This window comes from Strongylocentrotus purpuratus, unplaced genomic scaffold (assembly GCF_000002235.5).
Source record: "Strongylocentrotus purpuratus isolate Spur 01 unplaced genomic scaffold, Spur_5.0 spur5_scaffold_18, whole genome shotgun sequence".
NCBI classification, from domain to species: Eukaryota; Metazoa; Echinodermata; class Echinoidea; order Camarodonta; family Strongylocentrotidae; genus Strongylocentrotus; species Strongylocentrotus purpuratus.
The window spans coordinates 6764500-6908678 of NW_022145603.1; the positions used below are offsets into that span (position 1 = coordinate 6764500).

Consider the following 144179-nt stretch of genomic DNA (forward strand, 5'->3'; position numbering starts at 1 on the left):
TCTCTTGGAACAAAATTATATTCATCTCACTTTAATTTATCATGAGTCTGTGTCTGAATCGTCTACCTTGACTTTTGCCACTTCTTTATCTTCATCATCTTCCTGCTGGTTTGTGAAGGTCTTTAATTTGCAAATGTTAGTGCATTTCAGTTGGTTCACGAGGCAGGAATTTTGCAGGCACGGGCACAGTACACTTGCAGGACATCAATTGCAACACAGATTCCGGTGCTGTGCTATCTATTCTATGGACAGATTGCTGTTGCCATCTGTGTTCCACCCACAGGTCGTTGGATATTTGACTACGGGTTAACTCACAAGGCAGCGTCGCCATATTGCAGCCTGGTACATGTAGTTCACCTGAAGAACATGCATGCGCAAAGAGTCTTTGCTTGGAGGTAGCTGGCTGGATTCTACCTCTCCTCCTTTTGCAAAGAAGGGGTGGTAGCGGAGTTCATTGATCCGGTCTCATCAGATTGTGGATGTGAATACATACATTTCGACACACAAACTCTTGAATCTTGTCTAATAGCGTTGTTGAAACATCCCATTCTTCACCAAGATGCTTAAAGTCAGGAGCTTAAGTGCACCCAGCTTTCCACGTCCTGCAAACGCACTATGTCGCAGCCAGTAAAGACAGGGGTTAGAGCCTGGCAGACATCTTCACCCAAAAAGCTTGCAGTTTGCAAACATAAATGTACCCGATGCGGTTCTTTGTCCAGCCAGACTTCTCAGAAAGCAGGTCAGTTTCTTGCTACAGTATCTGTCCCATTGCGCCGGCTAGGCCTACCGTGTGCCACCGTGTGGTAAATTTTGTGTGGTCGGTGGAAAACGATGAGGGCACACGGCGGGGCTTTGAGTGATCGGTGAACATGCACGGTAAGGGCCTGTTAGTGGCCAAAGAGACCAGCCGAGAACCGGCAAAAGTTATGGGCATGCCCAAAACTTTCGCCGTGTGGGCACAAGCGGAGGCACACAATGATCGAGAACCCGGTATGAGGACTATAAGAGGACGGTATAAGGACGGTGGGCTGGTACGAGGCCATCGATCATGGATTCGTTCGTGGGGCAGTGAGAACGGTGACGTGACGATGTGTCATATTTTGTCCAACGGGCTGTTACTGTATACCAGCCCCCTCCCCAGTTTCGAAGTACCCCAGAAGTGCCCCTTTGTACATTGGAAAATTGCCCCTTTTACTTTGACAAGTGCACCTAATTTGTTAGTCGCTCTGCCGCCCCTGCTTCCATGTGTAGGCATTATGAAGAATTATGGAGATTTATGATTAATTGTTGAGAAGAATGAGGACGTACATCCGTGAACTTGAGAACTGAAGTGTGACCGCGGTAGCTAGGGTGAGTGTCCAGCTTTCATATACCGTGTGTGACGTCTCCAAGGCCAAGCGAATGTTCAGCGAATGGCACTTATGGTTGCGTTCCGGGTGGTAAGCAGCAGGTACCCACCCGGTGGGGCTCTAGTGAGACCCGGCGAGGGAAAGGCCAACACGGTGACACTAGCTGGCACGAGCAAGCTGTAAGTGGTAAGGGACCAGTATGCAGACGGAATGGAAACGATGAGGGCACAGCGGAAAAATGTAACACCATGGGACAGCACGATAATACAAACACAGATTACCAGCACATCTGTGTCTTCGGCTGTGGTTACTATGGATCTGTATCCATCCTCCGCAGCATGTCATGCATGAAGAAGCATTCGTGTGTCAGCTTCCTCTTGTGTTGTTTTCAGAGTTATGATTTCTTCATAGTGCTTCTCCACTTGCTACATAAAGTGACTTATCATGAAGCTTCTCCCTCTCTGCAGGCTGCTTCCACTGATCGACCAAAAATTTAATCTAGGCTAATTTTTGTTTTCAGGGTTTCTTCAGAATTTTTTCCACTGCAAAATGTTGTGACAAGGTGCAATGTTCTTCCATTGTGTTTCAGCGGTGGAACCTCTGATGTATTTCTTAGCATTCTTGATGGACTCATCCCTGTAGACATCGAACACGACATCAGTCCTGGCACTATCAGTGCCTTCGTGCAGAGCTAGCGTCAGTGCAGCATCTGCTAGATGTGCAAATGACTTGTCACCCCCTTTGAGTCTATGGACAAGGCTCATTCTATCAATGATACAAGCTGAAGGCTTCGGAGTGAGATCTGCTGGTGAAACAATTTTCTCCAGCTCTGTTTGTCTTGCGCAGAGAGCAATGCTGTTGCCAGTGTCCACGGTATTGGTCCGAGTGGGCGTCCTAGAACCTCTATAATAGATATAGCGCTCTGCTGTGAGCAATGATGATCATGCATGCGCCCAAAGAGGTTTCGGTTTGCCTGCACGATTACCTGATTCCCTTTAGCTTTGTAACCAGCCTGCTTTTTATTGATGTTGAGGAAGGTCTTCAGGCTCTCTTTTTTCATCTTGTCATGAAAGTTTACCATGGGTTGCTCTTTTTCCAAACAATCTTTTCGGTATGCTTCTTTTCCAACTTTGTGAACTTTCAGCAGGTCTTTAATATCTAGTGGGGCCGGGATTACAGTAGACAAGTTGACCCTCATCTTTTCTTATCCGGCTTAGTTGCAGGTCCAGATGGTTGAAGTGCTGTAAACTGTTTCTGCTGACCATGTCTCTCAACTCCCTCAAAATTTTATGAGCTCCTGACCTTCTGTACTCAGATGTCAGCTCCGGGATTTAGGCTGAACCTTTTGTCCCCCCACCCCAGTGGTCTGTGTGTCCTTGTTGATGGTTTCTTCAATTTTCTGGTCGACTGGGATTCTGCCAAAGAGGTCCTACCAAGTTGTACAGAAAATCTCTGGCCATAACAATAATAAAAACCTGAATTAAATCACATATACCATTCCATTCAAAGAAAAGGAAAGTTCACAAAAAATAAATTTCATAAACATTGCGCATGCTACCTATACGGTTTATAATAGCGATACGCGCATATCGTGGACATATTGTGCGAGAATTGGAAAGCGTGTCTGTTTTTTTGTTATGTTATAGGGTGAGAAGACATGAGCCCTTAAACGCTGGCGTACTGATGGGGGGGGGGGTATATCTTTACGATACCAGTGATTTACAAATGTTGCTGTTATGACATGATTTTCCGGTATTTTTTCTCCATTTTTTTTGTAAGTCATACCTTTTTATGCGTTTGTTGGAAAATAAGAAATTCCTAAATTACAGTCGGGCGAAAAATATGCTTATTTAGAAGCCTTTATGTCATGGCCTGCAAAGTGGCTGGGCTCGAGCCCCCCCCCCCCCCCGTCACTTTTTGAAAAAGTATGTTAAAGAGAAAAAGAAAGATAGACGGAGAGAAAAAATAAATGACCTACCAATGTCACAAATAAGGTATAAAAATGCTCATCTGACCGTCATTAAATACCTAAATCCCTGAGCTTCGGGGGGCTCTGCCCCCTGGACCCCACCAAGGGCCCTAAGGCGGCCCCTGGATGCTCATCTGACCGTAATTAAATACCTAAAACCCCTGAACTTCCGGGTGCTCTGCCCCCTGGACCCCACCAAGGGCTCTAAGGCGGGCCCCTGGATGCTCATCTGACCGTAATTAAATGCCTAAAATCCCTGAGCTTCCGGGTGCTCTACCCCCTGGACCCCACCAAGGGCCCTAAGGCGGCCCCTGGATGCTCATCTGACCGTAATTAAATACCTAAAACCCCTGAACTTCCGGGTGCTCTGCCCCTGGACCCCACCAAGGGCTCTAAGGCGGGCCCCTGGATGCTCATCTGACCGTAATTAAATACCTAAATCCCTGAGCTTCGGGGGGCTCTGCCCCCTGGACCCCACCAAGGGCTCTAAGGGGGCCCCTGGATGCTCACTTGACCGTAATTAAATGCCTAAAATCCCTGAGCTTCCGAGTGCTCTACCCCCTGGACCCCACCAAGGGCCCTAAGGCGGCCCCTGGATGCTCATCTGACCGTAATTAAATACCTAAAACCCCTGAACTTCCGGGTGCTCTGCCCCCTGGACCCCACCAAGGGCTCTAAGGCCGGCCCCTGGATGCCCATCTGACCGTAATTAAATACCTAAAACCCCTGAACTTTCGGGTGCTCTGCCCCCTGGACCCCACCAAGGGCCCTAAGACGGGCCCCTGGATGCTCATCTGACCGTAATTAAATAACTGAAACCCCTGAGCTCCCCGCCAATTAGTGAACTGCCATTGTCACAAATAAGGTATCTAAGTAAATATGCCTATCTGACCATAATTCAATGCCTACAAAAGTGAGCACTATTTTTTTTTTTTTTGTTCTTTGAAAATTTAAAAAATTGCACCCCCCCCCCCCACCCTTCAGCGCCAGAGGAGGGGGCCCATCTCCAAAAAAAGATGTTAAAATAACGTGATTTTAAACTTTTGTTTCCCAAGGGGGGGGGGGCGCCCCCCCCCCGGCCCCCCCCCCCCCTGGATCCGACACTGGGTGAGCCCCCTGGAATGTTTGCCCCCCCCCCCCCCCAATCCCAAACTGCTTCCAGCGCGCCTGTATACATCCCAGGGACTTCCCAGGGACAAACAAATGGTCATTAATGTGATGAATCTGTGCTGGTTCCAACATTGCATACAATCAAATGAAGTTTTCTAGCATCTAATGTAGTCATCACAATGTTATATCTTTCTAAACCCTAAGAAACAGCTTGTAATATGCAGTGGCAGAATACATTTATGGTCATTTTGCTCTGATTTTATGCAAATGTATGAAAAATAGCAGTGATGTCTTATGTTAATGTCCAAAATAATGCTTTAGCTGTGTTCCCTGTGCCTGAAAACCTGGGTATAGACACCAAAATGAACTTTCAACACCTCTCCAATCCCAATTATAGCCAAATTATGGCATATAGTACCGTACAGGGCATCTTGTTAACTCTAATTCATGTTGTCATGGTAACAATGCGAATGTAATATATATATTTTTGGCTGATATGATAGATTATTCATATAGTTTTTCATTAAGTTGGAAAGGGGACTTTAAGTTCTCTTGAAAGGGCATATTGTCTAATATGTTACTGAAAATACGCCAAAATCCTTGATTTTAGGCCATTCTGGGGTCGTTACTATGGCAACTGTTATAAATGGTAATGTAATTTGCATTTCATTACTTTTCTTTATAGTGAGGTATTCTAAACTTTTATCTGTGGGCCTGAAAACCGGTTTATAGATACCAAAATGAACCTTCAACAGCTCTCCAATGCCAAAATATAGCCAAAATATGGCATATAGTACCATACAGGGCATCTTGTTAACTCTAATTCATGTTGCCATGGTAACAATGGGAAGGTACTAAATAGCATATTCATGGCTTATATGATGTATTAGTCATATAGTTTTTTCATTAAATTGGAAAGGGGACTTTAACTTGTCTTGAAAGGGCATATTGTCTAATATGTAGTACTGAAATTACTCAAAAATCCTTGATTTTAGGCTATTCTGGGGTCGTTACCATGGCAACCGTTATAAATGGTAATGTAATTTGCATTTCATTACTTTCCTTTATGGCGAGGTATTCTAAACTGTACATTTTTACGCATTCAAAAGTGTTTTTATAATTTTTAAATGACTTTAACTGTTTCTTTGAATAATACCGGTTTTAGTGTAGTGTTGCCATGGAAACTGCTGATTATATGACTAAGCTGTACATTCGGAAATGCTATCATAACTTTTTACACGTATATATGCCTACCAAACAAAAAAAAAGTACAATGGTTTTGCCACCTCTGGTGGTACCAATATCTTGTCTGGCCCATGGACTAATACCTTTAATGGTGTAGGTCCTTTAAATGTATTCACAGTTTGGAGAACAACCTGGGGGGGGGCGTCTGCACACAATATGCATTGTAAGTGAGGAAAGACAAAAAATAACAACCATCACACGGTATAAACTTTCCAAACTTCATGACTATCAGTTTGAATTGCAAGACGCCCGTCTGTGACGTAAGGAATAATGCAAATTCAGATATCCACATGTTGTGCGCAGAGAAAATCCACTGCACGTGCAGTAGTTAAAACCCCTGATCAGTGGTTTCTCTTTAATTGTACGAGCAGAGAAAAATTACTGCACGTACAGTAGTTGTGTTTGTGCCCAGAGAGAAACCACTGCACAAGCAGTAGTTAATACCCCTGATCAGTGGTTTCTCTTTGTACGAGCAGAGAGAAACCATTGCACGTGCAGGAGTTGTTTTTGTGCCCAGAGAGAAACCACTGCACGAGCAGTAGTTAAAACCCCTGATCAGTGGTTTATCTTTGTACGAGGAGAGAGAAACTACTGCACGTGTAGTAGTTGTTTTTGTGCCCAGAGAGAAACCACTGCACGAGCAGTAGTTAAAATCCCTGATCAGTGGTTTCTCTTTGTACGAGCAGAGAGAAACTACTGCACGTGCAGTAGTTGTTTTTGTGCCCAGAGAGAAACCACTGCACGAGCAGTAGTTAAAACCCCTGATCAGTGGTTTATCTTTGTACGAGCAGAGAGAAACTACTGCACGTGCAGTAGTTTTTTTTTTCCCAGAGAGAAACCACTGCACGTGCAGTAGTTAATACCCCTGGCTTTAGGGGGGGAAAAAATTGTTTGGTTGCTCTCGATTGCCTTTCTGGAGTAGGGGCGGGCGGGCGGATTTTTTTTAAATTATTATTATTATTTTTTTTTTATAATTCATTTTTTGTGTGTATTTTTTTGTGTGTTTTTTTTTGTTGTTGTTGTCCCCATTTAAAAATAAAATAATTAATATTTTTTTTCCATAAAAAAAAATACATTGGGATCGTCAAGCATTTAAACAAACAAAGTCTATAAAACACTTTAATATGGTAAAAGACTAGTTTAACGTACAATAAATATCAAGACAAACACAGAAAGTATTTTGGGCTTTGAGATACAGCACCTTTTAAATCTCCATTGTACTACTTATAGCTACTTGCGCCTTCTATGTAGCAAACAATGCCAATCGGTGACCATTGGTCCCCCATGATCCTCTTTATCTTATATTAACTAAGAGCTTTTTAATGAGATAACCACCTGCAGGGTGGTCTAATCCCTCCTGTAAACTAGTACAGATGGGCTTTAAAATGAGTTTAAGAATGCTCAGAACCAGATTTGAATGAACGGCATTTTGACATGGCAAGTTTAATAAATACCTAATTGCGTACTGAAAGACCAAACTGGCAACAGGATGCATTTTGATCCATGCAAATGCATACAATGGTATGTTTGGCATATAAGATTGCTCCCCCCATAAAAAAAAATGGGGAAAAAATGGGGAAAAAATGAAAAAAAATGAAAAAAAAATGAAAAAAAAAAAATATTGAATTAAAAACAAAAAAATATATACGAGCGGCCTAAAAAATGACGAGCGGGTGGTCGAGGACAACCAAACATTTGTTTTTGTTTGGCCTTATAGACGTATAGCCTATGATTGTATAGTTTGTATAGTTGTATAGTTATTGGTTATGACACGAATGAATGTATGGTTGTACAGTTTTCATGAATATGGCATGTTCCACCCGTCATACATGCCCGGCCATGTATGTATAGCTCCGGCAGTCCAACAAATACTGCGAAGAGTAATGTTAGACTCTGTCTCCAGTCATTTGCACGGTATATTTGACTGAACTGGCTATTACAGTTGTGTAAACAAAATATGTGCCGGCGGTGCAAACGACTAGAGACATAGTCTAGCATTACCCTTAGCAGTTTTGTTGGATTGCTGGAGCTGTACATAATGTGTACATACTCGTTAATCACTTGTTCCGGGTTAAATCTATCCTCTCTTCTCTTTCATGATGTATTTCTTTGTTCTCCTTCAATCTATCCTCTTCTCTTTTGTCATGTATTCCTTTTTTCTCTTCAATCTATCCTTTTTCTCCTTCGTTATATATTTCTTTGTTTTTCATTCAATCTATCCCCCATTCACCTTCGTTATTTTTTTTCGTTTGTTCTTCTTTAATCTAACCTCTTCTCTTTTGTTTTATGTATTTCTTGGTTTCTCCTTCAATCTATCCTTTTCTCCTTCGTCATCTATTTCTTTGTTTTAAATCTGATAGATTCCCCGGTAGATTCCCTTTCTCCTTCTTTATGTATTTCCCTGTTTTCCTTAGTGTAGATCTATGATCCTCTAAGCTCTTCAATTATGTATTTCTATGTTCTTCCTTTGACTTATCCTCTTCTCTTTCCTTATGTATTTCCTTGTTTTTCCTTCTTCATATCCTCTCTACTTTCCTTGTTTTCGCCCTTTCTAACATCTTCTCTTCCCTGGGTGTACGTGCTTGCACATAATAGTGCGCTGAAGACCTAGACTCTTTCACCAGAGCACTTCTTGGAAGTTTTTCGCGAAAATGGCTAAATAGTTGTGTAAAAAAAAATATGTGCAGCCCGGCCAACTTTGGCTAGCAGGCAGTAGGAGGAGATCGGGTTAGTGATCTTACCTGATACTCTGACTGTTTGAACACCGAGCACTATCACAGCGATTGTTGTAACTAGATTTAGTATAGGCCCCATGCTTGAGGGCGTCCTTCCTCCACCAAAGGCAATTTCAAGGATCCTAAATGAGTAAACAGAAAATGGTGCAATCGATGTAATTTACAAGGTTTAATAGCTTCATGGGGTGAGGAGAGACTGGCATATATGATGTTCACTTGTACAGTATCTAACATGAATTGATTTTCCAAAGTCATCACATTTCATATTCATCATCAAATTTGAGGCAGTGCAATCATTTCGTATGAAACTTAAAATTATACGTAAGCATAACAGTTGATAACAGTTCAAAAGTTGTAGATCATTATAAAAAGCAGTCATGGGTTAACAAAAGCAACCTTCCTCCAATACAGTGGGTATACATAACAAAACAAAACAAGAAAATAGCATAACAATATTCAAAGAATTTAAAGCACCTAGAACTAATACTTGATACTGTGGTGGAGCCAACATATGCCATTGACCTATCAAGGGCTGGTCTCCAGGAATAAATTAATAATATATAGGTAGGTACAGAACATAATTAAGTACACAACGAAAGGGAAACAGCAGGACCTTTGGGTAATGATACTCTATTCATTTCCATTTTCTGAAACATTAATAGCGAGCTAGGGAAGCAAGTGGGGAAAACATTTGTGTATCTGTAATGGTTGTTCGTGCAGTATTGCAGGTCTAAAATTTGGCTTATAACTTATATTCTCAATTTCCAATAATCCTTAATCAAATACGGGAGGAACCGCGTCCCGCATATAGGATCGATACGTGACGCGGGTAAATGGTCCACATACGGGACATTAGGGACTTTTAGATTTACACGACGAGAACGTGGACCGCCACGTGTGACATCTTTTTAAGGTAATGTGATGTCCTTTTAAGGCACTGCCGGGCATGGCCCAGTGCCTTAACACAATGTCACACGCGGCAGTCCACGCTTTCGTCGTGCAAATCTAAAAGTCCCTAATATCACACAATACGGAACGTCCGGTGAAAATAGTCCCTTAAAGCGGAATTAACCTCAGACTACATGTTGATTTTAGTTTGAATGACATTTAAAACATTACCCTTCAAATATAAAACAAATATACATTTGACGAAATGGGGACATTACCCCTTTTTAAAACCCTTCGCCTTACGCGGCTCTGAGAATTTTCAGAACGTCGCTATTGTGATTGTGCATGGCCCGTTCCGTGTCGTATCGCATGGATTCAACTCTTATTGCGTACGTACGTTTTCCTAGTGCTGTAAACTGTAAAATTATCACTGCAGATCACATTGTATTTTCTGTCGTACTTGTATTTTTTGTCCTGAAATGTCTCGACCTTCAGAGCTGCTACATATAGCTTGAATATTTTATAGCGATTGTGTTCGTCTGAAAAAAAACGATGGAACGATTTCCCCTTGGTTTTCGAGGAGCAATTATTATAACCAAACACTTGACCTGACACCATGTATGACGTGTATTGTAAATAACGCGCGCGCCGCTCGCTAAATCAGTTCTCCTTGCGATACGTCACAACCCAAAATGGCAGCTGCCTTTAGGAGCAGATGACCTCGTAAATATGGATAAGTAGGGTCTCTTTATTGTATTTAACAGGATTATGTTATTTGGCGTACAGAACTGCTTTATATGAAATGCAACGTTGTTTTACTCCATATTACTCCATGTTTTACTCCATGTCATGATGATGCTTCATAGTCGAGAGGTTAATTCCCATTTAACATCGACCTTTATACTCGACGACCTGTTGATTATGTCCGACTGGAAAAAGAATAGGGAATTATCAAATAAAAAAATTAGTGAGTGGCCAGCCTATGTGAGAGACCAGGGCAAAGGCAGACAAAAGGTCAAGCAATTATATGAAGACAGGTTGTCTTTTTTCAGTGGCACAAAGTGCGTCATTCTGCAGAAGAATGATTTAATCTGTGAACTCGGTGTGCTATCGGAAGTATGCACATTTAGGACATACATATAGAAAGTATTTTTGCATGTTTACTGAATAGGCATGTTTTATATAATTATAATCATAAACAAATAAGTGCTAACAAACTCAGTGCTTTTGCAAGTTTGATACATAAACCATGGACTAATAATGAGAGTCTTTCTTTGATCGCTTCATGACCTCATGCTGATGAGTACATTCATTTGAGGCGACAATCACGCATCATCACAGACAAAAGAACCTTTTACATTTCTTTAAATTCTTTTCGCTGGGCAAGGGCCCAGAGTGTAGTTTCAGGAAAAGTATCGCGATTTAAGACTGGTTAGAGGAGCAGTAAACCTCAAAGTATGATAATTTTTGTGATATTAGATTGATTATTAAAGAAGTGGACACTGGTGGACATACATCTGGACTTGCCAAATTTTGAACAATACATATTCTTTACTGTCCTATTACCTTCTATTCCTTGGAAATGGATAGGAACGTATATGAAGTTTTTAAATGTTATATGAAGTTTTTAAATGAAGTTTAAAATCATTATGTTAATACAGCCAAATGTACAGGTTTCTAGTGTAAATTACTTCTAATTTCCTTTTAAAAACGTCATATACGTCAATATTTGTATGTACGCCACAAGTGCACATGCATTTGCTTGATTTTTAACGTTTCAGTTTCTTTTTTTGCAGGCATTTTAAAGAGTACCAGGCACAGTTCTATTTTTTTGTTATGGCTGACTGGCAGCGGTCGTGATGAGATCAAAGCTTGGAATCATGTTTGGAATGCCATTATTATACTTTTGACAAGTCAAGTGCATGCATGTATTATGGTACCGACCATTGCCCATTTGTAGTAGGTCCATGCATAAACGGTATAATATGTTGACTGTTCTTCTGTAAACCCATAAGTTATACTATTGGTTAGGGCGTGGCCTTAAAACTAATGCCACTATGTAATATGTAGAAAATGGTATTCAAACAAATGTGTGTGTATTTTCTGTGCTGATTACTGAAGTTCTATTTGCTGTCAATTATCATAATTATTGGATGTTTCCTTTTAGACGGTCGTTTTCCAGCTTTCCATACGACTCTTTCATCGAGTTCCCATATAGAGTTACAATTATTGGAATTCCTTCCAGCTTCGTATCCTCATCACAAACGGACCAACGCGTGATGTACGTTCCAGTGCAGTGGCCTGGTTTACTGTGATTTGGCGTAACCAGTTACGTTTCGTGGGTATCACGCGTTTCATTCCAGCTTTGTCTCCTCATCATAAACGGACCAACGCGTGATGTACGTTCCAGTGCTGTGGCCTGGTTTTCTGTGATTTGGCGTAGCCAGTTACGTTTCGTGGGTATCAGCAGCAGTCTCGCGTTTCCTTCTAGCTTAGTCTCCTCATTACAAATGAACCAAGGCGTGATGTACATTCCAGTGTAGTGGCCTGGTTTTCTCTGATTTGACGTAGCCAGTTACGTTCAGTTTCTTCTAATTCATCAGTGATAGTTTGAAGAGACAAGTGATTTCAACTCAGCTCTGCAGACTTTGTCTACAGTGTCCTGACTATTAACTCTCGCGACATAAAGTTATTCAGTCTTGAACAATAACTATACCACAGTCCATGTCCACAGACTCTAGACATCGTTTGACTTTAACAACAACTGATATTACCTAGGATGTTCGAATTTGTTGTATACAAAATATAAACAAGTTTATGTAAACTTTATTTTACCGATTAATTATTTAGTCATTTGTGGGTGGTCAAAAAGCCCGTTAAGACTAATAAGTTATCATGTGTATGTTGTAAATTTAAACCTTAATTTATTTTGGTCAGAAAACACACGTTTATCGTCACAATAAAAATAATTTGATTGCAGGGCCCTCAGTGAGAACAGTATGAATACCGATAAGGCTACACTGGGTAAACACGACTTATTATTATTATTATTATTATTATTATTATTATTATTATTATTATTATTATTATTATTATTATTATTATTATTATTATTATTGTTATTATTATTATTATTATTATTGTTATTAAAAATATAAACAAATAACCAACACAAATATTAAGAAATGGATCAGTGTAATATCTAGAAATGAATTGAACAAGTTAGTTGACATCTTTAATTTTACTATAAAGAAAAGAAATTGTATGCTAACAGATTTTGTAAAGATTTCTTTTCGGAAATACATGAATTTAAAGTCGAGGCTTATATTATGTTTCACTTTAATATACTGTTAAAACAAATGGTAATACTGGTAGTACAGCAGTTTGGGATAGATGTCCCCGTAAGCTTTGGGATTTTAGGCATTTAATTACGGTCAGATGAGCATTTGTTATACCTTATTTGTGACATTGGCAGGTCACTTATTTTTTCTCTCCGTCTTTCTTTCTTTTTCTCTTTAACATACTTTTTCAAAAAATGAAGGGGGGGGGGGGGGACTCGAGCCCAGCCACTTTGCAGACCATGACATAAAGGCTTCTAAATAAGCGTATTTTTGGCCCGGCTGTAATTTGGGAATTTCTTATTTTCCAACAAACGCATAAAAATAAAAAAAAAGGTATGACTTACCAAAAAATGGAGAAAAAATACCGGAAAATCATGTCATAACAGCAACATTTGTAAATCACTGGTATCGAACAAGAAATACACCCCCCCCCCCATCAGTACGCCAGCGTTGAGGGGCTCATGTCTTCTCACCCCTATAACAACAACAAAACAGACACGCTTTCCCATTCTCGCACAATATGTCCACGATATGCGCGTATCGCTATTATAAAGACCTCCATTGATAAATACCGTATAGGTGGCATGCGCAATGTTTATGAAATTCAATTCCTGTGATCTTTCCTTTACTTTGAATGGAATTGTCTTTACTGCTTTTTTTTTTTTTTTTTTTTGGAGGGGGGGGGGGCGTTTTTTTTTTGCCCCCCTCCCCCGCCTATGTCTACCGGTCTTAGTAAAAACTTGTATTTTCTACCGGTTCGCAACTGGTACCAGTTGAGGCCAGTAATCTACTAGTCCCGGTAACAACTGTTATTCTATTTGTCCGGCTTCAAACTGGTTTCAACTGGTATCAACTGGATTTCGACCTGGGTGAGAATCAAATAAATCGGATTGACAAATGAAAATGCTAGGTTCTTCGAAAGCAATACTTATTAGAGTAAAACTGTACATCTAATGGTAAACTTAGGTAGGCGTGTATTACGTGTCGCATTTTTCTATGGTAAAATTGATATTTTCTTTTTTTTTTTTTTACTATCAAACAAGGTAACATTCTATCAAACCTGATTGGCAAACGAAAAGACTAGCTTCTTCGGAAGCAATTAAAGCTATTCTAGTTACAATGTCATCCAATAATAAACTGTTGTAGGCCATAGTAATCACGGTATTGATAGTCAGATATGTACAACCTATTTTGTATAATTTTCGGTCATACATGGATCACCAAACAGATGCATTTTGCCAAAGTGTCATGATTTACTATTAATGATCTCAAAACTATATTACTGAAAATGTATGGATATACAAGAAATTATTTTCTTTTTTCCATCAAAATATATAGGAGTAAACACAAGATAAGTATTTAGGCCTACTTCAAGTTCAAAGCTGTAAACATCTTGCTAATGGCCCACGACACCTCAAAATGTCATTACACCTGTTATGTTTTACTCTTTCTTTCTTTCTTTTTTCGTTACCACAGGAGCGGGGGATGTCTTTATAATATTATCAATTATTATTATTAAAGAAGATTAAACACATCATAATCTACAGAGTGCAACCAAAAAATTCTTAACAACAATTGAAATTTCTTTCAGGAAGCCTAACAATTAAAACTGTTTTTTCTTCAAAGAGCATCGTAGAGACGATGAACAAACAAGAATAATGAAACAACGTCGTTAAGCGTGAGACCGTTCACTTCTATCTCGATTCCCCGCCAAATAACCCGAACAAAAGAATCAACCGAGGGTAATCAACGAATTTATCACGAGTCCTTGAAAAATTAAATAATACTGCTTGTCAAGTATTATTGAAGAGCAGCAAAGGCGAACGCGATTGTCGCTACAATTCAGAAAGTGTTGCTTCGATTGCTTTTCTCTAAAAATTACCATGAGATAATTAGCTACATATGACCGACAAAAAAAATATTGTCTTGAAAGCAGTCAGAAACATTGGAACTTGAATGCATATACATAATGGCAAATGAATAAGACAAGAATGAATAGGACACAAGTTCATTTTTACCATTTAAATCATCCAGTACCAAATACCTAAGCAAAATTCGAGCCAGATGCATATAATAGTAAGCTTAAAGACAATGATTCATGACAAATTGTCAATTGTCATGCCTTTGAGTTTATCATCTAGACGTATTGCAAAAGATAATCAGGAAAATAAGGATTAGAATGATACCTCTACTACTAGGCCTACTTTTACATGTATTATACTACACTACTGCCATTGTTGAGCATCATAAAATTGCTTCACACAATAAAAATCTTATATATTTTATAAGCGCGCGGCTACGAGCCGTCACTTCGTGAAAACATAATCAAAGCGTTCTATGTAATTTGTGTTTTCACGAAATGACGTTTTTGTTCAAACAGAGGAATAAAAAAGCAGCTACATAAAGAGTAAAATGTACTCTATCTCGTAGTTCAAGTTATTTTATCTGTATATCAATTAAACATAACGTTTTGCCCCTCAAAATATAAGAAATCATGGAAATAATTAAACATAGAACTAAAAATTGACAGATGTTCTATCCCAGTATGTAACATTTATTTGCCCTTGATTCATTAAACAGTCTGAGATTATAGTTTGAAAGTTTGAAAGCGATTTATTCAAAAACTAACTTTCTTTTAATTACACGCTCATCCGTCACTTCGTGAAAATAGGGACGAAACATGCCAGTGGCAGATATTTCAGGGCCCCTCCCCCCCCCCCACTCAGTGTTATTTAGGGTACGCATATGCATGTTCCCTCCATTTAAAAATACCCCCCCCCCCTAAGTCCGGTGTGTAAAGTCAATACGGGCCGGATTTTTGTGTACTACGAGCCGGACTTTGGTGCGTGAAAAGTACCCCTTTACCGGACATTTTGGTAACACGCATGCTATACCTCTGTTAACGGAGTGGTGGTTGGGGGGGGGGGAGGGGGCGGTTTCAGGGGCAGTGGCGTAATGATAAAAAACGTCGGGGGGGGGGTGGGGCAGAAGAAAAATCTGCATTACCACCACTCTAATATGTTAAGTTACATGCAGGCCCCGCGGAACGTTTTTATAAAGTGCAGTATGATCAGGTAGAGCGTATAGGTCCTTTGCCGCCAGGCACTCTTTATAAACTCCGTTTTAAACATTACTCTATAGTTTATCTCTTTAGGATTCGTCATATTAACCTTGTTTCCGGGGCATGCAAGTTGACCTTTTTCAAGTTGCCGGCCCTCATATACAGTCGTTTTATTTAAATGCAATGGGAAACGTGAGCAGCCCTTATAAACACCCGAGAAATCCCTCCATATTTGAATCACGAACATGGAATATCGAACCAACTTCACACTTTGAATACTAGTATCGAACATCGAATATCCAACCAACTTCACGCCGGTCAAGACCTGTACATTGCCGAAAGTCAATGTAACTGCTGATGCATATATTATAAACGGTGCAAAATGGTCGGAATACTCGCTAGATAGAGTGGAGATGGTGCATGCTTGTGCAGGCTAGAAATCCAAAGACCAGGGGCAAGTTATTTTGAAAAGCATATTGAGGTATATATTAACGTAATAAGTGCAACATACACATTATGATTAAGCTATTAATAATTGTCCTCTCGATTAGTCACTCTTTCTCTCCCACTCGGTCATCTTCCTTGCTTTCTCACTCACCCCCCCCCCCCACCCTCCTCTCTCTCTCTCTCTCTCTCTTTTCCCTTCTCTTTCTCTCACTATGATCATGGCAGACAAAGAAAGCGGACAAAATATACAGTTCCTCAGGTAGACAAAGGAACATCCCTCACTGGAAAATTAAAGTAGATGGGTATAAAAGTGCAGTCCCACCCACGAGACAGACCAAATACTGAAACCAAAGCGAAAACAAACGTTTCAAAAAAATTATATTACCCCCGAATGACCGTGACTGAGGCATGAAAGAGGTATAACGACATCCTACTATTGTGATACCTCAAGCTGAACTCTTTAAACACGTTCAAGGTTGCTTCATTTTAGATTGAAATTCTTGGCCTGCATGTAGCATTCAGGCGATTCGATGAATAGAGGAGAATACAAAAGAAAAATACCGTAATCCAAACAAATTACCTCTCTTTTCATGAAATGACTAAGGCCTGTATTCGCCGACGTAAACAGGCCTACCTTTTCAAAAGGTCACACACTATTCTGGTAGTATAGATATTGAACTATACTGCTGCTGTAGACTGCACGATTTCGTTGTTTAAGAAATACAAAAATATATTAATTCTCTTTCACCTTTGCTTGCATACCCTATCCGTATAGCGTTCAAACTTCTTCTAAAATCTTTGAGAATGTACTTTTGAAACGTTAAACCCCCAAAACACAGTAGATTTGACCAAATGTAGAGGCCACCTTAATAAAGTAACGCACGACTTCATTCCGCAAGAAAGTATACTCAGGATAGTGAAAATATGATCTCATTTAAAATGGAAACCCTTCTCTTAATACTGTTTTTCACCAAAGTCCAATGAAATAACATTTTTGCCCCTCAAGTTGGACTAACTTTCCTCTTTTCAGGAAATGATTTTGACAAACTTGTCTATGACTGTTCAGATTAGTTCAATGAAGCTCTCTTGCTAGATAAAGCAAATTTTGAAAACAATTATATTGTCTTGAATGCCAAAGATGCCGATAAGGATAAGTTCAAAGACCACCTGGATGATAGACCAAATGGATGGTACACCTAATGGGTTGTAAACTTAATGGTTATAATGGTCGTAATAAAGTAATTGCTATTATAATAAGTGATTACTAGACAAATTGGCATGTTGGCAAAGTGGGATTTACAAAATATACCAAATGTATATTAGACCAAATGGTATGTAGACACCATGTACACTTTGAATGAATGATTGTAACAAATGAAATATAATGTTATGTAATGAAGCTTATGTATACATGTAAACATGCACAATTCAGCATTTTGGCTGCGAAGCATTGTTTTTTAATAAAACCATGATTGAATTGAATTGAATTGACTACCCGGGAATGAGGTAATACATACATTGCACTAAATGATAGTAGATGTTTAATATAATAAATAGTAATAGACCGAATGTATGTTAGCCTGCATGGCCAATTTACCTTATGATAAGTAGATGAGTGGTTATGAGACAATATGGATACTATACAAAATGACATAAAACAAACTGGGAGTTAGACCTCCTGGAAATAAGACTAAATGAGCAAAAGACCAAATGGGTAGCAGACAGGGCTCAATTTTTTTTTTGTCCACGGGGGTTCTTCCCCAAAAAGAGCCCCCGTGGGCCTTCTCACGGGGGCTCTTCTGGTACTGACGGGGGCTCTTTTTTTACACAAATTTCTATTGAATTGGTTCCCATGATACTCATATATTCTTCGCTATTTCATCATCTTATTTATTTAAGTCGGCATTTTCCCTCTGACAAATTTACACGGTACATATAGGGGTTACTGACTTTCATCCCTTGATGACATTCTCCTCATTTCTTCCCGTTATGCACATTATTTCCTCCTCATCATTTAGAGCAACCTTATTTACATTCTTTCTTTAAAAGTTCTTTGAAAGTTGAAGCTCAATATTGTGTAAAAGTTATAGCAGAAAAGATAATCATTATTTTATAATCCAACGGGGGCGACTTTTGATTTTGCAATCACCCCCGTGAGCAGTCTGACGGAGGCGATTACGTAGCTCACGGGGGCGAATCGCCCACCGCCCCCGGGTATTTTGAGCCTTTGTAGTAGACCTATTGAAGATGTGACTAATTTGAAATAAGACTAAATGTCTATTGGCACAATTGTTCATTAGACCAATTGATAGGTAGAATCCATTAGATAATGTGGATAGTAGACGGTGAAGGCAATATGGGAATTAACCAATAAGCGATTTCGTAATTAGCCACTGAAGTCGTATTTTGTGAGGCATCAATCCTCATTACTGTCAGTTATGACTTAAGACTGTAGTTCCCCTATTATATAAGCATAGTAGCATACACAAGCTTTAGCAGTCACAGAAATAAAACTGTCGCAAGTTGTTATTCAATACAATCTGAGAATATATACTATTTTTTTAATATCTATTAGAAATAAATCGTTGCCAAAATCATTACGCAGAGCGTGCGAGTAAGTTTTGGAGATATATGTTCATTTGACCTATGACACGATGACATCATACGACTTCAGTGGCTAATTATGAACTCGCTCATTGATGTATTCCCATATTGCCTTCACCATCTACTATCCACATTGTTAATGGCTATATGCAACCCTCAAATTCTCCTTGAAATTTGGAATAATGGAATTCAATTAATTTTTAATTCAATTCCAATACAAATTTTTTTTTTAAATACAATCATGACATAATAACCGTATAAATGCATAAAAAGTACTAAATAATGTAAACTATTAAAACAGTAAAGCGATACATCAGATAACAACACAAGATTGAGCATCATTAATCGGGTGGCCATACAAAACCATGAGGCAAGAAACTATAGACATAGATTATACTACCAAATTAATTTACGGAATTACAATTAGAATACTTCATCAAATCAATGTGAAAGTCACCCATTATATATGCATGCTTACTAAGGTTTTCTGATAACAATACCCACAGTAATATTTTTCTTTGTGATAGCATTTTTTCAATAAAAAGTGATTCATAATTTTCTGATTGTCCTAATAAATCTATCTTTCCAAAATGAGTAACTATCCATAGCAAACGATAAAGGGGTACTGTTATCAAGCCAGGTTTTTAAAAATCCATAGATAGAAGTGTTGAAAGACAATGTCGATACGAATTCATATATTACATTGCAATTTGTGTTCAAACTACGAGAGATTAAATGTAGTAAAGTAAAGCTTATTTACGTGTTTAAAACTATCTATAAATTGATATTTGCAATTAAAATAAAATTCCAATCAAAATTAAAATCCCCATTCGAATTAAATTTTGTATACAAGTTATTCAAATCTTGATTTCCGAGGGATTGAGTATTGGCGCTGTCAACATATATATCAATTAATTCAGTATCATGGATATCATCGAAAGGAAAATAGAATGGAAGCATCGTGCAAATCGCTGGATAACGCTGGATTTCTCTCTTATACTAGCAAATTCATTTTCAAAGATTGACTCTTACGATTCATATATGTGTATACATGTTCAACTTAGGGATATTCATTATTCAATTATCTATAAATGAATTACCTGCGATTGTTTCTACACTACTGCTATTTATTTATACCACAAACGCCAAACTAACTCCTTCCATTTACGGACTCGTACACTATTTGTAAACAAATCTTTTTCCAGGTCTAAAATATTGGAATGAACTCCCAATTGAATTCCCTGAATCTATTTCATTATTTGTATTTAAATGGAAACTGAAAGTTTCCTTCAAAATAATTATGATTTACAGGCAGAACTAGCAATGCCTTGGTTCTAGTGTGCTAAAATCTTTAACAATCCGTTTTCCTTTTTTTTTCTCCAACTATATTCATACCTTTTCTCTGAGGTTCAATTTCCTTTCACTGCCCTGTAGCGATTCGCTGTGCCCAAGCAGGGAGGTGAAAGAAAAGGAGGCGAAACTCTTGTAATTTATTCAAACGCATTCTTGATATCTAAAGCGTAACAATGGGATGTGTAACATTCCACTTGGCTTTGAAGTTCCATGCTCCGAGCCGCGCTTCCACAGCGGGAACTTTCGGAAGCCAGGCACCAGTTTTACATTTATTACAAAATATTAAATATCCGGAAAAATTACAGTGTAAATCAAAAACTTTATATGGGGATTTTATTGGGAATAGTGCATCAAACAATTTTTCAAATTTAGAACTCCGTCCTTCCTTTAATTTGTGTGCCAGAGTTGGTAAAAGAAAAATTACATCCTGTCAAATACTAAATATTTTAGGATGATGCGCAAATTTGTGCATGCTTTAAAGTCCCGTTATTTGATCCATGATTTACAATCTTCAATAACATTAAGTTTGCTAATGCGTGTTTTCGCGTGTTTTTTGTATTTTTCAAGTTTAAAAAAGGATGAAATTACACAAGTTTGTGTTCGCTTGTTCTACTCTTTACACATTCAACAATGGATGAGAAATCATTGGAAGGGACAGCGAACAGTTGCTGTGATACTATTTTCTGATGTAGCGATTCTAAATCCTGAAATTTCATGCGCTCTTTTATCTCACCACCTGGTCAACAGTTGCAGATTAGCGCATAACTTTTCGGCGGCTTGGAGCATGGGGTCAAAGGAGAGCGGCTTGATTCCAGTCCTTCTCTACCACGTCCCTGGCCCAAGTAGCCACGGCTTATTAATTCTTGTTGGATCGGGTAATAACAATAGCTTGCCTGATGAAGCGGTTGTATTTGTGTATAGTGTGTGTTCTGGCTGCTCCGGTTAGTGAAATGTCTCAGAGCGGTTTCGTTTGTCATGTTTGTCGTGCGCTCGGAGTGAGGGCTTTTAGTGCATTTTCCAAGTGGTTACTTTGAAACACCGAACGACTGACATCTCTATCCCGCCAGTTTAACGTGACTACATTGCTCTATGTTATTGTTATCTTTCTGATCTTGTTATTTTGGTATTTTTGACAAAGCCCAGTACAGGCAATGCAAGTTTGTATAGGTAATGCGAATGTATTTAATTTTTTTAAAACTTTGTCATGAAAATAAATAAACGTAATTTAATATCAAATTATGACACCATGCACCTTGGCCTTTCTCTAGTTTATCTGCACGGTTGTTTTTTATGAGTGTTTCTTTGAGAGTAGACTAGATAGTCTAAGGCTAAGCAAGATATTTTTACAATTTTAGGGGTGGGCCGGCCTTGTGGGGAATATGGAGAAAAACCTGCGCTTTCATATGACACCTTACTTTTTGAGTATCACCTTCAGGATCAAGAGCAAAATTAGTTTGAATCTCTGGTAATTAAAACATCGAGTGCGCAATGGCCAATGGAAATGCATAGGGATGTGTGTAATCTTTACGGGAAGGATCTGCATCTGTCCGTGACGTACAAATCACTACAATCACCAGCATCTGGTTGTCGCGTACTAGATTCTAGATCTAGGCCTACTGAAAAAAAATTATGGAAGATTTCACGTACCCTTTTTGGTGTTCTTGCTGTCAGTATGTCTCGAATTTGATCCTCATACAGAAGTTGAAATCTTGGGAGAGATTCTACAGCCATTTTTGCCTTGTTTGAATCGAGATATATTGCCGTACTAAAAATGCCGACTAACTCTTAGCACACGTACGGTATCCGCGGGTATTCCCGGAATTTTACCGGGAATTTTACAGGAATAGTTAAAGTTTATGAATGAAATTTCGACCAATAAAATGGCTGATTTCTTAAGTGAGGTATATAAACCATTATATATTAATACCATGAGAATACTATACCTTACCATTTTTGTATTTATATGCTAAAATGGTTTTAATAAGAAAATATTTATTGTACCACAAGGCTAGCCTGACTAAAACGACTAAACTAATCAGTACATAATAATAAACAGATAAACCCCTTACTTCATTATATAAAGAAGGGCCGCTGTACTTAAAACATAAAGCCACTCCTTTAATCTACAGCGGTATAATACAGAGCAGATTAGGTGTCTTACCTTGTACAGAAATACGATGTCTGCTAACAACCAGTTCGCCTAAGATCAATGGTAAGGGAGCAATCCAACGAATACAAGCCCAAGCCCGAGATATATTGTGATTCAGTTCAATGGTTTCATAATAATGTGTGATAAAAATAAATCCGCCAATTGTCATGGTTGTATGCATGAGGTATTTTGATGGAAGTTCCGAGGTTGAATTAATAAACTCGTTATGACACTGAAAGTTAAATCCGAGTGGAGGAAAGTATCGAGAGAAAAAAAATCGGTAAGGATCTGATCCGATTATATACAGTGCGTCCCCAAAACCAAAGATTATCGAGAGCAAACTATGATCTGTATATTATTGCTTTTCATAAAGCAAATGTGTGTTTGTGTGTGTGTGTTGGATGTGTCTGCTTGTGATTATTATTAATGTTTTACTAATAATTTGTTAATTTTGTCAAAGGGGCACCAGTCCACAAGATCCTGATCTTTTTTGGCTGCCCCTAACGATATGTTAATTTTACACATGTATATGATTATGTCAATATGTTTTATTGCATTGTACTATTTTCTTTTATATCGTTGAATAAAGATGAATTGAATGTAAGGAACTTCAAAATTAAACTTTGATTTAATAAATCCATAAAAGATTCACCAAGCAACATGTGTATATGCAGATAGCACGTCGAAATCCATTTGCACCATATTTTTGAAAACAGTTAGTATAAGATGGGAACCTTAATGGAAATGTATGCTTTAAAATATTACTATGCAATATTTCCAGTGTGTGATTATGGACTTTCAAATGAACTGTTACACATACACTGAGCGAAACCCGTTTCCTGGATGACAGGGGCGTACACCCCCAGATTTTCCCAAAGCCAATACATAAACTTCGAGCAAAATGTTCTTTCCCTTTTTCTTTCTTTGTGTTCTCTCTCTCCCGATCCCCTGTCCCCTCTACCTTTCTCTCTTTCCCTCCCCTCCCCTCCCCTCCCCTCTCTCTCTTTCTCCATTTCTCTGCCTCTCTTTCTGTCTCCCTTTCTCTCTTTCTCTCTTTCTACCTTTGATAAATTGAGAGTAAGGGAGAAAGATAGAAAGAGAGAGGGGGAGAGGGAAGGAGAAATATAGAAAGAGAGAATAAAAGAGAGAGAGAAAGGTAGAGAGAAAAAGGGAGATGGGGAAGGAGGGGAAGGAAAGGGAGGGAGCATATGGAAATGTTGTATCATCCGCTCAATCTGACTTACGTGCATGAAACAGATATACATGTTTGCATGACAAAGTGAAGTCTTCTCAAAAGTGCGTTTCTTTCTAGCATTGGGAAGCCCGGGAGGCATTTGGGTTACCTTTCAAAAAGTACAAAATATAAAAATGATATGCAATTTCTCTGTACTTTTGTCGGAAAAAATATACAAATCCAGCACAATGTCGTCTGTATTTGCATTGGAGAAGAGCAAAATAGCTAGTTTCAATCACACTTTGGCCGCTCTCTCAAGCTCTCACTCGTTCCATTGTGGTCAGGCGGTTTTGGGGTAAGCGGTTAATGAATAATCTTTAGCATTCTTCTGGTATTAAACTTGTTTTAATTGTTGTATATTTTTGTTGGAATAAAGCCAACGTAAGCTTCACAAATAACCTTCAGCGTCCTGCAGCGCCTGATATAACAATATTTTGTCTCATACCACTGAAGTCTTGGGTTTTATTCAATGAGTATTTTTTGCCGGAATGAGAGCCATTTTACTGTTTTTATTTACTGGCTTATACTATGAAAGTCGCTGGGTAGAAAGATACATTTTCCAACGACGCCAAATTTCTTTCACGTACCGACATTGTGCTAAATAAGTTCATGTTGTTTTTAAAGAATCCACTGCTTTCTGCTCCAGTAAACGTCCATATGCAGAGTCGTTTATTAATGTATTCAATATTTTGGATGCTCCATTCCCAGGTGTTTGCGGTGTTGAAGCAATTCATTCACCTGCTATAAGTCTATGTATTCCAATGTCAGAACGCAAATTTCATTTTGTTTTTATAGTCTCATTCAAAGAAACTCTATGTTCTGCACAACAACAGAAATACAGAAATACGATGTCTGCTAACAACCAGTTCGCCTAAGATCAATGGTAAGGGAGCAATGCAAGAATACAAGTCCAAGCCCGAGATATATTGTGATTCAGGTCAATGGTTTCATAATAATGTGTGATAAAAATAAATCCGCCAATTGTCATGGTTGTGTGCATAAGGTATTTTGATGGAAGTTCTGAGGTGGAATTAATAAACTCGTTATGACACAGAAAGTTAAATCCGAGTGGAGGAAAGTATCGAGAGAAAAAAAATCGGTAAGGATCTGATCCGATTATATACAGTGCGTCCCCGAAACCAAAGATTATCGAGAGCAAACTATGATCTGTATGTTATTGCTTTTCATAAAGCAAATGTAATGAACTTCAAAATTAAACTTTGATTTAATAAATCCATAAAAGATTCACCAAGCAACATGTGTATGCAGATAGCACGTCGAGATCATTTGCACCATATTTTTGAAAACAGTTAGTATAAGATGGGAACCTTAATGGAAATGTATGCTTTAAAATATTACTATGCAATATTTCCAGTGTGTGATTATGGACTTTCAAATGAACTGTTACACATACACTGAGCGAAACCCGTTTCCTGGATGACAGGGGCGTACACCCCCAGATTTTCCCAAAGCCAATACATAAACTTCGAGCAAAGTGTTCTCTCCCTTTTTCTTTCTTTGTGTTCCCTCTCTCCCAATCCCCTGTCCCCTCTACCTCTCTCTCTCTCTCTTTCCCTCCCCTCCCCTCCCCTCCCCTCTCTCTCTTTCTCCATTTCTCTGCCTCTCTTTCTGTCTCCCTTTCTCTCTTTCTCTCTTTCTCCCTTTGATAAATTGAGAGTAAGGGAGAAAGATAGAAAGAGAGAGGGGGAGAGGGAAGGAGAAATATAGAAAGAGAGAATGAAAGAGAGAGAAAGGTAGAGAGAAAAAGGGAGATGGGGAAGGAGGGGAAGGAAAGGGAGGGAGCATATGGATCATTGTATCATCATTGTATCATCCGCTCAATCTGACTTACGTGCATGAAACAGATATACATTTTTGCATGACAAAGTGAAGTCTTCTCAAAAGTGCGTTTCTTTCTAGCATTGGGAAGCCCGGGAGGCATTTGGGTTACCTTTCAAAAAGTACAAAATATAAAAATGATATGCAATTTCTCTGTACTTTTGTCGGAAAAAATATACAAATCCAGCACAATGTCGTCTGTATTTGCATTGGAGAAGAGCAAAATAGCTAGTTTCAATCACACTGTGGCCGCTCTCTCAAGCTCTCACTCGTTCCATTGTGGTCAGGCGGTTTTGGGGTGAGCGGTTAATGAATAATCGTTAGCATTCTTCTGGTATTAAACTTGTTTTAATTGTTGTATATTTTTGTTGGAATAAAGCCAACGTAAGCTTCACAAATAACCTTCAGCGTCCTGCAGCGCCTGATATAACAATATTTTGTCTCATACCACTGAAGTTTTGGGTTTTATTCAATGAGTATTTTTTGCCGGAATGAGAGCCATTTTACTGTTTTTATTTACTGGCTTATACTATGAAAGTCGCTGGGTAGAAAGATACATTTTCCAACGACGCCAAATTTCTTTCACGTACCGACATTGTGCTAAATAAGTTCATGTTGTTTTTAAAGAATCCACTGCTTTCTGCTCCAGTAAACGTCCATATGCAGAGTCGTTTATTAATGTATTCAATATTTTGGATGCTCCATTCCCAGGTGTTTGCGGTGTTGAAGCAATTCATTCACCTGCTATAAGTCTATGTATTCCAATGTCAGAACGCAAATTTCATTTTGTTTTTATAGTCTCATTCAAAGAAACTCTATGTTCTGCACAACAACAAAACCATGTGTCCCTATTGTACATGTTAACCCTAATCCCATTGGGTTATTCTGATCACTTGAGTCCATGGGGGGGGGGGGGGGGGGGCTTTTTGCCCTCCCCCCCTCCCTCGGATCTCGGCAAATAATGGACCAATTGACTTGAAAATTGGCACAGTCGTCAAACAAGATGGGTAGAATAAAAATGTTTAAAAAAAAAAAAGACTTTTATTTGATTATTTATAATTTATTCAAATTTTGAATATGCAAATTTTTGACGAATTTTGGTAAAAAATTGGGATTATCATCTGAAATCAGGAGAAGTGACAGTATTTATTCAGGTTTTCTGTAAAAAATACTTTCAAATGATGTAGTTCATTCATATCCATGTTTTTATGGTAATATAAACATCACTAATTTGCATAAATTATGCAAATATAGCTCGAGAATCAGGATATTTCCTTTTTTCTTTTGTATTGTATTGTTTTTATTCTTATGTATTTTATTGTTTTTATTCTTATGTATTTTATTGTTTTGATTTGTTTTGGTTTATTTTAGAAGAATTTGTCTCTGAAGTGTTTGAAATAAACTAATAACAAAGGAATAATCAAAATTATAATTCAATGTAACAATTATAACAGATCTGGAGTGTACATGGCATTGGATGTATGAATCACATAGAAACGTGTACAAAATCTGCAGTTGTTTGTGACGGTCAAGCGTTTATCGACCTCTAAAATCAGTTCTACATGTCTGACCGGGGGTATTTTATATCTAAATATGCGGGAAACTTGAGAGAAAAAAGTCATAAAGTTTTAACGTGAAATTTTAATCGGTCAAGATGCACGGCGAAAAAAACGACAGGGGGAGGGGGGCTAAAAGGCCCCCCCCCCCCCATGGGGTTAGGGTTAAGTGCCTCTCCCCTTAACGTGTCATAGTTAATTTACCCATTCAAATAATGGATCTACCTGTCCGATGAAGCGTGTCCATATGGAGAGAGAGAAATAGAAAAGGAAAGAGAAAGGGTGAAAGCGGGGATAGACGAATAGAGAGGGGATGGAAGGGAGAGAGAACACAAAGATAGAAAGAGAGAGGAAGGGAAACTGGAGGGAGGGGGGGGAGAGAGAGAGCGCGCGAATTGGAGAGGAATAGAGGAGGGAGAGAAGGGGAGGTGTGAGGGGGTAGAGAGAAAGAAAACAAAAAGAGAAAGAGAGAGAGAGAGAGGCGGGAGAGGGGGTGGGGAGGAGAGGTGTGAAAGTTGTAATTTTGTATTTGCCAGTTAAAGTCATTTTATTTAGTATTTATTGATTTAGCTTGATATTGCAATAATAGAACTATAGAGGGCGTTTGGTCAAAGATTACTTTGACAGTTCTCATTTAAGTTGTTCTAGTTTACAGGTCATAAACTGGTTTGGCGACACCTGTTGTTGGCTGATTTGTTCCTGATAGCTGTTTTTACAGTATTATGGAGGCACATAGGTTAGTTAAACCACATATTTGAACATTATGCAAATGAATGTAAAAAGGTAGTTTTTAAGATGTTTACATTGTATGAAACTTATACAGTAGCACAGTAAATTGTATGGCAAATGTATGACATGTGTAAACTGTGTACCCACACATATAATATTACAATTACCTTACCAGAGATATCCATTGAACATTTAATATTTCATTACATCTATAATAATTATAGATGCAATGAAATATTAAATGTTCAATAGATATCTCTGGTAAGGTAATTGATGTTTAGTTTTACTTAAAGTTGAAAGAAGTAGTCAAGTAAAATGTATGATGCAGAATAAGACATTCTATGATGAAAAGGGATGAGGAATGGGAACATATTTGTGTGAATGAAAGGTCAAGGTCATGATTTTGTTATTGTATTCCTTGAATATGATAAAGTCATTCAAGCTCGCTAAATATGGGCACATTTTCAGTTGCTTTAATGTTGTGAAACTTATATTCATAAACACGTTCTTATTATGAATCCCTGTTATGCTTTATCATGTACAGTTTTCACGGAGTGTTAGGGAAGAAGAACGAAATAAAGCAGTGGAAGAAGTAAAGATAAAAGATTCGTTCATCAAAGACAGAGTGCATTCCCCCTTGATGGTTATGACTCTAAAATAAACTGACATTCCCGTAAAAACCTGAGTCGTTGTAATGATTCAGCGTTTCGCCTCACAGACAGTCACAAGAGGTATATAAAGAAAGAGAGAGGGGGCGGGAGAGAGAGAGAACACACAGAGAGAAAAGAGATATAGGAAAAATGGAGGGAGCTGGAGAGAGAGAGGGCGCGCGAAGGGGAGAATAATGGAGGAGGAGAGGGAGGGAGCGGGAGAGGGGGACGGGAGAGGGGGAGGGGCGGGAGAGGTAGATAGACGAAGAGAGACGGAGAGAACACAAAGAGAGAAAGAGAGAGGGAGGAAAGGGAAGTGGAGGGAGGGAAGTGGAGGGAGGGGAGAGAGAGAGCGCGCGCGTGAATTGGAGAGGAAGGGAGGACAGAGAAAAGTTGAAGATGGAGGGAGAGAGATAGAGAGAGAGAAAGGAAGAGAGAGGGGAGGGGAGGAAGAGGTATATAGAGAATAAGAGAGGGGCGGGAGGAAGAGAAAATACATAGAGAGAAAGGGAAAATGGAGGGAGGGAGGGGAGAGAGAGAAAGCGAATGGGAGAGGAAGGGAGGAGGGAGAGGAGGGGAAGAGTGAGGGAGATAAAGAGAGAGGGTGCGGGAGAGGGGGAGGGGAGAGAGAGGTAGGTAGACGAATAGAGAGGGGGCGGAAGGGAGAGAGAACACAAAGAGAGATAGAGAGATATAGGAAAAGTGGAGGGAGGGGAGAGAGAGAGCGCGCGCGCGAATGGGATTGGAAGGGATGAGAGAGAAAAGTTGAAGATGGAGGGAGAGAGGGAAAGGGAGAAAGAGGGGAGGAATAGGGAGGGGCGTGAGAGAGAGAGAGAACACAACGAGAGAAATAGAGAGAAAGGGAAAATGAAGAGAGGGATGGAGAGAGAAAGAGAGCGCGAATGGGAGAGTTATTGAGGAGGGAGAGGAGGAGGAGATGGATGAAGATAAAGAGAGAGGGTGCAGGAGGGAGAGGTAGATAGACAATAGATAATTTTTTTTTTTTTTAAACTAGATCAATACATTTAATTATATGTGATTATGTGCCGAGCGAAAAGGAAAAATGAAGGGAGGGGAACATAGAGAGAGAGAGAGCGACCGAATTGGAGAGGATGTGATGAGGAAGATAAGGGGAATAAAGAGGGAGAAAGAGAGAGAGGGGGATTGAGAGATAGAGAGAAAGAGAGAGAGGGGCAGGAAAGGGAGAGGTATATCGAAAGAGAGAGAGAGAGAGAGAGAGAGAGAGGGCGGAAGATAGAGAACAAAAAAACGAGAAAGAGAGAGAGAAGAAAAGGAAAAATGGAGGGCGGGGGGGGGGGGGAGGATTAAGGCTTATTAATTGTACGAACAAGAGAAGGAACAGCAAAATTTTGATACCGGTTAGTCCTGCACCTAGGAATGACTTAACTATGATTATTACGGAGGGGGCGAAAATTGGGCAAGGAATCTTTAAATGGTGGAAGTAAGTCTCTGTGTCGGGACGTCAGTAGCGAGTGGGCAAACTAAGTATCAAGCTCAATTCTTCTTGCTTAAAGGGAGGGTAGATTTAGACTCTCTAGCCTTTCATCATAGGTGAGAGGGGTGACACCGAGAATCTGAACTCTCTCAACTTTCTCAGACTGTTGAAAATTGATTGAGGAAGACCAGACAGGTGAGGCATACTCTAGAATGGGACGGATATGGGATTTGTAAATCCAAACTAGATCACTACAAGATGCATTGTTTCTCTTCAAGATGCACAACATAAACAATCGTCTCGAAACTTTTTGAACGACATGGTCAATTTGTTGACCCCACTTCATATTACATTGCAAAGTGACTCCTAACAGTGACAGGGGTGTGACTTCTTGAAGAACAGTATCGCCGATCTTGAATTCAGGGAAAGGTGGAGGGTTTTGCATGAAGCATATGTTAATTATCTTATATTTTGACGGTTTGGGCGTCATGTGAGTTGTGCTACACCATTGGTTTAGCTGGGAGACCTAATTTTCAATTGTGATTGCTGAGTATGTTTTCTGAATTCTGCTAGGGTTAGGTCGTCAACATATTTTCATCTATTTGGGGTGAAATTTGCAGCCTCATTGATCATGATCAGAAATAGGATTTGGCCAAGCCTGTTGCCCTGTGGGACACCACATGTTATGTATTGAAGTTGAGAGGTAATCCCACTAAAAGCGGACAATTTGAGATCTGTTACTCAGGAAGTCAAACACAACGGAAATGATAGATTGATATATGTATCATCTTAGTAACTAAAACGGTATGATCGATAGCAGCAAATGCTTTGGCATAGTCAACTGTGCAAATTAATGCAATCGTTCCCGATTTGTCAGTTTCACGCATCATACAATCAACCAGGCTGAGGAGGTAATGTACAGTGGAAGAGCCCCTGACACTGCCAAACTGACGGAGGTCTATATGATCGGCGATATCACGTCTAATCCACTTCACAAGAAACTCCTCAAAGACACGAACAAAGACTGGTGTTACATTGTCAGTCTATGCCAGTGGCGGATCCAGGGGGAGGGGGGAAGGGGCGGGGCCCCGGCCCCCCCCCCCCCCTTGGGATTAAAAAACAAACTTGTTGGGGAGATGGGCCCCCCTGGCGCTCAAGGGGGGGGGGGTGGGATGCAATCCTTCAAATTTTCGAGGGCCAAACAAAACAAATGTGCTCACTACCCCCCCCCCCCCCCCCCCTCCGCCACTGAGCGAATTTTCGGCCGGCGCGATTTTCAAAATTTTCGGGAGCAAAACAAAATTGGGCCCCCACCCCTGAGAAATCCTGGATCCGCGCCTGGGCGGGCCGCACAGAAACACTGTTAGTAGCAAGTTTGTTAGCGCTAACAAGTCTCTAACAAAACAGCCACTAACAACACGGGTAAAATGACCGTACAGGAAGCGCTGTAAGAGCGCTGTTAGACACGCACGCTGTTACAGCCCTGTTAGTGGATTTGAGCCATAGAGTTAGGTAAAATCTATGATTTGTTCGTAGATGTGACGTCATTTCAGCGATTTGTGCATGCGTCGGGTCGTCTGGCGTTGTCAGGCCAAATTTGCGAACCCGTTCATCGATGATTTGGGGTTCGTCAGAAAACTAGTGACCCGCCGTGGCGTCGTCATAATGACGTCATGTTGCTACATCGCAGCGTAAATCAGAAAGTAAAAACAGAAAGAGAAAGTGATAGAATGATAAAACAAGGAATAACATAAGAGAAGATGATGGAAGGAAGAAACAAAGGATAAAATAAGGAAAGACAGAAAGAGAAAGTGATCAAATGATTAAAAAAAAATAACATTACAGAAGATGATGGAAGGAAGAAACAAAGGATAAAATGAGGAAAGACAGAAATAGAAAGTGATAGAATGATTAAAGGTAATACAAAGTTTTGGTATGGGGTCATGAATTTGGTTCAATTAAACATATTGAAAGCATGTGCGATTCTACAATGTTCAGTGATCATTGTCGCAGTTGAAATTGAGTCTAAAGAGCTGAAATTGTAAATAATAAACTCTTTATGTTGTAATTCCCTCTCAAGGTCAATATATTATTTAAGCTATAAAACAATTTTTATTGAGCAAAATCGACCGATTAGATATTTTCGTTTGGTAATTATATAGCACAACTGCATATTCTGAGATTTTCAGGGTCGCAGTTACCATTGTATGGCCGTAGGCGCTATTTGAAATTTATCAAAATTTACCGGGAGCACCGTTAAATTTTTATATTCAATTTTTCTCAAAAGCAGAAGTGTTTTAGGGGCTAAATTTTCTAGTGCTTATAACACCACAGGGGCATCCAAATATATCAAAATTGTAAAGAATTACTATCCGCCAAATTTCCAAAGTTTCCCAAAACTTTGTATTACCTTTAAAAAAAGAATAACATAAGAGAAGATGATGGAAGGAAGAAACAAGAAACAAGATACAAGATACAAGATACAAGATATTTTATTTGGTCTTTGCAAACAAGTTACATATAAAATTGTTTTCCACTGGCGTTACAGTCATATTCAACAAAATATGTAATCACAAGAAATAAATACATCTCAAGGAACAAATACATGCAAAAGGTAATCGAAAAAAAATGGTCATTGGTACATGTACTTCAAATCATGAGTTTCAGAAGTTTAACGTTTAACCTGTGAGTTGAATTTATGAACAGAGTCTGGTACAAATGAATATCTGAATCGTGAAAGCCGGGTTGGGGTGGGGCGAAGTCGGATACCAGAACAATTAAATGAATAAAATAAATGAAGTGGGTGGGTATTGTCTTTCATGATTGCATAGACTTATCAACAATTTGCTCAGTACAATGAAACTCGACAGAAGCTAATTCTACCCCAAACAAAGGATAAAATAAGGAAAGACGGAAAGAGAAAGTGATATAATGATTTAAAAACCCAAAGAATACCAAGAAGGTGAAAGAAGGAAAAAACAAAGAATAACATTAGAAAAGACAGAAAGAGAAATGTATAGAAAGATAAAAACAAAGAATAACATAAGAAAAGATGATGGAAGGAAGACACAAAGGATAACATAAGGAAAGACAGAAAGAGAAAGTGATAGAATGATAAAAAAGGGAGAAAGTTATAGCGCACGCAAGAAATTATTCACTAACATTGTCACTATTGGTGCCGCTGGCACTGTTAGTGAGTTGTTAAAACATTACCACTACTGTTGGCTTCTGCGCGGCCTTGAAATGTTAGGCTAACGGCGCTGTTTGTGAATTCAACTAACATTACGCTTATGTGCGGCCAAAACAGCCCTATCGGTACTGTTAGCACGCTGTTTGCGTTAACAACGTTTCTGTGCGGCCGCCCCTGGTCTATGCACGCCTGTCTACTCGCGCAACTAGCGACACCTTGGTCCCACCCCCCCCCCCCCCCAGTCTTGAGTTGCATCAAATGAAAGAAGAGGATCTGAAGTTTACAAATATGTGTTATTTATCATTTTTAGAGTGATGAAGTTATGATAAAACATTAATAAGTCTTGGTTTCGTTTTTTTTTTCTGGGACGCACTGTATTGTTTTGAGTACCAAATAAAATATTACTTGAAAAAAAGAAAAAGTATATTTGTACCAGTCGTAATATAAAATGCTTCCTGGGAAGAGATTGGTAGTGACGTTAAAGATGTCAGCCTATATGCATGCCCGCCTTATTTATCGCGTCCTGTCTACTCGCGCATCTAGAGACACCTTGGTGTGGGAGGGGGGGGGGGCACAGAGTGCCTCCCACTTTCCAAGTTCCTCACGAGTGCTCCTTTTTACATAGGAAAAGTGCCGCTTTCCCTTGTTTACCTCTGATGAGTGCCATTTTAATTTAGACACATGTCCATTTTTCATTCTCATAAATGCCCTTTTATTTCCAAGTAAGTGCTTCTTTTAACTTTTGAAAGTTCCCTCTTCACCTATGACAATTGCCCTATTCCAATTTAAGAGGTGCCCCTTTTATTTGAAGGCATGTTTACGCATTGAAGTATGTAGCGTAGGTCCGACGGCTTTAATTCTTCTAAGAGGGACCATGGTAAATGGCACTAGCACTAGCACTAGCACATCGACTTGAAGCATCCGGGTAAAACAAAACAAGTCACTGCTCTGACCCATCGCGTGCTTAACAATAGACCTAACCTAACTAAAGAAGGTAGATCATACAAGACAAAAGCCAAAAGGCGGGGTCGCTCAATGTTAACTTGATATGGCTAGAGCGCCCATGTCTTCGCATGTTTACGCTCATGCGCGTTTTTGGTGTAAATCGAAGACTCGATGGTACACATCGGTATCCTATTACAGTACATGTTCGAAAATACACTTGTTTCTAGGAATATAACATCCCTAGAAAGATCTGTAAATGTACTGCATAACCGAGGATCGACCTTTTCCAAGCAAATAGAGAACCTAAATAAACGTATCCCCTATAAAAGGGACCATCTGATGTTAAAAGTCTGGAACCGATGACATCCTCGTTTCGCGCGTGGTTGTCAAAGTGAAGGTACAGCCCTATGATTGTCTTCGTCACCCACCTATCCTCCCACGCACGCACGTATCATGTATACACACACACACACACACACATACTTGCACAACGATTACTCTCTTAAAGATACATGTTCCTTTTGCAGCCAACATCGAATTCTGTAGAACTTTGCAGGAATTATGAATGTGTCATGTATGTCCTATCTGTTAAATTTAAACATTAGCAGTTTCCTGGGGCGGTATTCTGAACCCTGTGTTATCTCTAATACTGTTGTATCTTTGAAGATAAGATAAAGTTGGTATTCTGAACATTGTTGTAACTTTTGTGTTATCTTTTGTTGTATCTTTTCTCTCATCTTATTGGCCGCGCCTGCGCTCATACTTTGGTGCGCTTGTAATTGTGCGTATTATTAATAGAGTGGCATTTAATCCTCATTTGCATATGCGCACGGGAGATAATATGTCGAGATAATTGGTATTCTGAAAGTTGTATCTTTTATCTTATCTTATCTCGCATGGTATTTACAACAATATTTACAACGGGTAGGGGGTTGTATCTTTCGTGGTGATATAATGGCGGCAATATTTTTTGCCCAGAACCAACTTAGTGCCAATAGACGAGTTAGAAGAAGATTGTTTGTTGACCGGAAACATCACAGATGAGAACTTTCTAAGATATTACATGCTAGGATATGACGATTTTAATGCTCTCATCTTAACCAATATAGTGAAAGCGTGATTTGTCTTCATGATCCACATTCAACAGCGCATAATGATGACGCGCGTAATAAGTGCTCAAATAACTAATTACGCCCAAGATTAATATGCGCTAGGCGCATCTTCAGATATGGCATAAAGTATTTCTAGTGGTTGACCTACTTATCATGCTTATATAAAATAGATTTTGATTGGTAGGGTCCACAAAAAATGGGCGTGTCATCAATGGTCAAAGATAAGATAGAGGCGGTCCTTCAAGAGATAACACAGGGATAAAACAATGTTCAGAATACCAACTTACAACAATATTAGCGCTGTGTTATCTCTGGAAGATACAACAAAAGATAACACAAAATTTACAACAATGTTCAGAATACCGCTCCAGGTATTCAAATTATGCAAGGAAACCCGTTTACCCAAGCTTCGCCGTCAGTCACTATTAAGTGACTGACTGACATCTTTTTTTCGTTGGTATTAACAAACATAAAATGAGCTGTAACAGGTACGTGATCGTTTGTCTATTTCAATAACCCACTACTTGTAATAGCCAAAATTAAACTGATTGAATCTGTGTGCAGCACAAAACGTACGGCCATTCGGTAAAAGGGTCTTAAAACCAGACTATTACTTAGGCGACTGTAATCACTTCAGTCGATTCGACAACTAATAGTCATTATTTTCCCACTAACAGCCATTTTCAGGTCCTTTCGTTTTGAAGGAAGTTCTAAATCAGTTTTTTTCTTCAAATGCAGTTGGAAGCTAACACTTTTCGGGCCTGCAAATGGGACATAGTCTAGTACCTTTTACAATGATCTTGAACAAAACATAAGGATAATTTTGATAACAATAATGTGATACTAATGATAATAAGTAAATGATAAACAATAACAAATGATGACGATGATGATGATGTTGATGATAATGAAATATACTTCATGAATTACACATTGACTCAATTAAGTATGCAGCGGTCTTCCCTACTGGAATATTTATTTTAGTGTTTCGTGATCCTATGTAAACAAATATATCATATCAACAAGAATATATATAAAAACATGGAGCCTTGTTAAAATAATGAAAGACTTATAAGGGGTAACACTAGTACTGTATAATGAATTGCTTTGGAGGGAAATGAAGATATATAAAATAAACAAAATATATATTACATGTTAAGAAAAAAAAATCTTCATTTTTTCAAATGGCAATGACCCAAATGTGATGCCTGCTTTATTTAAATACATCAGACGTACACTTTTTTCGTTTGTTCCCAACCAAAGTCATTTTGGCTTCACTATTTTAGCGGAACGTTACAAAACAAGTGGTGTTTACAATGTTCATATACTAAGCCTATCCGTTTAATAATAAGCAGAAGAAAAAGTCCTAGCTACAAAATCCTTTAATTGCTTTATTTCCTGGTGGTGGTGATGGTGGTGGAGGAGAGGGAGAGGGAAGGGTGGGGGAAGGGGGTTATTTTGGTGCCTGGCAAAAATGTTTGAGGTAAAAGTGCCAAAGGTAAACATTCTTATTTTTATTTTCATAAAGGAAAAATTCAACGATACTGGTTGTATTGTTTTAGCGCGCTGGATTTACCACATATGATCACATCATGTTGTGTATTTAATACCTTTTTTCATATGCAGTGCTCATATATTTATACCAAAAACAAATCCATTAAAAAGTGTACTCATCTAATATATATATACATAAAGAGAGAGAAAGAGAGAGAGAGAAAAGGGGGTGTTATACTTCCATTAACATAAGCATTTGAACATTAACTATAGAAAACTAGATTTGTACTATTCCAAACACTTGAAATTTGGCCACACTGAAAACATGACGTAGAAATCAGATCTTTAGATTATAGTTTATGGATCATGTGTTTCTATATATTTGGAGAAAATGAATATCAGTTACTTGATGAATAATATATGAATGATGATATAGAACGCTTTTTAGATTAATAATGCAGCCATTATACACTCACATATACAGTAAATTATATTCAATTATTTTATATATTTATATTTAAATTAATTTTTATTTCATTAGTTTTATGTTTCTAACAGAGACTTGCTGATGTGAGTTTAGCATGATTACATCAATTCAATCAGTCAACCGTTAGCCTATTTAACAGAGAACCAATCTTTCTATTATAAGTATTCAACTAATTCACTATATTCTTTTCATCCGAATTCCGTTGTCATATTCCTTCTTAATCCGTAGGTTATTTCTTGATGATCAATAATGGACTAGAAATTGATCCACACTGTTGTTCTGTAATGAAAAGAAATAGATGAAAAGAAAAATCAAAGTTTGAAAGAAAATACATATGAAATTATATTAACGTGTACCAATCACCTAAAGGAAAACATTATGTACTGCTAGAACGTATAAAACCAACCTTGAAAAACAGAAAAGGGCATTCTATGGCATTCTGTGGGTTAATGAATAACAGAATTATTGAATATAAAGAAGATAACAAAGGATGACATGCAAAAGTGCTCACGGAACAAAAGTTGGACTTCAGTTTTGTGGTGCGAGCCGTATTTTAAGCGAGTGCGATGGTTGCCGTGAAAAGTCTACTCACAAAATGCTCTGATATTAATAGAGTGTAATTTTTACTTGCAAAATCTCTTTACAGTAGTAATATATTTAAAGCTCATAATGTGTTGATATATTTTTATTACATGGGGGGGAGGGGGAGGGGGGAGTAGTGAGCATTTTTTGTTTGGCCCTCGAAAATTTGAAAATTTGCACCCCCCCCCCAAAAAAAAAAAAAAAAAAAAAAATCTTTTCCGGGGGAGGGGGCTGACCCCCCGCCGCCCCCCCCCTCCCCTGGATCCGCCACTGTGTACATGTATGTCTAGGGAACTTCAGTATATTAAGACTGGAATTAGCTCATTTTCCTGAGACTTAATGTCAAAGTGGAGGTGTCGTAGTTTATTGGTTCATTCAAATGATCCCAATCCAAGGGCCGAGGGAATTGATGCATATTTACTAATTTCTACCCAGGTACTAAATGGGTACCAGGCAGGATGTAACAATCACTGCCGTTGGATAAGCATTGTCCATTGCCAATACATTGATCTACATTTGCCACTCTCCACCAAGGTGATAAATGGGTACCCGGTAGGATGCGAAAGCTAATGTGCTTAGATAAGCAAGTGGGCGCCTGTAAAAATGACACCTGGCTGGAATGCTCCCCATGGAGTGGAGAATGTGCGCACATTGTTTGCGGGTAAGCCTGGATCCGATGACCTGGGTAATAATATATATATATATATGTGAAGCGCTTTAAGAGGGCCTTTGGTCCTGACAAGCGCTATGTAAGACCTAGCTATTATTACTATTGTTGTTACTATTATTGTGAGTATGTGTAAACAGGAAAATCATAGCTGATTTGTATTATTTACAGTATAAATCTATGTATCTACTTATTATTTGCTAGTTTATAACCTAAACTACGCAGCCATCGAAAACTAAAAAAACGCCACATTCGTGCATGCCCCACCCCAATACATCACCTTCCCAGGGTTCAGATGCGCAACCGCACGCCCACCATATTCCCCGTTAACGAGCCGCCAGAGACAACGCTTCGGACATGTTGCCGGTGAGATTTGTTCTAATTTTCGGGGGCCAAAACAAAAATAAAAATTAGTGCTCACTAATCCTATCTTTTGAAGACAATGTGTAATTCATAACTTTTGGTAGAACGGACGCCTTTTCAATGTTTAAAGCAGATAAATGGCGCCATAAAAGTGCTTTGTTTTAGCATCATCATCATGTTTCATGAACAATAAATCACACACACAAATTAAACATTCAATAGACCCGTTTACTAATGGTATGCATGCTATTTGAACAAATATCTATCTTAACTTCTCAAAAGTAAAAGAGGATTATCCGACATAGCAAAAAAGAATGTATTAAAGCAAAGTGGATCCCATTCATAGAGATGCAACTATTAGCAGGTGAATGAAATGGCTGATAATGTGGGGAGAAGAAACTGTATCAATTGAAAAGATTAGTTAACAGGTATAGTCAATGTAATTATTAAGTGTACAGCTACATATAATTTCGTATGGGTATTCACATATTGACATTTTCTACGGATATTTCAAGCAGTGCCATAGCTCTAAGTGCCCCTCTATGCATTGGTGATTTTTAATGATGAGGTTTTTTTGTTGTTGAGAAAGTTACATATTGTATTTAGGATCTTTTCCCCCTATTATATGAAACAGTGGTGAACAAACGGGGAACAGACACGTAAGAGGCTAAAATAAAACACCTTTTCATTTTCCAATAAATTCAATAAGTGAAATTGTTTAAAGCAAGCAGATGGTGACGTTAAAAAATTTAAAGAATTTTCAAAAACTTGTGTACACAACACTTTGTACTATAAGAGAAAGATAGCGAAGTGCTGGTGTTTGAATCCTGCATATTGTTCATATTTGGGTATATTATTGAAAGCCTTTGGTTTATCTATTACATGATAAATGCCATTATGATATCGAACAGGGAGATTATTTCTGTGGTATATAAAAAGTTATAAGAAGTTAAAACACATCGACAAGGAAACTGTTTATACCAGTGCATTAGTTTCTCGCAGTCGATCCAATGTTTGGCAAACAGCATACCGGCGTTCTTGAATGGACTCGTAGTCCCCAGAACCCTTCAAAGAATCGTTTACGTAGACACCTCTGTTTCGGCAAATTGAATAGTCATACTGCGCCTCACTGAAGAAGAAAAAATAACTTTGTTATATATTTTGTTACATTTAAGAACTATGAACAATATCTTCACAACATTTACAAAAAATGCTGAAACAGGCGACCATGCGTGAGAACTGTGATTGGTCAATAAAGTGGTTCACTTCATCTCATACTAAACATAATGATTACAAATCAGCCGATACAAAGGATATAATATCACCAAGTCGAAATAAAAACCCAAACCAAAACTAGTTCACATGAAAGAGGTATCCATGTATACAACAATTAAAAGCTCTTTCTCGTCCTCCCTCTCTCCCTCTCTCTCTCTCTCTCTATATATATATATATATATATATATATACATTCATTTAAACAAATAGCTATATATAGAGGTAGACAGTTTGATAGATTGGTATATGGATTGTTAGATATGTAGATAGATATACAGATGAGTAGGTAGATAAAGGGAAAGAGAAAGAGACACAGATCTAAAGTTACATTTATAGAGGTAGACAGTTTGATTAATAGGTATATGGATTGTTTATATGTAGATAGATACAAAGATGAGTAGGTAGATAAAGGGAAAGAGAAAGAGACACAGATCTAAAGTTACATTTATAGAGGTAGACAGTTTGATTGATAGGTATATGGATTGTTAGATATGTAGATAGATACAAAGATGAGTAGGTAGATAAAGGGAAAGAGAAAGAGACACAGATCTATAGTTACATATATAGAGGTAGACAGTTTGATAGGTACATGTATATGGATTGTTAGATATGTAGATAGATATACAGATGAGTAGGTAGATAAAGGGAAAGAGAAAGGGACACAGATCTATAGTTACATATATAGAGGTAGACATTTTGATAGATAGGTAGATAGATAGGCAGCTGGATTGATATATACGTAGATAGACATATAGGTATAAGGATGAATTTGGTTTTTGGACGATTACCCCCTGGTCAATCACCCCCGGTAAATTACCCCCCCCCCCCCCAGGACAATCGCCCCGAGGACAACCAGCCCTGCAAAATTACCCCCTAGGATAACCCCGGGGACAATTACCGCCTGAGGACAATTACCCCTTCGAAAATAACCCTCTATGGACAATCACCCCCTCCTATGAGGACACTTTACCCCCTATCAAAAAAATGTTCTTGCATTAAGAACTTATCATAAGGGTGGATTTCCCCTTTAATGAACAAGGGAGTATTCCGGAGGGGGGGGGGGGGTGGGTACTTGAAGTTGATCGTTTTTGCCTAAATGAAGGTGCCATCCTTTCTTTTTTATTATCGAGTCCACTTTATGCAAAAAAGTGCCACTTTTTTGCAAACATACACATAAACATACACATGAACATACACTTATACATTATCATGTTTGCAAACATCATGAAATTATGTCCCCATTTCTTGAAATGTTCTTGTTCTTTCATAAAGACAGCTTTTTTTCTCGAATATTTTTTCTGGGGATGTTAACGAACAATGACTTATCTGGGAACGTCCTCGAATTCTATGCAGAATGTCTAACAATCATGCATACACCGTGATAAAATGGAGTTATACCACTCGGCATGATACCCCTTGGTACTCGTTAGGCAGGTCCAAAATACATGTATGCCCCACCATTGACCAAGTATTACTGAATTGTATTATGGCATTGTCACCATGGAATTGTCAACATAAAAGTACCATTTAATTTTATGTTTAGTCTGATTCAAGCTCTAGTAGAGCTATCATCTTGCTACAGTCGTCGTATATACTGAAATTGATTCTTGGAAATTATTCCCCTGGGCAGTAACCCCCGGCTAATTACCAGCGGGAAATTAATTTCCTTGGACAATCACCCTTCCCCCCTCCCGAAGACATTTACACCCCCGAACAAAAATTATCGTTATATAACCAACTTATCTCCAGGGTGGACTTTCCCTTTAATGAACATGGGGGAGGTGTACTTGTCCTAGGGGGTAAGTTTCAGGTGTGGGTGAATATTTGTCTTTTGAGGGTTATTGTCCACGGGGTTGGAGGGGGGGGGGAAATCTCATATGGGGTAAATTTACGTTGGTAATTGTCCTCGCGGATGGCTTTCCTTGGGGTTAATTTTCGGGGAGTGATTGTCCTTATTAAGGAGTGCAATCATAGATGTGGTCAGTACATTATGGGAAATAATAGGTTGGACTTGCTCATTTGTAAGTTTATCGTAATACTCACGCGAGCATTAGTTTCGCTGCTTGATTTCGTCTGACACCTTGAACAAAAACGCAGCAGACCAAGCTGAAGAAGATGAGAACAAAACCGAATAACCCCAAAGCAAGAATAATGATGGCTCCGTTTGACAATCTTTGAGGAGCTGGACAAAAAAAAGAAATATGCGATTATGAAAAACAAGACCAGACAAATATACATGTACGGGAAATCATTTGTGACTGTGCAAAGAAAGGAGAGTTACCTTACATTTTTTTCTTTTTAAACTGTAATTATAATCATATATATATGTCCAGGGAGAAGTAGTAAAAGGGAGCATAACCCCCCCCCCAAAAAAAAAAAAAAATAAATAAATAAATAAATAAATAAAATAAATAAATAAATAAATAATAATAATAAAAAAATATTTAAAAAAAAATTTAAAAAAAAATTAAAAAAAAAATATATAAATAAATAAATTTTTAAAAAATAAATAAAAAAAATAACAAAATATATTGGATTAAAAGTTTGTTATTATCATTATAATCATCGAACCTTTTGTCTGAACCAACATTCTTTGAGGATTAACCATTGATAAACACATGACACAACTTACCGTTCTCGCAAAGGTCTCCCGTAAAACCAGGTGGGCAATTACAAGGATGTCCAAAAGGGGTACATGTCCCACCATTTTGGCAATTCGATAGATCGCACAGAACTGTTCATTTCAAAGATATATATCAATAGTTCACATTAGTTCTGATAACTTATCAAATTATTTCATCGTTATTTTATTGAAAGGGTATAGACAGTAGAAGGAAAACAGCTCCATATCTACTTTAATATGTACTGCCATGTTGCAAGGGTCTACTCGAAATCAAAAGGTGTGTAGTTTTTATCAATACTGAACTAAAGCCAAAGAACTTGTGGGAAGAAGGAGTATGGGAAGAAGGAGGATACTTTGGATGGACAGTCTGCAGAAATTGTTGGAAGAGAGAGGAGTGACAGAACTGGGAGTGGTACTAATACAGAAGGCTAGGAACCGAGGGTTGTGGAACAGCATGATCGCCAAAGTCAATCGATATGGCACTTATATAGAGAGAGAGAGAGAACTAAAGCCTAAAACACCCTGGAACCGTTTGTTTGTTCTTTCATTTCTGTTGACTCTGAATTAGGAAAACAACTTCAAAGATCTTCCCTTCCATTGATTTCATGTTTAGCACCTTTGATTTTCTAGTTAGCTCTTTATCTATATATATATTTTTTAATATTTATGTTTATCTATAATTTCTTGATGATCAACGAGCATTGTCTCAAAAATTTTACTGTGTTCCTGTCAAATAATTAAAAAAAATCTGTCAAGGGATTTTTCATTTTGGGTTTGAATAACTTTGAACATGGACGCAGAAATGTTCTATAAATGGTCTGAGTTTCAAGACACCATAGCGCCAAAAGTTGAATCGCTATGATCAGGATGTCAGTCCCAGTTTCACCTTGATGAGGATGAAATATACCACTCTGATCGTACCCTATGATAAATCTTAATTAACAGTACAATAACGTGTTTTTAATGCAATTGCAAATTTTAAATGATATTCAATGAATTATTTCCCGTTTAATGTACGAAGCGGTAAATCCTTGCTGTGATTGTAATCTTGCAGAAATTATAAGAATGACCTGAATACAGTCAAACCTGTCTTTAGATTATATCAAATTGAAGCAAAACAATTAAGTGGCCAATGTAAGCAGGTGTCCTTTCTAGACAAGCTCTATATTAACACACATTTTCATCTAGAGGGAGGCACCGCTATTGACAGGACAGGTAGCATTTATACAGGGTGGGTCAGAAAAAATGTCCCATTTTTTAAAAGTTGTATTGTTTGAAGTATGAATATTTAATCATGGGTTTCATGATATGCCTTGATTAAATTATCCTCCCAATACATTTAGGTACCATTTTCATTTCAATCTCTGCATGCATAACTGAACATCAGACAATCTTTACATGACTGCCAGATCTCACTTGCGCCAAGTTACTGGGTGAGGAATAAAACAGTGCATTGAATAATGGCAGTCAGACTGACACAGACACACACACACGCACACACAAATACGCACACACATACACGCAACCACACACACACACGCACACACAAACGCATTTGACTCCATATATATTTGTTTAAAACACCAACTTGAAAATGTAGTATGTATTATGAAAAAAGGTTCACAACCTTCATCCAAAATAATGTTCTGGAATAAAAAAAAAAAATACTGAAGACAAATTCAACTTTGTGACAAACCTGTTTGACATGTATCTCCTTTATAGCCAGCAGCACAGTTACACGTGAAGGAATTCACTTCATCAACACAAACTCCACCATTCATACAGGGAGTAGTAGAACAATCATCAATATCTGTATCCGTTTAAAAATAGTAATCATATATCAATTAAAATTTCTAGCTTAATGGCCAATTAGACAAACATATGATCTAAGCCCATCCACAAAGTATTTGATACAGCAAATTTGTGTAGCAGAAAGATAAAATGAAGACATACATTAACAATGGAAACGCCAAAATGTTACTCCCCCCCAAAAAAAAAAAAAATAATAATAATAATAATAAATTTAAAAAATCCCTAATCTTCCAAATTATGCAAATCACTATTTGTTTTCAATCAACCAGAAAAAGAAAGCCAAATTACTCTCTTATTCAGTAATTAAGAATAACACAACAATATATATATATATATATATATATATATATATATATATATATTTTACTATAAACTCCTTAACCCTATTTTTTTTGGTGATATACTCATATATATTTTTACTTCCTTCTTTCGGGGGGGGGGGGGGGGGTACTTACTAGTCTCGCACATAGTACCGTTAAAACCGGTTACACAATCACACGGTCCGGGGTTTGTGCATGCTCCGCCATTATGACAAACAGTTCCATCACCACACTCAGCTAAACAAAAAATATATGTGGAGAATATCTGGTCATGTACATGTGTGATTTAGATGATAGTCATGTCACGTAACAAGAATACTCTGATACATTTATTGACTGGGGGTTGGTTCCCAAAAGTTAGAGAAAGAGAGAAGCTTTATATTTTATAGTGCCTCAAATTAAACGTTGAAGGAAAGTCGTTAATGGAGTATAATGAACACTATGTAAACAAAACAAATGACAATTTCGTTGCCTTTGTTTAATGGCCCGGTCACACATAGACGCTCGACTTTTGTCAGGATTTGGGAGAAGCTAGCCAGCTGACACCGAAAGCATAGTGTGATGCTAGCGCGCTGCGCGTATACAGGATGTGTGCTCCACATAATGTCTGGCGTTGGTCTACCGCGCTCCGCGCATGTTTGGCGTCCTTTTGGCGTGTACATTCATGCGTCGAGCTCCGCGCACACTTTTGAGCATGCTCAAAAAATTCTGACGCACACAGCGAATGACGACGAATGCATAGCGTTGGTCCAGCGCGCTCGACGAACGAGTAACAAATTATGACGCACGCTTAGCGAACGACAACGCACTGCCAAAATTGCAAATTTTCAATGCGCTGGCCGTGCGTCCCCTATGTGTGACCGGGCCTTTAAGATATTAATTGCAAGACTATTGGTAATGTCTAAATTAGCCCCCTAAATCAAAAGGTTCAGATTCGACGCGGCAAACCTGTATGATTTGTATTTACATGATGATGTAAAGTGTAATACGCATCACATTTCTGTATCTTTAAACACAGTATTCCAGATAGTAAGTGCAGGGCTTCCGTTGCCTGCAGTTGCCATTCCTTTACACTAAACAACATATTTAGCCGCCTTTCTTTGCGGCGGTTTACGTCACTTTTTATTTCCAAAAGGAGCTAAATCCACTGTTGTAACTTTAGAGAAAAAAGGGTAAAATTAACGTGTTTTTACACCCTTTCCTTCCGGGGGGGGGGGGGGCGCCAGGGTCCACGCCCCTGGATCCGCCACTGGTATTAGTTAAGCTTTGGTCGGCGACCGACCGATTTGTATCCTGCTCGCTCGCTGCTGGAAATTTGGGCATCGCCCAACGATTTTTGGAGAAGTAGAGCCCCAGGAATGCCTGGGCTGTGCTCTGTTGATTTCCGTATAATTTAGGCAAAAACTGAGCGAAATCGGGGAGCTTCTCCGGGCGGCGTCCTGGCAGTCACTGGCTGATGTCCCACCGATTCCCTAACGGCCTCCCACCGGCCACTGGCTGATTTAAAAAAAAAATGCTCGGCGGCCGGCCGGTGCGCGGCGGGGCACCAACATACGCTCGATGCCTGGCCGTTCGCCGTCCAGTGACTTAATGATCTCCCAGCGACGACTGGGCAGCGATTGGGTTGCGACCGCTCGGCAGCCTCCTTTTGAGCTAGCGGCGTCGATATTTGACCTAAATCGCTCAACGGCGAACGCTCGACTAGGTCGATGCCTGGGCGGCGACCATTCAGGCACCAAGCGTATTTTGGGCGGCCAGTGAAAAGAGAGCAGGCGCTGCTGAATGTTAACTCCGCGCTAAAAACTAGCCGCCCGGCCGCCGAGCAGGCTACTTTGGGGGTTTGTGACCATAGCTATAAAGGCAAACGATTTTTGGAGAAGTCGAGCAGGCTGTAGATCCCTGGCGATGCCTGAGTGGTGGTGCCCTGTCAATTTCCCGTCGGTCTCCGGTCGATTTTAGGTCAAAACTGGGCGAAATTTTGGAGCTTCTCAGGGCGGCGTCCCAGGATTGACCGACTGACTCACCGATTCCCTAGCGGTCTCCCACCGTCCACCGGCTGATTTTAAACAAATTGCCCGGCGGCCAGCCGATGATCGGCGGGGCACCAAAATACGCTCGGTGCCCGGACGATCGCCGCCCGGGCATCGACCTAAACAAGCGATCGCTGTCGATCGATTAAGGTAAAAAATCGAAGCCGCTAGGTCAACGGCTGCCGACCGATATTTAACTCGACGTCCAGTGACCGACTGATCTCACAGCGGCGACCGGGCGGCGACCACTCGGTAGCCTTTGACATACCGGCTTCGATTTACGCTCGGTGCACGGGCGGCGAAAGCCAGGGCACCGAGCGTATTTTGGGCGGCGATTAAAAAGTGAGCAGTGACCGCCGTATTTTAACTCCGCGCCAAAACAAGCGGTGCCGGGACGGCCGCCGCTCGGTAACCGGGCGAAATTGGCTAAAAACTCGCCGCCGACCAGGCTTCTTTTTCTGTTATGGTTATGACCATAGCTAAATTGAGATCGATGCCCTTAATAACCGTTTATTGACGTGTTCAGTTGGGTGAGATGTGTTAATGTCATGGATTTTGGACAGAGAGGCAGCAACCTCCTCTTCCATTACATCATGTGCGCCACATGTTTTACCACATTGACGAAAGAGAGGACATCTTTTCGAAACTTGAATTGAAAGATGTGTGCTTATTCATTATGTGCAGTGGATGATGAAAGTGAGTTGTATGCAGCTAAAAATAATCACTATTTTGCGCATCGTGGTATTCGTATCTGTTTTTTAAAACTACAATACCTTCTATTCAAGATGACGGCCATATCGGAATTTACCTACCCGAGCTTAGCTGAGTTCAGAAATAAAGGAACACGACTTGTGGTAAAGGCTATACATTTACCACTCTATCTGCCATTTGCACTAAGTTTAATAGGATGGTGTCATAAAATCGATGGGACAACATCATAATCAGATTATCCGACCCCGAAAATCCCCTGTGGTCTGAGGAGGTGCGATAGCTCAATCGGTAGAGCAGTGGTCGCGTAATCCGGTGACCCGGGTTCGAAACCAAGGCGATGCGCTATTGCCTTTTGGTATAAAGATATTAATCCTCACTACCAGTTCCCTCGGAGACGACCTAAAGCCGTCGGCCGTCTAGTTGCTTCCTTACAAGCATTAATGCTTTCTTAGCAGTCAGTAAAATAACCATCTGATTCATCAGATCGTATATATTTCAATAAAAATAAACAAGATTGACACAGTCAATGACCATAAACTGTAACTTCAGGAAATCACCATGAACACCTTCCATCCAGACGTCTTCTCTATCATACTCTGCCTCGTCTTGGATGGTCCTGGTAAACTTGTCATGATCATATTGCACTTTTTGGTATGCCTTCTGATGATACCTCTCGAAGAAATTCTGTGCCTCCGCCCTATCTCAGAAAACAGTAGCTCTGCCACATTGAATAATCTCTTGAATCTGGACTTGGCACCCCTACGCTTAAACTCAAGTTTACTTTCATCGCTCACCTTTACTATCGCACCCAAGGTTAGTAGTGAGAAATTGAATTAATGGAAAGCTGAGAAAAAAAAATACAAATGCAGCAAGCATATCCTGCTTGGGATCGTATAAGAGACCGTAGTCGAATCATATTGATTTCTTGGCAGGATATACTGTCGAAATGATAATGAACTTACCACCAAAATAAGGCATTCTGGCGCACCAAAAGAACAGGCGACCATCACAAGATGTCGCCTTTTAAAAACCCATAGTGCTCTGCTGGTTTTTACATTAATTAGCATATGCATACACATCGTCAACTGAATAACGTAACGGTATCTGCATATTGAAAAAACATCATGATAATCAGGTTATTTTCAATGTAATCACAAGATGTCGCCTTTTAAAAACCCATAGTGCTCTGCTAGTTTTTACAATAATGAGCATATGCATACACATCGTCAACTGAATAACGTAACGGTATCTGCATATTGAAAAACATGATAATCAGGGTTTTTTTTGTTTCAATGTAATCAAAAGAAGAGTAGTTTCTCTCATTACTGCTTAAAAATATATAACAAATATTTTGTTCAGTTCTGTTGACTTTGAATCAAGAACATTTTCAAAAAAAATTCTCTGCAATTACTTGATGTTTTTGTTTTTTTCTTTCTTTAACCTTTATCTATAACTTTTAGATGAGCAAGGAGGTAAAGCATTACTAAAAAAAGTGTATTTATGTCGGGATTTAATCTGATTCGATTTTAAAACTTACTTGTTCCACACAAAGTCCCAATAGAGCCATTAACACAGGCACAAGTGAAGTAGTTGACCTCATCAGCGCAACTTCCTCCATTCATACATGGATTGCTAGCACATTCATCAATATCTGTGTAAAGTGAGATCCAAAGACAAAGACATGTATAAAAGTTACGAGAAAACAATGTTCATTTAGACAATTTTTTTGGTGCAGATAACAAAAATTATGTCAAAACTAATATTCGAAATGCAAATTAATTACAGTTGAGGAATTTGTTATTTTATACATAAAAACCCATTAAAAATAAATTAAATGAAATGAATTAACTAAATATTATTTTTTGTGATTTTCGAATTCTTTCCGATAATTTAGCCTTAAATAGCAAACATATTCCTGATACAATTTGTTTTAAATGAAGCTTCATGTGCCCCCGAAAGAAAAAAGGGAAAGGAGAGCAAAAATCCTTCATTTCGAGATGAAAAATAGTCCTATGGATGGTCTTAGTTTGAAGACACCCAATGTCCAACAGTTAAATCTGTATGATAAGGATGAAATATGTTACTCTTATTGTACGATGAATGTTGTCTTATTAATAGAGATCCTTGTGGGAATCACAATATCAATGTTTTTTTTTAAATGATCATGCACTCCTACCATCCACATGTCTACTCGAAAGAAAAGGAAAACAAGTAGCTAAATTACAATTTATGTTCTTGAAAGTACCATGCACTCCCTTTTCCCCTGTGTCTACTTGAGATGATTAAGAGTGTAGTTTCTCTTATTACTGCACCATCAGGTATGACACCCTAATATCTTTCGTTTCTTCTTTCACTCTAGAAGACTCTGAATTAAGAAAAACCTCCAATAATTTCCTCACCAATGCCTAAAGCTTTCTTACTTTTTATTTCCTTGTTCGATTTTTATCTACAATGTCTTGATGAGCTAGATGCAATTGCTTTATGTAAAAAGTGTATGTATGAAAGTATGTCATTTGCTTTGACTGTATGTCTCACCTGTTTCGCAACTACTTCCAGTATAGCCCAGTACGCAGGCACAAGTATAGCTGTTCACTCCGTCAGTACAAGTTCCTCCATGCATACAAGGCTCAAGAGCACACTCGTCGATATCTGTGCAAATTTGAGTTCCAGAGATAATAAATGGAACAAAAGTGACGAGAATAACATTTCATATTTGACCTTTTTTTCGGCGGATAACAGGAAAATTAAGACACAAAAACTGGCATTTTACATGCACATATAGGAAATTCTCAATTTAATTGAATTGAATTGAAATGATCATTATTTCATTCATCATAAAAACATCATAACGAGCATATAAAATACAAAACATAGCGTACAACTTAAAGAGAAACATTTACAACAGAAAAAAACAAAAATGTACCTGAATATGGAGACAGCTAGGAAAGCCAAATGCTTTATTGGTGCTGCCACCAAAACAGTATATAACAGTAACATATTGTTGTCTTAGAAGTTAATAAAGAAAAATAGTGCCTAAATAGAGGGGGAAACAAAAACAAAAACAAAACTAGACATGCAATCGTGTCACAACGATGTGCGTGCAATGATGCACGTGTTTCTACGGTTCAAATGAAAGAGCCTCTTTGTAAGAAGTATGTAGCTTCTGTGATAGTGGAGATAGGTATAGGGCGAAAGAAAGGCCACCAAAACGGCCCGAAAAAGACAAAATGGAACCTGGACGGTCACGCATAGCAGATTCCAGTCCAGAGAACGAAGAATACAGTGACCTCCAATGAGTCACTCCAAGAATCAAAAGTGCTTTGATTTGATGCAAAATTCATGACATTGCGAAGGGGAAGCCTTACTCATCAATACAACAACTTCTCTTTTTAAAATATTTTTTGGGCCCGCAGTAATCAACTCTCAAAATGTTATTTTTGAGATCCAGAGTTCATGTCTTCAGCAGTCCTTTGTAGAGCGTCACTTTTGTGACGTCACATACGGTCCACGGCTAGCCACAAAGCATCTAACTGCAGACTGCTAGACCCGCGCGCATATGATAATACATTGTAAATACACGCGACTCGACTTTTTATAAAATTCGAAGCATACTCTTCAGATCAAAATGTCGGCTGTAGAGTGTAAACGAGGAAATTGAACTATTGCGTATAGACATTGGAATTAGTGAAAGTGATGATGATTACGATGGGGAGGTAGGAGAGCTTGAAGCAGAAGGAGAAGAGGAATAACTCGACGATGATGGTATAGACCAAATGCAGCGATCCTACCAGCACGAGTCAGAGCCGCTGCAACCGGTGGGCCTGAGAGAGCAAGGGCTAGCGATACCTGCTCCAGGTGACGGTGTTGGCTTTCGGGTAAACAGAGATGTTACTCGTCTCGACCCAGGAAATACGGATAATTGATGAGTTTCAAAGAAATTTATCGACATACCTACATATTTAAATGTTCATCTCTCTCTTGGAGCTGGTATATTTGTTTGCTTGTTTGTTTGTTTGTTTTTGTTGTCGCGAATCGACAGCAATGTAAATAAATCGACTGCTCATTAGTCATTGCTATTCATTATAAATCTAGATCAAATGATATGTTTTATATCTTGTATAAGTATATTCCCAAGGGTTCAAGCATGTTTAGATAAGTATCAAGGGGTGTGATCGAATTGTAAAGAACTGGAATCCTGAGCTGAGATGGGCTGAGCTGAGGCTACCTGCTGATATGGATATTATTATTAGAATTACAAATTACGTGATAAATAATTGTATTAATTTAGGGATTCTCAAACTTTGGTTCTGCCTTCTGGTCACTTAAACTTTACAACCAGCTATAGAAATAAGCAGCATTTCCCTTGTGCGAGTTGTATTATGATCATGAACAAAGCAGCATTAACATTAAAAGTCAAAGTTAAACACTACATTTTACCACTTGGGCATTTTTGTGTACCATAAATGGCTAGCTACTTTGATCAGATCTTTTCAAATCCCCATACCTTCAACTAAGCCCTTTTATATTCCTTCTTCTTATCATTTGTTTGTTTTTCTTTCTGACAGACACACTGACGCACCATCGAAACTTGCGGAACATTGACAATTTTTTTTTCTCGAAAGACACATACATCACACACCAGTCTCCATTACATTCCTGGATCAACAAATGCTGGACTCCATGCCTTTGTTTCTTTTAAAAAGAAAACCCCATTTCAAGTGATTACATTTTTGTATCTCTGATACTTACAAGGTGGCATTCCGGAGCTTCACACGGAAAAAGCATTTATTTTATTAAAGGTAACGACCAGTTTTGGAAACACCCCCCTCTCAAAAAATGGAATGGAAGCTCTTTTTACCAGTCATGAGAAAGAATGTGTTTTGATGATACAAATTTTGCCGAAAAACCGCCTACTAATTGATATTTTTGGGGGTAAATTATTAAATCTGTTTGGACCTGATAGATATAGGCACACGTGTCGCGCACCTTTCGCGTAGTCCCATACATCTTTCTGGGTACAGTCCTTGTAACTTTACCAAGACTAGGCCAAATTGCTTATCATTTCGATGATTCCAGAACCTTGCAGTACACACCAATACTTATATGTTAGATGATCAACCTTTTCTGATCGATTCCACAACGTTTCTTTCACAATGCAATCGCATGACCATAACTAGTCTTTATCTCTAATAGAAAACTGACTGAACCTTTATACAATTTAACATTTTTTTTACTCTAATGATGCTTTTATTCTCAGCGACACATTTGATGCGTCTGATGGTCTCAACATGAATGTCAAAGTCAGTTTATAAATAAAATATAAATATTAAAAAAAAGACATTTTTTACTCCTAGTCCTATTTCATTTATTATTAGTAGTAGGGTTAATAATATTTTTTTTTTGGTTAACCGTTGTCTGTTTACTAGGCAATTCAGAAGAAACCAGAGCTGGTTTATTCTGGGTAAGTTAGCATGAATGTTGATTAAGAAACGTAAATTACACAGACCTGTTAAATAATACTCCCCCAAAAAGAAAAACAATCTTATTAAAAGATATGTTTTCAGATTCATATTTCATCCAAAAATAGTACCTACACAAGGTGAACATAAGATAAATAGTCAAGCAATGACATATTTTGATAGGTTGATGATGATAATGATTGTGATGGTGGTGAGCATGATGGTGGTGATGTCGACGGTGGAGATGATGGCAATGGTGATGATGTCAGTGGTGATAATGCCAGTGGTGATGGCGATCCTGATCTATTTATACATTATTCAAATGAAATGAATCAACTAAATATCTCTTTAAATTTTTTTGTTCTCGCTTAAAAACAAATCATAATTGGAATCACAATTTCAAATCTTTTCTTTAAATGACCATGCACTCCCGTTTTTCATGTGTCAACTTGAGATGATTAAGAGTGTAGTTTCTCTTATAACTGCACTAACAGGTCGGACACCCTTTGTTTCTACGTTGATCCCTGTCGACTCTGAATGAAGAATAACCTCCGAAATTTTCCTCACTAATGACTAAAGGTTTCTTTCATTTCATTTCCTTGTTCGCTCTTTATCTATAATGTCTTGATGAGCAAGTTGCAATTACTTTACATAAAAAGTGTATGTATGAAAGTTTGTAATTTGTTTTGACTCAATGTCTTACTTGTTTCGCAATCTTTTCCAGCATAGCCCATTACGCAGGCACAAGTATAGTCGTTTACTCCATCAGTACAAGTTCCTCCATTCTCACAGGGGTCAGGATTACAATCGTCGATATCTGTGCAAAATGAGTTCCAATCACAATAAATGGGATAAAAGTGACGAGAATAACATTTCATTGTTGATATATTTATTTTCATTTAGCGGATAACAGAAAAATCAAAAAAACAAAAGTGGCATTTTAAGGGCTAATAATGTCATATTTAATTTGAATTAATTCATTTGTAAAACTATTCATACATTATTCAATTGAAATTGATCAACTAAATATATCTTGAAGAAAAAAAATTCTTCCAAAATCGAGGACTTAGCAAGAAAATATATTCATGAAAAGAATATCATTGTCAGAGAAAACTTAGTGTGCCCCTGCCAGACAGAAAGAGTCACTAAAGCAAACGTTTTTGTTCTTTAAAAAAAAAATTATTATTAGGAAAGATTGTTGTGTTAATCACAATTTCAAATCTGTTCTTTAAATGACCATGCACTTCTGTTTACCATGTTTCAACTTGAGATGATTAAGAGTGTAGTTTCCCTTATTTCTACACAAACAGGTGGGACACCCTAATATCTTTGTCTCTACATTCACTCCTGTGGACTCTGAATAAAGAAAAACCTGCGAAATTTTTCTCACTAATGACTAAAGGTTTCTTTCATTTCATTTCCTTGTTCGCTCTTTATCTATAATGTCTTGATGAGCAAGTTGCAATTACTTTACAAAAAAAGTGTATGTATGAAAGTTTGTAATTGTTTTGACTCAATGTCTTACTTGTTTCGCAATCTTTTCCAGCATATCCCATTACGCAGGCACAAGTATAGTCGTTCACTCCATCAGTACAAGTTCCTCCATTCTCACAGGGGTCAGGATTACAATCGTCGATATCTGTGCAAAATGAGTTCCAATCACAATAAATGGGATAAAAGTGACGAGAATAACATTTCATTGTTGATATATTTATTTTCATTTAGCGGATAACAGAAAAAACAAAACTGGCATTTTAAGGGCTAATAATGTCAATTTTAATTTGAATTAATTTATTTGTAAAACTATTCATACATTATTCAATTGAAATTGATCAACTAAATATATCTTGAAGAAATTAAAAAAATTCCAAAATTGAGGACTTAGCACGAAAATATATTCATGAAAAGAATATTATTGTCAGAGAAAACTTAGAGTGCTCCTGCCCGACAGAAAGAGTCACTAAAGCAAACGTTTTTGTTCCTTTAAAAAAAAAAAATTATATTAGGAAAGATTGTTGTGTTAATCACAATTTCAAATCTGTTCTTTAAAAGACCATGCACTTCCGTTTACCATGTTTTAACTTGAGATGATTGAGAGTGTAGTTTCCCTTATTTCTACACAAACAGGTAGGACACCCTAATATCTTTGTCTCTACATTCACTCCTGTCGACTCTGAATAAAGAAAAACCTGCGAAATTTTTCTCACTAATGACTAAAGGTTTCTTTCATTTCATTTCCTTGTTCGCTTTTTATCTATAATGTCTTGATGAGCAAGTTGCAATTACTTTACATAAAAAGTGTATGTATGAAAGTTTGTAATTTGTTTTGACTCAATGTCTTACTTGTTTCGCAATCTTTTCCAGCATAGCCCATTTCGCAGGCACAAGTATAGTCGTTCACTCTATCAGTACAAGTTCCTCTATTCTCACAGGGGTCAGGATTACAATCGTCGATATCTGTTCAAAATGAGTTCCAATCACAATAAATGGGATAAAAGTGACGAGAATAACATTTCATTGTTGATATATTTATTTTCATTTAGCGGATAACAGAAAAAAAAACTTGCATTTTAAGGGCTAATAATGTCATTTTTAATTTGAATTAATTCATTTGTAAAACTATTCATACATTATTCAATTGAAATTGATCAACTAAATATATCTTGAAGAAATTAAAAAAATTCCAAAATTGAGGACTTAGCACGAAAATATATTCATGAAAAGAATATCATTGTCAGAGAAAACTTAGAGTGCTCCTGCCCGACAGAAAGAGTCACTAAAGCAAACGTTTTTGTTCCTTTAAAAAAAAAATATATATTAGGAAAGATTGTTGTGTTAATCACAATTTCAAATCTGTTCTTTAAATGACCATGCACTTCCGTTTACCATGTTTTAACTTGAGATGATTAAGAGTGTAGTTTCCCTTATTTCTACACAAACAGATGGGACACCCTAATATCTTTGTCTCTACATTCACTCCTGTCGACTCTGAATAAAGAAAAACCTGCGAAATTTTTCTCACTAATGACTAAAGGTTTCTTTCATTTCATTTCCTTGTTCGCTTTTTATCTATAATGTCTTGATGAGCAAGTTGCAATTACTTTACATAAAAAGTGTATGTATGAAAGTTTGTAATTTGTTTTGACTCAATGTCTTACTTGTTTCGCAATCTTTTCCAGCATAGCCCATTTCGCAGGCACAAGTATAGTCGTTCACTCTATCAGTACAAGTTCCTCTATTCTCACAGGGGTCAGGATTACAATCGTCGATATCTGTTCAAAATGAGTTCCAATCACAATAAATGGGATAAAAGTGACGAGAATAACATTTCATTGTTGATATATTTATTTTCATTTAGCGGATAACAGAAAAAAAAACTTGCATTTTAAGGGCTAATAATGTCATTTTTAATTTGAATTAATTCATTTGTAAAACTATTCATACATTATTCAATTGAAATTGATCAACTAAATATATCTTGAAGAAATTAAAAAAAATCCAAAATTGAGGACTTAGCACGAAAATATATTCATGAAAAGAATATCATTGTCAGAGAAAACTTAGAGTGCTCCTGCCCGACAGAAAGAGTCACTAAAGCAAACGTTTTTGTTCCTTTAAAAAAAAAATATATATTAGGAAAGATTGTTGTGTTAATCACAATTTCAAATCTGTTCTTTAAATGACCATGCACTTCCGTTTACCATGTTTTAACTTGAGATGATTAAGAGTGTAGTTTCCCTTATTTCTACACAAACAGATGGGACACCCTAATATCTTTGTCTCTACATTCACTCCTGTCGACTCTGAATAAAGAAAAACCTGCGAAATTTTTCTCACTAATGACTAAAGGTTTCTTTCATTTCATTTCCTTGTTCGCTTTTTATCTATAATGTCTTGATGAGCAAGTTGCAATTACTTTACATAAAAAGTGTATGTATGAAAGTTTGTAATTTGTTTTGACTCAATGTCTTACTTGTTTCGCAATCTTTTCCAGCATAGCCCATTTCGCAGGCACAAGTATAGTCGTTCACTCTATCAGTACAAGTTCCTCTATTATCACAGGGGTCAGGATTACAATCGTCGATATCTGTTCAAAATGAGTTCCAATCACAATAAATGGGATAAAAATGACGAGAATAACATTTCATTGTTGATATATTTATTTTCATTTAGCGGATAACAGAAAAAAAAAAAACTGGCATTTTAAGGGCTAATAATGTCATTTTTAATTTGAATTAATTATTTGTAAAACTATTCATACATTATTCAATTAAAATTGATCAACTAAATATATCTTGAAGAAATAAAAATTCTTCCAAAATCGAGGACTTAGCAAGAAAATATATTCATGAAAAGAATATCATTGTCAGAGAAAACTTAGTGTGTCCCTGCCAGACAGAAAGGGTCACTAAAGCAAACGTTTTTGTTCTTATTTAAACAAAAAAGTATTGTTAGGAAAGATTGTTGTGTTAATCACGATTTCAAATCTGTTCTTTAAATGACCATGCACTTCCGTTTACCATGTTTCAACTGGAGATGATTAAGAGTGTAGTTTCCCTTATTTCTACACAAAAAGGTGGGACACCCTAATATCTTTGTCTCTACATTCACTCCTGTCGACTCTGAATAAAGGAAAACCTGCGAGATTTTTCTCACTAATGACTAACAGGTCTACACTAACAGGTAGGACACCCTAATATCTTGGTCTCTAAATTCACTCCTGTCGACTCTGAATAAAGGAAAACCTGCGAGATTTTTCTCACTAATGACTAAAGGTTTCTTTCATTTCATTTCCTTGTTCGCTCTTTATCTATAATGTCTTGATGAGCAAGTTGCAATTACTTTACATAAAAAGTGTATGTATGAAAGTTTGTAATTTGTTTTGACTCAATGTCTTACTTGTTTCGCAATCTTTTCCAGCATAGCCCATTACGCAGGCACAAGTATAGTCGTTCACTCCATCAGTACAAGTTCCTCCATTCTCACAGGGGTCAGGATTACAATCGTCGATATCTGTGCAAAATGAGTTCCAATCACAATAAATGGGATAAAAGTGATGAGAATAACATTTCATTGTTGATATATTTATTTTCATTTAGCGGATAACAGAAAAATCAAAAAAACAAAACTGGCATTTTAAGGGCTAATAATGTCATTTTTAATTTGAATTAATTCATTTGTAAAACTATTCATACATTATTCAATTGAAATTGATCAACTAAATATATCTTGAAGAAATAAAAAAAAATCCAAAATCGAGGACTTAGCAAGAAAATATATTAATGAAAAGAATATCATTGTCAGAGAAACTTAGTGTGCTCCTGCCCGACAGAAAGAGTCACTAAAGCAAACGTTTTTGTTCCTTTAAAAAAAAAAAAATATTTAATAGGAAAGATTGTTGTGTTAATCACAATTTAAAATCTGTTCTTTAAATGACCATGCACTTCCGTTTACCATGTTTCAACTTGAGATGATTAAGAGTGTAGTTTCCCTTATTTCTACACAAACAGATGGGACACCCTAATATCTTTGTCTCTACATTCACTCCTGTCGACTCTGAATAAAGAAAAACCTGCGAAATTTTTCTCACTAATGACTAAAGGTTTCTTTCATTTCATTTCCTTGTTCGCTCTTTATCTATAATGTCTTGATGAGCAAGTTGCAATTACTTTACATAAAAAGTGTATGCATGAAAGTTTGTAATTTGTTTTGACTCAATGTCTTACTTGTTTCACAATCTTTTCCAGCATAGCCCATTTCGCAGGCACAAGTATAGTCGTTCACTCTATCAGTACAAGTTCCTCCATTCTCACAGGGGTCAGGATTACAATCGTCGATATCTGTTCAAAATGAGTTCCAATCACAATAAATGGGATAAAAGTGACGAGAATAACATTTCATTGTTGATATATTTATTTTTATTTAGCAGATAACAGAAAAAAAAATGGCATTTTAAGGGCTAATAATGTCATTTTTAATTTGAATTAATTCATTTGTAAAAGTATTCATACATTATTCAATTGAAATTGATCAACTAAATATATCTTGAATAAATAAAAATTCTTCCAAAATCGAGGACTTAGCAAGAAAATATATTCATGAAAAGAATATCATTGTCAGAGAAAACTTAGAGTGCTCCTGCCCGACAGAAAGGGTCACTAAAGCAAACGTTTTTGTTCCTTTAAAAAAAAAATATATATTTAATAGGAAAGATTGTTGTGTTAATCACAATTTCAAATCTGTTCTTTAAATGACCATGCACTTCCGTTTACCATGTTTCAACTTGAGATGATTAAGAGTGTAGTTTCCCTTATTTCTACACAAACAGATGGGACACCCTAATATCTTTGTCTCTACATTCACTCCTGTCGACTCTGAATAAAGAAAAACCTGCGAAATTTTTCTCACTAATGACTAAAGGTTTCTTTCATTTCATTTCCTTGCTCGCTTTTTTTTCTATAATGTCTTGATGAGCAAGTTGCAATTACTTTACATAAAAAGTGTATGTATGAAAGTTTGTAATTTGTTTTGACTCAATGTCTTACTTGTTTCGCAATCTTTTCCAGCATAGCCCATTTCGCAGGCACAAGTATAGTCGTTCACTCTATCAGTACAAGTTCCTCTATTCTCACAGGGGTCAGGATTACAATCGTCGATATCTGTTCAAAATGAGTTCCAATCACAATAAATGGGATAAAAGTGACGAGAATAACATTTCATTGTTGATATATTTATTTTCATTTAGCGGATAACAGAAAAAAAAAACTGGCATTTTATGGGCTAATAATGTCATTTTTAATTTGAATTAATTCATTTGTAAAACTATTCATACATTATTCAATTGAAATTGATCAACTAAATATATCTTGAAGAAATTAAAAAAATTCCAAAATTGAGGACTTAGCACGAAAATATATTCATGAAAAGAATATCATTGTCAGAGAAAACTTAGAGTGCTCCTGCCCGACAGAAAGAGTCACTAAAGCAAACGTTTTTGTTCCTTTAAAAAAAAAATATATATTAGGAAAGATTGTTGTGTTAATCACAATTTCAAATCTGTTCTTTAAATGACCATGCACTTCCGTTTACCATGTTTTAACTTGAGATGATTAAGAGTGTAGTTTCCCTTATTTCTACACAAACAGATGGGACACCCTAATATCTTTGTCTCTACATTCACTCCTGTCGACTCTGAATAAAGAAAAACCTGCGAAATTTTTCTCACTAATGACTAAAGGTTTCTTTCATTTCATTTCCTTGTTCGCTTTTTATCTATAATGTCTTGATGAGCAAGTTGCAATTACTTTACATAAAAAGTGTATGTATGAAAGTTTGTAATTTGTTTTGACTCAATGTCTTACTTGTTTCGCAATCTTTTCCAGCATAGCCCATTTCGCAGGCACAAGTATAGTCGTTCACTCTATCAGTACAAGTTCCTCTATTATCACAGGGGTCAGGATTACAATCGTCGATATCTGTTCAAAATGAGTTCCAATCACAATAAATGGGATAAAAATGACGAGAATAACATTTCATTGTTGATATATTTATTTTCATTTAGCGGATAACAGAAAAAAAAAAAAACTGGCATTTTAAGGGCTAATAATGTCATTTTTAATTTGAATTAATTAATTTGTAAAACTATTCATACATTATTCAATTAAAATTGATCAACTAAATATATCTTGAAGAAATAAAAATTCTTCCAAAATCGAGGACTTAGCAAGAAAATATATTCATGAAAAGAATATCATTGTCAGAGAAAACTTAGTGTGTCCCTGCCAGACAGAAAGGGTCAGTAAAGCAAACGTTTTTGTTCTTATTTAAACAAAAAAGTATTGTTAGGAAAGATTGTTGTGTTAATCACGATTTCAAATCTGTTCTTTAAATGACCATGCACTTCCGTTTACCATGTTTCAACTGGAGATGATTAAGAGTGTAGTTTCCCTTATTTCTACACAAAAAGGTGGGACACCCTAATATCTTTGTCTCTACATTCACTCCTGTCGACTCTGAATAAAGGAAAACCTGCGAGATTTTTCTCACTAATGACTAACAGGTCTACACTAACAGGTAGGACACCCTAATATCTTGGTCTCTAAATTCACTCCTGTCGACTCTGAATAAAGGAAAACCTGCGAGATTTTTCTCACTAATGACTAAAGGTTTCTTTCATTTCATTTCCTTGTTCGCTCTTTATCTATAATGTCTTGATGAGCAAGTTGCAATTACTTTACATAAAAAGTGTATGTATGAAAGTTTGTAATTTGTTTTGACTCAATGTCTTACTTGTTTCGCAATCTTTTCCAGCATAGCCCATTACGCAGGCACAAGTATAGTCGTTCACTCCATCAGTACAAGTTCCTCCATTCTCACAGGGGTCAGGATTACAATCGTCGATATCTGTGCAAAATGAGTTCCAATCACAATAAATGGGATAAAAGTGATGAGAATAACATTTCATTGTTGATATATTTATTTTCATTTAGCGGATAACAGAAAAATCAAAAAAACAAAACTGGCATTTTAAGGGCTAATAATGTCATTTTTAATTTGAATTAATTCATTTGTAAAACTATTCATACATTATTCAATTGAAATTGATCAACTAAATATATCTTGAAGAAATAAAAAAAAATCCAAAATCGAGGACTTAGCAAGAAAATATATTTATGAAAAGAATATCATTGTCAGAGAAAACTTAGTGTGCTCCTGCCCGACAGAAAGAGTCACTAAAGCAAACGTTTTTGTTCCTTTAAAAAAAAAATATATTTAATAGGAAAGATTGTTGTGTTAATCACAATTTCAAATCTGTTCTTTAAATGACCATGCACTTCCGTTTACCATGTTTCAACTTGAGATGATTAAGAGTGTAGTTTCCCTTATTTCTACACAAACAGATGGGACACCCTAATATCTTTGTCTCTACATTCACTCCTGTCGACTCTGAATAAAGAAAAACCTGCGAAATTTTTCTCACTAATGACTAAAGGTTTCTTTCATTTCATTTCCTAGTTCGCTCTTTATCTATAATGTCTTGATGAGCAAGGTGCAATTACTTTACATAAAAAGTGTATGTATGAAAGTTTGTAATTTGTTTTGACTCAATGTCTTACCTGTTTCGCAATCGTTTCCAGTATAGCCCAGTACGCAGGCACAAGTATAGTCGTTCACTCCATCAGTACAAGTTCCTCCATTCTGACAGGGGTCAGGAGTACAATCGTCGATATCTGTGCAAAATGAGTTCCAAACACAATAAATGGGATAAAAGTGACGAGAATAACATTTCATTGTTGACATATTTATTTTCATTTAGCGGATAACAGAAAATCAAAAAAAAACCGGCATTTTAAGGGCTAATAATGTCATTTTTGATTTGAATTAATTCATTTGTAAAACTAATCATACATTATTCAATTGAAATTGATCAACTAAATATCTCTTGAAATGTTTTTCTCTTTTCCAAAATCGAGGCCTTAGCAAGAAAATATATTCATGAAAAGAATATCATCGTCTCAGAAAACTTAGTGTGCCCCTGCCAGACAGAAAGGGTCACTAAAGCAAACGTTTTTGCTCTTACTTGAAAACAAATCATTGTTGGGAAAGATTGTTGTGGTAATCACAATTTCAAATCTGTTCTTTAAATGACCATGCACTTCCGTTTACCATGTGTCAACTTGAGATGATTAAGAGTGTAGTTTCCCTTATTTCTACACTAACAGGTGGGACACCCTAATTTCTTTGTCTCTACATTCACTCCTGTCGACTCTGACTAAAGAAAAACCTCCGAGATTTTTCTCACCAATGACTAAAGGTTTCTTTCATTTCATTTCCTAGTTCGCTCCTTATCTATAATGTCTTGATGAGCAAGTGCAATTACTTTACATAAAAAGTGTATGTATGAAAGTTTGTAATTTGTTTTGACTCAATGTCTTACCTGTTTCGCAATCGTTTCCAGTATAGCCCAGTACGCAGGCACAAGTATAGTCGTTCACTCCATCAGTACAAGTTCCTCCATTCTGACAGGGGTCAGGAGTACAATCGTCGATATCTGTGCAAAATGAGTTCCAAACACAATAAATGGGATAAAAGTGACGAGAATAACATTTCATTGTTGACATATTTATTTTCATTTAGCGGATAACAGGAAAATCAAGACAACAAAACCGGCATTTTAAGGGCTAATAATGTCATTTTTGATTTGAATTAATTCATTTGTAAAACTAATCATACATTATTCAATTGAAATTGATCAACTAAATATCTCTTGAAATGTTTTTCTCTTTTCCAAATTCGAGGCCTTAGCAAGAAAATATATTCATGAAAAGAATATCATCGTCTCAGAAAACTTAGTGTGCCCCTGCCAGACAGAAAGGGTCACTAAAGCAAACGTTTTTGCTCTTACTTGAAAACAAATCATTGTTGGGAAAGATTGTTGTGGTAATCACAATTTCAAATCTGTTCTTTAAATGACCATGCACTTCCGTTTACCATGTGTCAACTTGAGATGATTAAGAGTGTAGTTTCCCTTATTTCTACACTAACAGGTGGGACACCCTAATTTCTTTGTCTCTACATTCACTCCTGTCGACTCTGACTAAAGGAAAACCTCCGAGATTTTTCTCACCAATGACTAAAGTTTTCTTTCATTTCATTTCCTTGTTCGCTCTTTATCTATAATGTCTTGATGAGCAAGGTGCAATTACTTTACATAAAAAGTGTATGTATGAAAGTTTGTAATTTGTTTTGACTCAATGTCTTACCTGTTTCGCAATCGTTTCCAGTATAGCCCAGTACGCAGGCACAAGTATAGTCGTTCACTCCATCAGTACAAGTTCCTCCATTCTGACAGGGGTCAGGAGTACAATCGTCGATATCTGTGCAAAATGAGTTCCAAACACAATAAATGGGATAAAAGTGACGAGAATAACATTTCATTGTTGACATATTTATTTTCATTTAGCGGATAACAGGAAAATCAAGACAACAAAACCGGCATTTTAAGGGCTAATAATGTCATTTTTGATTTGAATTAATTCATTTGTAAAACTAATCATACATTATTCAATTGAAATTGATCAACTAAATATCTCTTGAAATGTTTTTCTCTTTTCCAAAATCGAGGCCTTAGCAAGAAAATATATTCATGAAAAGAATATCATCGTCTCAGAAAACTTAGTGTGCCCCTGCCAGACAGAAAGGGTCACTAAAGCAAACGATTTTGCTCTTACTTGAAAACAAATCATTATTGGGAAAGATTGTTGTGGTAATCACAATTTCAAATCTGTTCTTTAAATGACCATGCACTTCCGTTTACCATGTGTCAACTTGAGATGATTAAGAGTGTAGTTTCCCTTATTTCTACACAAACAGATGGGACACCCTAATATCTTTGTCTCTACATTCACTCCTGTCGACTCTGAATAAAGAAAAACCTGCGAAATTTTTCTCACTAATGACTAAAGGTTTCTTTCATTTCATTTCCTTGTTCGCTTTTTATCTATAATGTCTTGATGAGCAAGTTGCAATTACTTTACATAAAAAGTGTATGTATGAAAGTTTGTAATTTGTTTTGACTCAATGTCTTACTTGTTTCGCAATCTTTTCCAGCATAGCCCATTTCGCAGGCACAAGTATAGTCGTTCACTCTATCAGTACAAGTTCCTCTATTCTCACAGGGGTCAGGATTACAATCGTCGATATCTGTTCAAAATGAGTTCCAATCACAATAAATGGGATAAAAGTGACGAGAATAACATTTCATTGTTGATATATTTATTTTCATTTAGCGGATAACAGAAAAAAAAAACTGGCATTTTAAGGGCTAATAATGTCATTTTTAATTTGAATTAATTCATTTGTAAAACTATTCATACATTATTCAATTGAAATTGATCAACTAAATATATCTTGAAGAAATTAAAAAAATTCCAAAATTGAGGACTTAGCACGAAAATATATTCATGAAAAGAATATCATTGTCAGAGAAAACTTAGAGTGCTCCTGCCCGACAGAAAGAGTCACTAAAGCAAACGTTTTTGTTCCTTTAAAAAAAAAATATATATTAGGAAAGATTGTTGTGTTAATCACAATTTCAAATCTGTTCTTTAAATGACCATGCACTTCCGTTTACCATGTTTTAACTTGAGATGATTAAGAGTGTAGTTTCCCTTATTTCTACACAAACAGATGGGACACCCTAATATCTTTGTCTCTACATTCACTCCTGTCGACTCTGAATAAAGAAAAACCTGCGAAATTTTTCTCACTAATGACTAAAGGTTTCTTTCATTTCATTTCCTTGTTCGCTTTTTATCTATAATGTCTTGATGAGCAAGTTGCAATTACTTTACATAAAAAGTGTATGTATGAAAGTTTGTAATTTGTTTTGACTCAATGTCTTACTTGTTTCGCAATCTTTTCCAGCATAGCCCATTTCGCAGGCACAAGTATAGTCGTTCACTCTATCAGTACAAGTTCCTCTATTATCACAGGGGTCAGGATTACAATCGTCGATATCTGTTCAAAATGAGTTCCAATCACAATAAATGGGATAAAAATGACGAGAATAACATTTCATTGTTGATATATTTATTTTCATTTAGCGGATAACAGAAAAAAAAAAAAACTGGCATTTTAAGGGCTAATAATGTCATTTTTAATTTGAATTAATTAATTTGTAAAACTATTCATACATTATTCAATTAAAATTGATCAACTAAATATATCTTGAAGAAATAAAAATTCTTCCAAAATCGAGGACTTAGCAAGAAAATATATTCATGAAAAGAATATCATTGTCAGAGAAAACTTAGTGTGTCCCTGCCAGACAGAAAGGGTCAGTAAAGCAAACGTTTTTGTTCTTATTTAAACAAAAAAGTATTGTTAGGAAAGATTGTTGTGTTAATCACGATTTCAAATCTGTTCTTTAAATGACCATGCACTTCCGTTTACCATGTTTCAACTGGAGATGATTAAGAGTGTAGTTTCCCTTATTTCTACACAAAAAGGTGGGACACCCTAATATCTTTGTCTCTACATTCACTCCTGTCGACTCTGAATAAAGGAAAACCTGCGAGATTTTTCTCACTAATGACTAACAGGTCTACACTAACAGGTAGGACACCCTAATATCTTGGTCTCTAAATTCACTCCTGTCGACTCTGAATAAAGGAAAACCTGCGAGATTTTTCTCACTAATGACTAAAGGTTTCTTTCATTTCATTTCCTTGTTCGCTCTTTATCTATAATGTCTTGATGAGCAAGTTGCAATTACTTTACATAAAAAGTGTATGTATGAAAGTTTGTAATTTGTTTTGACTCAATGTCTTACTTGTTTCGCAATCTTTTCCAGCATAGCCCATTACGCAGGCACAAGTATAGTCGTTCACTCCATCAGTACAAGTTCCTCCATTCTCACAGGGGTCAGGATTACAATCGTCGATATCTGTGCAAAATGAGTTCCAATCACAATAAATGGGATAAAAGTGACGAGAATAACATTTCATTGTTGATATATTTATTTTCATTTAGCGGATAACAGAAAAATCAAAAAAACAAAACTGGCATTTTAAGGGCTAATAATGTCATTTTTAATTTGAATTAATTCATTTGTAAAACTATTCATACATTATTCAATTGAAATTGATCAACTAAATATATCTTGAAGAAATAAAAAAAAATCCAAAATCGAGGACTTAGCAAGAAAATATATTTATGAAAAGAATATCATTGTCAGAGAAAACTTAGTGTGCTCCTGCCCGACAGAAAGAGTCACTAAAGCAAACGTTTTTGTTCCTTTAAAAAAAAAATATATATTTAATAGGAAAGATTGTTGTGTTAATCACAATTTCAAATCTGTTCTTTAAATGACCATGCACTTCCGTTTACCATGTTTCAACTTGAGATGATTAAGAGTGTAGTTTCCCTTATTTCTACACAAACAGATGGGACACCCTAATATCTTTGTCTCTACATTCACTCCTGTCGACTCTGAATAAAGAAAAACCTGCGAAATTTTTCTCACTAATGACTAAAGGTTTCTTTCATTTCATTTCCTTGTTCGCTCTTTATCTATAATGTCTTGATGAGCAAGGTGCAATTACTTTACATAAAAAGTGTATGTATGAAAGTTTGTAATTTGTTTTGACTCAATGTCTTACCTGTTTCGCAATCGTTTCCAGTATAGCCCAGTACGCAGGCACAAGTATAGTCGTTCACTCCATCAGTACAAGTTCCTCCATTCTGACAGGGGTCAGGAGTACAATCGTCGATATCTGTGCAAAATGAGTTCCAAACACAATAAATGGGATAAAAGTGACGAGAATAACATTTCATTGTTGACATATTTATTTTCATTTAGCGGATAACAGGAAAATCAAGACAACAAAACCGGCATTTTAAGGGCTAATAATGTCATTTTTGATTTGAATTAATTCATTTGTAAAACTAATCATACATTATTCAATTGAAATTGATCAACTAAATATCTCTTGAAATGTTTTTCTCTTTTCCAAAATCGAGGCCTTAGCAAGAAAATATATTCATGAAAAGAATATCATCGTCTCAGAAAACTTAGTGTGCCCCTGCCAGACAGAAAGGGTCACTAAAGCAAACGTTTTTGCTCTTACTTGAAAACAAATCATTGTTGGAAAGATTGTTGTGGTAATCACAATTTCAAATCTGTTCTTTAAATGACCATGCACTTCCGTTTACCATGTGTCAACTTGAGATGATTAAGAGTGTAGTTTCCCTTATTTCTACACTAACAGGTGGGACACCCTAATTTCTTTGTCTCTACATTCACTCCTGTCGACTCTGACTAAAGAAAAACCTCCGAGATTTTTCTCACCAATGACTAAAGGTTTCTTTCATTTCATTTCCTAGTTCGCTCCTTATCTATAATGTCTTGATGAGCAAGGTGCAATTACTTTACATAAAAAGTGTATGTATGAAAGTTTGTAATTTGTTTTGACTCAATGTCTTACCTGTTTCGCAATCGTTTCCAGTATAGCCCAGTACGCAGGCACAAGTATAGTCGTTCACTCCATCAGTACAAGTTCCTCCATTCTGACAGGGGTCAGGAGTACAATCGTCGATATCTGTGCAAAATGAGTTCCAAACACAATAAATGGGATAAAAGTGACGAGAATAACATTTCATTGTTGACATATTTATTTTCATTTAGCGGATAACAGGAAAATCAAGACAACAAAACCGGCATTTTAAGGGCTAATAATGTCATTTTTTATTTGAATTAATTCATTTGTAAAACTAATCATACATTATTCAATTGAAATTGATCAACTAAATATCTCTTGAAATGTTTTTCTCTTTTCCAAATTCGAGGCCTTAGCAAGAAAATATATTCATGAAAAGAATATCATCGTCTCAGAAAACTTAGTGTGCCCCTGCCAGACAGAAAGGGTCACTAAAGCAAACGTTTTTGCTCTTACTTGAAAACAAATCATTGTTGGGAAAGATTGTTGTGGTAATCACAATTTCAAATCTGTTCTTTAAATGACCATGCACTTCCGTTTACCATGTGTCAACTTGAGATGATTAAGAGTGTAGTTTCCCTTATTTCTACACTAACAGGTGGGACACCCTAATTTCTTTGTCTCTACATTCACTCCTGTCGACTCTGAATAAAGGAAAACCTCCGAGATTTTTCTCACCAATGACTAAAGTTTTCTTTCATTTCATTTCCTTGTTCGCTCTTTATCTATAATGTCTTGATGAGCAAGGTGCAATTACTTTACATAAAAAGTGTATGTATGAAAGTTTGTAATTTGTTTTGACTCAATGTCTTACCTGTTTCGCAATCGTTTCCAGTATAGCCCAGTACGCAGGCACAAGTATAGTCGTTCACTCCATCAGTACAAGTTCCTCCATTCTGACAGGGGTCAGGAGTACAATCGTCGATATCTGTGCAAAATGAGTTCCAAACACAATAAATGGGATAAAAGTGACGAGAATAACATTTCATTGTTGACATATTTATTTTCATTTAGCGGATAACAGGAAAATCAAGACAACAAAACCGGCATTTTAAGGGCTAATAATGTCATTTTTGATTTGAATTAATTCATTTGTAAAACTAATCATACATTATTCAATTGAAATTGATCAACTAAATATCTCTTGAAATGTTTTTCTCTTTTCCAAAATCGAGGCCTTAGCAAGAAAATATATTCATGAAAAGAATATCATCGTCTCAGAAAACTTAGTGTGCCCCTGCCAGACAGAAAGGGTCACTAAAGCAAACGTTTTTGCTCTTACTTGAAAACAAATCATTATTGGGAAAGATTGTTGTGGTAATCACAATTTCAAATCTGTTCTTTAAATGACCATGCACTTCCGTTTACCATGTGTCAACTTGAGATGATTAAGAGTGTAGTTTCCCTTATTTCTACACTAACAGGTGGGACACCCTAATTTCTTTGTCTCTACATTCACTCCTGTCGACTCTGACTAAAGAAAAACCTCCGAGATTTTTCTCACCAATGACTAAAGGTTTCTTTCATTTCATTTCCTAGTTCGCTCTTTATCTATAATGTCTTGATGAGCAAGGTGCAATTACTTTACATAAAAAGTGTATGTATGAAAGTTTGTAATTTGTTTTGACTCAATGTCTTACCTGTTTCGCAATCGTTTCCAGTATAGCCCAGTACGCAGGCACAAGTATAGTCGTTCACTCCATCAGTACAAGTTCCTCCATTCTGACAGGGGTCAGGAGTACAATCGTCGATATCTGTGCAAAATGAGTTCCAAACACAATAAATGGGATAAAAGTGACGAGAATAACATTTCATTGTTGACATATTTATTTTCATTTAGCGGATAACAGGAAAATCAAGACAACAAAACCGGCATTTTAAGGGCTAATAATGTCATTTTTGATTTGAATTAATTCATTTGTAAAACTAATCATACATTATTCAATTGAAATTGATCAACTAAATATCTCTTGAAATGTTTTTCTCTTTTCCAAAATCGAGGCCTTAGCAAGAAAATATATTCATGAAAAGAATATCATCGTCTCAGAAAACTTAGTGTGCCCCTGCCAGACAGAAAGGGTCACTAAAGCAAACGTTTTTGCTCTTACTTGAAAACAAATCATTGTTGGGAAAGATTGTTGTGGTAATCACAATTTCAAATCTGTTCTTTAAATGACCATGCACTTCCGTTTACCATGTGTCAACTTGAGATGATTAAGAGTGTAGTTTCCCTTATTTCTACACTAACAGGTGGGACACCCTAATTTCTTTGTCTCTACATTCACTCCTGTCGACTCTGAATAAAGAAAAACCTCCGAGATTTTTCTCACCAATGACTAAAGGTTTCTTTCATTTCATTTCCTTGTTCGCTCTTTATCTATAATGTCTTGATGAGCAAGGTGCAATTACTTTACATAAAAAGTGTATGTATGAAAGTTTGTAATTTGTTTTGACTCAATGTCTTACCTGTTTCGCAATCGTTTCCAGTATAGCCCATTACGCAGGCACAAGTATAGTCGTTCACTCCATCAGTACAAGTTCCTCCATTCTGACAGGGGTCAGGAGTACAATCGTCGATATCTGTGCAAAATGAGTTCCAAACACAATAAATGGGATAAAAGTGACGAGAATAACATTTCATTGTTGACATATTTATTTTCATTTAGCGGATAACAGGAAAATCAAGACAACAAAACCGGCATTTTAAGGGCTAATAATGTCATTTTTGATTTGAATTAATTCATTTGTAAAACTAATCATACATTATTCAATTGAAATTGATCAACTAAATATCTCTTGAAATGTTTTTCTCTTTTCCAAAATCGAGGCCTTAGCAAGAAAATATATTCATGAAAAGAATATCATCGTCTCAGAAAACTTAGTGTGCCCCTGCCAGACAGAAAGGGTCACTAAAGCAAACGTTTTTGTTCTTACTTGAAACAAATCATTATTGGGAAAGATTGTTGTTGTAATCACAATTTCAAATCTGTTCTTTAAATGACCATGCACTTCCGTTTACCATGTGTCAACTTGAGATGATTAAGAGTGTAGTTTTCCTTATTTCTACACTAACAGGTGGGACACCCTAATTTCTTTGTCTCTACATTCACTCCTGTCGACTCTGAATAAAGAAAAACCTCCGAGATTTTTCTCACCAATGACTAAAGGTTTCTTTCATTTCATTTCCTTGTTCGCTCTTTATCTATAATGTCTTGATGAGCAAGGTGCAATTACTTTACATAAAAAGTGTATGTATGAAAGTTTGTAATTTGTTTTGACTCAATGTCTTACCTGTTTCGCAATCGTTTCCAGTATAGCCCAGTACGCAGGCACAAGTATAGTCGTTCACTCCATCAGTACAAGTTCCTCCATTCTGACAGGGGTCAGGATTACAATCGTCGATATCTGTGCAAAATGAGTTCCAAACACAATAAATGGGATAAAAGTGACGAGAATAACATTTCATTGTTGATATATTTATTTTCATTTAGCGGATAACAGAAAATCAAGACAACAAAACCGGCATTTTAAGGGCTAATAATGTCATTTTTAATTTGAATTAATTCATTTGTAAAACTAATCATACATTATTCAATTGAAATTGATCAACTAAATATCTCTTGAAATGTTTTTCTCTTTCCAAATTCGAGGCCTTAGCAAGAAAATATATTCATGAAAAGAATATCATCGTCTCAGAAAACTTAGTGTGCCCCTGCCAGACAGAAAGGGTCACTAAAGCAAACGTTTTTGCTCTTGCTTGAAAAAAAAATCATTGTTGGGAAAGATTGTTGTGGTAATCACAATTTCAAATCTGTTCTTTAAATGACCATGCACTTCCGTTTACCATGTGTCAACTTGAGATGATTAAGAGTGTAGTTTCCCTTATTTCTACACTAACAGGTGGGACACCCTAATTCTTTGTCTCTACATTCACTCCTGTCGACTCTGAATAAAGAAAAACCTCCGAGATTTTTCTCACCAATGACTAAAGTTTTCTTTCATTTCATTTCCTTGTTCGCTCTTTATCTATAATGTCTTGATGAGCAAGGTGCAATTACTTTACATAAAAAGTGTATGTATGAAAGTTTGTAATTTGTTTTGACTCAATGTCTTACCTGTTTCGCAATCGTTTCCAGTATAGCCCATTACGCAGGCACAAGTATAGTCGTTCACTCCATCAGTACAAGTTCCTCCATTCTCACAGGGGTCAGGATTACAATCGTCGATATCTGTGCAAAATGAGTTCCAATCACAATAAATGGGATAAAAGTGACGAGAATAACATTTCATTGTTGATATATTTATTTTCATTTAGCGGATAACAGAAAAATCAAAAAACAAAAGTGGCATTTTAAGGGCTAATAATGTCATTTTTAATTTGAATTAATTCATTTGTAAAACTATTCATACATTATTCAATTGAAATTGATCAACTAAATATATCTTGAAGAAAAAAAATTCTTCCAAAATCGAGGACTTAGCAAGAAAATATATTCATGAAAAGAATATCATTGTCAGAGAAAACTTAGTGTGCCCCTGCCAGACAGAAAGAGTCACTAAAGCAAACGTTTTTGTTCTTTAAAAAAAAAAATATTATTAGGAAAGATTGTTGTGTTAATCACAATTTCAAATCTGTTCTTTAAATGACCATGCACTTCCGTTTACCATGTTTCAACTTGAGATGATTAAGAGTGTAGTTTCCCTTATTTCTACACAAACAGGTGGGACACCCTAATATCTTTGTCTCTACATTCACTCCTGTCGACTCTGAATAAAGAAAAACCTGCGAAATTTTTCTCACTAATGACTAAAGGTTTCTTTCATTTCATTTCCTTGTTCGCTCTTTATCTATAATGTCTTGATGAGCAAGTTGCAATTACTTTACATAAAAAGTGTATGTATGAAAGTTTGTAATTTGTTTTGACTCAATGTCTTACTTGTTTCGCAATCTTTTCCAGCATAGCCCATTACGCAGGCACAAGTATAGTCGTTCACTCCATCAGTACAAGTTCCTCCATTCTCACAGGGGTCAGGATTACAATCGTCGATATCTGTGCAAAATGAGTTCCAATCACAATAAATGGGATAAAAGTGACGAGAATAACATTTCATTGTTGATATATTTATTTTCATTTAGCGGATAACAGAAAAAAAAAACTGGCATTTTAAGGGCTAATAATGTCATTTTTAATTTGAATTAATTCATTTGTAAAACTATTCATACATTATTCAATTGAAATTGATCAACTAAATATATCTTGAAGAAATTAAAAAAATTCCAAAATCGAGGACTTAGCAAGAAAATATATTCATGAAAAGAATATCATTGTCAGAGAAAACTTAGAGTGCTCCTGCCCGACAGAAAGAGTCACTAAAGCAAACGTTTTTGTTCCTTTAAAAAAAAAAATTATATTAGGAAAGATTGTTGTGTTAATCACAATTTCAAATCTGTTCTTTAAATGACCATGCACTTCCGTTTACCATGTTTTAACTTGAGATGATTAAGAGTGTAGTTTCCCTTATTTCTACACAAACAGGTGGGACACCCTAATATCTTTGTCTCTACATTCACTCCTGTCGACTCTGAATAAAGAAAAACCTGCGAAATTTTTCTCACTAATGACTAAAGGTTTCTTTCATTTCATTTCCTTGTTCGCTTTTTATCTATAATGTCTTGATGAGCAAGTTGCAATTACTTTACATAAAAAGTGTATGTATGAAAGTTTGTAATTTGTTTTGACTCAATGTCTTACTTGTTTCGCAATCTTTTCCAGCATAGCCCATTTCGCAGGCACAAGTATAGTCGTTCACTCTATCAGTACAAGTTCCTCTATTCTCACAGGGGTCAGGATTACAATCGTCGATATCTGTTCAAAATGAGTTCCAATCACAATAAATGGGATAAAAGTGACGAGAATAACATTTCATTGTTGATATATTTATTTTCATTTAGCGGATAACAGAAAAAAAAACTGGCATTTTAAGGGCTAATAATGTCATTTTTAATTTGAATTAATTCATTTGTAAAACTATTCATACATTATTCAATTGAAATTGATCAACTAAATATATCTTGAAGAAATTAAAAAAATTCCAAAATTGAGGACTTAGCACGAAAATATATTCATGAAAAGAATATCATTGTCAGAGAAAACTTAGAGTGCTCCTGCCCGACAGAAAGAGTCACTAAAGCAAACGTTTTTGTTCCTTTAAAAAAAAAAATATATTAGGAAAGATTGTTGTGTTAATCACAATTTCAAATCTGTTCTTTAAATGACCATGCACTTCCGTTTACCATGTTTTAACTTGAGATGATTAAGAGTGTAGTTTCCCTTATTTCTACACAAACAGATGGGACACCCTAATATCTTTGTCTCTACATTCACTCCTGTCGACTCTGAATAAAGAAAAACCTGCGAAATTTTTCTCACTAATGACTAAAGGTTTCTTTCATTTCATTTCCTTGTTCGCTTTTTATCTATAATGTCTTGATGAGCAAGTTGCAATTACTTTACATAAAAAGTGTATGTATGAAAGTTTGTAATTTGTTTTGACTCAATGTCTTACTTGTTTCGCAATCTTTTCCAGCATAGCCCATTTCGCAGGCACAAGTATAGTCGTTCACTCTATCAGTACAAGTTCCTCTATTCTCACAGGGGTCAGGATTACAATCGTCGATATCTGTTCAAAATGAGTTCCAATCACAATAAATGGGATAAAAATGACGAGAATAACATTTCATTGTTGATATATTTATTTTCATTTAGCGGATAACAGAAAAAAAAAACTGGCATTTTAAGGGCTAATAATGTCATTTTTAATTTGAATTAATTAATTTGTAAAACTATTCATACATTATTCAATTGAAATTGATCAACTAAATATATCTTGAAGAAATAAAAATTCTTCCAAAATCGAGGACTTAGCAAGAAAATATATTCATGAAAAGAATATCATTGTCAGAGAAAACTTAGTGTGTCCCTGCCAGACAGAAAGGGTCAGTAAAGCAAACGTTTTTGTTCTTATTTAAACAAAAAAGTATTGTTAGGAAAGATTGTTGTGTTAATCACGATTTCAAATCTGTTCTTTAAATGACCATGCACTTCCGTTTACCATGTTTCAACTTGAGATGATTAAGAGTGTAGTTTCCCTTATTTCTACACAAAAAGGTGGGACACCCTAATATCTTTGTCTCTACATTCACTCCTGTCGACTCTGAATAAAGGAAAACCTGCGAGATTTTTCTCACTAATGACTAACAGGTCTACACTAACAGGTAGGACACCCTAATATCTTGGTCTCTAAATTCACTCCTGTCGACTCTGAATAAAGGAAAACCTGCGAGATTTTTCTCACTAATGACTAAAGGTTTCTTTCATTTCATTTCCTTGTTCGCTCTTTATCTATAATGTCTTGATGAGCAAGTTGCAATTACTTTACATAAAAAGTGTATGTATGAAAGTTTGTAATTTGTTTTGACTCAATGTCTTACTTGTTTCGCAATCTTTTCCAGCATAGCCCATTACGCAGGCACAAGTATAGTCGTTCACTCCATCAGTACAAGTTCCTCCATTCTCACAGGGGTCAGGATTACAATCGTCGATATCTGTGCAAAATGAGTTCCAATCACAATAAATGGGATAAAAGTGACGAGAATAACATTTCATTGTTGATATATTTATTTTCATTTAGCGGATAACAGAAAAATCAAAAAAACAAAACTGGCATTTTAAGGGCTAATAATGTCATTTTTAATTTGAATTAATTCATTTGTAAAACTATTCATACATTATTCAATTGAAATTGATCAACTAAATATATCTTGAAGAAATAAAAAAAAATCCAAAATCGAGGACTTAGCAAGAAAATATATTCATGAAAAGAATATCATTGTCAGAGAAAACTTAGTGTGCTCCTGCCCGACAGAAAGAGTCACTAAAGCAAACGTTTTTGTTCCTTTAAAAAAAAATATATATTTAATAGGAAAGATTGTTGTGTTAATCACAATTTCAAATCTGTTCTTTAAATGACCATGCACTTCCGTTTACCATGTTTCAACTTGAGATGATTAAGAGTGTAGTTTCCCTTATTTCTACACAAACAGATGGGACACCCTAATATCTTTGTCTCTACATTCACTCCTGTCGACTCTGAATAAAGAAAAACCTGCGAAATTTTTCTCACTAATGACTAACAGGTCTACACCCTAATATCTTTGTCTCTACATTCACTCCTGTCGACTCTGAATAAAGAAAAACCTGCGAAATTTTTCTCACTAATGACTAAAGGTTTCTTTCATTTCATTTCCTTGTTCGCTTTTTTTCTATAATGTCTTGATGAGCAAGTTGCAATTACTTTACATAAAAAGTGTATGTATGAAAGTTTGTAATTTGTTTTGACTCAATGTCTTACTTGTTTCGCAATCTTTTCCAGCATAGCCCATTTCGCAGGCACAAGTATAGTCGTTCACTCTATCAGTACAAGTTCCTCTATTCTCACAGGGGTCAGGATTACAATCGTCGATATCTGTTCAAAATGAGTTCCAATCACAATAAATGGGATAAAAGTGACGAGAATAACATTTCATTGTTGATATATTTATTTTCATTTAGCGGATAACAGAAAAAAAAACTGGCATTTTAAGGGCTAATAATGTCATTTTTAATTTGAATTAATTCATTTGTAAAACTATTCATACATTATTCAATTGAAATTGATCAACTAAATATATCTTGAAGAAATTAAAAAAATTCCAAAATTGAGGACTTAGCACGAAAATATATTCATGAAAAGAATATCATTGTCAGAGAAAACTTAGAGTGCTCCTGCCCGACAGAAAGAGTCACTAAAGCAAACGTTTTTGTTCCTTTAAAAAAAAATATATATATTAGGAAAGATTGTTGTGTTAATCACAATTTCAAATCTGTTCTTTAAATGACCATGCACTTCCGTTTACCATGTTTTAACTTGAGATGATTAAGAGTGTAGTTTCCCTTATTTCTACACAAACAGATGGGACACCCTAATATCTTTGTCTCTACATTCACTCCTGTCGACTCTGAATAAAGAAAAACCTGCGAAATTTTTCTCACTAATGACTAAAGGTTTCTTTCATTTCATTTCCTTGTTCGCTCTTTATCTATAATGTCTTGATGAGCAAGTTGCAATTACTTTACATAAAAAGTGTATGCATGAAAGTTTGTAATTTGTTTTGACTCAATGTCTTACTTGTTTCACAATCTTTTCCAGCATAGCCCATTTCGCAGGCACAAGTATAGTCGTTCACTCTATCAGTACAAGTTCCTCCATTCTCACAGGGGTCAGGATTACAATCGTCGATATCTGTTCAAAATGAGTTCCAATCACAATAAATGGGATAAAAGTGACGAGAATAACATTTCATTGTTGATATATTTATTTTTATTTAGCAGATAACAGAAAAAAAATGGCATTTTAAGGGCTAATAATGTCATTTTTAATTTGAATTAATTCATTTGTAAAAGTATTCATACATTATTCAATTGAAATTGATCAACTAAATATATCTTGAATAAATAAAAATTCTTCCAAAATCGAGGACTTAGCAAGAAAATATATTCATGAAAAGAATATCATTGTCAGAGAAAACTTAGAGTGCTCCTGCCCGACAGAAAGGGTCACTAAAGCAAACGTTTTTGTTCCTTTAAAAAAAAATATATTTAATAGGAAAGATTGTTGTGTTAATCACAATTTCAAATCTGTTCTTTAAATGACCATGCACTTCCGTTTACCATGTTTCAACTTGAGATGATTAAGAGTGTAGTTTCCCTTATTTCTACACAAACAGATGGGACACCCTAATATCTTTGTCTCTACATTCACTCCTGTCGACTCTGAATAAAGAAAAACCTGCGAAATTTTTCTCACTAATGACTAAAGGTTTCTTTCATTTCATTTCCTTGTTCGCTTTTTTTCTATAATGTCTTGATGAGCAAGTTGCAATTACTTTACATAAAAAGTGTATGTATGAAAGTTTGTAATTTGTTTTGACTCAATGTCTTACTTGTTTCGCAATCTTTTCCAGCATAGCCCATTTCGCAGGCACAAGTATAGTCGTTCACTCTATCAGTACAAGTTCCTCTATTCTCACAGGGGTCAGGATTACAATCGTCGATATCTGTTCAAAATGAGTTCCAATCACAATAAATGGGATAAAAGTGACGAGAATAACATTTCATTGTTGATATATTTATTTTCATTTAGCGGATAACAGAAAAAAAAAACTGGCATTTTATGGGCTAATAATGTCATTTTTAATTTGAATTAATTCATTTGTAAAACTATTCATACATTATTCAATTGAAATTGATCAACTAAATATATCTTGAAGAAATTAAAAAAATTCCAAAATTGAGGACTTAGCACGAAAATATATTCATGAAAAGAATATCATTGTCAGAGAAAACTTAGAGTGCTCCTGCCCGACAGAAAGAGTCACTAAAGCAAACGTTTTTGTTCCTTTAAAAAAAAAATATATATTAGGAAAGATTGTTGTGTTAATCACAATTTCAAATCTGTTCTTTAAATGACCATGCACTTCCGTTTACCATGTTTTAACTTGAGATGATTAAGAGTGTAGTTTCCCTTATTTCTACACAAACAGATGGGACACCCTAATATCTTTGTCTCTACATTCACTCCTGTCGACTCTGAATAAAGAAAAACCTGCGAAATTTTTCTCACTAATGACTAAAGGTTTCTTTCATTTCATTTCCTTGTTCGCTTTTTATCTATAATGTCTTGATGAGCAAGTTGCAATTACTTTACATAAAAAGTGTATGTATGAAAGTTTGTAATTTGTTTTGACTCAATGTCTTACTTGTTTCGCAATCTTTTCCAGCATAGCCCATTTCGCAGGCACAAGTATAGTCGTTCACTCTATCAGTACAAGTTCCTCTATTCTCACAGGGGTCAGGATTACAATCGTCGATATCTGTTCAAAATGAGTTCCAATCACAATAAATGGGATAAAAGTGACGAGAATAACATTTCATTGTTGATATATTTATTTTCATTTAGCGGATAACAGAAAAAAAAAACTGGCATTTTAAGGGCTAATAATGTCATTTTTAATTTGAATTAATTCATTTGTAAAACTATTCATACATTATTCAATTGAAATTGATCAACTAAATATATCTTGAAGAAATAAAAATTCTTCCAAAATCGAGGACTTAGCAAGAAAATATATTCATGAAAAGAATATCATTGTCAGAGAAAACTTAGTGTGTCCCTGCCAGACAGAAAGGGTCACTAAAGCAAACGTTTTTGTTCTTATTTAAAAAAAAAAGTATTGTTAGGAAAGATTGTTGTGTTAATCACAATTTCAAATCTGTTCTTTAAATGACCATGCACTTCCGTTTACCATGTTTTAACTTGAGATGATTAAGAGTGTAGTTTCCCTTATTTCTACACAAACAGATGGGACACCCTAATATCTTTGTCTCTACATTCACTCCTGTCGACTCTGAATAAAGAAAAACCTGCGAAATTTTTCTCACTAATGACTAAAGGTTTCTTTCATTTCATTTCCTTGTTCGCTTTTTATCTATAATGTCTTGATGAGCAAGTTGCAATTACTTTACATAAAAAGTGTATGTATGAAAGTTTGTAATTTGTTTTGACTCAATGTCTTACTTGTTTCGCAATCTTTTCCAGCATAGCCCATTTCGCAGGCACAAGTATAGTCGTTCACTCTATCAGTACAAGTTCCTCTATTCTCACAGGGGTCAGGATTACAATCGTCGATATCTGTTCAAAATGAGTTCCAATCACAATAAATGGGATAAAAGTGACGAGAATAACATTTCATTGTTGATATATTTATTTTATTTAGCAGATAACAGAAAAAAAATGGCATTTTAAGGGCTAATAATGTCATTTTTAATTTGAATTAATTCATTTGTAAAAGTATTCATACATTATTCAATTGAAATTGATCAACTAAATATATCTTGAATAAATAAAAATTCTTCCAAAATCGAGGACTTAGCAAGAAAATATATTCATGAAAAGAATATCATTGTCAGAGAAAACTTAGAGTGCTCCTGCCCGACAGAAAGGGTCACTAAAGCAAACGTTTTTGTTCCTTTAAAAAAAAAATATATATTTAATAGGAAAGATTGTTGTGTTAATCACAATTTCAAATCTGTTCTTTAAATGACCATGCACTTCCGTTTACCATGTTTCAACTTGAGATGATTAAGAGTGTAGTTTCCCTTATTTCTACACAAACAGATGGGACACCCTAATATCTTTGTCTCTACATTCACTCCTGTCGACTCTGAATAAAGAAAAACCTGCGAAATTTTTCTCACTAATGACTAAAGGTTTCTTTCATTTCATTTCCTTGTTCGCTTTTTTTTCTATAATGTCTTGATGAGCAAGTTGCAATTACTTTACATAAAAAGTGTATGTATGAAAGTTTGTAATTTGTTTTGACTCAATGTCTTACTTGTTTCGCAATCTTTTCCAGCATAGCCCATTTCGCAGGCACAAGTATAGTCGTTCACTCTATCAGTACAAGTTCCTCTATTCTCACAGGGGTCAGGATTACAATCGTCGATATCTGTTCAAAATGAGTTCCAATCACAATAAATGGGATAAAAGTGACGAGAATAACATTTCATTGTTGATATATTTATTTTCATTTAGCGGATAACAGAAAAAAAAAAACTGGCATTTTATGGGCTAATAATGTCATTTTTAATTTGAATTAATTCATTTGTAAAACTATTCATACATTATTCAATTGAAATTGATCAACTAAATATATCTTGAAGAAATTAAAAAAATTCCAAAATTGAGGACTTAGCAAGAAAATATATTCATGAAAAGAATATCATTGTCAGAGAAAACTTAGAGTGCTCCTGCCCGACAGAAAGAGTCACTAAAGCAAACGTTTTTGTTCCTTTAAAAAAAAAAATATATTAGGAAAGATTGTTGTGTTAATCACAATTTCAAATCTGTTCTTTAAATGACCATGCACTTCCGTTTACCATGTTTTAACTTGAGATGATTAAGAGTGTAGTTTCCCTTATTTCTACACAAACAGATGGGACACCCTAATATCTTTGTCTCTACATTCACTCCTGTCGACTCTGAATAAAGAAAAACCTGCGAAATTTTTCTCACTAATGACTAAAGGTTTCTTTCATTTCATTTCCTTGTTCGCTCTTTATCTATAATGTCTTGATGAGCAAGTTGCAATTACTTTACATAAAAAGTGTATGCATGAAAGTTTGTAATTTGTTTTGACTCAATGTCTTACTTGTTTCACAATCTTTTCCAGCATAGCCCATTTCGCAGGCACAAGTATAGTCGTTCACTCTATCAGTACAAGTTCCTCCATTCTCACAGGGGTCAGGATTACAATCGTCGATATCTGTTCAAAATGAGTTCCAATCACAATAAATGGGATAAAAGTGACGAGAATAACATTTCATTGTTGATATATTTATTTTATTTAGCAGATAACAGAAAAAAAATGGCATTTTAAGGGCTAATAATGTCATTTTTAATTTGAATTAATTCATTTGTAAAAGTATTCATACATTATTCAATTGAAATTGATCAACTAAATATATCTTGAATAAATAAAAATTCTTCCAAAATCGAGGACTTAGCAAGAAAATATATTCATGAAAAGAATATCATTGTCAGAGAAAACTTAGAGTGCTCCTGCCCGACAGAAAGGGTCACTAAAGCAAACGTTTTTGTTCCTTTAAAAAAAAAATATATTTTAATAGGAAAGATTGTTGTGTTAATCACAATTTCAAATCTGTTCTTTAAATGACCATGCACTTCCGTTTACCATGTTTCAACTTGAGATGATTAAGAGTGTAGTTTCCCTTATTTCTACACAAACAGATGGGACACCCTAATATCTTTGTCTCTACATTCACTCCTGTCGACTCTGAATAAAGAAAAACCTGCGAAATTTTTCTCACTAATGACTAAAGGTTTCTTTCATTTCATTTCCTTGTTCGCTTTTTTTCTATAATGTCTTGATGAGCAAGTTGCAATTACTTTACATAAAAAGTGTATGTATGAAAGTTTGTAATTTGTTTTGACTCAATGTCTTACTTGTTTCGCAATCTTTTCCAGCATAGCCCATTTCGCAGGCACAAGTATAGTCGTTCACTCTATCAGTACAAGTTCCTCTATTCTCACAGGGGTCAGGATTACAATCGTCGATATCTGTTCAAAATGAGTTCCAATCACAATAAATGGGATAAAAGTGACGAGAATAACATTTCATTGTTGATATATTTATTTTCATTTAGCGGATAACAGAAAAAAAAAACTGGCATTTTATGGGCTAATAATGTCATTTTTAATTTGAATTAATTCATTTGTAAAACTATTCATACATTATTCAATTGAAATTGATCAACTAAATATATCTTGAAGAAATTAAAAAAATTCCAAAATTGAGGACTTAGCACGAAAATATATTCATGAAAAGAATATCATTGTCAGAGAAAACTTAGAGTGCTCCTGCCCGACAGAAAGAGTCACTAAAGCAAACGTTTTTGTTCCTTTAAAAAAAAAATATATATTAGGAAAGATTGTTGTGTTAATCACAATTTCAAATCTGTTCTTTAAATGACCATGCACTTCCGTTTACCATGTTTTAACTTGAGATGATTAAGAGTGTAGTTTCCCTTATTTCTACACAAACAGATGGGACACCCTAATATCTTTGTCTCTACATTCACTCCTGTCGACTCTGAATAAAGAAAAACCTGCGAAATTTTTCTCACTAATGACTAAAGGTTTCTTTCATTTCATTTCCTTGTTCGCTCTTTATCTATAATGTCTTGATGAGCAAGTTGCAATTACTTTACATAAAAAGTGTATGCATGAAAGTTTGTAATTTGTTTTGACTCAATGTCTTACTTGTTTCACAATCTTTTCCAGCATAGCCCATTTCGCAGGCACAAGTATAGTCGTTCACTCTATCAGTACAAGTTCCTCCATTCTCACAGGGGTCAGGATTACAATCGTCGATATCTGTTCAAAATGAGTTCCAATCACAATAAATGGGATAAAAGTGACGAGAATAACATTTCATTGTTGATATATTTATTTTTATTTAGCAGATAACAGAAAAAAAATGGCATTTTAAGGGCTAATAATGTCATTTTTAATTTGAATTAATTCATTTGTAAAAGTATTCATACATTATTCAATTGAAATTGATCAACTAAATATATCTTGAATAAATAAAAATTCTTCCAAAATCGAGGACTTAGCAAGAAAATATATTCATGAAAAGAATATCATTGTCAGAGAAAACTTAGAGTGCTCCTGCCCGACAGAAAGGGTCACTAAAGCAAACGTTTTTGTTCCTTTAAAAAAAAAATATATATTTAATAGGAAAGATTGTTGTGTTAATCACAATTTCAAATCTGTTCTTTAAATGACCATGCACTTCCGTTTACCATGTTTCAACTTGAGATGATTAAGAGTGTAGTTTCCCTTATTTCTACACAAACAGATGGGACACCCTAATATCTTTGTCTCTACATTCACTCCTGTCGACTCTGAATAAAGAAAAACCTGCGAAATTTTTCTCACTAATGACTAAAGGTTTCTTTCATTTCATTTCCTTGTTCGCTTTTTTTCTATAATGTCTTGATGAGCAAGTTGCAATTACTTTACATAAAAAGTGTATGTATGAAAGTTTGTAATTTGTTTTGACTCAATGTCTTACTTGTTTCGCAATCTTTTCCAGCATAGCCCATTTCGCAGGCACAAGTATAGTCGTTCACTCTATCAGTACAAGTTCCTCTATTCTCACAGGGGTCAGGATTACAATCGTCGATATCTGTTCAAAATGAGTTCCAATCACAATAAATGGGATAAAAGTGACGAGAATAACATTTCATTGTTGATATATTTATTTTCATTTAGCGGATAACAGAAAAAAAAAACTGGCATTTTATGGGCTAATAATGTCATTTTTAATTTGAATTAATTCATTTGTAAAACTATTCATACATTATTCAATTGAAATTGATCAACTAAATATATCTTGAAGAAATTAAAAAAAATCCAAAATTGAGGACTTAGCACGAAAATATATTCATGAAAAGAATATCATTGTCAGAGAAAACTTAGAGTGCTCCTGCCCGACAGAAAGAGTCACTAAAGCAAACGTTTTTGTTCCTTTAAAAAAAAAATATATTAGGAAAGATTGTTGTGTTAATCACAATTTCAAATCTGTTCTTTAAATGACCATGCACTTCCGTTTACCATGTTTTAACTTGAGATGATTAAGAGTGTAGTTTCCCTTATTTCTACACAAACAGATGGGACACCCTAATATCTTTGTCTCTACATTCACTCCTGTCGACTCTGAATAAAGAAAAACCTGCGAAATTTTTCTCACTAATGACTAAAGGTTTCTTTCATTTCATTTCCTTGTTCGCTTTTTATCTATAATGTCTTGATGAGCAAGTTGCAATTACTTTACATAAAAAGTGTATGTATGAAAGTTTGTAATTTGTTTTGACTCAATGTCTTACTTGTTTCGCAATCTTTTCCAGCATAGCCCATTTCGCAGGCACAAGTATAGTCGTTCACTCTATCAGTACAAGTTCCTCTATTCTCACAGGGGTCAGGATTACAATCGTCGATATCTGTTCAAAATGAGTTCCAATCACAATAAATGGGATAAAAGTGACGAGAATAACATTTCATTGTTGATATATTTATTTTCATTTAGCGGATAACAGAAAAAAAAAAACTGGCATTTTAAGGGCTAATAATGTCATTTTTAATTTGAATTAATTCATTTGTAAAACTATTCATACATTATTCAATTGAAATTGATCAACTAAATATATCTTGAAGAAATAAAAATTCTTCCAAAATCGAGGACTTAGCAAGAAAATATATTCATGAAAAGAATATCATTGTCAGAGAAAACTTAGTGTGTCCCTGCCAGACAGAAAGGGTCACTAAAGCAAACGTTTTTGTTCTTATTTAAAAAAAAAATATTGTTAGGAAAGATTGTTGTGTTAATCACAATTTCAAATCTGTTCTTTAAATGACCATGCACTTCCGTTTACCATGTTTTAACTTGAGATGATTAAGAGTGTAGTTTCCCTTATTTCTACACAAACAGATGGGACACCCTAATATCTTTGTCTCTACATTCACTCCTGTCGACTCTGAATAAAGAAAAACCTGCGAAATTTTTCTCACTAATGACTAAAGGTTTCTTTCATTTCATTTCCTTGTTCGCTCTTTATCTATAATGTCTTGATGAGCAAGTTGCAATTACTTTACATAAAAAGTGTATGCATGAAAGTTTGTAATTTGTTTTGACTCAATGTCTTACTTGTTTCACAATCTTTTCCAGCATAGCCCATTTCGCAGGCACAAGTATAGTCGTTCACTCTATCAGTACAAGTTCCTCCATTCTCACAGGGGTCAGGATTACAATCGTCGATATCTGTTCAAAATGAGTTCCAATCACAATAAATGGGATAAAAGTGACGAGAATAACATTTCATTGTTGATATATTTATTTTTATTTAGCAGATAACAGAAAAAAAAAATGGCATTTTAAGGGCTAATAATGTCATTTTTAATTTGAATTAATTCATTTGTAAAAGTATTCATACATTATTCAATTGAAATTGATCAACTAAATATATCTTGAATAAATAAAAATTCTTCCAAAATCGAGGACTTAGCAAGAAAATATATTCATGAAAAGAATATCATTGTCAGAGAAAACTTAGAGTGCTCCTGCCCGACAGAAAGGGTCACTAAAGCAAACGTTTTTGTTCCTTAAAAAAAAAATATATATTTAATAGGAAAGATTGTTGTGTTAATCACAATTTCAAATCTGTTCTTTAAATGACCATGCACTTCCGTTTACCATGTTTCAACTTGAGATGATTAAGAGTGTAGTTTCCCTTATTTCTACACAAACAGATGGGACACCCTAATATCTTTGTCTCTACATTCACTCCTGTCGACTCTGAATAAAGAAAAACCTGCGAAATTTTTCTCACTAATGACTAAAGGTTTCTTTCATTTCATTTCCTTGTTCGCTTTTTTTCTATAATGTCTTGATGAGCAAGTTGCAATTACTTTACATAAAAAGTGTATGTATGAAAGTTTGTAATTTGTTTTGACTCAATGTCTTACTTGTTTCGCAATCTTTTCCAGCATAGCCCATTTCGCAGGCACAAGTATAGTCGTTCACTCTATCAGTACAAGTTCCTCTATTCTCACAGGGGTCAGGATTACAATCGTCGATATCTGTTCAAAATGAGTTCCAATCACAATAAATGGGATAAAAGTGACGAGAATAACATTTCATTGTTGATATATTTATTTTCATTTAGCGGATAACAGAAAAAAAAAACTGGCATTTTATGGGCTAATAATGTCATTTTTAATTTGAATTAATTCATTTGTAAAACTATTCATACATTATTCAATTGAAATTGATCAACTAAATATATCTTGAAGAAATAAAAAAAAATCCAAAATCGAGGACTTAGCAAGAAAATATATTCATGAAAAGAATATCATTGTCAGAGAAAACTTAGTGTGCTCCTGCCCGACAGAAAGAGTCACTAAAGCAAACGTTTTTGTTCCTTTAAAAAAAAAAATATATTTAATAGGAAAGATTGTTGTGTTAATCACAATTTCAAATCTGTTCTTTAAATGACCATGCACTTCCGTTTACCATGTTTCAACTTGAGATGATTAAGAGTGTAGTTTCCCTTATTTCTACACAAACAGATGGGACACCCTAATATCTTTGTCTCTACATTCACTCCTGTCGACTCTGAATAAAGAAAAACCTGCGAAATTTTTCTCACTAATGACTAAAGGTTTCTTTCATTTCATTTCCTTGTTCGCTCTTTATCTATAATGTCTTGATGAGCAAGTTGCAATTACTTTACATAAAAAGTGTATGCATGAAAGTTTGTAATTTGTTTTGACTCAATGTCTTACTTGTTTCACAATCTTTTCCAGCATAGCCCATTTCGCAGGCACAAGTATAGTCGTTCACTCTATCAGTACAAGTTCCTCCATTCTCACAGGGGTCAGGATTACAATCGTCGATATCTGTTCAAAATGAGTTCCAATCACAATAAATGGGATAAAAGTGACGAGAATAACATTTCATTGTTGATATATTTATTTTTATTTAGCAGATAACAGAAAAAAAATGGCATTTTAAGGGCTAATAATGTCATTTTTAATTTGAATTAATTCATTTGTAAAAGTATTCATACATTATTCAATTGAAATTGATCAACTAAATATATCTTGAATAAATAAAAATTCTTCCAAAATCGAGGACTTAGCAAGAAAATATATTCATGAAAAGAATATCATTGTCAGAGAAAACTTAGAGTGCTCCTGCCCGACAGAAAGGGTCACTAAAGCAAACGTTTTTGTTCCTTTAAAAAAAAATATATATTTAATAGGAAAGATTGTTGTGTTAATCACAATTTCAAATCTGTTCTTTAAATGACCATGCACTTCCGTTTACCATGTTTCAACTTGAGATGATTAAGAGTGTAGTTTCCCTTATTTCTACACAAACAGATGGGACACCCTAATATCTTTGTCTCTACATTCACTCCTGTCGACTCTGAATAAAGAAAAACCTGCGAAATTTTTCTCACTAATGACTAAAGGTTTCTTTCATTTCATTTCCTTGTTCGCTTTTTTTCTATAATGTCTTGATGAGCAAGTTGCAATTACTTTACATAAAAAGTGTATGTATGAAAGTTTGTAATTTGTTTTGACTCAATGTCTTACTTGTTTCGCAATCTTTTCCAGCATAGCCCATTTCGCAGGCACAAGTATAGTCGTTCACTCTATCAGTACAAGTTCCTCTATTCTCACAGGGGTCAGGATTACAATCGTCGATATCTGTTCAAAATGAGTTCCAATCACAATAAATGGGATAAAAGTGACGAGAATAACATTTCATTGTTGATATATTTATTTTCATTTAGCGGATAACAGAAAAAAAAAACTGGCATTTTATGGGCTAATAATGTCATTTTTAATTTGAATTAATTCATTTGTAAAACTATTCATACATTATTCAATTGAAATTGATCAACTAAATATATCTTGAAGAAATTAAAAAAATTCCAAAATTGAGGACTTAGCACGAAAATATATTCATGAAAAGAATATCATTGTCAGAGAAAACTTAGAGTGCTCCTGCCCGACAGAAAGAGTCACTAAAGCAAACGTTTTTGTTCCTTTAAAAAAAAAATATATATTAGGAAAGATTGTTGTGTTAATCACAATTTCAAATCTGTTCTTTAAATGACCATGCACTTCCGTTTACCATGTTTTAACTTGAGATGATTAAGAGTGTAGTTTCCCTTATTTCTACACAAACAGATGGGACACCCTAATATCTTTGTCTCTACATTCACTCCTGTCGACTCTGAATAAAGAAAAACCTGCGAAATTTTTCTCACTAATGACTAAAGGTTTCTTTCATTTCATTTCCTTGTTCGCTCTTTATCTATAATGTCTTGATGAGCAAGTTGCAATTACTTTACATAAAAAGTGTATGCATGAAAGTTTGTAATTTGTTTTGACTCAATGTCTTACTTGTTTCACAATCTTTTCCAGCATAGCCCATTTCGCAGGCACAAGTATAGTCGTTCACTCTATCAGTACAAGTTCCTCCATTCTCACAGGGGTCAGGATTACAATCGTCGATATCTGTTCAAAATGAGTTCCAATCACAATAAATGGGATAAAAGTGACGAGAATAACATTTCATTGTTGATATATTTATTTTTATTTAGCAGATAACAGAAAAAAAATGGCATTTTAAGGGCTAATAATGTCATTTTTAATTTGAATTAATTCATTTGTAAAAGTATTCATACATTATTCAATTGAAATTGATCAACTAAATATATCTTGAATAAATAAAAATTCTTCCAAAATCGAGGACTTAGCAAGAAAATATATTCATGAAAAGAATATCATTGTCAGAGAAAACTTAGAGTGCTCCTGCCCGACAGAAAGGGTCACTAAAGCAAACGTTTTTGTTCCTTTAAAAAAAAAATATATATTTAATAGGAAAGATTGTTGTGTTAATCACAATTTCAAATCTGTTCTTTAAATGACCATGCACTTCCGTTTACCATGTTTCAACTTGAGATGATTAAGAGTGTAGTTTCCCTTATTTCTACACAAACAGATGGGACACCCTAATATCTTTGTCTCTACATTCACTCCTGTCGACTCTGAATAAAGAAAAACCTGCGAAATTTTTCTCACTAATGACTAAAGGTTTCTTTCATTTCATTTCCTTGTTCGCTTTTTTTCTATAATGTCTTGATGAGCAAGTTGCAATTACTTTACATAAAAAGTGTATGTATGAAAGTTTGTAATTTGTTTTGACTCAATGTCTTACTTGTTTCGCAATCTTTTCCAGCATAGCCCATTTCGCAGGCACAAGTATAGTCGTTCACTCTATCAGTACAAGTTCCTCTATTCTCACAGGGGTCAGGATTACAATCGTCGATATCTGTTCAAAATGAGTTCCAATCACAATAAATGGGATAAAAGTGACGAGAATAACATTTCATTGTTGATATATTTATTTTCATTTAGCGGATAACAGAAAAAAAAAACTGGCATTTTATGGGCTAATAATGTCATTTTTAATTTGAATTAATTCATTTGTAAAACTATTCATACATTATTCAATTGAAATTGATCAACTAAATATATCTTGAAGAAATTAAAAAAATTCCAAAATCGAGGACTTAGCAAGAAAATATATTCATGAAAAGAATATCATTGTCAGAGAAAACTTAGAGTGCTCCTGCCCGACAGAAAGAGTCACTAAAGCAAACGTTTTTGTTCCTTTAAAAAAAAAATATATATTAGGAAAGATTGTTGTGTTAATCACAATTTCAAATCTGTTCTTTAAATGACCATGCACTTCCGTTTACCATGTTTTAACTTGAGATGATTAAGAGTGTAGTTTCCCTTATTTCTACACAAACAGATGGGACACCCTAATATCTTTGTCTCTACATTCACTCCTGTCGACTCTGAATAAAGAAAAACCTGCGAAATTTTTCTCACTAATGACTAAAGGTTTCTTTCATTTCATTTCCTTGTTCGCTTTTTATCTATAATGTCTTGATGAGCAAGTTGCAATTACTTTACATAAAAAGTGTATGTATGAAAGTTTGTAATTTGTTTTGACTCAATGTCTTACTTGTTTCGCAATCTTTTCCAGCATAGCCCATTTCGCAGGCACAAGTATAGTCGTTCACTCTATCAGTACAAGTTCCTCTATTCTCACAGGGGTCAGGATTACAATCGTCGATATCTGTTCAAAATGAGTTCCAATCACAATAAATGGGATAAAAGTGACGAGAATAACATTTCATTGTTGATATATTTATTTTCATTTAGCGGATAACAGAAAAAAAAAACTGGCATTTTAAGGGCTAATAATGTCATTTTTAATTTGAATTAATTCATTTGTAAAACTATTCATACATTATTCAATTGAAATTGATCAACTAAATATATCTTGAAGAAATAAAAATTCTTCCAAAATCGAGGACTTAGCAAGAAAATATATTCATGAAAAGAATATCATTGTCAGAGAAAACTTAGTGTGTCCCTGCCAGACAGAAAGGGTCACTAAAGCAAACGTTTTTGTTCTTATTTAAAAAAAAAGTATTGTTAGGAAAGATTGTTGTGTTAATCACAATTTCAAATCTGTTCTTTAAATGACCATGCACTTCCGTTTACCATGTTTTAACTTGAGATGATTAAGAGTGTAGTTTCCCTTATTTCTACACAAACAGATGGGACACCCTAATATCTTTGTCTCTACATTCACTCCTGTCGACTCTGAATAAAGAAAAACCTGCGAAATTTTTCTCACTAATGACTAAAGGTTTCTTTCATTTCATTTCCTTGTTCGCTCTTTATCTATAATGTCTTGATGAGCAAGTTGCAATTACTTTACATAAAAAGTGTATGCATGAAAGTTTGTAATTTGTTTTGACTCAATGTCTTACTTGTTTCACAATCTTTTCCAGCATAGCCCATTTCGCAGGCACAAGTATAGTCGTTCACTCTATCAGTACAAGTTCCTCCATTCTCACAGGGGTCAGGATTACAATCGTCGATATCTGTTCAAAATGAGTTCCAATCACAATAAATGGGATAAAAGTGACGAGAATAACATTTCATTGTTGATATATTTATTTTTATTTAGCAGATAACAGAAAAAAAAATGGCATTTTAAGGGCTAATAATGTCATTTTTAATTTGAATTAATTCATTTGTAAAAGTATTCATACATTATTCAATTGAAATTGATCAACTAAATATATCTTGAATAAATAAAAATTCTTCCAAAATCGAGGACTTAGCAAGAAAATATATTCATGAAAAGAATATCATTGTCAGAGAAAACTTAGAGTGCTCCTGCCCGACAGAAAGGGTCACTAAAGCAAACGTTTTTGTTCCTTAAAAAAAAAATATATATTTAATAGGAAAGATTGTTGTGTTAATCACAATTTCAAATCTGTTCTTTAAATGACCATGCACTTCCGTTTACCATGTTTCAACTTGAGATGATTAAGAGTGTAGTTTCCCTTATTTCTACACAAACAGATGGGACACCCTAATATCTTTGTCTCTACATTCACTCCTGTCGACTCTGAATAAAGAAAAACCTGCGAAATTTTTCTCACTAATGACTAAAGGTTTCTTTCATTTCATTTCCTTGTTCGCTTTTTTTTCTATAATGTCTTGATGAGCAAGTTGCAATTACTTTACATAAAAAGTGTATGTATGAAAGTTTGTAATTTGTTTTGACTCAATGTCTTACTTGTTTCGCAATCTTTTCCAGCATAGCCCATTTCGCAGGCACAAGTATAGTCGTTCACTCTATCAGTACAAGTTCCTCTATTCTCACAGGGGTCAGGATTACAATCGTCGATATCTGTTCAAAATGAGTTCCAATCACAATAAATGGGATAAAAGTGACGAGAATAACATTTCATTGTTGATATATTTATTTTCATTTAGCGGATAACAGAAAAAAAAAACTGGCATTTTATGGGCTAATAATGTCATTTTTAATTTGAATTAATTCATTTGTAAAACTATTCATACATTATTCAATTGAAATTGATCAACTAAATATATCTTGAAGAAATTAAAAAAATTCCAAAATCGAGGACTTAGCACGAAAATATATTCATGAAAAGAATATCATTGTCAGAGAAAACTTAGAGTGCTCCTGCCCGACAGAAAGAGTCACTAAAGCAAACGTTTTTGTTCCTTTAAAAAAAAAATATATATTAGGAAAGATTGTTGTGTTAATCACAATTTCAAATCTGTTCTTTAAATGACCATGCACTTCCGTTTACCATGTTTTAACTTGAGATGATTAAGAGTGTAGTTTCCCTTATTTCTACACAAACAGATGGGACACCCTAATATCTTTGTCTCTACATTCACTCCTGTCGACTCTGAATAAAGAAAAACCTGCGAAATTTTTCTCACTAATGACTAAAGGTTTCTTTCATTTCATTTCCTTGTTCGCTTTTTATCTATAATGTCTTGATGAGCAAGTTGCAATTACTTTACATAAAAAGTGTATGTATGAAAGTTTGTAATTTGTTTTGACTCAATGTCTTACTTGTTTCGCAATCTTTTCCAGCATAGCCCATTTCGCAGGCACAAGTATAGTCGTTCACTCTATCAGTACAAGTTCCTCCATTCTCACAGGGGTCAGGATTACAATCGTCGATATCTGTTCAAAATGAGTTCCAATCACAATAAATGGGATAAAAGTGACGAGAATAACATTTCATTGTTGATATATTTATTTTCATTTAGCGGATAACAGAAAAAAAAAAACTGGCATTTTAAGGGCTAATAATGTCATTTTTAATTTGAATTAATTCATTTGTAAAACTATTCATACATTATTCAATTGAAATTGATCAACTAAATATATCTTGAAGAAATAAAAATTCTTCCAAAATCGAGGACTTAGCAAGAAAATATATTCATGAAAAGAATATCATTGTCAGAGAAAACTTAGTGTGTCCCTGCCCGACAGAAAGGGTCACTAAAGCAAACGTTTTTGTTCTTATTTAAACAAAAAATATTGTTAGGAAAGATTGTTGTGTTAATCACAATTTCAAATCTGTTCTTTAAATGACCATGCACTTCCGTTTACCATGTTTCAACTTGAGATGATTAAGAGTGTAGTTTCCCTTATTTCTACACAAACAGATGGGACACCCTAATATCTTTGTCTCTACATTCACTCCTGTCGACTCTGAATAAAGAAAAACCTGCGAAATTTTTCTCACTAATGACTAAAGGTTTCTTTCATTTCATTTCCTTGTTCGCTCTTTATCTATAATGTCTTGATGAGCAAGTTGCAATTACTTTACATAAAAAGTGTATGTATGAAAGTTTGTAATTTGTTTTGACTCAATGTCTTACTTGTTTCGCAATCTTTTCCAGCATAGCCCATTTCGCAGGCACAAGTATAGTCGTTCACTCTATCAGTACAAGTTCCTCCATTCTCACAGGGGTCAGGATTACAATCGTCGATATCTGTTCAAAATGAGTTCCAATCACAATAAATGGGATAAAAGTGACGAGAATAACATTTCATTGTTGATATATTTATTTTTATTTAGCAGATAACAGAAAAAAAAAATGGCATTTTAAGGGCTAATAATGTCATTTTTAATTTGAATTAATTCATTTGTAAAAGTATTCATACATTATTCAATTGAAATTGATCAACTAAATATATCTTGAATAAATAAAAATTCTTCCAAAATCGAGGACTTAGCAAGAAAATATATTCATGAAAAGAATATCATTGTCAGAGAAAACTTAGAGTGCTCCTGCCCGACAGAAAGGGTCACTAAAGCAAACGTTTTTGTTCCTTAAAAAAAAAAATATATATTTAATAGGAAAGATTGTTGTGTTAATCACAATTTCAAATCTGTTCTTTAAATGACCATGCACTTCCGTTTACCATGTTTCAACTTGAGATGATTAAGAGTGTAGTTTCCCTTATTTCTACACAAACAGATGGGACACCCTAATATCTTTGTCTCTACATTCACTCCTGTCGACTCTGAATAAAGAAAAACCTGCGAAATTTTTCTCACTAATGACTAAAGGTTTCTTTCATTTCATTTCCTTGTTCGCTTTTTTTCTATAATGTCTTGATGAGCAAGTTGCAATTACTTTACATAAAAAGTGTATGTATGAAAGTTTGTAATTTGTTTTGACTCAATGTCTTACTTGTTTCGCAATCTTTTCCAGCATAGCCCATTTCGCAGGCACAAGTATAGTCGTTCACTCTATCAGTACAAGTTCCTCTATTCTCACAGGGGTCAGGATTACAATCGTCGATATCTGTTCAAAATGAGTTCCAATCACAATAAATGGGATAAAAGTGACGAGAATAACATTTCATTGTTGATATATTTATTTTCATTTAGCGGATAACAGAAAAAAAAAACTGGCATTTTATGGGCTAATAATGTCATTTTTAATTTGAATTAATTCATTTGTAAAACTATTCATACATTATTCAATTGAAATTGATCAACTAAATATATCTTGAAGAAATTAAAAAAATTCCAAAATTGAGGACTTAGCACGAAAATATATTCATGAAAAGAATATCATTGTCAGAGAAAACTTAGAGTGCTCCTGCCCGACAGAAAGAGTCACTAAAGCAAACGTTTTTGTTCCTTTAAAAAAAAAATATATATTAGGAAAGATTGTTGTGTTAATCACAATTTCAAATCTGTTCTTTAAATGACCATGCACTTCCGTTTACCATGTTTTAACTTGAGATGATTAAGAGTGTAGTTTCCCTTATTTCTACACAAACAGATGGGACACCCTAATATCTTTGTCTCTACATTCACTCCTGTCGACTCTGAATAAAGAAAAACCTGCGAAATTTTTCTCACTAATGACTAAAGGTTTCTTTCATTTCATTTCCTTGTTCGCTTTTTATCTATAATGTCTTGATGAGCAAGTTGCAATTACTTTACATAAAAAGTGTATGTATGAAAGTTTGTAATTTGTTTTGACTCAATGTCTTACTTGTTTCGCAATCTTTTCCAGCATAGCCCATTTCGCAGGCACAAGTATAGTCGTTCACTCTATCAGTACAAGTTCCTCTATTCTCACAGGGGTCAGGATTACAATCGTCGATATCTGTTCAAAATGAGTTCCAATCACAATAAATGGGATAAAATGACGAGAATAACATTTCATTGTTGATATATTTATTTTCATTTAGCGGATAACAGAAAAAAAAAACTGGCATTTTAAGGGCTAATAATGTCATTTTTAATTTGAATTAATTAATTTGTAAAACTATTCATACATTATTCAATTGAAATTGATCAACTAAATATATCTTGAAGAAATAAAAATTCTTCCAAAATCGAGGACTTAGCAAGAAAATATATTCATGAAAAGAATATCATTGTCAGAGAAAACTTAGTGTGTCCCTGCCAGACAGAAAGGGTCACTAAAGCAAACGTTTTTGTTCTTATTTAAACAAAAAATATTGTTAGGAAAGATTGTTGTGTTAATCACGATTTCAAATCTGTTCTTTAAATGACCATGCACTTCCGTTTACCATGTTTCAACTTGAGATGATTAAGAGTGTAGTTTCCCTTATTTCTACACAAAAGGTGGGACACCCTAATATCTTTGTCTCTACATTCACTCCTGTCGACTCTGAATAAAGGAAAACCTGCGAGATTTTTCTCACTAATGACTAACAGGTCTACACTAACAGGTAGGACACCCTAATATCTTGGTCTCTAAATTCACTCCTGTCGACTCTGAATAAAGGAAAACCTGCGAGATTTTTCTCACTAATGACTAAAGGTTTCTTTCATTTCATTTCCTTGTTCGCTCTTTATCTATAATGTCTTGATGAGCAAGTTGCAATTACTTTACATAAAAAGTGTATGTATGAAAGTTTGTAATTTGTTTTGACTCAATGTCTTACTTGTTTCGCAATCTTTTCCAGCATAGCCCATTTCGCAGGCACAAGTATAGTCGTTCACTCCATCAGTACAAGTTCCTCCATTCTCACAGGGGTCAGGATTACAATCGTCGATATCTGTGCAAAATGAGTTCCAATCACAATAAATGGGATAAAAGTGACGAGAATAACATTTCATTGTTGATATATTTATTTTCATTTAGCGGATAACAGAAAAATCAAAAAAAAAAACTGGCATTTTAAGGGCTAATAATGTCATTTTTAATTTGAATTAATTCATTTGTAAAACTATTCATACATTATTCAATTGAAATTGATCAACTAAATATATCTTGAAGAAATAAAAAAAAATCCAAAATCGAGGACTTAGCAAGAAAATATATTCATGAAAAGAATATCATTGTCAGAGAAAACTTAGTGTGCTCCTGCCCGACAGAAAGAGTCACTAAAGCAAACGTTTTTGTTCCTTTAAAAAAAAAATATATATTTAATAGGAAAGATTGTTGTGTTAATCACAATTTCAAATCTGTTCTTTAAATGACCATGCACTTCCGTTTACCATGTTTCAACTTGAGATGATTAAGAGTGTAGTTTCCCTTATTTCTACACAAACAGATGGGACACCCTAATATCTTTGTCTCTACATTCACTCCTGTCGACTCTGAATAAAGAAAAACCTGCGAAATTTTTCTCACTAATGACTAAAGGTTTCTTTCATTTCATTTCCTTGTTCGCTCTTTATCTATAATGTCTTGATGAGCAAGTTGCAATTACTTTACATAAAAAGTGTATGTATGAAAGTTTGTAATTTGTTTTGACTCAATGTCTTACTGTTTCGCAATCTTTTCCAGTATAGCCCATTTCGCAGGCACAAGTATAGTCGTTCACTCTATCAGTACACGTTCCTCCATTCTCACAGGGGTCAGGATTACAATCGTCGATATCTGTGCAAAATGAGTTCCAATCACAATAAATGGGATAAAAGTGACGAGAATAACATTTCATTGTTGACATATTTATTTTCATTTAGCGGATAACAGAAATCAAGAAAAAAAACCGGCATTTTAAGGGCTAATAATGTCATTTTTGATTTGAATTAATTCATTTGTAAAACTATTCATACATTATTCAATTGAAATTGATCAACTAAATATCTCTTGAAATGTTTTTCTCTTTTCCAAAATCGAGGACTTAGCAAGAAAATATATTCATGAAAAGAATATCATTGTCTCAGAAAACTTAGTGTGCCCCTGCCAGACAGAAAGGGTCACTAAAGCAAACGTTTTTGCTCTTACTTGAAAACAAATCATTGTTGGGAAAGATTGTTGTGGTAATCACAATTTCAAATCTGTTCTTTAAATGACCATGCACTTCCGTTTACCATGTTTCAACTTGAGATGATTAAGAGTGTAGTTTCCCTTATTTCTACACTAACAGATGGGACACCCTAATTTCTTTGTCTCTACATTCACTCCTGTCGACTCTGACTAAAGAAAAACCTGCGAGATTTTTCTCACCAATGACTAAAGGTTTCTTTCATTTCATTTCCTTGTTCGCTCCTTATCTATAATGTCTTGATGAGCAAGGTGCAATTACTTTACATAAAAAGTGTATGTATGAAAGTTTGTAATTTGTTTTGACTCAATGTCTTACCTGTTTCGCAATCGTTTCCAGTATAGCCCATTACGCAGGCACAAGTATAGTCGTTCACTCCATCAGTACAAGTTCCTCCATTCTGACAGGGGTCAGGATTACAATCGTCGATATCTGTTCAAAATGAGTTCCAATCACAATAAATGGGATAAAAGTGACGAGAATAACATTTCATTGTTGATATATTTATTTTCATTTAGCGGATAACAGAAAATCAAGAAAAAAACCGGCATTTTAAGGGCTAATAATGTCATTTTTGATTTGAATTAATTCATTTGTAAAACTAATCATACATTATTCAATTGAAATTGATCAACTAAATATCTCTTGAAATGTTTTTCTCTTTTCCAAATTCGAGGCCTTAGCAAGAAAATATATTCATGAAAAGAATATCATCGTCTCAGAAAACTTAGTGTGCCCTGCCAGACAGAAAGGGTCACTAAAGCAAACGTTTTTGCTCTTACTTGAAAAAAAATCATTGTTGGGAAAGATTGTTGTGGTAATCACAATTTCAAATCTGTTCTTTAAATGACCATGCACTTCCGTTTACCATGTTTCAACTTGAGATGATTAAGAGTGTAGTTTCCCTTATTTCTACACTAACAGATGGGACACCCTAATTTCTTTGTCTCTACATTCACTCCTGTCGACTCTGAATAAAGAAAAACCTGCGAGATTTTTCTCACCAATGACTAAAGTTTTCTTTCATTTCATTTCCTTGTTCGCTCTTTATCTATAATGTCTTGATGAGCAAGGTGCAATTACTTTACATAAAAAGTGTATGTATGAAAGTTTGTAATTTGTTTTGACTCAATGTCTTACCTGTTTCGCAATCTTTTCCAGCATAGCCCATTTCGCAGGCACAAGTATAGTCGTTCACTCCATCAGTACAAGTTCCTCCATTCTCACAGGGGTCAGGATTACAATCGTCGATATCTGTGCAAAATGAGTTCCAAACACAATAAATGGGATAAAAGTGACGAGAATAATATTTCATTGTTGACATATTTATTTTCATTTAGCGGATAACAGAAAAAAGACAACAAAACCGGCATTTTAAGGGCTAATAATGTCATTTTTGATTTGAATTAATTCATTTGTAAAACTATTCATACATTATTCAATTGAAATTGATCAACTAAATATCTCTTGAAATGTTTTTCTCTTTTCCAAAATCGAGGCCTTAGCAAGAAAATATATTCATGAAAAGAATATCATTGTCTCAGAAAACTTAGTGTGCCCCTGCCAGACAGAAAGGGTCACTAAAGCAAACGTTTTTGCTCTTACTTGAAAACAAATCATTATTGGGAAAGATTGTTGGGTAATCACAATTTCAAATCTGTTCTTTAAATGACCATGCACTTCCGTTTACCATGTTTCAACTTGAGATGATTAAGAGTGTAGTTTCCCTTATTTCTACACTAACAGATGGGACACCCTAATTTCTTTGTCTCTACATTCACTCCTGTCGACTCTGAATAAAGAAAAACCTCCGAAATTTTTCTCACCAATGACTAAAGGTTTCTTTCATTTCATTTCCTTGTTCGCTCTTTATCTATAATGTCTTGATGAGCAAGGTGCAATTACTTTACATAAAAAGTGTATGTATGAAAGTTTGTAATTTGTTTTGACTCAATGTCTTACCTGTTTCGCAATCGTTTCCAGTATAGCCCAGTACGCAGGCACAAGTATAGTCGTTCACTCTATCAGTACAAGTTCCTCCATTCTGACAGGGGTCAGGAGTACAATCGTCGATATCTGTGCAAAATGAGTTCCAATCACAATAAATGGGATAAAAGTGACGAGAATAACATTTCATTGTTGATATATTTATTTTCATTTAGCGGATAACAGAAAAAAAAAAAAACCGGCATTTTAAGGGCTAATAATGTCATTTTTAATTTGAATTAATTCATTTGTAAAACTATTCATACATTATTCAATTGAAATTGATCAACTAAATATCTCTTGAAATGTTTTTCTCTTTTCCAAAATCGAGGCCTTAGCAAGAAAATATATTCATGAAAAGAATATCATCGTCTCAGAAAACTTAGTGTGCCCCTGCCAGACAGAAAGGGTCACTAAAGCAAACGTTTTTGTTCTTACTTGAAAAAAAATCATTGTTGGGAAAGATTGTTGTGGTAATCACAATTTCAAATCTGTTCTTTAAATGACCATGCACTTCCGTTTACCATGTTTCAACTTGAGATGATTAAGAGTGTAGTTTCCCTTATTTCTACACTAACAGGTGGGACACCCTAATTCTTTGTCTCTACATTCACTCCTGTCGACTCTGAATAAAGAAAAACCTCCGAAATTTTTCTCACCAATGACTAAAGGTTTCTTTCATTTCATTTCCTTGTTCGCTTTTTATCTATAATGTCTTGATGAGCAAGTTGCAATTACTTTACATAAAAAGTGTATGTATGAAAGTTTGTAATTTGTTTTGACTCAATGTCTTACCTGTTTCGCAATCGTTTCCAGTATAGCCCAGTACGCAGGCACAAGTATAGTCGTTCACTCCATCAGTACAAGTTCCTCCATTCTCACAGGGGTCAGGAGTACAATCGTCGATATCTGTGCAAAATGAGTTCCAATCACAATAAATGGGATAAAAGTGACGAGAATAACATTTCATTGTTGATATATTTATTTTCATTTAGCGGATAACAGAAAATCAAAAAAAAAACCGGCATTTTAAGGGCTAATAATGTCATTTTTGATTTGAATTAATTCATTTGTAAAACTATTCATACATTATTCAATTGAAATTGATCAACTAAATATCTCTTGAAATGTTTTTCTCTTTTCCAAATCGAGGCCTTAGCAAGAAAATATATTCATGAAAAGAATATCATCGTCTCAGAAAACTTAGTGTGCCCCTGCCAGACAGAAAGGGTCACTAAAGCAAACGTTTTTGCTCTTACTTGAAAACAAATCATTATTGGGAAAGATTGTTGTGGTAATCACAATTTCAAATCTGTTCTTTAAATGACCATGCACTTCCGTTTACCATGTGTCAACTTGAGATGATTAAGAGTGTAGTTTCCCTTATTTCTACACTAACAGGTGGGACACCCTAATTTCTTTGTCTCTACATTCACTCCTGTCGACTCTGAATAAAGAAAACCTCCGAGATTTTTCTCACCAATGACTAAAGTTTTCTTTCATTTCATTTCCTTGTTCGCTCTTTATCTATAATGTCTTGATGAGCAAGGTGCAATTACTTTACATAAAAAGTGTATGTATGAAAGTTTGTAATTTGTTTTGACTCAATGTCTTACCTGTTTCGCAATCGTTTCCAGTATAGCCCAGTACGCAGGCACAAGTATAGTCGTTCACTCCATCAGTACAAGTTCCTCCATTCTGACAGGGGTCAGGAGTACAATCGTCGATATCTGTGCAAAATGAGTTCCAAACACAATAAATGGGATAAAAGTGACGAGAATAATATTTCATTGTTGACATATTTATTTTCATTTAGCGGATAACAGGAAAATCAAGACAACAAAACCGGCATTTTAAGGGCTAATAATGTCATTTTTGATTTGAATTAATTCATTTGTAAAACTAATCATACATTATTCAATTGAAATTGATCAACTAAATATCTCTTGAAATGTTTTTCTCTTTTCCAAATTCGAGGCCTTAGCAAGAAAATATATTCATGAAAAGAATATCATCGTCTCAGAAAACTTAGTGTGCCCCTGCCAGACAGAAAGGGTCACTAAAGCAAACGTTTTTGCTCTTACTTGAAAACAAATGATTATTGGGAAAGATTGTTGTGGTAATCACAATTTCAAATCTGTTCTTTAAATGACCATGCACTTCCGTTTACCATGTGTCAACTTGAGATGATTAAGAGTGTAGTTTTCCTTATTTCTACACTAACAGGTGGGACACCCTAATTTCTTTGTCTCTACATTCATTCCTGTCGACTCTGAATAAAGAAAAACCTCTGAGATTTTTCTCACCAATGACTAAAGGTTTCTTTCATTTCATTTCCTTGTTCGCTTTTATCTATAATGTCTTGATGAGCAAGGTGCAATTACTTTACATAAAAAGTGTATGTATGAAAGTTTGTAATTTGTTTTGACTCAATGTCTTACCTGTTTCGCAATCGTTTCCAGTATAGCCCAGTACGCAGGCACAAGTATAGTCGTTCACTCCATCAGTACAAGTTCCTCCATTCTGACAGGGGTCAGGAGTACAATCGTCGATATCTGTGCAAAATGAGTTCCAAACACAATAAATGGGATAAAAGTGACGAGAATAACATTTCATTGTTGACATATTTATTTTCATTTAGCGGATAACAGGAAAGTCAAGACAACAAAACCGGCATTTTAAGGGCTAATAATGTCATTTTTGATTTGAATTAATTCATTTGTAAAACTAATCATACATTATTCAATTGAAATTGATCAACTAAATATCTCTTGAAATGTTTTTCTCTTTTCCAAAATCGAGGCCTTAGCAAGAAAATATATTCATGAAAAGGATATCATAGTCTCAGAAAACTTAGTGTGCCCCTGCCAGACAGAAAGGGTCACTAAAGCAAACGTTTTTGTTCTTACTTGAAAACAAATCATTATTGGGAAAGATTGTTGTGGTAGTCACAATTTCAAATCTGTTCTTCACTTCCGTTTACCATGTGTCAACTTGAGATGATTAAGAGTGTAGTTTCCCTTATTTCTACACTAACAGGTGGGACACCCTAATATCTTTGTCTCTACATTCACTCCTGTCGACTCTGAATAAAGAAAAACCTCCGAGACTTTTCTCACCAATGACTAAAGGTTTCTTTCATTTCATTTCCTAGTTCGCTCTTTATCTATAATGTCTTGATGAGCAAGGTGCAATTACTTTACATAAAAAGTGTATGTATGAAAGTTTGTAATTTGTTTTGACTCAATGTCTTACCTGTTTCGCAATCGTTTCCAGTATAGCCCAGTACGCAGGCACAAGTATAGTCGTTCACTCCATCAGTACAAGTTCCTCCATTCTGACAGGGGTCAGGAGTACAATCGTCGATATCTGTGCAAAATGAGTTCCAAACACAATAAATGGGATAAAAGTGACGAGAATAACATTTCATTGTTGACATATTTATTTTCATTTAGCGGATAACAGGAAAATCAAGACAACAAAACCGGCATTTTAAGGGCTAATAATGTCATTTTTTATTTGAATTAATTCATTTGTAAAACTAATCATACATTATTCAATTGAAATTGATCAACTAAATATCTCTTAAAATGTTTTTCTCTTTTCCAAAATCGAGGCCTTAGGAAGAAAATATATTCATGAAAAGAATATCATCGTCTCAGAAAACTTAGTGTGCCCCTGCCAGACAGAAAGGGTCACTAAAGCAAACGTTTTTGTTCTTACTTGAAAACAAATCAGTATTGGGAAAGATTGTTGTGGTAATCACAATTTCAAATCTGTTCATTAAATGACCATGCACTTCCGTTTACCATTTGTCAACTTGAGACGATTAAGAGTGTAGTTTCCCTTATTTCTACACTAACAGGTGGGACACCATAATATCTTTGTCTCTACATTCACTCCTGTCGACTCTGAATAAAGAAAAACCTCCGAGACTTTTCTCACCAATCACTAAAGGTTTCTTCCATTTCATTTCCTTGTTCGCTCTTTATCTATAATATCTTGATGAGCAAGGTGCAATTACTTTACATAAAAAGTGTATGTATGAAAGTTTGTAATTTGTTTTGACTCAATGTCTTACTTTCGCAATCGTTTCCAGTATAGCCCGCTACGCAGGCACAAGTATAGTCGTCCACCCGATCAGTACAAGTTCCTCCATTCTCACAGGGGTCAGTAAGACAATCGTCGATATCTGTGCAAAATGAGTTCCAAACACAATAAATGGGGTAAAAGTGACTAAAATAAAATTTCATTGTTGATATATTTATTTTCATTTAGCGGATAACAGGAAAAGCAAGACAACAAAACTAGCATTTTAAGGGCTAATAATGTCAATTCATTTGTAAAACTATTCATACATTTTTCAATTGAAATTGATCAACTAAATATCTCTCGAAATGTTTTTCTCTTTTCCAAAATCGAGGCCTTAGCAAGAAAATATATTCATGAAAAGAATATCATCGTCTCAGAAAACTTAGTGTGCCCCCTTCCAGACAGAAAGGGTCACTAAAGCAAACGTTTTTGTTCTTACTTGAAAACAAATCAGTATTGGGAAAGATTGTTGTGGTAATCACAATTTCAAATCTGTTCTTTAAATGACCATGCACTTCCGTTTACCATGTGTCAACTTGAGATGATTAAGAGTGTAGTTTCCCTTATTTCTACACTAACAGGTGGGACACCCTAATATCTTTGTCTCTACATTCACTCCTGTCGACTCTGAATAAAGAAAAACCTCCGAGACTTTTCTCACCAATGACTAAAGGTTTCTTTCATTTCATTTCCTTGTTCGCTCTTTATCTATAATGTCTTGATTAGCAAGGTGCAATTACTTTACATAAAAAGTGTATGTATGAAAGTTTGTAATTTGTTTTGACTCAATGTCTTACCTGTTTCGCAATCGTTTCCAGTATAGCCCGCTACGCAGGCACAAATATAGTCGTCCACTCCATCAGTACAAGTTCCTCCATTCTCACAGGGGTCAGTAAGACAATCGTCGATATCTGTGCAAAATGAGTTCCAAACACAATAAAAGGGGTAAAAGTGACGAAAATAACATTTCATTGTTGATATATTTATTTTCATTTAGCGGATAACAGGAAAAGCAAGACAACAAAACCGGCATTTTAAGGGCTAATAACGTCAATTCATTTGTAAAACTATTCATACATTATTCAATTGAAATTGATCAACTAAATATCTCTTGAAATGTTTTTCTCTTTTCCAAAATCGAGGCCTTAGCAAGAAAATATATTCATGAAAAGAATATCATCGTCTCAGAAAACTTAGTGTGCCCCTGCCAGACAGAAAGGGTCACTAAAGCAAACGTTTTTGTTCTTACTTGAAAACAAATCAGTATTGGGAAAGATTGTTGTGGTAATCACAATTTCAAATCTGTTCTTTAATTCTCGCTACCCCAAATAGCGATTCTGCCGAGATCCGGGGAAAATCCTGAAAACGCGCTTGCATTATGGGATAGCTTTTCGACATTACAGCTTCCTGTGCAGGCGCTATATTACTAGGCGCGATAGCGCAAACGTAAAACGCCGTCGCCACACAACGTGTATGCACCGAATATGTCGTCTGCTCGGTCTTGTTTTTTTTTCGCAAATATTTCAACGTTTATTTGAACATTTCATTCGTTGTTTTTTGCGTCTTTTGACATCAGTGACGATGGTTTTCTTTTGTGAGGCTGCACAGTGCTGGGCTCATGATTCCAAGCGTAAGAACCCTGAAAATGGGGGTGGATGAAGGCCGTGACTTGGGATGAGACTCTATACCGGAAGTTGTAGTGACGACCCGAGAGAGTGAAAATTACCTCGTCTCGCGAATTTCGAGATTTTCGTACCTATTTAGGGTAGCGAGAATTGACCATGCACTTCCGTTTACCATGTGTCAACTTGAGATGATTGAGAGTGTAGTTTCCCTTATTTCTAAACTAACAGATGGGACACCCTAATATCTTTGTCTCTACATTCACTCCTGTCGACTCTGAATAAAGAAAAACCTCCGAGATTTTTCTCACCGATGACTAAAGGTTTCTTTCATTTCATTTCCTTGTTCGCTCTTTATCTATAATTTCTTGAAGAGCAAGGTGCAATTACTTTACATAAAAAGTGTATGTATGAAAGTTTGTAATTTGTTTTGACTCAATGTCTTACCTGTTTCGCAATCGTTTCCAGTATAGCCCGCTACGCAGGCACAAGTATAGTCGTCCACTCCATCAGTACAAGTTCCTCCATTCTCACAGGGGTCAGTAAGACAATCGTCGATATCTGAGTAAAATGAGTTCCAAACACAATAAATGGGGTAAAAGTGACGAGAATAACATTTCATTGTTGATATATTTATTTTCATTTAGCGGATAACAGGAAAAGCAAGACAACAAAACTGGCATTTTAAGGGCTATAAGGATGAAATATGCTACTCTTATTATAAATCTTTTATTTCAAGATGACAAATCATCCAATGGACGGTTTTAGTTTGAACACACCTTAGGTCCCTTAGCAAAGACATTTTGGGTAAAATCTCATTTTTGAAGGAAGCTTCATTTGCCCCTGCAAGAAAAATGGGAAGGAAAGCAAAATTCTTTCATTTCAAGACGACAAATCGTCCTATGGATTGTCTTACTTTGAAGACAATTAAGGTCGAACAGTTGAATCTTTACGATATAGATGAAATATGCTACTCTTATCTTACCATAAAATATGTCTTAATTAATAGAGACCGTTATGTGAATCACATTATTGACGCTATTATTTAAATGGCCATACACTCCTATCAAACATGTGTCTACTCAATATCAACAGAAGTGTAGTTACTCTCCTTTCTGCTCCTAAATGTTAAAAACACCAATTAAGAAAGTAAGAAATTGTTCAAACATATCTTGGTAGAATTAATAACATTAATTTTGTGTTTCTTTGTTCAACCTTTATCTATAATTCTTAAATGAACAAAACGTGTACGTATGTTGGAAGATAATATGATTCGAGTTAAAGCTTTACCTATTCCACACAGAGTCCCAGTATAGCCATCAATACAGGCACAAGTAAACGAATTTACATTATCAATGCATTTTCCTTCATGCATACAAGGAGTGCTATGACATTCGTCGATATCTGTGTAAAATGAGTTTTAAAGACAATGAATGGGATAAAAGGGATTAAAAAATATAATTTGCATTTTGACATCTTTTCTGTATTTGGCAAATAGCAGGAAAATGAAGTCAAAACTGATATTCTAAATGCAAAATAATGACAGTTCTGAAATGAGTTAATTTGTAAAACTATTGGAAGATAAATATAATGAGGTAAGTGTCTACTTAGAATCAAGAGAACTAAAGTTTTTCTCATTTATTTACTAAACCAAAATTATGGAACACCTTTTCAAAATTTTGTTTGTGCGTTTACTTCCGTTGAATCTCATGTTAGAAAAATCATTATAGTTTTTGTGTATCTAATGATATTATGTTTCTTTCTTTTTATCGGCATGTTTGTCTCCGTATATTTTATTTCTTGATGAGCAACAAGTATTTTCCATTATATTTTGCGTTAAATTAAAAGGGTATGCATGTAGGTATACGATCTGCTTTGACTTGATAGCTTACCTGTAGAACAACCAGGCCCAGTATAGCCGACAATGCAAGAAGCACATCTATAGCTGTTAGCTCCATCAGTACATGTTTCATCATTCTCACAAGGACTGGTAGCACAATCGTCGATATCTGTGCAAATTGAGTTTTAAACATAATTAATGGGATAAAAGTGACGAGAAAATAATTTTCAAAGCATCCGATTCATCCAGTCTCTTTGGCAGATAAAAGGAAAATGAAGTAGGAACTTGTATTTCAATGCAAATTATTGACCGTAGAGGGAGGAATGAATTCATTTGTTAATCTATTGATAAATAAATCGAGTAAGGTTAATGAACTAAATATCTGTTTATAACGCTCAAATCTTTCCAATTATCATGGCGATAGAAAGAAAAAAAATTCTCGAAAAAAACTCAATATCTGACAAACCTTGATGTGCCCCTGCCCAAAAAATTGAAACACCCTTTTCAATTTTTGGTTGCAATTTCACTTCTGTTGACTCTAAATTAAGAAAACCATCACACATGTTTCCTCCTTCATGACTCAATAATTTCTTTTTTTCTCTATTTTCACTCTGTATCTATAATGGCTTGATGAACGAGGAGCAATGGCTGTACATACACAAATGTATGTATGTAGGTATGTAATCTGCTTTGACTTAATAGCTTACCTGTTTGGCACATATCCCCATTATAGCCAGGAACACAGGCACAAGTAAAGGCGTTCACTCCTTCAGTGCAAGTTCCTCCATGTGTACAGGGATCAGAAGCACATTCGCCGGCACCTGTGCAAATTGAGTTCCAAAGACAATGAATGGACTAAAAGCGACGAGAAAGACAAGAGTTATATTAATTTGGCGGATAACAGGAGAAATAAGTCAATACTCGTATTATAAATTAGATCAATAACGGTGGAAAATAAAGTCAACTTCAGTGGTACAACCAGGCACGTAGCCATGGGGGGGGGGGGGGAGCACGGGGGGGGGGGGAGGCACGTGCCCCCAAACAATGTCCAGGATCGGTTGAACTTTTTTAGACCCCTTTTTTTTTTAACCTCGATCGATTACATGTATGTGTCTCCCCCCCCCCCCCAAACATCAAACTCTGGCTACGTGCCTGGGTACAAATATCAAAGCATTAAATCAAAATGAAGTAAATGAAGTTAATATGTCTTTTAATGTTCGAATCTTTTCCAAAATCGCGGCCTAAGAAAGAAAACGTCTTTTTGAAAAACAATTATCATTGACTTTCAAAACTGAGTCTATTTTTACCATATCTGAATAACGCCTAGATGATAATGTTCATGACCCAGAATCATGTATAGATGGATATCAGCTGGACCTATTTGATAGAAATCGTAGGGGAGGATGTGTGGGGGTGTTGCAGACCACCTGATGTGTACTCGAAGATTCGATCTTGAAATTTGTGAAATAGAGGCTGTATGGATATCTTAATTGGAAAACATTACAGGTCACCAGGGTCAATGATTAAATATCGTAATGCTGTTGAAAGGTCGATAGCTCCACTAACTGAATGAAGCCAAGAGATCGGTGTGCTGCTTAGTAAAAAAGGGGAATCTAAGTTCATTGGTAAACTTTGTAGAAAGACAAACATGCAGCAAATTATCACAAAGAACCACTCGAGTTACCGAGACAAGTAGTACTCTGATTGATAAAGTTCAAAAAATTATTCCTAAGGCGAGGCGTCAAAAATATCGATACCAGCTGGCTCCCGCCTCACGTATTGGCGGATCGAGGCTGCAATTCCGCCCGAAGCCTGGCTGGGGCAATTAATTTTCACTTATTAGCCGAGCCGGCTTGCGCCAGGCTGGGATCTGACTTTTACCCCGGAATCTTTAATCGGCCCATCCACCCCCGCCTGGCGGCACGTCTATAATTGACTCAGCCAGGCTGCCGCCAAAAATAGGTTGTTAAAGTTGCAACTTTAAAGTTTCCAGCTGGCGGTCGCCGTACGGAGATGCTTAAAGTTTTAGTGGCGGCAGCCAGGCGGTGATGCTTGTAGTCCAGAATCTGCACGGTCCTTTATAATTTCCCCACACTTGATCCAAGCCGTCGAAGATGGCGTTATCAACAGACTCATAATTATGCTCACCAGCCCGCGCATATTTTTTTTACACGACTGTTTACCCACTTCAGTCAAATATACTGTGCAAACGACTAGAGACAGAGTCTAGTATTACCCTTAGCAGTTTTGTTGGAGGATCTGTACGTGTGTACATGTATACTCGTTATTTGTGTCGGGTTAAATCTATCCTCTATTCTCTTTCATTATGTATTTCTGTGTTCTTCTTCAATCTATCCTCTTCTCTTTTGTCATGTATTTTTTTCTTCTTCAATCTATCCTTTTTCTCATTCGTTATATTTTATTTTTCCTTCAATCTTTCCCCAGTTCTCCTTCGTTTTGTATTTTTTTTTGTTCTCCTTTATTCTAACCTTTTCTCTTTTGTTTTATGTATTTCTTTGTTTCTCCTTCAATCTATCCTTTTCTCCTTCGTCATCTATTTTTTTGTTTTAATCTGATAGATTCCCTTTCTCCTTCTTTATATGTATTTCCCTACTGTTTTTCCTTAGTCTAGATCTTTAATCCTCTTAGCTCTTCAATCATGCATTTCTATGTTCTTCCTTTGACTTATCCTCTTCTCTTTCCTTATGTATTTCCTTGTTTTTCCTTCTCCATATCCTCTCCACTATCCTTGTTTTCCCCTTTCTATAATTTCCTTCCCTGTCATGGGTGTACTTGCTTGGCTTGCACATAGTGCGCTGACGACTTAGACTCTTTCACCAGAGCACTTCTTGGAATTTTTTCACGAAAATGGCTAAACAGTTGTGTAAAAAAATATGCGCCACCAGCCCAGCCTGAGTTTCGCCGGGCGGCGCATATTTTTTTTACACAACTGTTTAGCCAATTCAGTCAAATATACTGTGCAAACGACTAGAGACAGAGTCTAGCATTACCCTTAGCAGTGTTACACAGTGTACATACTCGTTATTTGTTTCGGGTTAAATCTATCCGCTCTTCTCTTTCATTATGTATTTCCTTGTTTCTCCTTCAATCTATCCTTTTCTCTTTTGTCATGTATTTCTTTTTTTCTTCAATATATCCTTTTTTCTTCTTCGTTATTTCTTTGTGTTTCCTTCATACTAACCCCCAGTTCTCCTTTGTATGTATTTCTTTTGTCCTTCATTCTAACCTCTTCTCTTTTATTGTATGTATTTCCTTGTTTCTCCTTCAATCTATCCTTTTCTCTTTTGTCATGTATTTCTTTTTTTCTTCAATCTATCCTTTTTCTTCTTCGTTATTTCTTTGTTTTTCCTTCAATCTATCCCCCAGTTCTCCTTCGTATGTATTTATTTTGTCCTTCATTCTAACCTCTTCTCTTTTATTTTATGTATTTCTTTGTTTCTCCTTCAATCTATCCTTTTCTCCTTCGTCATCTATCTTTAATTGTTTTAAACTGATAGATTCCCTTTCCTTCTTTATGTATTTCCCTGTTTTTCCTTAGTTTAGATCTATGATCCTCTTACCTCTTCAATTATGTATTTCTATGTTCTTCCTTTGACTTATCCTCTCCTCTTTCCTTATGTATTTCATTGTTTTTCCTTCTCCATACCGTCTCCACTATCTTTGTTTTCCCCTTAGCTATTATATCTTCCCTTCCCTGGGTGTACGTGCTTGCACATAGTGCGCTGACGACTTAGACTCTTTCACCAGAGCACTTCTTGGAATTTTTTCGCGAAAATGGCTAAACAGTTGTGTAAAAAAAATATGCGCCGCCGGGCGTCTTAATTTAATGATCACGCCATCATCGGCTGGTAGCAAGTAAGTAGGAATAGGTAGCGTTGGTGTGGTGGAGATCAAAATTAAATAGGCCAGATTATGGACTTTGATGCTTGAAGTTGCAACTTGTTGAAACGTACTGAGCTTTCCCTAAAAAATGGCGCTCATTTTCCGATTGTGACGTCATTTCAAGCTATGTTTACATTTCTATTCACGCCGGGCTTTGCGTACAAAAATGGATGGACGTTAAGGCAACGAGGGGAAAGATACAGTGATAGAACTTGACAAAAACTTAGCAACACCCAACAAATCTTGAATACAGAATGTTTCAAGCAAACGTGGCTGCCGTGATCCTGGGAACATAGTTTAGACGTATAGCTTTGAGGGCGATTGTACGGAAGCTTAAACGTGCCTGTTCACAGCGAAACGCACCTGTTTTTAAATTGCTTGGATTAGCAAGTGTGCGCTTGTAAAAACGACACTTGGCTGGAATGCTCCCCCAGGGAGTATGTGTGCGGCAAAGCCTGAATCCGATGACCGGGGTAATAATTGTGAAGCGCTTCGAGAAGGCCTTCGGTCCTGAACAGCGCTACTATAATATAAGAACTAGCTATCATCATAATTATTATTGACAATTTAAGTGTATAATTTCAAATATTTCATGTCATTTTATGTCTTTATATCCACTATCTTACACCATTTAAATTTGGTGTCCACTCAGGGGCGTCTCCAAAGTGGGGGGGGGGGGGGGTGCGATCTGTCATGATATTGTCGGTAAATTGGCTGCCGTCGGGAAAAAAAGGGAAAAGGGGGAGGGAAAAAAAGAGAGGGAAAGAGAAAGAAAAGAAAAAAGAAAAAGAAAAAAAGGAAAAGAAAGGAAAGAGAAGAAAGAAAGAGAAAAAAGATTAAGAGGGAGGAAAGGAAAGAAACAAACAAAAAGAAAAAAGAGAAAAGGGAAACAAAAGAAACGGGGGAGGAAAGAGAGGAGAGAGAGGGGAGGTAAGGGTCTGAGAGAGGAGGAGTGGGAGTACAAGTTTGAAGTCGGTGAGATGTATATTGTCGGCCGACAAGTTTTTTGGTTAGTGATCGCGAGGAGGCGCGATAGCTCAGTCGATAGAGCATTGGTCTCGTTATCCGGTGACCCGGGTTCGAAACCAAGTCGATGCGCTAGTGCCCTTTGGTAAGGCATTAATCCTCATTACCAGGTCCCTCGGAGAGGACCTAAAGTCGTCGGTCTTCTGGTTGCTTACTAAAAAGCATGTATTGCTTTCTTAGCTGTCAGGTAAAATAACCACCACTATCACCTATCACAACCCCCCTCCACTGAGCGAAAATAACGGTCTGCGCGATTTTCAAATTTCCGGCGGCAAAAATAAAACAAAAATTATACTACTACCACTACTAATAATATTACTGCTACTGCTGTTGCTACTACTAGTCTACTACTACTATTACTACTACTTTACTGTTACTACTACTTATACTACTGCTGCTGTTGTTACTACTACTACTAGGCGCGGTCCAGGATTTAATTCTTAAGGGGGGCCCACATTTGAAATTAGGCGAGCCAAATATTGGTACGTAATGGGGGGGGGGGGGGGTAGACATGTAGGCCCCGCCGTTGAACGTTTCTCAGCGGGGATCAAGGGGTGGAGCCCCCAGAAGCTCAGGGGGTATAGGCATTTAATTACTGTCAGATGAGCATATTTTGATACCGTATTTGTGACACTGGCAGGACATAAAATTGTTTTGGGTCCAGAGGGCGGAGCCCCCAGAAGCTCAGGGGTTTTATACATTAAATTATCGTCAGATGAGCATAATTTTATACCTTATTTGTGCCACTGGCAGGTCACGAATTGACGTGGGGTCCAGGGGGGAGCCCCCGGAAGCTCAGGGGTTTTGGGCAATAAATTACGATCAGATGAGCATATTTTGATACCTCATTTGTGACACTGGCAGGACACAAATTGGTGTTGTGTCCAGGGGGTGAAGCCCTCAGAAGCTCAGGGTTTTTTTATACATCAAATCATCGTCAGATGAGCATAATTTTATACCTTATTTGTGACACTGGCAGGTCACGAATTGGCGTGGGGTTCCGGGGGCGGAGCCCCCAGGAGGTAAGGGGTTTTGGGCAATAAATTACGGTCAGATGAGCATATTTTTATACCTTATTTGTGACACTGGCAGGACATAAATTGGTGTTAGGGCCCTAGGTGGGGTCCAGGGGGCAGAGCCACCGGATGTCAAGGGGTTTTAGGCATTTAATTACGGTAAGATGAGCATATTATTTGCAAATTGAATGACGCAATTAGCTTTTTGAATGTTGATCTACATAGTCATTCAATTTCGCACGAACTTGAATGAACGTAACATTATTGGGATGCTAAGCTAGTTTACAAAGTTTGGCCGGAAAACCTATAGTATCATTATCATAGGGATTTAGATATTTTTTTAATTACTATAGTTTACCCAAAATTATATTTCTGTAAATGTAAATGGGTTTGTAATTGCAAAAACCAGAAAGTCTGAAATAATATGTTAACAGTTTCTTAATTCCGAAAATGAAATGGACCGGGCTATTTATTATTGACATTTCGTTCTCATTTTCTTTATCACACGTTTTGTAATCTTGACACAGTTCATTCTTTCCCAATCTCTTTTTAAAACACCAATTTAGATTGGCCGCTTTTCAAAGACATGAACAAATTATTATGACGTGCGCTTTGTTCTTTCTTTTTGTTTATCCACGCACTATAGTCCTGTAGTCTCTTTCTATTCTTTACGCGTTTTAGAAGAGGAAAAAGACGAAAAAACACACCTGAAAACAATGTGTTTATTTAACACCTTCTCGTTCTCTCAAATGTTCTCAATGTCTAGCCATGATAACTCTGTCTCATTTTGTCTCGACATGCCACTATTGCCAATATAAAGATCCTCTAATGCCCCATTGTACTACTTGTAGCTACTAATTGCTCCCTCTATATAGAAGACAAGCCTTTGATAAATCGGTGACCATTGGTCCCCATGATCCTCTCTTCTTATGTTAATCGAGAGCTGAGTTGATGAGATAGCCATCTGTCAATGAGCACCCTGGGCGGTCTATTAACTCCTAGCCAAACTAGTACAGTCCGTCTTTAAAGACAACATTACATCTATGCCTAAGAAATTAAGGCCTATTTATTATCCGCTACTTTACTACGCCTCTGCAAGTATCCTGATGGGCCTTTGCCATTTGAGTCCGATCGTTCACGAGACCCGCCCCCCCCCCCCCCCATCCTCACACACACACATGCCTTGCCGAGACATCAACATATTATGGTATCAAATGAACACCTATTCTACTGACCAAATATTTAATTGGGCGATTCCCAAATCCTTAATCCCCAACCCGAACGATAGAATCTGGCAAACCGCAAATCTGGACAACGGCAATCGAACAATAACGTTGAGTCGCTGAGCGCGCGACTACGTAGTAAAAGCTATATGACAATAGATGCTCGCCGTTGACTTGTTTGTAAATAGGGACTTTTAGATTTGCGTGGACTGATACGTGTGACGTCCTTTCAAGGCAGTGCATTAAAAGGACGTCGACCGTAGCAATCCACATTGTCTTCGTGCAAAACTAAAAGTCCCTAATAACCGATAAAGGTGTACGTTAGATAGAGTATTTGATCGTGGATCCTAACTTTTCCTTTTCTTTTTGTATATGTCTGTTTAACTTATTTTGTTCTATTTGTTTCCATGACGCACCGCCCCAAGAAAAAACAATAACAACAACATAGTCAGGAGTAAACAGGTACTAAATACAATAGAAAAAGAAAATGAGAATGATAATGAAGAGAATGAATGTACACATATTTGAGAACATTACAGTTAACTTTAAAAACATTACGGTAAAACAAAAATAATAACAAGTGCAATGCGATGCTGGTGTATCGCATTTGTCTGCCTTCAGAGGGTTAACAGAACATACATGTATATGCTTTAGTTTTTATCTACGTTCTGTGATTTTATGATTTTTCACTACCAACATTTTGAAGCTTACAAACTTAGTCGTAATGAAAGTCATATCTTAAAAAGGGGGATTTGGAAAAAGAGCGACGTTTAATAGAGCAGATACAATAACAACACATTCTGGCTTTTCAATATGCGTATTGTCTTCTAGGACTATACAAAGTTTGTTTGTGTAGTCGCATATAGGCTACATCTTTCTATGTACGGGGTTTGAAGGCTTGGCTAATTCCAAAACCTTGTAGTACACACCAATACGTACATGTTACATGATCAACCTTAACTAAGTTTGCGCCCCCTAAGTTTCAGAACAATTTGCGGCACCTCAATAAAATATAAATTTCTGCACCCTAAGTTTCCGAGTTCAAATTTGCGCCCACTTAGTTTCAGTTCAATTGTGCGCCCCCCCCCCCTCGATAACATATTAACATCCTACCCCCCCCCCCCCCCAAGTTTCAGATCAATGTGGCGCGGGCCGAACAATGTAATATATACATTTTGCGCCCCCTAAGTTTCAGAACAAGTTGCGGCACCTCAATAAAATATAAATTTCTACACCCTAATCTTAGATCAAATTTGCATCCCCTTAGTTTCAGACCAATTTTGCGCAGCCTTAATAACATATAAACGTCCTACCCCCTTAGTTTCAGATCAATTTGGCGCCGCCTCAATAAAATATAAATTCCTGCCCCAAAGGTTTCAGATCAATTTTGCACCCCCTCAATGAAAGATCCATTTTGCGCCCACCTTAGTTTCAGATCAATTTTGCGCCCCCTCCTTAGTCTAAGAGAGATGTTGCGCCCCACAGGTTAAGATAAATTTTGCGCTACCTCAATCGAATATAAAAATGCCGCCCCCTTAGTTTCAGATCAATTTTGCGACCCCCCCCCCCCCCGAAGTTTCAGATCAATTCTTCGCCATCTCAGTAAAAGACCAATTATGCGCCCCCGGTCAATAATGTATATATTTTCCGCCACCTAAGTTTCAGATCAATTTGCAACTCCTCAATTAATCAGCACTGTCATTTTTCTCTTCTTTTTTCCAAGTTTAATATTTTTCGGTATATACTTTCAATTATTTCGCTCTATATCTAACACGTCACTTTAATACGGCGAATAACATGTGAACGCAACGTTGCCATATGATGGAAGGCACGTTTGAAAGGGGGAGGAAGAGAGAGAGATAGAGAGAAAGAGGGGGGGGGGAGGGGGTGTCGAAGACCAAAGGGGAACCTTTGACCCATGTATTGTTCGTGAATACTGTTTAATGCACCCATAGGCCTGCAGGGATGGGGCATATATAGTACCTTTAATATACAAAGAGTTGCGACACGAAGCGTCCGTTTTGTTGCGTTTTGTTGGAAACAGATATGGCGTTTGAATTATAATTTGGACATGCATGAAGTAATCAGTTGATTGAGTTAAAAAACAAGCCCGGATGCGTATGGCATGGAAAATTAAGGCATGCCATTAATGGCGTGCGACCTATGCCTTGGACGTGTCGGGCAGCATGCTAAGACATTTTCGACGTCATGCTTTACTCAATATATTTACAGAACATTCATCAAGCATTGAACATTAGACAAATCTAACATTATTAAAAAAGAATCACCCCTCCCTCCACACACATAGCCTATGCCATGCCGATACTTTGGGTAATTCAAGTTAGGCAGCCTTAATCCGCGCCAGAACAATAGAATCTGGCAAGCCGGACAAAAGCGATCAAACTGGCGTTGAGTCACCGAGCGCGCGACTACGTAAAAAGCTACCAGTATAATTATGACAACAGATGCTTATAGTTGTTGAGCTCGCCGTTGACCTGTTGTTTATTATTTATATTTATATACAGTCCCCAAATAACCGATGAAGGTGTACGTTAGATAGAGTATTTGATCGTGAATCCTAACTTTTCTTTTTCTTTTTGTATATGTCTGTTTAACTTATTTTGTTCTATTTGTTTCCATGACGCACCGCCCCACGAAAAAGCAATAACAACAACATAATCAGGAGTAAACAGGTACTAAATACAAAAGAAAATGATAATGATAATGACGAGAATGAATGTACGCATATTTGAGAACATTACAGTTAACTTTAAAAACATTACGGTAAAACAAAAAGAATAAAAAGTGCGATGCGATGCTGGTGTATCGCATTGTGCATTGTCTGCCTTCAAAGGGTTAACAGAACATACATGTATATGCTTTAGTTTTTATCTACGTTCTGTGATTTTATGATTCTTCACTACCAACATTCTGAAGCTTACAAACTTAGTCGTAATGAAAGTCATATCTTAAAATGGGGGATCTGGAAAAAGAGCGACGTTTAATAGAGCAGATACAATAATAACACATTCTGGCTTTGCAATGCATATTGTCTTCTAGGACTATACAAAGTTTTTTTTGTGTAGTTACATATAGGCTACATCTTTCTATGTACGGTATTTGTTACTTTATAACCCAATACGTATATGTTACATGATCAACCTAAACTATACATTTTGCGCCCCCTAAGTTTCAGAACAATTTGCGGCACCTCAATAAAATATAAATATCTGCACCCTAAGTTTCAGATCAAATTTGCGCCCACTTAGTTTCAGTTCAATTGTGCGCCCCCCCCCCCTCGATAACATATTAACATCCTACCCCCCCCCCCCCAAGTTTCAGATCAATGTGACGCGGGCCGAACAATGTAATATATACATTTTGCGCCCCCTAAGTTTCAGAACAAGTTGCGGCACCTCAATAAAATATAAATTTCTACACCCTAATCTTAGATCAAATTTGCATCCCCTTAGTTTCAGACCAATTTTGCGCCCCCTTAAAATAGAAACGTCCTACCCCCTTAGTTTCAGATCAATTTGGCGCCGCCTCAATAAAATATAAATTCCTGCCCCAAAGGTTTCAGACTCAATTTTGCACCCCCTCAATGAAAGATCCATTTTGCGCCCACCTTAGTTTCAGATCAATTGTGCGCCCCCTCTTTAGTCTAAGATAGATGTTGCGCCCCCGAAGGTTAAGATAAATTTTGCGCTACCTCAATCGAATATAAAAATGCCGCCCCCTTAGTTTCAGATCAAATTTGCGCCCCCTTAGTTTCAGACCAATTTTGCGCCCCCTTAAAATATAAACGTCCTACCCCCTTAGTTTCAGATCAATTTGGCGCCGCCTCAATAAAATATAAATTCCTGCCCCAAAGGTTTCAGACTCAATTTTGCACCCCCTCAATGAAAGATCCATTTTGCGCCCACCTTAGTTTCAGATCAATTGTGCGCCCCCTCTTTAGTCTAAGATAGATGTTGCGCCCCCGAAGGTTAAGATAAATTTTGCGCTACCTCAATCGAATATAAAAATACCGCCCCCTTAGTTTCAGATCAAATTTGCGCCCCCTTAGTTTCAGACCAATTTTGCGCCCCCTTAAAATAGAAACGTCCTACCCCCTTAGTTTCAGATCAATTTGGCGCCGCCTCAATAAAATATAAATTTCTGCCTCAAAGGTTTCAGACTCAATTTTGCACCCCCTCAATGAAAGATCCATTTTGCGCCCACCTTAGTTTCAGATCAATTGTGCGCCCCCTCTTTAGTCCAGGAGCTAGTAATACCAGATTGCCAGCAGGTTAAACTTCTCGGCATCATTATCAGAAGCGACCTCAATTAAGTGGGATGACCACGTAAGTCATATCACCTCCAACGCTTCCAGGAAATTGTACCTGATACGATTGCTAAAGCGATTTGGAATGCCAACTTCTGACCTTATTACTTTGTTCACTTCATACATTCGTCCGATATTGGAATATTGTTGCATTGTTTGGCACTCTTCATTAACTTTGCAGCAAATCGCGACCATCGAAACCATACAGAAGAGAGCATTGAGGATGATACTTGGTACGCAATATGAATCATACGACCAAGCATTGCTTTCATGTTACATGATCTCTTTGAAGGCACGTCGAGATGAATTGTGCAGGAAGTTTGCTGCACAGTTGTTCAGAAACTTTCGTGACTGGCTCCCAGAGGCGAGGTCATCTCGTCGCCAACTCCGAAACGGTGATAAATTGATAGAAACCAGATGCAGAACAGAACGTTACCGAAAAAGTGCCATACCTTACATAGTCCGGCTATTGAACACAGAATTGTAATCTCTTATACATACATTTTTAATGGAAACTGCTTTAAATTGCATTGATTAAGTTATGTAACCATTTGTTGTTTTTTTAAGAAGAGAATTTTTTTCGATATTTCTTTATTTAAATTTTACTTTCCTTAAAACGTTTAATTTGTTTATTTGTTTGTACTTTCCTAAAAACTTTGTGCAATACATTTAACTTATTACCATGTGAATATTGTAAATCGATGATTTACTTCTAATGAACAAACTTATATTTTATCATTCCAAAGTTGAGTTTTTAATTTGAAATATAATCTTTTGCAATTTCTCATCTTGTCTTAAGATGTCTGCAATGGTTTTAAAATTTAAATAATCGCTAAACTTCTGATGTAATTTGAACAACCCATTTTTCTAAAACTAACCTTTGAACTCTTTGGTTTTCTGTTTATATATTTTATATTTGATTTTTATTTTATGTCAAACTATGTTTATTGTATTTGATATGTATATTTTTGTAATTTTGCATGTTTTTATCTGTGAATTGTACCGCAATCCAGCCTTTTACGGCTGCGAAGATATTTTTTAATAAACCTTGAATTGAATTGAATTGAAAAAGATAAATGTTGCGCCCCCGAAGGTTAAGATAAATTTTGCGCTACCTCAATCGAATATAAAAATGCCGCCCCCCCCCTTAGTTTCAGATCAATTTTGCCACCCTCCCCCCCCCCCCCCCCGAAGTTTCAGATCAATTTTTCGCCATCTCAGTAAAAGACCAATTTTGCGCCCCCGGTCAATAATGTATATATTTTCCGCCACCTAAGTTTCAGATCAATTTGCAACTCCTCAATTAATCAGCACTGTCATTTTTCTCTTCTTTTTTCCAAGTTTAATATTTTTCGTTATATACTTTCAATTATTTCGCTCTATATCTAACACGTCACTTTAATACGGCGAATAACATGTGAACGCAACGTTGCCATATGATGGAAGGCACGTTTGAAAGGGAGAGGAAGAGAGAGAGAGAGAGAGAGAGAGAGAGGGGGGCGGGGGGGGGGGGTGTCGAAGACCAAAGGGGAACCTTTGACCCATGTGTATTGTTCGTGAAATGCATGCAATACTGTTTAATGCACCCATAGGCCTGCAGGGATGGGGCATATATAGTACCATAGAGTCACCGAACGCGCGACTTCGTATAGTAAAAAGCTACTAGTATATGACAACAGATGCTTATAGTTGTTGAGCTCGCCGTTGACTTGTTGTTTATTATTTATATTTATATACAGTCCCCAAATAACCGATAAAGGTGTACGTTAGATAGAGTATTTGATCGTGAATCCTAACTTTTCCTTTTCTTTTCATACAGTATATATTCAGACAAATGTCTGTTTAACTTATTTTTTTCTATTTGTTTCCATGACGCACCGCCACACGAACAAGTAACAACAACAGCATAAGGCAATTAACAGCCAGTCATTCACCCAATAGTGTCTGACAGTGAAGTCAAGCAAGTAAACCGGTTTCATTGCATAATTTGAATATTAGGACATTGCTCAAGTTTAAATTTCACAGATAGGACATACATAACATATTCATAATTCCTGCAAAGTTCTACAGAATTTGATGTAGGCTGCAAAAGGGACATAGTATGTTTAAAATGGATCTATTTCTGATTTTATAATTAAAAAAATCCCCTCAGCCATCTTGGCTGCAGGGAAAATGTACCAAGCGGCCATTTTGAAGAAGAAAAAAAAAGAAGAAAAAAGGCCTCCTCCTTCCTATTTTTTGAAAAGGCAGGACGCTAAACATTTTTATTTTATTTGGCCTAATGTATGTCGCCGTCATGTTTTCAAGTTCTGATGAGTTGCGTTTTAAAGTTCAGTCTAGAAATCAGGGGCACTTTATCTTTCGAAGAAAATATAATTCTTAGGTCGCCTCTATCGGTTATTTTGGGGACTAAATAGATATGAATGAGGCCAAATAACAAAAACGAAGTGTTTCTCGCCTCCTTTTTGGCCGCCGCTTCCCTTTTTTTTTTTTTACTATTCCGGAACGCCCCCCCCCCCCAACAAAAAAGCCTGTGATATATATTTTGTTTAAATATCTTCTAAAGTGATACAAATCATTTAATTTGTCATACATTACATCACTATACTCACTTAGCACAATATCTGTGAATAAATGGGCTTGGCCAGCTATAATAAGCAATTGGCAGCCATCTTGGAAAAAAAAAGAAAAATATAGGATTTCCCGGCCAAATTCGCGAGTTTGTCATTCAAATTAATTTGTCTTGCGTTCAAATTCGACGGTTTTTCTAGTTTTCAAATCTATGGAATTTTCGTTAGAATCTACGTATGTTTCATTCCAATTAATAAACAATGTGCTTCTTTCGCTATTTGGTCATTCGATTTGGCTCAACACGATTTTCTGACAACGCGACGATGTACTTCTAGCATTCTAATTCATTTGTAGCATTCAAATTAGCACTTTGTGCACTTAAATTGATGGTCAATATACATTTCTCGTTTATTACACACTTTTTATAGCTCATTCTTTTTCTTCCAAGATTTTTTTTTCATGTGTATTTCATCTTATTTAATTTTCTTGCATTTATACACTTATACTTATTAGATTGATCTGATATTCATCAGCATTTAAGTTTGATTGTTAAGTAGAAAAAAACGACTTGCATCTACGGACCTGATGGTCTCGGTTTATTTGTAAATGTTCATGGAAGGAAGTTGTTTGTCTGATGTTTCATCATAAATTTATCATAATTTCATCATAATTTCATTATGGAAGAAGGGTACAATATTGTGACTGGGGTAGGGACTAGAGTCAACAATTTGAACATGATTCATTATTTAGCCATGTCTTTAGTTATCGATCTGCTGGCGGGCAAGTAAACTATGATACTCTTTAAGAAAAACAGAGTGGTGTGCTGGGTATAAGAGACGATGTGAATTACTTTTGTAAAATTCCGAGTCTGTAGTAAAAAGGGGCCTCTGAGGGTACCCCCACATTTCCCGGGTATATGAACATGTCTGTGCAGAAATGCCTTATCCCTTGATTTCGCCCCTTCTTTACTCTATGTCTGACTACACCCATCTGCATTGTCCTGAAAATAAATAAATGGAATAACAGCTTAGACCCCAATGGCAAATGATGCATTTTAACTGCATTATTTAAAAACTGTAAAAATTTGTTGCAATTCTTCCCTCTAACATTCCTAACTTGAATAAAAAATATTACGAATACGAATGACAGGAGTTAATTTGAATGATAAAAAATACGCTTCGACAAGTGAATATTAATTTGAATGCTATTTGAGCAGTTTCTAAATTGAATGGCAGATCTATGAAACCCTTCGACCAAAATCCTAAATTAAATACAAATACTGGAAAATTGAATGATAATTGGCATGGCAAAGCCGATCTGCGCTAACTTAAATGCAAAGTAAATGAATTCGAATGACAAACACGCGAATTTGGCCGGGAAATCCTATAGTAAAAAGTAATGCCCTGCATGCCTCCTCCGTTTTGTGTTAAAGTCTGGACGAGAAACACGTTATTTTTATTATTTGGCTTAATAACAAACACGTCAACGGCGAGCTCAACAATGAAGTATCTGTTGTCATAATACTAGTAGCTTTTTACTACGCTCGGCGACTCAACGCTTTTTCGTGGGGCGGCGCGTCATGGAAACAAATATAAAATATAAAGTTAAACAGACATAATAAAAGGAAAAGTTAGGATTCACGATCAAATACTATATCTAACGTACACCTTTATATGTTATTTGGGGACTTAATATATACAAATAATAACAAACAAGTCAATGGCGAGCTCATCAACTAAGCATCTGTTGTCATAATTATACTAGTAGCTTTTTACTATTCGCGCGCTCATTCAACACTTAGTTTGATCGCTTTTGTCCGGCTTGCCAGATTCTATTGTTGTGGCGCGGGTTAAGGCTGCCTAACTTGAATTACCCAAAGTGTCGGCATGGCAAGGGTGTCGATTTGTATCCGTGGTTGGGGGGGGGGGGGGATGATAGGTGCCAAAATATTTTCGGCAATGGATCAAAGCAACCAAAGTGGTAGAAGCGTGTGGTAAGTTGCACCCAAGCGCGTAGCCAGGATTTTAGGGGGGGCGGTAGTGAGCACGCGAAGCGCGGTTCCTAGGGGGTTGGGTGCAGGGACGGGGAGTCCCCCCCCCCCCCGCGCAAAGCGCGGAAGCTTTGACGTTTCACTAAATTATTAGAGAAAGAAGACGATTCGTTGGACCGTTCTCGACTCTTAATCCTTGTTTGAATCAAATTCCCCTTCCTCCTCGCGTAGCGCGGTAGCTCCGACGTTTTATTAGATTATTACAAAAAGAAGACGATTCGATGTACCATTCTCGACTCTTAATCCTTGTTTGAATCAAGTTCCCCTTCCTCCGCGCGTAGCGCGGAAGCTCTGACGTTTCATTAGATTATTAAAGAAAGAAGACGATTCTATGTACCATTCTCGACTCTTAATCCTTGTTTGAATAAAGTTCCCCTTCCCCCGCGCGTAGCGTGGAAGCTCTGACGTTTCATTAGATTATTAAAGAAAGAAGACGATTCGATGTACCATTCTCGACTCTTAATCCATGTTTGAATCAAGTTCCCCTTCCCCCGCGCGTAGCACGGAAGCTCTGACGTTTCATTAGATTATTAAAGAAAGAAGACGATTCGATGTACCATTCTCGACTCTTAATGATTAATGTTTGAATCAAGTTCCCCTCTGACGTTTCATTAGATTATTAAAGAAAGAAGACGATTCTATGTACCATTCTCGACTCTTAATCCTTGTCTGAATTCATTTTTGCCCATTCCTGCGCGAAGCGCGGAAGCTCTCACATTTTATTACATTATTAGAGAAAGAAGACGATTTGTTGTATCGTGTCCTTCATGAATTCAGTTTCCCCCCTACCGTTCGAAGCGCGGAAGCTTTAATGTTTTAATAAATTATTACTCTTAATCCTTGTCTGTATTCATTTTCGCCCATTCCGCGCGTAGCGCGGAAGCTTTCACGTTTCATTAAATTATTAGTAAAAGAAGACGATTAGTTGTATCGTGTACTTTGACGTTTCATTTGATTATTACTCTTAATCCACGTCTGAATTCAGTTGCCCCCCCTGACAGCTTTGCCCTGTTCGCTAAATTATTAGAGAAAGAAGACGATTCGTTGTACTGTTCTCTATATTAATCCTTGTCTGAGTTCAGTTTCCCCACTGAAAATAAGTTGTGTCACAAATAAGTTGTGACATAATAATCTTTCTCCAAAAATGAAAAATGTTTTAGGAAATATCAAGAAATAAAATGAGTGAAAAAATAAAAAATAAAGATACAATGACGTGAATTTTAAAAAGGGTGAACGGAAACAACATAACAACTAGTGAACTATTTTATAAGTCATACTAATGTCCGAAAATCTTTCACCTTGTCTCCGATCTCATCACACGAAATCGTCACAGAGTTCATCTATGTTTACACTGTCCAGGATTGTCTGATGTGCATTGCAGATTGCTACTTTTGTGCTTCGCGCTTAACATTAATTTAGCTCGTTGCTTTTGATGCTGCGTCTTCGCATTTGGCGCACTGCATTTCTATGATGCTGTTGATTGAACAAATTGAATAAATTCATCAATTCCTGATGAAGCCGTATGAGCGAGAATTCAATTTATTCTTGTCTCATATACGGTTGTCTTATTTACTTCGTATATATGTATGTATTATGAAAATGTGTATATTGATGGTCATCTTGCGAGTAATAACCATTAACTACTCTCATCGGACTCTCATCATTAATTTTTCTCTTCATTTTTTAATATTTTTTTTATGGTGAATTATTGGGGGGGGGGGATGATTGTACAGGCCATCCCCCCACCTGAAATATTGGGGGGGATATATCCCCCCCCCCATCCCCCCGGGATCGACACCCATGCGGCATGGCATAGGCTATGTGTGTGAAGGGGGGGGGTTGTCGGATGTTCAATGTTTGATGAATGTTCTGTAAATATATTGAGTAAAGCATGACGACTAAAATGTCTCAGCATGCTGCCCGGCACGTCGGGGGCATGGGTCGCACCCCATTAATGGCATGCCTTATTTTCCCCTGCCGCACGCAAGGGGCTTGTTTCACCCAATCAACTGATGACTCCAAGCATGTCCAAAGTATAATTCAAACGCCATAACTGTTTCCAACAAAACGCAACAAAACGGACGCTTCGTGTCAAAACTCTTGGTATATAAAAGGGACTCTATGCGCCAACCCTGCAAAGCCTGTAGGCGCATTAAACAGCATTGCATGGATTTCACGAACAACACATGGGTCAAAGAAGAGGAAGAAGCAAAGAAAAAGGGGTAAGGAGATCGAGGGCCTTGCCTCTCAAGCTGTTGCCTCCTTAACCCTCCCCAACCCAACTCCAATCCAAAAAAAATTAAGAGCGAAAGAAGGAAAGGGAACGAAAAAAGGAAAAGAGGAGATAAAGGAAAGGGGAAAAGAAGAAAAGAAAAGAAGCCAACAAGTTGTGGATCGGGGGAGGCAAAATTCAAACGTGGTTTATTTCTAATTCCATAACCTTACGGTGACTTACAAATGTTGCTAAATGATGGTCATTTGACGGTAATTTAACGCCTAAAACCCCTGAAATTCTTGGGGGCTCCGTCCCCTAGACCTCAAGTCAAAGAGTGTCCTGCCAGTGTCACAAAATAATATGGTATCAAAAAATACTCACCTGACCGTAATAAAAACGCCTTTTATAAACCCCTGAGCTTCCGGCGGCTCTGCCTTTTGGACCAAACCAAAGGCCCTAAAGCGGGCCCCCGAATGTTTATCTGACCGTAATTAAACGCCTAAAATCCCTGAGCTCCCGGGGGCTCCGCCCCTGAACCCCATGCCAATACGTAACCTGCCAGTGTCACAATAAGGTCCCCCCCCCCCCAACAAAAAAAAAGAGAGGAGAAAAAGGAAGAGGACGGTAAAACTGTTTATACCTTCTACCCTTTTCTATTATCGACCTTTTTACTCAATATATCTACAGAAAATTCATTTAATAAAAAGCTATATGACAATATATGCTTTATTGTCTTGCTTGCCGTTGACATGTTTGTTTTTATTATCTATTCAGTCCCCAAATAACTGATAGAGATGTACGTTAGATTTATATGTTCTAAACTCTTCGAAAAACAAAGTACCCCTGAATTCTAGACTGAACTCTATCTTTCAAACGTAACTCATCAGAACATGACGGTGGCATATTATAATATTGATATCGACTTGACAAAGATAATTATTATCTCCCTCACCTCGACTTGACAAAGATAACATTTTGGCAGGCATATTTAAAAACAGATCATTTTGGCGGGCATAGTTAAAATCACGACTTCACTTTCAACCAATCAGGTGGCAGGATTAGGAATGATTCTTAAAGTAAGGTATATAATAGGATTTATATCATTGAAGCATAACAAAAATAAATACAAATATATGATTTGGGTATTATAAACAATAGGCGAGCCAATAATTTAAAATAGCAAATCTTATGTTGTTACCAAAAAAAAAATTTTTTAATAAAAAATTTAATAAAAATACAAGGCATCTAATCCGTTTACAGGCAGGATGCATCTACATAAAGTGAGCCCACATATATCCACGGTACGACTGGTCTCTTTATTGAAAAAGGCATATCAGAAAAGAATGACCACATATTTGTCTCTAGTGACAAGGTGTTATTGTTGTTTTGGGGTTTATAAGGCTGTCCAATCTGAAAAGATTATTTTCGCAAGGCTATACTGTTTTTTCGAGTTATTTATCAGTGATCATAAGATGGCGCTGTTTCTTTTGCTCTGACAAATTAGATTCTGCTTTATGAATATATCGATTGGCAGGATGTGGCGGTGAGCCAGGCCGCGGGGTGGCTGTTTCAATTAGGCCCAGACGACCTCATTGAGAAGAGGCTCGGCTTCCATGCGAGAGGCTGGAGTTTGGCGGCATATCACTGTCCTCCTGCCGGCGGCAGCCAGGCTGAGCTCATGTTTTCTAGCTTTTTCCGAGGCTCGGTTTCCATTCGAAAGGCGGCAGCCGGCGCATGCTTTTGGATACCATTTCCTACCGCCAGCGGTAGCCGGCTCAGCTAATTAAAAAAATGCAGCCAAGACGCATAAGTGCAGTTAGCTGCCGCCGGCTGGTATATTTATTTTGACGCCTCGCCTAAGAATCTATAACAAAGTAATATTATTCCCCTTGGTCTGTGTGACCATAACACTCTACGAAAGCTATGCAGAGCCGAGGTCAAACCTAGAATGATTACCAATATATCGTACAAACGCTTCTGTGAAAGTACATTTCAGAGGGAACTTTAAGAGCTTGACCTGTCCACATGTCTAGACAAAAATGATATTAAACTTGCCTGTAGTGTGTTTCACAAAGACTAAGATCGACTTTGAGTTAGACTTAACTATGGCAGGCTTTTCATGTTACTGGTTGCTCTCACCTTTGGTCTCTCAATTATGATCTTTAGAAAATATTTTCCTTCAATAATGAACTATCACAAAATGTTAATTCTGTAAGTATGTGACCATGACTTTTACGTCCCTTGAGAGACAAATGCCAGGAAATGGTTAGAGAAAATAGTGGCATGAACGGCCTGTCATAGTTAAGTCCAACTTAAAGTCAATCTTAGCCTTTGTGAAACACTCCCGAGGTCTACTTGGAGGCGTCAGTTGTTGAAGGTATGTGGTAAACACGCCCCTCTTCACTCACCGAGTGAACACTATTACAACCCAGTGGGCATCTAATAAATAATGTGTCCCTTACTCGTTTGAGAGATTGGTTGAAAAAAAACTGAAAACAGAATACTAATACAGATTGAATTCATTATCGATCATTATTATCTGGGTAAGTCATTTAAAGGTACTAGGCTATGTCCCATTTACAGGCCAAAACAATGAAAAGGTTAAATTCCAACGGCATTTGAAAGGAATTACTAATTTAGAACTTCCCTAAAAAATGGGGGGCTTGAAAATTTCTTTAAGTGGGAAAATAACGACCATTAATTGTCGAATCGATTTAAGAGCTATAGAGCCAGTAAGTAAATGTCTGATTTTCTGACCATTGTACCGAATGGCCGTACCTTTTATGCTGCGCAAAGATTCAATCAGTTTAATTTTGGCCATTACAAGAAGTTGGTTATTGATGTAGACAAATGTTCGTGTATTCCTTACAGCTCATTTAATGGATGTTATTATCCAAGAAGAAAAAATGCCAGTTAGGACCTCAATAGTGCCTGACAGTGAAGTCTAGCAAGTAAACGGGTGGCATAATTTGAATATTAGGACACTGCTAACGCTTAAATTTCACAGATAGGACATACATGACATATTCATAATTCCTGCAAAGTTCTACATAATTTAATGGTGGCTGCAAAAGGGACAGAGTATCTTTAAGAAACAGTTTTATCATAATTTTAATTTTTATTTTTAATCCAGAAATCCACGATATTATGCAAAGTATTAAGAAAGTTGACTCCTATTGACAAGTCATCTACGCTGTCTGTAAATTGTCCTAATATTAGAGATGTCATTGGAAACGATTGAACGAAAATTTTATATGAAACGGATAATTATTTTTTTGTGACAATCGGTCCAGTTGTAAGAACTGACTTCAGAAACTGTAAACCGGCATTGGATCATTCGATTTATAATACTTGTGTACCACCACAAATATTAGATATTTTGAACAATTTGAAAAAACCGTTGAAAAAACGAAATAACGCCTTTTACGTCGTATTTCAGCCAATGCCGATGTTTGCTTTTGTGTTGGCATTTTCGTGTTGCTTATATTACACACAAATAGCCGGCTCATGTATTGTTATTTTTAATTAAATAATTAATTAACGGTCACCGTGTTTTTTGTGGAGCTGAATTGGTATGATTGTATTGGCTCAATTTCACACATTTTGGGGCACTATAAATGTCATAGATAAGAATAGGAGCAATAACCATGCACTTTGCACTTTGAAGGCATTTGCGGTCTGAAAACAGGACTCAACTATACCTTTAGCAATGTTACCAAGTCCCTTTAAGTAGACATGGTCATTAGCAGGACATGCTCATACCCTGTAACGATTGAACAATATAATCACTGCTCTCTACGTATGTTTGCAGGCAGAGGAAACGTACAGGCCTTTCAAGAAACAATATATTGTATTCATGAGTCATTACTTTAATTAATTATATTGTTTTGGATTTAGAGTAATAGTGTTAGGGTAATATACCAGTTGTATGATGTCTTGCTAATGTACTATTTAGGATTATATATAGATGTCTTGTTAATAAAACATGTAAGGTTATATATATACATGTATATATATACACACAATTATACTGAATTAATTTAAGACTTTTTACCCTAATAAAGCCGGGCTATTTGAGGTCTTAATACGGCCGGGGGCGTATTTTTTATTTACACGGCAGCGAGGGGAATTTCTCAATTAATTCCAATGAAACCGCTCGCGACGAGTCTAGACTAGACCGAATCGGAGTACGAGTACAGCAGTGCAGTGTTAGGGAATGTAGATCTAGAGAAGGAAACGATGAAAGACATCTAAAGGAAAAAAAGAAAACAAAATAGTCTCGATGTCTTATGCAATAAACAGTGACGGCAGTATGATATTATGTGTGACACCATGGCACAGAGAAATCGAGAGCGTGAACATAATAAACATGCCCTCGGCCACGTACCAACAACACAGAGTACATCGACACCACAAGTCATATTCAGTACAGGCACTACAGACTAGACTCTCCGCGAGCGGTTTCATTGGAATTAATCGAGCTTTTCCCTTCGCTGCCGTAAATAAAAAATACGCGGCCGGGGGGGGGGGCATTATGGCCCCCCTCAAGATCGTGGCCGTGAAACGGCCGATCGCCGCGAAAATGTGCACGCATGTCAAGTGAAGTGTATAAAATACTATGGTAAATTTAATTATTTTTTAATTCACTCATTTGCATATTTATGGTTATTTATGCAAATTAGGACATAAAAAACATTTTTTTTTTTTTTTTTTTTTTTTTTTTTTTATCCATAAATCGTTTATTCTTCACATTTAAACATTAGTTTTTACTACATATATTCTTTAGACCATTTGGAATAATAAAACCCCCTCTAAAAAAATGGAAGTGCGGTGTTATTCTTTATGTTATATATTGATTTGATTTCTTCTATAAAAATGTATTTTATTGTTTTTGTTTTACTTTAATTTTTATCTATAATTGAACTATTTACAACCCCAAAATAAACACCCAAATATAAACAAGACCAAATAACCAATAAGAGAAGAGGATAGATTGAAGGAAAAACAAAGAAATGCATAACGAAAGAGAAGAGGATATATTGAAGGAGAACGAAGACGTAATGAAAGAGAAGAGGATAGATTGAAGGAAAACCAAAGAAATGCATAACGAAAGAGAAGAGGATAGATTGAAGGAAAAACAAAGAAATACATGACGAAAGAAAAGACGATAGGATCTTAGGGCTTCAAACACTTACAACATGGGCGGCGATTTCTTTATGACCCGGGGGAGGGGGGGGGACGACGAAATGCGAGGGACGAGGGAACATGGTGAGCAACAGGGGCCAGTGGCGTAATGAGCAAAAACGATGGGGGGAGGGTTTGGGGGGCTAAAGTATTTACGATCAGTTAGAGCAAAGCAAGTGGAGCGTCAATAGCATGGGGTTCAAGGGCGAAGCCCTGGTGGGAGTCAAGGGGCGGAGCCCCATGAAGGTCAGGAGTTTTAGGCTTTTAATTACGGTCAGATGAGCATTTAGGGTTTTACGCATTTATTAACAGTCAGATTATTATAAATGGTTTGTTTTATTGAAAATCATCTCGCAGCCCGAAGGCTGAATTGTGTGACTTTTTATTACAAATTGATAAAATCATTACAATACAATAAATACATATGAAATCAGACATTACATGATATAAATTCAGATGAGCATATTTGGATACCTTATTCAGTTGTGACACTAGTAGGTCACTAATTGGAGTGCGGTCGCCCCCAGAAGCTCAGGGGTTTTAGGTATTTAATTACGGTCAGATGGGCAACCAGGGGCCCGCCCTAGGACCCTTGGTGGGGTCCAGGGGGTAGAGCCCCCGGGAGCTCAGGAAAAATAATGCCATTTTAGCAACATTTGGCAATCACTGGTATCAAATTGAAATAAACCATTTTTGAATTTTATTGGTGGAAGGGGAAATTAATACTGCCCCCCCATCAGTTCGCCAGTGAAAGGGGCGGAGGTGGCGGAAGTGATTACTTCCATAGAGCTTCATGACAAGTCTTATTATATAGCTCTATGCTACCCCTCACAGGTTTTTGAAGTTTTGTTAGTATAAAAACAAGCAATATACTTTTTTCACACTTCACATTTAATTCGCTGGTATCTATTGTGCAGTCTGAAGGGTTGTAAATATTTATTAGGTCAATTTTAGTATGTAGGCAGGAAGGGACTTCTTAACTATTATCCTGCCACCGGGTTAATCCCTGCAGTGCCAAGCCCCAAATCCCGGCAGTGCCAAGTTTATAACGAGATAATCGGATTAACGCGATAGTACTAGCGCGTGCAAAACACTAGGCACAGTCCAATGGGCATGAACGATAACTGCTATTACATAATTATGTGTGCAATCATGCAAGAAGCAGAGGAGCAATAGCTTGCTAGCGTGTACATGGCACCTTAACAATAGCGTGCATGCAGCCTTATGGCGGGCTATGAGTTAAAAGAGCAAGCTGAATATTCCTTTTTTTGTGTAGCCCTGATCTTTTTGTAATCTTGTAAACGTACATTGTAAACCATGTTTACGTGATACCAACAATATTTACTTTGTATATTTTAAAGGATATTATGCGAGGGAGCGAGAAGATTGTTGCATTTGTATTAGTCTAAACGCTGCACTCATGGGCCCTCCAGAGCCTAAAAGTATGTTTCAGTCTTTAGTCATTATTTGCTACACATTTTTAGTGTGCACTTTTTCAAATTTTCCGGAGGGGGGACTGTACCCCCCCCCCCCGGATCGCCGCCCCTGACTCCCACATTTCGCTTTCAATTACAGAACGCTCTAGCTGTCTCCAAGGGAATAGATCCTCGGAAGGTGAAGAAATATATGTGTCGTGTGAAAAGCCAGGGAAGGACACAGACACAAAACCTCCACACACAGAGAAAAGGAGGTTCGATTTCACTCCTTATAGGGAGTAAATGCTTGTCGCATAAGTGACACCCCTCAGGGAGTAAATTTACTCTCCAATGTAGGGAGTAAATTTACACCCCACAAGAAGGTGTAAATTTGCACCCCAAGGTTATGATTTTACTCCCTTTAAGGAGTGGAATTTGCACCCAATGGTGCTTAATTGACACCTTTTGGTTCCATTTTCATGAAAAATGGGTTCAAATTTACACCCGTGGGGTTGAATTTTATACCCTATATGATCGATTCCACACCCTGTGGGGAGTAAATCTACACCCTTCTTATGCACAGCATCAACCAATTGATCATCCCTAGAGCAATCAATCATCCAAGCTTCGTAATCACTGATTCTCACCCTTTTGTCTGCGTTTCACTGCTCTAAAGAAATCAGACCAGAATCTCGAGTTATATGTCGCAAAGCTTTCATGCTTACCTAAACAACAGTTAGTGTGAACTCAACACAAGTGCTGTAAGAACCAACTTAAAGCTAGCCTCGGTGAGGCTGGATGGACGTAACGGATCAAATGTAGTAGAAATACCTAAACACACAATCTTGCCTTCTCGAATATCTTCCCTTTACTTACACGTATAAGAAGGCAATTATATACTAGTTAGTAAAACAACACTTCTGCTAATTTCATTGAATTATCAAGTATAACCTTTGGTACAACCCCTTATTCTTGATCAAATAACTTTCACACATATAATATGCCCAAATGAAACATGATAATTCCCCCAACATGACCAAAAATATGTAAATTATGCTAATTTTCCTTCATTTGGCAGTACCTATATCGACACGATGCGCTCGTCTGACTAAAATAGGGTGTAAAATTACACCCCTCAAATGACTATTCTGTACACCCTTGCGTATTTCCGTGTTTTACTCCCTAAAAGGTGTAATAGGGGGCGCCCTATTTTCCAATTTCGTTTTACTCCCCAAGAACACCTTTTATTTATCTGTGTGCATGGGTGCGATGTGACGTGTGTGGACGTTGGCCCCACTTACTTTGTGTTTTGCTCAAATTAGAATCCACAAAAGAGGACTATGTATGCCCTTTTTGTGAAGCGACCGTTCAGTAAACCTCAACTTAAGGCCACAGTCCATGGGCCAGTACCCAATTTTTCACATATCGGTCCCTTTCTGGATCCACCCCCCCCCCCCCCGTCTCCCCAAAGAAAAAATATTTCAAATTGTTACATGTGTGCACAATATTAATGTGTCAACCTTACGAAAGTGGTGTTTTCATAATGATTATTGATCTCCTTTAAATTTCTGTTTAAATGAAATACTTTAGAAGACAACTGTTACAGTCCAACCAGGAGTGTTGGGCATGCTTGAAAGCTTCTTCTAATCTGTCCTGACTAAAATATGCAATATTGTTCAATTTCTGAATTCTTTGTTGAAAAACTTGCTTGCTGGCAATAGTGCATACATGTTTTATACATTTTGAATATCTAGTCCGGTTAATAATGATTTTATTATTTGACACAATATCCTATGATAAGCGAAACGATTTGCTTTTGTATCATATGACAAATGACAATTAAGGTTTCCCCTGAAAATTGCATTACAATGTATATTCATCGTCATCGAAAATGTAGTATAATATACAACAATGAGCAAATAATTGTTTCCAGACCAATGATTTAAGTGAGAAGAACTTACATTTAATATTGAAGCTGTTGCCGTTTGTAAATACATGAACTTGAAATAATAAGTACCCTTAAAAGTGTCGCAATATATCATGTTTGAGTGAGCATGAAGTGTAATGGTGTAGGTGTCATTGAGACTATATAGCCTTTACACCGTGTCATTTATCAAGAATATATCTCCAATCAAATCAAACTGCGTGATGCTATCAAACAACTTAACAACATCAATCTTCTATTATCCTAAATAAACCTGAGAAACTTGAAAATTGCAATACAATGTAAATTCATTATTAGTGAAAATGTAATACAATATACAACAATGGGCAAATAATTGATTCCAGACCAATGATTTATGTGAGAAGAACTTACATTTTATATTTAAACTGTTGCCGTTTGTATATACATGAACTGTAATAAGTAGTCTGAAAGTGTCGCAATATATCATGTGTGAGTGAGCTTGAAGTTTAAGGGTGTATGTTTGTTTGAGACTATATAGCCTTTACACCGTTTCATTATTGAGATATATCTCCAATCAAATCAAACTGAATGATTTAATCGAACAACTTAACAATATCAATCTAGCTTAAAGTGATTCGGTAACATTGTTGAAGGTTGATGAAAAAACAGCGTAATTTTTGTATGAAATGTGACTTATTATATTTCTTCTACTGTACTAACTCTCTAACATGCAAAATAAAACTGAAACAAATCCACTGTGCGACTTCCTCTAACAGTAAATTCGCCCGACCATTTTTGAATTTTTTCAACCGCTTTTCCATGAAAATAAGACATATAAAAGGCTTTTAATTTTTTACAACACTTGAATGTCTGAAATGGTATATAGCCAATGCATTCCTTTGTAACAATTTTCATTCACCTTAACTGTAATTAAACTGTAATAATAGAGTTGGGAGATTTTTTACCGAATTTGTAATAATGGTACAAAAATTAGCATTGAAGTCACTATTTTCTCTCATCTGAACAATGTTACCAAGTCATTTTTAATGGCGGGGGCACTAAGTTTAATGGTGTAGCTTTGTTTGAGACTATATAGCCTTTACACTGTTTCATTAATGAGATTATTATCTCCAATCAAATCAAACTGAGTAATGTTATTGAACAACCTAACAATATCAACCTTCCATTCTCCTAAATAAACCTGGGAAACCTCGGTCTATAGATACACAAAAGGAGATTACTAAATTTGGTGCCTGGCTTAATGGCGGTAGTTAGCCTTTACACTGTTTCATTAATGAGATATGTCTTCAGTCAAATCAGACTAGTGATGTTATCTAACAACTAACCAGTATTAGATTTCCATTTTCCTAAATAAACCATTACAACGTTTGATATTATTAAAAGATAGTGCCTGACTGGATGGGGATCGCACTCTGTTTAAAGGTAAATACCGGTAGTGGTAAAATTGCGGTTCAAGGGTTTTGGGGTGCAAAATCCATTCAATATTGTTTAAATATTGCCTTCAGAGGTTTATATGGCAATACTTCAACCTAAATTCGCAAAAAATTGAAATATATGCCCAAATGTTCACCGTTATGTTCAATATTGAAGTGCATTCGCGATATCTACCCAGGCCGGATCGATATGATAATTTACTAAATATATCCATTAGTAGGCGGTTTCCCGGCAAAATTGGTATCATCACGTATTAGTCAAAACATATTCTTTCACAGATTGGTATAAGAGCTTCCATTTCATTTTTTGAGAGGAGGTGTTTCCCAAACTGGTATTTACCTTTAACGGTGTAGGTCTTTTAAATGTATACACAGTTTGGAGAACAACCTGGGGGGGGGGGGGAGGGTTTGCACATAATCTGCATTTTAAGTGAGGAAAGACAAGAAAATAACAACCATCACACGGTATAATTTTTCCAAACTTCATAACTATCAGCTTTAATTGCAAGACGCCCGTCTGTGACGTAAGGAATAATGCCAATTCAGATATCCACTTTTTGTGCGCAGAGAAAATCCACTGCACGTGCATTAGTTAAAACCCCTGATCAGTGGTTTCTCGTTAATTGTACGAGCAGAGAAAAATTACTGCACGTGCAGTAGTTGTTTTTGTGCCCAGAGACAAGCCACTGCACGTGCAGTAGTTAGAGACAAGCCACTGCACGTGCAGTAGTTAATACCCATGGCTTTATAGACGTATAGTCGTATGATTGGATAGTTGTATAGTTGTTGGTTATGACACTTCGGCCCGCACGCGCATATTTTGTTTACACAACTGTTTAGCCACTTCAGTCAAATATACTGTGCAAACGACTAGAGACAGAGTCTAGCATTTCCCTTAGCAGTTTTGTTGGATTGCTTGAGCTGTACTTGTGTACATACTCGTTAAAGTAACTGGTTACATTGTTGAAGGTTGATGAAAAAAATTGCTTAATTTTTGTATAAAATGTTACTTACTATATTCCTTCTACTGTACTAACCCTATGACATGCACAAAATCCTGAACAAATTCTGAAACCACAAAGATATCTATGGTTTACTTTCAAGGCGTCGATGTACAACACCCTCTAACAGTGATTAACAGTAAATTCTCCCAACCGTTTTTGAATTTTCCCAACCGTTATTCCATGAAAAAAAAAGACATAAAACAGGCTATAAAAAATCTGTGAACACTTAAATGTCTGGAATGGAATGTAGAGCCATTTTTTTGCTTTGTGACGATTTACATGCACCTAGAATGTAATTAAATTGTAATAATATAGTTGGAAGAATTAAGGAATCGATCAGATCAGTTTTTCCCAATTTGTACCATGAATAATGGTCCGTTTTTACTCAAATTTTCAGATTATCTTTAATTGTACATCTAGCATTGAATTCACTACCTTAGCACCACTATATCTCATCTGAACAATGTTACCAAGTCCCTTTTATTATCTCTTTCATTATGTATTTCTGTGTTCTCCTTCTATCTATCCTCTTCTCTTTTGTCATTTTTTTTCTTTTTTTCTCTTCAATCTATCCTTTTTCTCCTTCGTTATATATTTCTTTGTTTTTCCTTCAATCTATCCCCCATCATCACCTTTGTTATGTATTTCTTTTGTTCTCCTTTAATCTTACCTCTTCTCTTTTGTTTTATGTATTTCTTTGTTTCTCCTTCAATCTTGACTATCCTTTTCTCCTTCGTCATCTATTTCTTTGTTTTAGTCTGATCATAGATTCCCATTCCCTTTCTCCTTCTTTATGTATTTCCCTGTTTTTCTTTAGTCTAGATCTATGATCCTCTTAGCTCTTCAATTATGTATTTCTATGTTCTTCCTTTGACTTATCCTCTTCTCTTTCCTTATGTATTTCCTTGTTTTTCATTCTCCAAATCCTCTCCACTATCCATGTTTTCCCCCTTTCTATCATCTTCCCTTCCCTGGGTGTACGTGCTTGCACAAAATAGTGCGCTGAAGACCTAGACTCTTTCACCAGAGCACTTCTCTTGGAAGTTTTTCGCGAAAATGGCTAAACAGTTGTGTAAACAAAAATAAGTGCAGCCCGGCCAACTTTGGCTAGCAGGCAGTAGGAGGATATCGGGTTAGTGATCTTACCTGATACTCTGACTGTTTGAACACCGAGCACTATCACAGCGATTGTTGTAACTAGATTTAGTATAGACCCCATGCTTGAGGGCGTCCTTCCTCCACCAGAGGCAATTTCAAAGATCCTAAATGATTAAACAGAAAATGGTGCAATCGATGTAATTTACAAGGTGTAATACACTATGGGGTGAGGAGAGACTGGCATATATGATGTTCACTTGTACAGTATCTAACATGAATTGATTGAGGCAGTGCAATAATTTCGTATGAAACTTAAAAGTATACGTAAGCATAACAGTTGACAACAGTTCAAAAGTTGTAGATCATTATAAAAAGCAGTCACGGGTTAACAAAAGCAACCTTCCTCCAATACAGTGCGTATACAAAAAGGATACCCAACTTTGGTAGTTTATAATTGAAATCTCATTGCTCTATTTTATTGTTATTTTTCTGATATTGTTATTTTGGTATTTTTTGACAACGCCCAGTACAAGCAATGCAAGTTTGTATAGGTAATGCAAATGTATTTAAATGTTTTAAAACTTTTTCATGAAATTAAATAAACGTAATTTAATATCAAATTATGAATCCATTGTTTGACTATAAGAGTTAATATACCATTATATATTAGTACAATGAGAATACTATACCTTGCCATTTTTGTATTTATATGATAAAATGGTTTAAGAAGAATTTTCTTGTACCATAAGGCTAGCCTGACTAAAACGACTTAACTAATCAGTACATAATAAAAAAAACAGATATGGGGCCTGTCATCACGAAATGAGTCCAGTGTCGCAAACAAATTATTCCTGTTTTTAAGTATTATATGAATCTACATTAAGTAAGCTTTAAATTAAGGGGTCACACATTAAAATTGATAAATTATATCCAGAAATATGAACAAAAACCTAATTGGACTTTATAACAATGGGATTACCCAGTTTTGAGATAATTAGGTGTAAAGTTAATGATGCGTAACATATTATAGTCTGGTCAACAACAACATAGCAACAACACACTTCCCATCATTCGATTTAAATGAAACGTTCAACAAACAAAGAAATAATAAGTCGATTTTTGGAAAAATCTTAAATGTGGTAGGTGGGTCAATTTTCAGTACATACACACTATACATCGCTATTACTACGATTGAGCTAATGCGACACTGGACTCATTTCGTGGTGACTGGCCCCATATACTCTTCACTTCATTATATAAAGAAGGGCCGCTGTACTTCAAACATAAAGCCACTCCTTTAATCTACAGCGGTATAATACAAAGCAGATTAGGTGTCTTACCTTGTACAAAAGTACGATGTCTGCTAACAACCAGTTCGCCTAAGATCAAGGGTAAGAGAGCAATGCAAATAGTACAAGTCCAAGCCCGAGGTATGATGACTTAAAAATGACACAGCTAACCAGTCTACCAACAATAACCTTGTTGTTTGGCGACACACAAGAAATATGGGGCGGGGCTACGGCAGCAGACGAACGTTGATTAGACGAATCGTGTTGAGTTTCGTTGAAGCTACAAATCAATCATATCCGAATTAGGGATAAACCTAATGAGAAGGTTGTGTTATTTAGGACCAGTAATGTGAACGACGAGGAATATTGTATATTCCCGGGGACATGTCTGTAAATGTAATCTTCTTTTATCACATACTTTATTCATTCAATATAACATCATTGGAGAGGATTCCTTTTTCTTACCTGACTGCTAAGAAAGCATGAGTATGCCCGTAAGTAAGCAACTAGGGACATACGGTTTTAAAGATAAACTCGAGTTCTAGTTAAACAAACAACAACAAAATGAATTCTCACAGAATCAAACGAAACTTATACTGAATGTTCAATATTACATATAAATGTCATTTGCCAAGAAATTTTGGTAGAAAATGTATACTTGCTGTGTAATGGGCAAGAAAAGAAAAGGAAATCAAGGTAAGTAGGCTCAACACCATTTGTTTAGTCCTATATATATCTTTCTTTTTACAGTGCTTGTTACTTTACCAAGACTGGGCCAAATTTATTATGATTTGGATGACTCCAGAACCTTGAAGTACACACCAATACTTACATACTACATGATCAACTTTTCTGATCCATTCCACACCTTTCCTTTCACAATGCAATCGCCTGACCAGAACTCAACTTTATCTTTAAGTCCTCTCCGATGGACTTGGTAAACAAGGAGTAATGCCTTACCAAAGAGTAACAGCGCATTGACTTGGTTTCGAACCCGGAACCTTCCGGTTACGAGACCAAAATATTACATATATTCAATAAACAACAAATGAACATACATTGGACTAATACACGTATTATAATAATAATAATAATAATAAATTTATATAGCGCAGCTTTTATACAAAATATATTCAGCTGCGCTGGTTAAGAGCTCCTTTTTACTAAATTCTACAAATTAAATAAGATCTCTCAGTTGAACAAATAAGTTTTTAAATTGGATTTAAAAACATTGAGAGATGGAGTGCTTCGTATTTCTATTGGAAAGCTATTCCATAGTTTGGGGGCAGCAATAGCAAAAGCACGGTCCCCAAGAGTTATTTTAGTTTTGCCATGGGGAATCTGAAATAATAATTTATCTGTGGAACTGCGATGATGAATTTATGATGAATGATGAATTTATTTTTGGTAGTTGGTACATAGGTTCGGGTATGTACTTCCAACGACTTGCATAGGTAGATGGGTGTAACAGTCCAGTCCCACCAACGAGACAGGTCAAAGATTGACACCAAACCGACAACAGATGTTTAAAAACAATTACATTATCCCCGAATGGTCATGAATCGGTCGGTCTGATTCGGAGTGCCTTTTTGGTGGTGTGACTGAGGTATACCATAACCTTACAAATAAACCTTTTATTTCAAGCAATGGTGCAAAACGCCCGATTGAATTCGTTTACGTTGAAATGGAGAAAAATTAATGCTGAAAATTATAACGGCCTTCATTCTCCTGTCGTAAATAACGGGTGAATTTCACAAGCGGGAGAGCAACGGTTTTATCTTTGTTTACATTAGGCAAAATGGATTGGTAATTTCATGGGTGTGACTCTGAAAGGGGGACTATGAAAGGGTTCGAAGTAAATAGGTTTGTCTTATGTAAACATCTTCAAGGTTGTTCTGTTTCAGATATGAATTATTGGCATGCACATAGCATTCAGGGAATTGGATAAATATAGGATACTACGAAATAAAATACCATAACCTTACAAATAAACCTTTCATCTCAAGCAATGGTGCAAAACGCCTAATTAAATTCGTTCTCGTTTAAATGGAGAAAAATTAATGCTGAAAATAACAAAGGCCTTGATTCGCCGTCGTAAATAAGTTATCCCAGGTGTACCAAGGTGAAGTAAATGGGTACCTGGTAGGATTATTCCTTGAAATACACTGTGCGCTGATAACGGTTGCCGGAGCTAAAGCTAGGGTAATAATTTCCAAAGCTCTTTGGAAGCACATAGAGACGATATATAATGTGACATGTACTATACAAGAACCGAATATTATTATCATTATTATCATTACCCTTACTTAAAGACATCGTTTAACAATGTTAAATCTGAGATACATGGCCCTACGTGTTATCAGTCTCTTTGATATGGTGTAATGTTGAAGCCCTTAAAACAAAATTGCGCTTCAAAATGATCATGAAATGCCTCAAAAACATAAAAATCTTTGAGTGACCGGTTTTACCATACTCGTTTTCCAATCATAAATATCTTGATAATCAGACAAGCGATCAGCTTGTTAAAGTCATGGGGTTCCTGACAGGCGCGTCGGAAGCAGTTTGGGATGGGGGGGGGGGGCAACCATTCCAGGGGGATCATCTTCCAGGGGCAGTGGCGTAATGAGCAAAAACGTTTGGAAGGGGGGGGGGCAGAATCATCACCATTCTTACACGTTAAATTCAGGCCCCGCGGAACGTTTTTCAAAGTGGAGTATTAACGATCAGGCAGAGCGTAAATTAGCGTGGGTCCAGGGCATGAGCCCTAGCAGGAGGTCAATGGGCTGAGCCCCCGGAAGCTCAGGGTTTTTAGCCATTAAATTACGGTCAGATAAGCATATTTAAAAACCTTATTTGTTACACTGGCTGGTTACTAATTGGCGGGAAGTCCAGGGGTAGAGCCCCCTGAAGCTTTGGGGTTTTATGCATTTAATTACGGTAAAAAAAGTGAATTCTCACAGAATCAAACAAAACTTATACTGAATGTTCAATATTACAAAATGTCATTTGCCAAGCAATTTAGGTAGAAAATGTATACTGGCTGAGTAATGGGCAAAAAAAGAAAATGAAATCCAGGTAAGTAAGCTCAACACCATTTGTGAAATCCCACATATATTTTTCTTTTTACAGTGCTTGTTACTTTACCAAGACTGGGCCAAATTTGTTATGGTTTGGATGACTCCAGAACCTTGAAGTACACACCAATACTTACACAGTTAACATTTTTGTGAACAAGTTGTTTAAAAGTTTAAACAACTCTTGATTAACGGGTGACCTGATCTGAGAGTTGTTTAAAATGTTAAGCATCTCGAGTTGTTTAAAGTTTAAACACTTAGTTGATCAACATTTTGAACAACTTGTTTAAAATCACAATTCAAACAACTGGTGTTGTTTAAAGACGGTTGTTTAAAAAGGAGCTGTTGTTCAGTGGGGGTTGTTTACACCAACTGGGTTGTTGAAAGAAAGTTGTTTAAAAAGGAGCTGTTGTTCAGTGGAGGTTGTTTACACCAACTGGGTTGTTTAAAGAAAGTTGTTTAAAAAGGAGCTGTTGTTCAGGGGGGTTGTTTACACCAACTGGGTTGTTTAAAGAAAGTTGATAAAAAGGAGCTGTTGTTCAGTGGGGGTTGTTTACAACAAAAGGGTTCTATGATTGGGTATAATTTGGGTTTGATACTCTGAATAAGTGCACCACTACTTCTGGGTCTCTAAACAGTGTGAGTCAAAAAAAAGTTTACACCTAGAAAATTGCTAATTATTAAAAAAATCATCGATGAACATTAAACTGTTATATGTCTTATGAAAGAGTGTTTTATCCCAAATCATTTGGTACCATTTTTGTGTGGTATGTGTTCACGCTTGGATGAACAGGAGACATTGTTTGCGAGAGTGCAAAAATCGAATTGCGCCAAAGTTGCCTATGTGATGTTTGAATAAAGCAATTGGGATTTGGGTATTAATTCGGTCTTTGCAGATCCAAATAACACCCCTAACAAAATTAATCATGCCACACATATCAAATATCGAATATCAAATATCAACGAACATTTGTGCGCGTGGTTGTGGATGTGTGTGACTTTGCCCTTTGCAAAAAGCATATGCAATGCATTTCATTTGATACATTCAATCCATTCTCTCACTCCGCTAATCCCAACATAATACAAACTGAAGGCATCACTTTGGCGCAAGTCGATTTTTGCACTCTCGCAAACAATGCCACCTGTTCATCCAAGCGTGAACACATACCACAAAAATTGTACCAAATGATTTGGGATAAAACACTCTTTCATAAGATGTATAATAATTTACTGTTCATAGATTATTTTAAAAATAATTAGCAATTTTCTAGGTGTAAACTTTTGTTTGACTCACACGGTATAGGTATATGAAGACTAACAATATGGTAGGGTAATTCTGCAATTCATGAATTAGCGCCAAAACAGTGCCCATTTTGCATGAGCGCGCATGCACGGACGTATAAACTGCATATATAGGGATGCATGCAATCTCTATGGCAAGGAATTTAGCACACGTTATAACCGAGTGCGCGATCAGTGCCGAACTGCATGACGCGACGATTTGAAGTCTACCTATATTCTGACATTTGCGTACAGATACTGAAAATTTTAACTGTGAACGTACGCTATAAGTTAAAAACTTCAAATTGGTTAATAGAAAAATGATTTCAATTAAGCCATTGAATCCCCAGTCACTTAGAAGCGCGTCGGTAGCTTGGTCGGCCATGATGTGTGTTGTGTTGTGGGTTGGAAAGTAATAACTATTAAGCTAAATAAATGTAAGTATAGAGACAAACAAAATGGAGCCTGCAGAAACACGTGTGGTTGCTTTGGTAGTTTAATCCAGACTCAATATCCATGTGCTCTTACATATGTATCAATCTGTGTAGTCAACAGAAGACCCTTGCATACACTTGCATTGTGTGTATGCATCTAATATGAATAACAATGAGCTGTGCCTAAACAGCTGCACTGCATTTCTAAGTGGCATGTTAATTTCAATTGCATGCTAGTTTCAAGGAACCTGTTTCTAAACATAACAATGTGAAATAAAGCTTTTAACCAACGCGCACTTTATTGGCACGAGACACATGACGTCATATGTAAACAACACTGTCTAAAAGCTCTCGTATAGTAAATATAGCAGTCATTAAATTATAAAAAGCGAATGTTTAACAAAATTACTTTCGTTTCGAGCAACATCGTTTACAATTTGTTCAACTGTTATTTAAGATAGTGTACAACTGTAAGTGAACATCACTTTTTTAAGCAGCGTTTTTACTGTGTACATGCTACATAATCATTTTTTCTGATCCATTCCATACCTTTTCTTTCACAATGCAATCGCCTTACCAGAACTCAAACTTATCTTTAAGTCCTCTCCGATAGACTCGGTAAAGAGGAGTAATGCCTTACCAAAGGGTAACAGCGCATTGACTTGGTTTCGCACCCGGAACCTTCCAGTTACGAGACCAAAATATTACATATATATTCACTAAACAACAAATGAACATACAGTGGAGTAATACACGTATTATACGATGATGAATTTATTTTTGGTAGTTGGTACATAGGTTCGGGTATGTACTTCCAACGACTTGCATAGGTAGATGGGTGTAACAGTCCAGTCCCACCAACGAGACAGGCCAAAGATTGACACCAAACCGACAACAGCCGTTTAAAAACAATTACATTATCCCCGAATGGTCATG

At 36.2% G+C, this 144179-nt stretch overlaps 8 protein-coding genes and 1 long non-coding RNA gene across 9 annotated transcripts; all 9 read right to left on the reverse strand.

The window, feature by feature from the left end:
• Window positions 1-36932: 36932 nt before the first annotated feature.
• On the reverse strand, window positions 36933-42020 carry LOC115925310. Its single transcript, XR_004064615.1, has 3 exons — window positions 41874-42020; window positions 39537-39684; window positions 36933-37222 (listed from the first exon to the last, which is right to left on the reverse strand). It is a non-coding gene; the product is annotated as an uncharacterized LOC115925310 (long non-coding RNA).
• A 410-nt stretch (window positions 42021-42430) lies between these two features.
• Window positions 42431-49988, reverse strand: LOC105441826 (fibropellin-3-like). The gene is made up of 5 exons (XM_030989452.1): window positions 49862-49988; window positions 48864-48977; window positions 44721-44822; window positions 44150-44263; window positions 42431-42564 (listed from the first exon to the last, which is right to left on the reverse strand). The coding sequence occupies exons 1-5, from the start codon at window positions 49944-49946 to the stop codon at window positions 42431-42433; spliced, it is 549 nt and encodes a 182-aa protein (XP_030845312.1). The 5' UTR covers window positions 49947-49988.
• A 2911-nt stretch (window positions 49989-52899) lies between these two features.
• On the reverse strand, window positions 52900-60254 carry LOC115925493 (delta-like protein C). Its single transcript, XM_030989454.1, has 9 exons — window positions 60147-60254; window positions 59331-59444; window positions 58512-58625; window positions 56759-56872; window positions 55944-56057; window positions 55129-55242; window positions 54380-54424; window positions 53576-53602; window positions 52900-52916 (listed from the first exon to the last, which is right to left on the reverse strand). The coding sequence occupies exons 1-9, from the start codon at window positions 60175-60177 to the stop codon at window positions 52900-52902; spliced, it is 690 nt and encodes a 229-aa protein (XP_030845314.1). The 5' UTR covers window positions 60178-60254.
• A 760-nt stretch (window positions 60255-61014) lies between these two features.
• Window positions 61015-65298, reverse strand: LOC115925311 (delta-like protein C). The gene is made up of 3 exons (XM_030988983.1): window positions 65191-65298; window positions 64375-64488; window positions 61015-61188 (listed from the first exon to the last, which is right to left on the reverse strand). The coding sequence occupies exons 1-3, from the start codon at window positions 65219-65221 to the stop codon at window positions 61019-61021; spliced, it is 315 nt and encodes a 104-aa protein (XP_030844843.1). The 5' UTR covers window positions 65222-65298; the 3' UTR covers window positions 61015-61018.
• Window positions 65299-68650: 3352 nt separating this feature from the next.
• LOC115925213 (fibropellin-3-like) lies at window positions 68651-70356 on the reverse strand (the record flags this gene model as incomplete). The annotated part of the gene is made up of 3 exons (XM_030988791.1): window positions 68651-68712; window positions 69425-69538; window positions 70251-70356. Coding segments are annotated over 3 exons (282 nt in total), but the record flags the coding sequence as incomplete, so codon positions are not given.
• Window positions 70357-76598: 6242 nt separating this feature from the next.
• On the reverse strand, window positions 76599-80385 carry LOC105441818 (delta-like protein C). The gene is made up of 6 exons (XM_011673323.2): window positions 80278-80385; window positions 79461-79574; window positions 78643-78756; window positions 77827-77940; window positions 77013-77126; window positions 76599-76609 (listed from the first exon to the last, which is right to left on the reverse strand). Exons 1-6 carry the CDS (start codon window positions 80306-80308, stop codon window positions 76599-76601), a joined length of 498 nt encoding a protein of 165 aa, XP_011671625.2. The 5' UTR covers window positions 80309-80385.
• A 1926-nt stretch (window positions 80386-82311) lies between these two features.
• Window positions 82312-84463, reverse strand: LOC105441817 (delta-like protein C). The gene is made up of 4 exons (XM_030989455.1): window positions 84356-84463; window positions 83542-83655; window positions 82725-82838; window positions 82312-82322 (listed from the first exon to the last, which is right to left on the reverse strand). Exons 1-4 carry the CDS (start codon window positions 84384-84386, stop codon window positions 82312-82314), a joined length of 270 nt encoding a protein of 89 aa, XP_030845315.1. The 5' UTR covers window positions 84387-84463.
• A 3566-nt stretch (window positions 84464-88029) lies between these two features.
• Window positions 88030-95932, reverse strand: LOC105441825 (fibropellin-1-like). The gene is made up of 11 exons (XM_030989456.1): window positions 95902-95932; window positions 94980-95093; window positions 94164-94277; window positions 93345-93458; window positions 92527-92640; window positions 91711-91824; window positions 90893-91006; window positions 90076-90189; window positions 89260-89373; window positions 88443-88556; window positions 88030-88040 (listed from the first exon to the last, which is right to left on the reverse strand). Exons 1-11 carry the CDS (start codon window positions 95930-95932, stop codon window positions 88030-88032), a joined length of 1068 nt encoding a protein of 355 aa, XP_030845316.1.
• A 4955-nt stretch (window positions 95933-100887) lies between these two features.
• On the reverse strand, window positions 100888-102580 carry LOC105441822 (fibropellin-3-like; the record flags this gene model as incomplete). The annotated part of the gene is made up of 3 exons (XM_030988984.1): window positions 100888-100949; window positions 101661-101774; window positions 102475-102580. Coding segments are annotated over 3 exons (282 nt in total), but the record flags the coding sequence as incomplete, so codon positions are not given.
• Between the last annotated feature and the right edge of the window lie 41599 nt (window positions 102581-144179).

Coding starts and splice junctions, on each gene's coding strand:
- LOC105441826 (XM_030989452.1), bottom strand. CDS start 49,946: ATGCATGGAGGAACTTGTACTGACGGAGTGAACAGCTATACTTGTGCC. Junction 44,823..48,863: donor TGGGACTTTGTGTGGAACAA/GTAAGTTTTAAA, acceptor TTTTTTGTTTAG/CTGAGTGTGGTGATGGAACT. Junction 42,565..44,149: donor AGGAGATACATGTCAAACAG/GTTTGTCACAAA, acceptor TGAAATGAACAG/TTCTGTGCGATCTATCGAAT.
- LOC115925493 (XM_030989454.1), bottom strand. CDS start 60,177: ATGGGCTATGCTGGAAAAGATTGCGAAACAA. Junction 56,873..58,511: donor TGGAAAAGATTGTGAAACAA/GTAAGACATTGA, acceptor CATTTTGAACAG/ATATCGACGATTGTAATCCT. Junction 56,058..56,758: donor TGGAAAAGATTGCGAAACAA/GTAAGACATTGA, acceptor CATTTTGAACAG/ATATCGACGATTGTAATCCT.
- LOC115925311 (XM_030988983.1), bottom strand. CDS start 65,221: ATGGGCTATGCTGGAAAAGATTGCGAAACAA. Junction 64,489..65,190: donor TGGAAAAGATTGCGAAACAA/GTAAGACATTGA, acceptor CATTTTGAACAG/ATATCGACGATTGTAATCCT. Junction 61,189..64,374: donor TGGAAAAGATTGCGAAACAA/GTAAGACATTGA, acceptor CATTTTGCACAG/ATATCGACGATTGTAATCCT.
- LOC105441818 (XM_011673323.2), bottom strand. CDS start 80,308: ATGGGCTATGCTGGAAAAGATTGCGAAACAA. Junction 78,757..79,460: donor TGGAAAAGATTGCGAAACAA/GTAAGACATTGA, acceptor CATTTTGAACAG/ATATCGACGATTGTAATCCT. Junction 77,127..77,826: donor TGGAAAAGATTGCGAAACAA/GTAAGACATTGA, acceptor CATTTTGAACAG/ATATCGACGATTGTAATCCT.
- LOC105441817 (XM_030989455.1), bottom strand. CDS start 84,386: ATGGGCTATGCTGGAAAAGATTGCGAAACAA. Junction 83,656..84,355: donor TGGAAAAGATTGCGAAACAA/GTAAGACATTGA, acceptor CATTTTGAACAG/ATATCGACGATTGTAATCCT. Junction 82,839..83,541: donor TGGAAAAGATTGCGAAACAA/GTAAGACATTGA, acceptor CATTTTGAACAG/ATATCGACGATTGTAATCCT.
- LOC105441825 (XM_030989456.1), bottom strand. CDS start 95,932: ATGGGCTATGCTGGAAAAGATTGCGAAACAA. Junction 94,278..94,979: donor TGGAAAAGATTGCGAAACAA/GTAAGACATTGA, acceptor CATTTTGAACAG/ATATCGACGATTGTAATCCT. Junction 88,557..89,259: donor TGGAAAAGATTGCGAAACAA/GTAAGACATTGA, acceptor CATTTTGAACAG/ATATCGACGATTGTAATCCT.